The sequence below is a fragment of the Pan troglodytes genome, chromosome 18, assembly GCF_028858775.2.
Source record: "Pan troglodytes isolate AG18354 chromosome 18, NHGRI_mPanTro3-v2.0_pri, whole genome shotgun sequence".
NCBI classification, from domain to species: domain Eukaryota; kingdom Metazoa; phylum Chordata; class Mammalia; order Primates; family Hominidae; genus Pan; species Pan troglodytes.
In genome coordinates this window covers 4,452,321-4,568,402 of record NC_072416.2, presented here as the reverse complement: position 1 = coordinate 4,568,402, position 116,082 = coordinate 4,452,321, and the positions used below count along the sequence as shown (strand labels likewise).

The window sequence follows — 116,082 nt, the reverse complement described above, 5'->3', positions numbered from 1 at the left end:
CCTCCAGAGCGTGAGAAAGGCATTTCTGTTGCTTACATACCCCTCAGTTGATCTTGAAACAAGGAATTGTTTAAGGAAGGAATTAGGGCTGGGCACAGTGGCTCACACCTGTAATCCCAGCACTTTGGGAGGCCGGGGTGGGAGGATCACTTAAGCTCAGGGGTTCAAGGCCAGCCTGGGCAACATAGGGAGACCTCACCTCTACAAAAAATTTAAAAATTAACTGGGTGCAACGGTGCATGCTGTGATCCCAGCTACATGGGAGGCAGAGGCAGGAGGATCGTTTGATCCCAGGAGGTGGTGGCTGCAGTGAGCTGTGTTTGCTCCACTGCACTCCAGCCTGGGCAACAGAGAAAGAGCCAGTCTTTTTTTTTTTTGAGACGGAGTCTCACTCCGTCACCCAGGCTGGAGTGCAGTGGCACAATCTTGGCTCACTGCAAACTCCGCCTCCCAGGTTCAAGCCATTCTCCTGCCTCAGCCTACTGAGTAGCTGGGACTACAGGCGCCCCCCACCACGCCCAGCTAATTTTTTTTGTATTTTTGGTAGAGACAGGGTTTTACTGTGTTAGCCAGGATGGTCTCGATCTCCTGACCTCGTGATCCGCCTGCCTCGGCCTCCCAAAGCGCTAGGATTACAGGCGTGAGCCACTGTGCCCAGCCAGAAAGAGCCAATCTTAAAAAAAAAAAAAAGTAATTTCCTATCTTTATAAAGGCCATATAGGTAGGCCTTTGTCAGTAGGAAGGAGGCAGAAGAGCCAAGGTCCAAGGAGAGCTGAAGACAGAAGTGCCCCTTTACTCTGATGGTCCTGAAATTAGCCCAGGAGCTCTGGCCAGCAACATGCTTTGGTTCAGCTGCAGACGACTGGGTCCAGCCTGGCGAAAGGGAACTCCCAATGCAGTGAGTAGACTCTGGTGGTGGCTGCTACCACAGTGGCCTAGCTGGGTTCTAGGCCTGCTCTGCCGTGAGCCTCTCCAGTCCACGGAAGGGAGGGGCACAGCTCTCCCTCCACACCCATCCCAGCAACATCAACTCATTCCATCAACTAATTCGAAAAATGTTCTGGACAATCCGCAGTGGCTCACACCTGTAAGCCCAGCACTTTGGGAGGCTGAGGTGGGTGGCTCACCTGAGGTCAAGAGTTCGAGACCAGCCTGGCCAACATGGTGAAACCCCATCTCTACTAAAAATACAAAAATTAGCTGGGTGTGGTGGTGGCACCTATGATCCCAGCTACTCAGGAGGCTGAGGCAGGAGAATCGCTTGAACCCAGGAGGTGGAGGTTGCAGTGAGCCGAGATCGCACCACTGCACTCCAGCCTGTGCGACAGAGCAAAAACTCCGTCTCAAAAAAAAAGAAAAAGAGAAAGAAAGAAAAGAAAAATGTTCTGGCCCTTCGCCTGAAAGCCTCCTGGAAGAACATCTGCCATTTGCTCTAATTAGATTAAGACACATGCAAGTGTCCTAGTCCCTGGAATAACCGCTGTTAAGAGTTCCCTTTGACATTTGCAGGGGAAGAATCCACACCCACATGTTCAGCCCGTCGTGCTCTCAATGGTTTCCCTCCCGTGGGGCCTGTGTCTGGCCTGTCCTGGCCCCACAGGTAATGCCCCCGACCCGGAAGGCATTGTGGACCCAGATGTGCAACTGACCTGGAACACAGCTGAGTGATATCAGACTCAACATCAGGTGCGGAGCTGTTTGTTCTGTTGGAGAACATTCCAGAGGTTCCAGAAGCTGGCAGGGCTTGGGGCTCACCCATGTTTCTGTGCCAGGAGCTCTCCCCAAGCACCTGCTGTGACTCAACAAAGCTGCACTGAGCACAAGCTTGGGTTAGGCCCCGCGAGGGGATCCAGGGAGGAAACACACAGACAGGGGGTCGCTGCCGTGGGGCAGAGAACAAACTGGTGCTGCCTGTGCCTGGTGGGCAGAGCCCGGGTTGTCGGAGGCACGTTCAGAAGCTGGGTTCACTCAGTCTGTTCCGTCATGGGATCAATGGGCCCCCTTGGAAAGTTCTGGAGTGAGGGAACCATCACTGAGGGTGTGCTAGTGGCAGTCCCGCTCTGTCCCCCAGGCTGGGTGCGTGGCGGTGGCAGTCCCGCTCTGTCCCCCAGGCTGGGTGCGTGGCGGTGGCAGTCCCGCTCTGTCCCCCAGGCTGGGTGCGTGGCGGTGGCAGTCCCGCTCTGTCCCTCAGGCTGGGTGCAGCAGCGCGATCTCGGTTCACCCTCCTCCTGCACCCTCCTCCTCGCAGGTTCAAGCGATTCTCCGGCCTCACCCTCCTGAGCGGCTGGGATGACAGGCGTGCGCCGCTGCACCCGGCCTACACGGCTTTTAAATCTTACATTGTGCACCAGAGAAGAGTCAAACAAAGCAAAATTAGCGGCAGAAAGCACCCCCTTGTTTCTCCGTACACACGACCCAGGTGTATCGCAGAGCAAACACGGTGAAAGTGTGCACGCTCGGGAAAGGCGCAGGAACTGACATTTTACCAAGGTCCCTGAAGGGGCAGAAAACAGGCCCCGAGAGGCACAGATGCCAACAATGATTGTCAGGAATCAATGGGAAAGCGTGTTTGTGCGGGGCTATTGGCATCTGATGTGTTTGTTATAATTGGCTCCCGCCAGCCCTGTCTCCTTTATTAATTGCACATATTCCTCTTGACGAAAGTGACATGCTGATGGCAGCGTTGTGGGCTTGAAGACGAGGGTGCCTTTCGATCTAAGCCTAAAGTCACATTTGTGACCCGAACCTAAGACAGAGAGGAGCCCAAAGGTCACTTCTCCTCCAGGAATGTCTGGATGGGTGACTTATTGGAGCCGCTCGCTTAATTGTACCACCTTGAGGTAGCCACATAGTGACAGTTTTCCTGGGTCCCTTAAACCATGATGCTTCATAGGATGACTCTGCCTGAAGCCCTCCGGCAGCTGGAGTTTCATTCTGCAGACAAGGAAAACAAGGCCATTCCGAGAACTTCCAGAATTCAACCACTCAGTCCACCAATGAATGCTAAGATCGTGGGCTCAAGTTCAAGGAGAAACATGATGTGCACCTGATATCAAAGTACCAAAACAGAAACAGTGATCTGGCCGGGCGCGGTGGCTCACACCTGTAATCCCAGCACTTTGGGAGGCTGAGGTGGGCGGATCACTTGAGGTCAGGAGTTCGAGACCAGCTTGGCCAACAAGGCAAAACCCTGTCTCTACTAAAAATACAAAAATTAGCTGGGCGTGGTGGCGCATGCCTGTAATTTCAGCTACTCAGGAGGCTGAGGCAGGAGAATTCCTTGAACCCGGGAGGCGGAAGTTGCAGTGAGCCGAGACTGCGCCACTGCACTCCAGCCTGGGTGACACAGCAAGACTGTGTCTCAAAACAAAAACAAACAAATAAAAAAGACATTGATCTTCTTTGAGGCTGGGCACAGTTGCTCATGCCTATAATCCCAACACTTTGGGAAGCAAAGGCAGGAAGATTGCTTGAAGCCAGGAGTTCAGGACCAGCCTGGACAATGTAGCAAGACCCTGTCACCACAAAAAATACAAAAGTGAGCTGGGTATAGTGGCAGGCGCCTATAGTCCCAGCTACTTGGGAGGCTGAGGTGGGAGGATTGCCTGAGCCCAGGGAAGTCGAGGCTGCAGTGAGCTCAGATTGCACCACTGCACTCTAGCCTGGGGCACAAGGAGAGCTTGTCTCAAAAAAAAAAAAAAAAGAAGAAAAGAAAAGAAAAAGTGTGACTGGGTACGGTGACTCACGCCTGTAATCCCAGCACTTTGGAGGCCACAGCAGGCAGATCATCCGAGGTCAGGAGTTCGAGACCAGCCCGGCCAACATGGCGAAACCCATCTCTACTAAAAATACAAAAATTAGCTGGGCATGGTGGTGGGTGCCTGTAATCTCAGCTACTCAGGAGGCTGAGCGGGGAGAATCACTTGAATCCGGGAGTTGGAGGTTGCAGTGAGCCGAGATTGTGCCACTACACTCCAGCCTACGTAACAGAGCGAGACTCTGTCTCAAAAAAAAAAAAAAGAAAGAAAAGAAAAGAAACAACGCTACGTCTAAGTGGACCCAGGCAGTTCAAACATGTGTTGGTCACGAGTCAACTGCACTGCATAAGAAAAAGGTTTTTTGATTTTGTTTTGAGACGGAGTCTCACTCTGTTGCGCAGGCTGGAGTGCAGTGGCACGATCTCAGCTCACTGCAACCTCCGCCTCCCAGGTTCAAGCGATTCTCCTGCCTCAGCCTCCTGAGTAGCTGGGATTACAGGCGCGAGCCACCACGCCCGGCTAATTTTTGCATTTTTAGTAGAGATGGGTTTCCCATGTTGGTCAGGCTGGTCTTGAAGTTCCGACCTCGGGTGATCCGCCCGCCTTGGCTTCCCAAAGTGTGGGGATTACAGGCATGAGCCTCTGCGCCCGGCCAGAAAAAGGTTTTAAAATGTTTACAAAAGAGAAAGAAAAACAGCTAGGCTTTCCCATCACCTTCTGGAGAAAGCAGGCCACCTGATGTCAGTGCCTTCCTGCACTTCATCCTCATAACTGCTCAATCGATAGCTACGTCTTTATAGTAAATAATTCCGTCCATGGGGCTTTATTGGTCCCCGGCACGGGAGTTGTCCGGACCACTTTCATCAGCAGAGCAAAACCATTGATTTTTCTGCCCACCCGTCCAGGGCACAAACTGACCAGTTGCCAGCGGCCAGGATCAGAACGGGAGGGACCAGCCCCAGAACCCAGAACCCCTCCCAGCACTGGTCCCAGCCAGGGTGGATGAAACGTTCTCTCCCCAGTGAATCGCATTCTGGTGCAGTGTAACTTCCAAGAAAGAGGCCAGGCAAGGCCGGGCGTGGTGGCTCATGCCTGTAATCCCGGCACTTTACGAGGTTGAGGCGGGCAGATCACTTGAGGTCAGGAGTTCAAGACCAGCCTGGCCAACCAACATGGTGAAACCCTGTCTCCACTAAAAATACAAAAATTAGCCGGCGTGGTGGCGCACGCCTATAATCCCAGCTACTCGGAAGTCTGAGGCAGGAAAATCTCTTGAACCTGGGAGATGAAGGTTGCAGTGAGCCAAGATTGCACCACTGCACTCCAGCCTGGGCAATAGCGTGAGACTCAATCTCAAAAAAAAAAAAAAAAAAAAAGGCCGTGCCTGGTGGCTTATTCCTGTAATCCCAGCACTTTATGAGACCGAGGCAGGTGGATCACTTGAGGTCAGGAGTTCAAGACCAGCCTGGCCAACCAACATGGTGAAACCCTGTCTCCACTAAAAATACAAAAATTAGCCGGCGTGGTGGCGCACGCCTATAATCCCAGCTACTCGGAAGTCTGAGGCAGGAAAATCTCTTGAACCTGGGAGATGAAGGTTGCAGTGAGCCAAGATTGCACCACTGCACTCCAGCCTGGGCAATAGCGTGAGACTCAATCTCAAAAAAAAAAAAAGGCCGTGCCTGGTGGCTTATTCCTGTAATCCCAGCACTTTATGAGACCGAGGCAGGTGGATCACTTGAGGTCAGGAGTTCAAGACCAGCCTGGCCAACATGATGAAACCCCGTCTCTACTAAAAATACAAAAAAAAATTATCCGGCGTGGTGGCGGGCGCCTGTAATCCCAGCTACTTGGGAGGCTGAGGCAGAGAATTGCTTGAATCCAGGGGGCGGAAGTTGCAGTCAGCTGAGATTGCGCCACTGCACTCCAGCCTGGCAACAGACCAAGACTCCATCTCAAAAAAAGAAAAAAAGAAAGGCCAGGCACAGTAGCTCATGTCTGTAATCTCAGCAGTTTGGGAGCCTGAGGCAGGTGAATTGCTTGAGCCCAGGAGTTTGAGGCTAGCCTGGGCAACATAGTGAGACCCTATCTCTACCAAAAATGTAAGAATTAGTCAGGCATGGTGGCGCAAGCCTGTGGTCCCCACTACCCAGGAGGCTGAGGTGGGAGGATTGCTTGAACCTGGGAGGCAGAGGCTGAAGTAAACCGAGATCACACCACTGCACTCCAGCCTGGGCAATAGAGTGAGACCCTGTTTCAAAAAAAAGAAAATGAAGGAAAGAAAGGGTAAAGCACCTTTGGTCCAAAGAGGATCTCAGGGAATCACAGGAGGGTTGTTTTGCCATTTTTGGGGGGCCTGAGCCCTGGAGGCCAGTGAGCACCAGAACACCGGGCGGGGCAGCAGGTGGCTGCGCTGCTGGCTGGAAGCACCGGGTGAGGCTGCAACCCACGTGTGCACTGAGAGCTCCCGGCTGGCAAACGCACACTCTCACGACTGACTGTGAACCGTTCCTGACAGTTGTGATGTGTTCCTGATTGCACTGTGTTGTTCTTAATTGCTTTGTAAATAGAACCTGTGTGTGCGTGCTGTGCAGGTGAACACAGATGGTGCCTGTCCCTGCGGAGAGCAAAAGAATTAAACCTCGGAGTTTGAGAGACACGCTCTTCTCCAGAACGCAGCCCGGGCGGCAACCCCAGGCGGCCAAAGGGACATGGCAGCAGCGGGCTGGGCCGACCACAAATATTTGCACAGGTGAACACTTTAGAAACGGAAGTCAAATGTAGCATGTGGGTGGCTGGGGAGGAGAGGATGAGCCTCATGGAGCCCCACACCCTGAGCTTTTGCAGGGAGCAGCCACAGCCTGTGTTCACACACAGACCCAGCAGCCAGCCCCTGTTCACCCCACAAACCAGCCACAGACAGGCCAAGGTCACCCGTGGCCTTGTGGCGTGGAGCCCGGGGTTAATTCAGACCCAATGGCCAGGCACAGTGGCTCACGCCTGTAAATCCAGCCCTTTGGAAGGGCAAGGCAGGAGGATCACTTAAATCAAGGGGTTCCAGACCAGCCTGGGCAACATAGACCCCATCTCTATAAAAATTAAAATTAAAAAGTAGCCAGGCTGGGGTGCAGTGGCTCACGCCTGTAATCCTGGCACTTTGGGAGGCTGAGGTGGGCAGATCACCTGAGGCCAGGAGTTCAAGACCAGCCTGCCCAACAACATGGTGAAACCCCATCTCTACAAAAATACAAAAATCAGCCGGGCGTGATGGCAGGTTCCCATAATCCCAGCTACATGGGAGGCTGAGGCGAGAGAATTGCTTGAACCGGGGAGGCAGAGGTTGCAGTGAGCTGAGATCACGCCATTGCACTCCAGCCTAGGCGACAGAGTGAGAGTCCGTCTCAAAAAAAAAAAAAAAAGGGAGCTGGGCGTGGTGACGTGCGCCTGTAGTCCCAGCTACTCAGGAGGCTGAGGTAGGAGGATCGCTTGAGCCCAGGAAGCCAATGCCATAGTGAGCTGAGTTTGCGCCACTGCACTCCAGCCCAGGTGACAGAGTGAAACCCTGTCTCAAAAAAACAAAACAAAAAAAGGATGGGCCAGGCGCGGTGGCTCGCGCCTGTAATCCCAGCACTTTGGGAGGCCGAGACGGGCGGATCACGAGGTCAGGAGATCGAGACCATCTTGGCTAACACGGTGAAACCCCGTTTCTACTAAAAATACAAAAAATTAGCCGGGCGTGTTGGCGGGCGCCTGTAGTCCCAGCTACTTGGGAGGCTGAGGCAGGAGAATGGCATGAACCTGGGAGGCGGAGCTTGCAGTGAGCCGAGATCGCGCCACTGCACTCCAACGTGGGAGACACAGCGAGACTCCGTCTCAAAAAAAAAAAAAAAAAAAAAAAATTAGCCAGGCGTGGTGGTGGGCACCTGTAGTCCCAGCCACTCGGGAGGCCGAGGCAGGAGAATGGCGTGAACCCGGAAGGTGGAGGCTGCAGTGAGCCAGTAAGCCAACATCACGCCACTGCACTCCAGCCTGGGCAACACAGCAAGACTCCATTTCAAAAAAAAAAAAGGCTGGGCATGGTAGCCCATGCCTGTAATCCCAGAACTTTGGGAGGCCGAGGAGGGTGGATCATGAGGTCAGGAATTCGAGACCAGCCTGGCCAAGATGGTGAAACCCTGTCTCTACTAAAAAATACAAAAATTAGCCTGGCGTGGTGGCAGGCGCCTGTAATCCCAGCTACTTGGGAGGCTGAGGCAGGAGAATCGCTTGAACCCGGGAGGCAGAGTCTGCAGTGAGCCGAGATCGCGCCACTGTACTCCAGCGTGGGCGACAGAGCAAGACTCCGCCTCAAAAAAAAAAAAAGAATTGTAAAGTGTATGTTAATATTTTAAATGTTTATTTTTCTTTACTTAGAATGACATTAAGTAGCAAACAGAACCACCATGACAAGCTGAGAGAGGAAGGAGAGAAGGAAAAAGGGATCGTGGAAAAAGGGCAAAGCTTTCTGTTGGTACCTTTCACAGCAGTTTCTTTTCTTTCATTTTGCTCTAGGCCCTGAAAATTATTTATGTAGCCACCCTTGGATATAATTCACACACAAAAGCTCTTTGGAGCTTCCAGTAATTTTTTTTTCTTTTCTGTTTTTTTTTTTTGAGACAGAGTCTCACTCTGTTGCCCAGGCTGGAGTGCAGTGGCACAATCTCAGCTCGCTGCAACCTCCGTCTCCCAGATTCAGGTGATTCTTGTGCCTCAGCCTCCTACGTAGCTGGGATTACTGGTGCATACCACCACGCCCAACTAAATTTTGTATTTTTAGTTTCACCATGTTGGCCAGGCTGGTCTCAAGCTCCTGACCTCAAGTGATCCACCCATCTTGGCCTCCCAAAGTGCTGGGATTACGGGTGTGAGTCACCACACCTGGCCATTCTGGGCTCTTTCTGAGCTCACCGAGAGTCAGGCAATGACCTCCCCGAGACCAGGGGAGTCCTGAACATGCGTCCTTTGGCTCGTCCAAGGCTTGCCAGCAATTCTGGGCCCTTTGCCGTGCTCTCCCCAGGCCTGCACGCGTCCCCCAACTGTGCACCCCGACAAGGCCAGCCAGTGATGGATGCCCTAGAACCTCTGATCACTCCCACACAAGGGGGCTGCCCCCCTTCCCAACCAGAGTCCAGACAGTGAAACCAGGGGTCAGACAGTCTCCAGATGCTTCTCCCCAAAAACCCCGCGTGCTTGACAGGAGTCCCCTCCCCTGCTGCGCAGCCGCGCATCCATCCTCAGCAGGAGACTGGCTTTCCATCAGATAGGCCGTCATCCTCCCTCGTGGGAGACAGAAAAGATGACAGTATCTGACCGTGCGAGGCTGTCAGGTCTGGCCAGCAATCCCCCTGCACGCGGGGCCCGCTCACGGAGTGCTGGGAGCAGAGACCAGGAGAACAAGATCCGCAATTGTTCTCGGAGGCCCAACGGTGGAGCTTGCTTCCCGTCATCAGATCATGACTGTTCTCTGCGGCCCCACGGTGGAGCTTGCCTCCCATCATCAGAACGCTTGTGTATGGCAACCTTCTGGCAATAGTTTTGTGTTAACTGTTTTGGTCGACCGACTGTTTTCGGCGGCTTCTCCAGTGGAACGCACACACAATGTGGCTGAGATTAGGCAGCATGAAAGGCATTCCTCTGCCTCCGAGCCAGAGCCTGGCTTTGAGAGGGAGGATCTTGTCCTGTATGTCCCTGGAAGCCTCAGCAGCGCTCGTGGTTGGCGACTGCATCAGAAGAGTCTCATCGTTCCTCAAGAGGTGGGGCTGGCCCCTCACGCCTGTAATCACAACACTTTGGGAGGCCGAGGTGGGCGGATCACTTGAGGTCAGGAGCTCGAGACCAGCCTGGACAACATGGTGAAACCCCGTCTCTACTGAAAATACAAAAATTATCCAGACATGGTGGCGGGCACCTGTAATCTCAGCTACTCGGGAGGCTGAGGCAGGAGAATTGTTTGAACCCAGGAAGCAGAGGTTGCGGTGAGCCGAGATCGCGCCACTGCACTCACAGCCTGGGCAACAAGAATGAAACTCCTCAGAAAAAAAAAAAAAAAAAAAAAAGAAAAGAAAAACCAAAAATCCTATATGGCATAGCCTACTACACACCTTGGCTACATAAATTAAAATCTGGAGGGTGCATTTTGAGATCCTGGTTTTTAACCTAGGTCTCTGGCCCTCATTCCCTCATTTTGGGCCCAGGATCTTCACTGTCAGATGGATAGTCCTGAGAAAGAACCATCTTGAGGCAGTATCTGCAGAGAATTCTAAGTCAGGAAACAAAACTCTTGCCTTCAGAAATACTAAGTGCCCCAGCAGCCCAGTGGGGCTCAGATGTGCCCTATCCAGTGTGCTGGGAAAGTGGGTCCCTTATGCCACCTGGGCCAGCCCTTCCATCCCCACTTTGCTTTTTTTTTCTGAGATGGAGTCTGGCTCTGTTGCCCAGGCTAGAGTGCAGTGGTGCGATCTCGGCTCACTGCAACCTCTGCCTCCTGGGTTCAAGCGATTCTGCCTCAGGCTCCCAAGTAGCTGGGGTTACAGGCACAGGCCACCATGCCCGGCTAATGTTTGTATTTTTAGTAGAGAGGGAGTTTCGCCATGTTGGCCAGGCTGGTCTCGAACCCCTGACCTCAAGTAATCCGCCCGCCTCAACCTCCCAAGGTGCTGAGATTACAGGCATGAGCCACCGCGCCCAGCCCAGAATTTTTCTTAGCCAGCCTCCATCACCCCACCCCATTTGTCTGTCTCCCCGGCACCTTGATGCACTGGCAGTCTGCCTGACTGTCATGTCTGGTCCCACTCCAGGGTGCAGGTAAACGTCATCTCTGCACCAGGCTCTCCTGCCGGGGCTCTTCCCAGCTTCAGCTCCCCCCGCCCAGCCCTGTGCCGTGTCCCTCTGCAGTTCATGCTTTGCTTTCTTGGCAGCTGGGTGGTTTGCTCGTCTCGCCCAATGCTGGGCCTCCGTGTGGTCCCCCCAGCTTGCCCTGTGAGTTCTCAGAAGCACACACTCTAGCCCTGGGTGCCTGTTGGTGGAAGGAAGTCCACTGTGGGGCTCTCTCAGCCACTGTCCCTGAGCCTCCTCCTCTTTCTCCAGACCCTCAGTCGGGCTCCACCCCGACTCCTAGAGCCTCAGCGCTGCACCCAGGAGCACAGACGGAGGAGGGGCTCACGTGCCAGCCAAGGGAATAAGGCAGGCATGCAGGACACAGGAAGGGCAAGCTCAGAACCCGAGAGCCCCTGAGGACACGAAAGGAGGGACATGAAAGGAGTCTGGGCCTCAGGAGTGGGGACTTCCTGCAGGGGGCGCTGGCGCTGGCCCTGCCCAGGGGCACTGATGGCTCCCGGCTGCCCAGAGCTGCCCCCAGGGCTACAATGGATAAAACAGAATAAAACGGATTCATCCAGGAACCCGAGGCTGCTCCTGCACCCCTGCCTCCCACCTCACCCTCCGGCATAAGTGTTGGTCCCAATGACAGAGACCTCAGAAGTCGGCCCTTGCCAGTTTGAGAGGAACCTTCTAGAAAGGGAGCGTCCCGCAGAAATGAAACACCACATTCCTGAGGTCAGCAAATTTGCAGCCCCTCCCCGCATAGCTTCTGCAGGGACAGAGGAGACTAGTGTAGCAGCGGGCTGCTGTGGCCGCCCTGGAGAAAGCATCTCAGGCCTTCATGGGGTCCCTGGCCTCTCCTGGGCCATGGCCGAGCCCCTGCAGAGGGACCCACGTGGAAATCACAACCCCGCAGCTCCTTAGGGGAACAAGGCGCCCGGGACAGTCTGGCAGATAGGAGAAGGGGCTCAGGCCTGGGGAGCCAGGAAAGGGGTGAGGACAGGAGCTCCAAGGGGACTCAATTCATTTTAAGTCACTCAAGCCCCTCTCACCTGTGGCCCGGCCCCCTCCTGGAGCCCGGGATCTAGACCATCTCAGGCTTGCGAGGGGCCTCTAGATCTGGCCACATGGCCCAGGGGAAACACGCCTTTCCCCAAAGCACCCCTCCTCCTGGACAAAGGGGACTCACAGGCGCTGCCCACATGGCACCCCATAATCCAGGCTTCACCCCGGAGGCCAGCTTCCCCTTCCCTTCCCTGGCTCTGCCCTGCACAGCCACACTGAGGAGCCCGGGAGGGAGGAAGCCAGAGCCCGCCTCACCCTGACCCTCCAGCCCCATGCCCCGGGCAGAGAGGCCGTCCAGAACCAGGGGCCCCAGGCCTGTCCCCCCACGGAGGGCAGGGGTCAGCAGCCCCAACTGAGCTCTGAGGACCCCCGGGTCAGGCGATCAACCCAGTGAGGACCCCTGCCCCAGGGGAGGGAGGGAGCCAGGTTGCCCCCACGCGCCGACTCCCTGCACACGGGGGATCTCAGAGCTCCCCAGGGTTGGGCCTCGCAGGAAGCGCTGGTGCGGTGAGAGGCGGGCAAGCTGCTGGCCCTCTCTAGTCTCCTCTCTTCCTCTACGACGGGGCTTCATAAATATTTTCAGGCCTGTGGAGAGGGTGGGCCCAGGGGCTGACCCTTCCCTGTCTCCCCTTTGGGGCTGGGTTGCTGGGGCCAGGGCCTGCTCAGGGCTTCCATGCCCGTGTGTGCAAGGCTTAGGGCGGAGAGCATGGCCACCTGGTCCCACCCACCCATCCCAGTGGGCCAGGAGGGCAGGGGCTTTGTGAGAACCCTCGAGGCGGAAGCAGCCTCCTCCCCAGGCTTCTCCGAGCCCCTTCCTGGACTCCGAGGGCTGTGAGGACCCCAACCCATGGCCCACGCCATCCTGGTCTGGCTGGGGTAGGAGGGCTGGAGATGGGCTCCCAGGCCCCTTCCCCTCCACCAGGCGGAACAGGAAGAGGGTAATTGAATCAGCGCTTCTCGCCCCATCTGGAACATTCCAACATGGAAAACCCACGGAGCGGCTGGGGAAGCAATTTAGGGACTTTAATTAAAGGCTGATGACTCTCCCAGGGAGCGCCTCCCTGCACGCAGCCCGTAGGTCCCCCCCACATCTGCCCTCCGTGTGTTCGGAGGCCCAGCTGGGCACCTCACCCGCATTGAGTGCTGGTGGTTAGGCGGAGTTCCCGCTCAGCGGGTGCAGAATACGCCAGCCCACCCCTCGATGCTTCCAGAGTCTGCCCCCCCCAGGCCCTGGGATCAGGTCCCAAAGCCAGCCAAACCAGTGCCCCACCCCTCACAGCTCTGTGTCGGGAAGGAAACAATGGGGTCATTTGGTGGACTCAGAAAAGGAACTCTAAACGGAGGGAGGAAAGTAGCAGAGCCTCAGTGAGAGCAGCTGCCCCTCCATCCCGTCAGCACCTTCTGCAGGGAAAGGCATTCCAGACAGAGGGAACAGCACATGCAAAGCCCATGAGGTTGGACAGGCCACGGCAGGTGGAAGGAGCTGGCAGGTGCCAGTGTGGTGGGCGTGCTGGAATAAGGAGCGCATGTAGGACAGAGGGGCAAGCCGTAGAGGGCTGTAACAGCTGTGATCTGGAGTTTGGTTTTCATCCTAGAAGCAATAAGGGGAAAAGGTGGGGATAAGAGAGTTTTAAAACAATAGGATCTGGTTTATTCCGCGATGGCCCTCCAGCTGCCATCCGGAGAGCTCACTGTAGAACAAAAGAGGTGGTGGGATGATGGTGAGCAGCCCCTGAAACGGCCCAGGCACGAGAAAGGTGTGTCCAGGAAGAAGAAATCCACATGCACCGGGCTGGGAACTGGGTCACCAGGGGCCAGGGGCTGTCCTGTATTCCTTCCCACCCCCAGGCCTGGGGCAGGCAGTTGGCCCGGTCTTCACAGAGGGCACCTGTGCAGGGGGTGGGGACAGAGCAGCCCAGCCCAGTGATCCCCTCCTGGCAGGGATCCGAGGTGGAGTCTGTTCCCTCTTCCCAAAGCTGCTGTCAGTCGGGGGGGCCCTTTCCCCTCCACCCACATCAGAGCTTCGAGGTAGGACGGAGGCTGTGCCTATGACTTGTCCACATCTGGGCCCACATCTGCCCACCATGTTGCCACTGCAGTCTCTGGGTGGGTGCTCGGAGGGGAGCTCAGAACCAGCCTCCAGCCCTGCCTCTGTCCTGGCCTGGGATGGAGAGGCCTGTGGGAAGTGCCTGCCCCTCAGGGCAGCTGCAGAGCAGAGTGTCCACTGGGCCCAGAAACTAGCAGGAGGCGGGGTGGGTGTCCAGACGCAGCCCCTCCTGCAAATCCTTCCTCACTGCCTGCATCCCCAAAACAGGGAGTGGCTCCAAGTAGCTGAGAGGCAGAAAGACCATATCAGGGCCTGTGGGACTCAGCGGGGCTGTGGAGACCACAGCTAGGCCCTGCGACAGGCCTGGGGCTAAGCCCAAGCAGCCCCGGAGGTCATCGTCAGGGCAGCTGGTGGGCACCTGGCAGACAGCACGTGGCCACAAGCAGGTGAGGGTCATTACTGAGGAATCCCTCCCACTCCCAGGACACGGGCGGACAGGGCACCCCAGCCTGCCTGAGTCTGGCCTCAGTTATGAGTGGGCAGCTGGACTGCAGATGGCCACTGATCCCAGCCCTGTCCCCAGGGGAGGGCACAGAACAAATACCACGGAACTGGGGCAGCAGGGGCCTGGGGGAGTGGGTGGGGCCCGAGAGTGGGTGGTGCCTGAATGGGTGGGCCTCTACAGGGAAGGCTAAGAGGCTATTAATCCGTCTCCCTGTGCACACACCCAACACTCGCTGACCTCACCAACACTCAGGCAATTCCACAAGGCTCCAGAAGGAAGCGTCCACTGCGCACCTGGATTCCGGATGAGCCAAGGTGGTGGGTGCGGACCCGACTTTAATCCTGCCCCACCACTCCACAGCGCGGCCTGCGGCCTCAGTTTCCTCATCCTGAACATGAGGACAGCCCTGCCCAGCCTCCCAGGGCTGAGAAGAGAGCCTGAGCATGGCCCCCAGCATCACTAGGGCTAAGCTGCATGTCGCTGGGCAGGCCCTAAGCCTCTCTGAGCTCACAGGCTAGACCTGACCAGGCGCACTGCCCACCTCTGAGGGTGTATAAAGAATGAGTTTTGGGCCAGGTGTGGTGGCTCCTGCCTGTAATCCCAGCACTTTGGGAAGCCAAGATGGGCGGATCACTTGAGGTCAGGAGTTCGAGACCACCCTGGCCAACATGGTGAAACCCCATCTCTACTAAAAATACCAAAAAAAATTAGCTGGGCATGTTGGTGCATGCCTGTAATCCCAGCTACCTGGGAGGCTGAGGTAGGAAAATCGCTGGAACCCAGGAGGTGGAGGCTGCAGTGAGCTGAGATCACACCACTGCACTCCAGCCTGGGCCACAGAGGGTGACTCTGTCCTAAGAAAAAATTAAAATTGGCTGGGTGTGGTGGTTCACGCCTGTAATTCCAGCACTTTGGGAGGCCAAGGCGGGTGGATCACCAGGTCAGGAGATAGAGACCATCCTGGCTAACATGGTGAAACCCTGTCTGTACTAAAAAAAAAAAAAAAAAAAAAAAAAAAAAAAAAAAATACACAAAATTACCCAGGTGTGGTGGCACGCGCCTGTAATCCCAGCTACTTGGGAGGCTGAGACAGGACAATTGCTTGAACCTGGGAGGCGGAGGTTGCAATGAGCTGAGATCGCACCACTGCACTCCAGCATGGTGACAGAGCAAGACTCCATCTCAAAAAAAAAAAAAAAATAGCCGGGCGCGGTGGCTCACGCCTGTAATCCCAGCACTTTGGGAGGCCGAGGCGGGTAGATCACGAGGTCAGGAGATCGTAGCCATCCTGGCTAACACGGTGAAACCCCGTCTCTACTAAAAATACAAAAAGAAATTAGCCGGGCGTGGTGGCGGGTGCCTATAGTCCCAGCTACTTGGGAGGCTGAGGCAGGAGAATGGCGTGAACCCGGGAGGTGGAGCTTGCAGTGAGTCGAGATCGCGCCACTGCACCCCAGCCTGGGCGACAGAGCGAGACTCGATCTCAAAAAAAAAAAAAAAAAAAAAAAGTGCGACACGAGGCACACAGTCAGTGCCCAGTGGAGTTCGCTGGTATGGTTACCACATCCCTGGGGGCAGCGCCTCCACCCTCCAACCTCGAGGTTTGTGGAAAAATCTGGGTCCAAGCTTTATTTCTTAAATATTCCTCTCTGCCCAGCATGTGCAGGCAGCCCGCTCTGGCCAGGCGAGCGGATGTCAATCAAGGTGCTGAGCATCCCCAGGGCGCCGCTCAGCCCCAGCCGAAGTCCTGGCCCGTCATCTGGTAGAACCTGCGGTTGAAGGGCCGGTAGAACTCCTGCAGGCGCCGGACCACGGCCTGGGGCACGCGTGGGTGTGGCCGGCCCTTGGACTTGCCCAGGCAGCGGGGACGGCTGCCGCCCTGGGCCTTCTTGAGGCAGGGGAAGCCCTTGGTGGCGTTGAAGTAGAAGTGCTTGTCCGTGACGACCCGTTTCAGGCCCAGGAAGTCCTGCACGCGGCCGACCTCTCCGGCCGGGTCGCTGACCAGACGCTCCCCGCTGACGAACAGGAAGTGGGACAGGGGGAAGTAGCGCAGCCAGTGGTCCAGGTGCTGGGCGTACAGGCCGATGCGGACGGCGCTCCAGGCTGTGTCCACGGGGCCCAGGCCGTGGCGGAAGGCCAGGGCGCGGAAGCTGGGCAGGCCCGGGGTCTTGGAGAGCGTCTGGGCGTAGTCGGAGATGGCCCGGGTCACGGGGTTCCGCACCACCACGATCAGCTTCGTGTCCGGGGACATGGCGTGGATGCGGCGGGGGGCCTCTCGCGTCACGAAGTAGCTGGGGGTCTTCTCCATGGTGATCTGCCCATCCAGGGTTCGGGGCATCAGACTCCTGCGGGACGGGTGCAAGGAGAGGGGGCCTGAGCCTCCCCAGCCCTAGACCGGCCCCCAGGGGCCCGGGACGAAGGCCCCCTTATGCCCCGGAAGCCCAGGCCTCCAGGGCGGGCAAGTCTTCCTCCCTGCTCGGGCCCGCCCCTGCTAACGTGCGCGGTTGGGCAGCCTGGAACATGGACTGTGAGGGTGCCCAGCCCGGCACCTGCCTGCAGCCCGTCCTGTTCCGCCGGCCTGCCCCGCCGGCCTGCCCCGCCTGCTGCTGCACTGAGGATTAGGGGTGACGGTCGCTGGTCGGGAGGCCCAAATGCTCCTCACCACCCACGTATCTTCCCTGTGCAATCCCTGCCGTCCTCGCTTCCAGAGCCAGCTCCCTCCCACCAGACCCACACTCTCCTGGAACTAGGCTGCCCCCAGCTCCTTTCTCATCCCAGACCAAGGACCCCGAGGCCCGCCCGCCTAGATCACTTGAGGTCACCCGTTCACTCAGTGGCTGACAGCATCCCCTAAATCAGCCCTTCACCAATTATTGACAGTTTGTCCTCAACCAAAAGTAGTCCTCCCTGCTCCCTCCCTCCCCTGATGTAATTACATCTTTTCCCATCTTTATTTATTTTTTGAGATGGAGTCTTGCTCTGTCACCCAGGCTGGAGTGTAGTGGTGCAATCTCGGCTCACTGCAACCTCTGCCTCCCAGGTTCAAGCGATTTTCCTGCCTCAGCCCCCAGAGTAGCTGGGATTACAGGTGCCCGCCACCACACCCAGCTAATTTTTGTATTTTTAGTAGAGACGGGGTTTCGCCATGTTGGCCAGGCTGGTCTCGATCTCCTGACCTCAGGTGATCCGCCTGCCTCAGCCTCCCAAAGTGCTGGGATTACAGACGTAAGCCACTGCAGCTGGCCTCTCTCCCCGTCTTTAATTGTAGCCCTGTGAATTCTCATCAGCCTGGGCCTGGACTCAGGAGGCCAAAAAGTTACCAGCAGAGCCCAGCGCATGTGAGGAAAGTCGGAGACGTGGCGGCGCTGGCCTGAGGATCCTTCCCAAGACCCTGAGCCGCTGTGGCCCCCTAGATCTTGCAGGTTGCCAGGGTGCCAGGCCAGGGAGGGGGCCTTTCTGCGATTCTTCTCATTCTGACACAGGAGAGGAGGGCACTGACCCAGTCCCAAGGTCCCGGGGGAATCAGCCGACCACAGCCCAGGACTGTCCCACCTGGGCAGAGAGCCCATTCTGGGTGCCCAGCCCGGGCAGGCCCAGGCACCCCCAGCAGTGCCCCGGGCAGCACCTGCCAGCCAGGTAGTGCAGGGTGAGGTTGGGCAGGGCAGGGCGTGGCAGGTCAGCTGAGCAAACAGCTCGGAGGGAGAGCTGGGGAGGGCTGGGAACTAGGTCGATAGAAACACAGGGACTGTGTTAGGGAGGGGATGCCCTGCCGGTCACGCCCAGCCCTGCCTCCTGCCCTCTGAGGGGGCTTCCCCCACCCCTGCTGACAGCCCCAGGACCGGCCCCTGCCAGGAGGCTGACCTGCCAGGAGTGACCGCCCCAGACTTGAGCCCTTGGGAGGCAGGTTCTGAGTCCCCTTTTCCTGCTCAGACCCCCAGGGAAACGCAGGCTGGGCCAGAGGCAGCTGCACAGACCCCTGCACTGGGGTGCTCGGTGGAGAGTGCTGGAGGTGGGAGGGAGGATGTATGAGGCAGCGGAAGAGAATCCAGGCTTCCCGCACAACACCCACCATGAGCGGTGCAGAGTAGGGGTGGGCAGCACGGGAGCCTCCCCACCCTGCAGAACCAGGCCCTGGGCAGAGCTGGCCTACAGACGTTACCGGACAAGTCCTCCTCCATCTTGGTGACAGAGGGAGCTGGGACTCCCTCCACCCACCCACTGCCACTTCAGAAGCAGCCACAGGGAGACTGGGAGGGGCAGGGGTGCTGGGGATGAGCGTGGGGCTCAGCCCTCCCTCTTCCCACCCTGGGGGGCTGCCTCCTTCCAGCCCACCTGGAAGGGCGGTGTCAGTCCCAGAGCCCCTGTACTCCCCGCCCCACCTCCTGCAGCTGGAACCCGCGTGGGAACCGCACCCAGCGTCCCAGGGACAAACACAGAGGCCTTGGGTGGTGGCGGTACCAAGGTCTGAGGCCTGGCAGCTCAGGGGCACCCCCGTCCCTGAGAGAGGTCAAGAAGGGGAGGCACCACCCCCCACCACGGGACCTCGCTGACGAAGCCCATAGAGAGAAACCAGGCCAGTGCTGGGAGGGGAAAGACCCCAGGCCTCATGAGAAGTCACTGCCTGCTTTTCCCCTTGGCCAGGAAGGAAGCCCCAGGCCCTTCCCTCCCGTCTCGGGCATACCTGACCTCAGGCACCAAGCGAGACCAGGAGCCCACCCCTTTCCTTTCCCAGATGGCACACCAATGACTGAATATCCTCCTCTTCCCGCCTGCTGGAGGGACCAGCACCAAAACAGGAATGTTCACCCTGCCAGGCCTTCTCTCCAAAGAGTCAGAGGGAGCTCTGTAGGGGGATGGAGTTCCCGGACCCCCTGCCGTGGAAGGGGAGTGGGAACACAGACAGGCGGCAAGGGCTTTCGAGGCCCCCTCTTGCACAAACCAGCTCAGAGATCGGAGATCTTTGGGATCAATTACTTTCCCTCCCCAGGCATCCGAAGCCTATCCTAGCCCAGGTGTGGATGAGGGTGGGAGAGACGGGGGAGGAGGGAGAGGAGCAGGACTGGACCCCCGTGTGACAAACATCTGACAAGTTGCTCTGAGGATCCCCCCCCCTCCCTGTGGAGCCCACCTCATCTGGTGTGCATTTCCCTGCGGCTTTCATCCAGCCCTGGGCGACCCTCCCTCCTCCATCTCAGCCTCCCTCCTCCTGCCCCACACCTCAGGCCTGGGACTCGCAGATGCCAAAAGGGCCTGGCAGATGCCAAAGCCAGAAAGTGCAGGGGGACTGCATCCCCCACAGGAGACCGGGTCCTTCCCCACTACATACTCAGACCCCACTCCCTGCACCCACTGCTCTTGCAAACCAGGAACTAAGGGGTTCCCCTACCCACTCCGCTCCTTGCCTCCTCTTCCTTTTCTTTTGTTTTGTTTGTGTTTGAGACAGAGCTGCACTCCAGCTGACTCTTGTCGCCCAGGCTGGAGTGCAGTGGCACAATCTCGGCTTACTACAACCTCTGCCTCCCGGGTTCAAGCGATTCTCCTGCCTCAGCCTCCCAAGTAGCTGGGATTACAGGCACCCACCACCACGCCTGGCTAATTTTTGTATTTTTAGTAGAGATGGGGTTTCACCATGTTAGCCAGGCTGGTCTCAAACTCCTGACCTCAGGTAATCTGCCCACCTCAGCCTCCCAAAGGGCTGGGATTACAGGCGTGAGCCACTGTGCCCGACCCTCCTCTTGCTTTTCTAAAAGATGATGGTCAAAGTACAGCCCCCATTTGCCCCCAGACAGGGCACCCTTCCCAGATCGAGACCTTGGGGAGTCTGCGTGACCCCCACACCTGGCAGACACAGGTGCTTCACTAGAAGGGGAACGGCTGAGCATGTGCTGAGCTCGGGGGCACTAGTGGGATACAGTCCCCAAGTGGGAGGCCCCTCAAGAGCCTGGATGAGCTGACTGAGGGTGGAGAGGAGGGAAGGAAGGCCTATGGCCAAAGTCAACTCAGGACCCACCTGCCGAGGCCACAGGAAGGCCGGGTCACCGCCTGGAACTAGGTCGGTCACAGCCCAGTGGGAGCCGTGGCCCGGAGACTCAACTGGGGGCCCTGGTTACTCTGCTCACCTCCCTGCATCGGCACCCAGAACAGAGCTTGCAGGCACTGGGGGCCCAGTCCAGGGTCTCAAGAGCAGACAATGCTGCCTTGCAGTTGGGGAAACTGAGACAGGGTGAGAACTTTCAGAGGCTCACTGCAGGCTCCTAGCAGGCTGAAAGGACGGAGGCACAGGCACCTAGGAGCACACCAGCCCCACGTGGCCACGGCCCCTCGGAGAGCACGAGGATACCCGCAGTCCGGAAGCTCAGTGGGCCCACGTGGCCACGGCCCCTCAGAGAGCATGAGGACACCCGCAGTCGGGAAGCTCAGCGGGCCCACGTGGCCATGGCCCCTCGGAGAGCATGAGGACACCCGCAATGCGGAAGTTCAGCAGGCCCAGCTCTACTGGCTCTGCACCGCCCAGTGAGGGGTCAGCACAGTCGGTCCAAGGGACAACCCCAGATTAATGAGGCAGAAGCCACAGGACTGACCCCTTGGAATTATCCACACCCACCCCTCCCCCTTCTAAAAAATGAGGACGTCAAGAGTCTACCAGAGCAGTCACTCTCCAGTACCCCCCCTCCAACCCTGGGCACGTCAGTGTCCCCAGAACCCCACCCCCAGGCTAAGGAGCTGACTCCCAAGTTGGGCCTGGCCTTGGCTGCCTCTCATCCTCCCCAAACTGATCCCCCAGCGCTGGACACATGCCCAGGGTGGGCCTGGACTGGCCTCAGGAGCCTGGGCTCTTCCAGAACACTTTAGGGCTAAACCCAACTCTAGCTTCCCCTGTGGCTCCTCACGGCCCAGCTCAGATCCCACCCCCAGTCTCTTGCTGTCAAAGCTCATGGGGCTCAGGGGTGGCTCTGAAGTGTTTACTCCAGTTAACTGTGCATCCTTAACCCAAAGCCCTTTCTCCCCTTCCCCCTCCCGCCTCTCCCCTCCTCCCCCGTCTCGCCACTCCCCTCCTCCCCAACTTCTAGCTTGGCAGCCCCTCCTCCCCTCCTCCCTGCAGCAGGGATTAGGGATGCATTCTGACCCCTGCCTGCCGTCAGGGGAGTGAGGTCTCTCCCTGGAGCCTGAGCTGAGGATGCCCAGTTCAGCCAGGTGAGCCCCGGGATGGACTCCACATCCCCTAACCACCACCTGACTTCCCCAGCACCCCACACTGGCACCAGCCCTTCAGATCTCAGAAGCGAGCCACCCTATTCTCACGGAGCCCCTTCCTGCCTGCCCTCCAAACCCAAGAGTAGTTTTAGTACAAAAGGCAAAGTTAACAAATAGGGGTAGGCGTCAGGGGAGGAGGAGGATCAGAGGATCTGGAACGGAGAAACCGGAGCACCTGGAGAAGCGTCTGGGTCCTGCCGCCCCCACTGACTCCCCAACTGGCCTTGGGCAGGGTCCTCTCTGCAGGCGCTGGGTCCAAGCTTGGGGATGAGCAGCCACCAGCGCGGGCTGCTTCAGCTGGGGCTGCCGCACCCCCACGTCCATCCTGGGTAGAGGCAGGACAGCCACAGAGCCCCATGCACGGGGCTGGACTCACCCTGGGCACTCACCTAAAGGCAGTCTCCTCCTTTCCAAAGCCCAGACTTTCTCCGGACTCCCAGGACCACCACCAAGGGTTCCTGTGCGCAGACTCGGGGGTCTTGGGGAGGAAGGACGCTTTCTAGGTGGCTGCCTGGAACCTGGAGGCCCCTTTCTACAGTACCTGGCCAGCGGTCGGTCACACCTGCGTGCCCAGAGTGAGCGGGCGGGAGAGGCATTTCTAACGCTGCCAGGTAATCCCACGGGCTGGAAACGACCTCCGGGCTGGGATGGCACCGCCTCCCCCAGTCCTGCTGGGTCCCTCAGCAGAGAGAACGGAACCGGGGCTTTCCCCACAGTTTTCAAAGGTTCAGGGAATCCTAGCCAAGTATCATTCCTTCTTCTGGAGCCGCGACCCAGGTCAAGCCTGGGCCCCCCACAGGGCGGTCCCAACCCCACTGCCCGGAGCGCACCCCTGCTCCCTGGGAGGGAGGATATCGTGCCGCTGCTCCCTGGAGCGCACGATACCCTCCCCAGGAAGTCGCCGGTCAGGGCGGACGGGCCAGGGTGCTCACCGGTACCAGGCGAGGCCGCGCTCGTAGCACCTATCGAAGAAGTGGGGCTCAGAGCCCAGCGCGCGGACGTCGGGGTGCAGCCGCAGAAACTCCAGCAGGGCGCGCGTGCCGCCCTTCTTCACGCCAACGATGAGCGCTTGCGGGAAGCGCCGGCGGCCGGGACCGCTGGCCAAAGGCAGGCCGGGTGCTCCCGGGCGGTGGACGGAGCTGGACGGCTCGGAGGGCGCGGGGGCCGGCGGGCAGCGGCCGGGGAGGGCGCAGAGGCAGTAGGCGCCGAGCACCAGGGCCACGAGCAGCATCGGCGCGCGGGACGCCCGCAGAGCGGCCCCTTGCCCGGCCCCTGCGCCCTGGCCGCCCCCGGCCCCGCCGCCCAGGCCGCCGCTACCTGCCATGGGGTCGCGCCGCTCCCAGGCCCGGGAGCGGGGGCAGCAGGCGGGCGCGCATCTCGGCCCGCGCGCCGCTCAGTCCATGGGTGCCCGGCTTCTGCTCTGCGCCCCGCGGTCCCGCAGCCTGGGAGCGGGCGCGGGGCGGGACCGGGGGCGGGGTCTGGACGCCCTCCCCCCTCCCCCTCCCCCACCCACTCCGCCTCCGAGGCCACTGCCTGGGCTGGACCCGCCGGCAGCCGCCACCACCCGGGCGCGACTCGAGCTGCCGGGACCACCAGGACGCTCCTGCTCCGAGATCCCAGGCCCTGGCTCGCTTGACTCCGGCATCTTCACCTCGGCGCGGGGAGGATGCGGCGGCGGTGGCCGTTCGGGACGCAGGGCAGGGACAGGGCGGCGCGCGGGCCTCGGGACCCTCTGTTTGAAGGCCGATCCCCTTCCCCCCCCCCCACCCCACTCCGGGACGTGCGCGGCAGGTGCATATGCCAAGCCTTGGCCTGCAGGAGCGGGAGCCTCATCGCCAGGCCAAGGGGACCCAGGAAACGCGTCGATCCGGGCACTCGGCCTGCCAAGGGAGAAAGAGGCCGGGACAGCACCCTAGTGTGCAGAGAAGGATCCCAGAACGTGTGGGGGGAGTCTGCGGCCGGGAATGGCGTGCGTCCTGCACTCCCAGCTGACAGTCACACATCGGGGTCACAGCCTGGCCGCTGAGAGGTCAAGTCACCTCTGGTTACTGTTTTAGAATGGAGGGGACAGGCTCAGAGAAAATAGGCTTCCCTCCCAGGGGCCCAGTGGTGAACTGAATTCAGGCCTGAGACATACTCTGTCTACTAAGTCACCCCATCTGCCCAGCCTTAGTCCACCCGGCACTGCCCAGAGACATCAGTGATGCATTCCGGAAGTTGGCAAAGTGGACCCCACTGGAGTACGAAGGACTCAGGGAGCCCTGTGCTGGGGAAGAGAAGGAGCCCAGGACCTCCCCAAGGGGCTGCCTCTGAGGGGCGTGAGATTCAGGGGCCTCTCGGGTGGGACCTGTGGGGGCCGCTAGACACTGCGGGAACTTCACATCCCCAACGCCCAGCAGCAGCCTGCAGGGAAGGCAGGGGAGGCGAGCCGGGCTCAGAGAGGGCGAGCAACTTGCCCCATCCGAAGGCAAAGGTGGTATGAGACCCGGGTCCTCTCTCCACCTCTGCCCCAGCCTTCCTGGCCACAGGGCTGGCGCCAGGCAGGCACGGCACAGGCTCCCGGCAGAGGCCCAGCCTCTTCCCAGCCAAGGGCTTGCGGCCCCTGTCCTGGGCTCTGCTCGTTAATGAGCCGTTCCAGCCCTGATGGCATCTGGACAAGTCCCAGCAGCCGGGCTGCCTCGAGGGGCCGAAGGCCTCCACGACCCACAGACATTCTGGAGCTCCTACCCAGCAGCAGCCCTGGCCAGAGGGGGCCACACGGGGCTGACGGGGTGAAGACCACTGGCCAGTCCCCCAGCCCCGGCTCCAGACATGCGGGCTGCACCTGCTCATCTGGGCAAGCCTCTGCAGGAGCCCCGTGGGCAGGCAGTGGGCACACTGCGAGGAGAGCATGCTGGCTTACGCTGGGTCACAGGAAATTCTTCTGCTGGTCTAGCTTGAAACGGCATTGTTCCCAACGGGCTGGCTCGGGGTGGGGGCGGGGGTCCCACCCTGCAGCATCCACCCCACAGTCTCAGCAGTCCCCACGGTCTCAGGAGTCCCCACGGTCTCAGCATCCCCATGGTCTCAGCTGTCCCCAGGGTCTCAGGAGTCCCCACAGTCTCAGCCGTCCCCACGGTCTCAGCAGTCCCCACGGTCTCAGCCATCCCCAGGGTCTCAGGAGTCCCCACAGTCTCAGGAGCCCCCACGGTCTCAGCCGTCCCCACGGTCTCAGGAGTCCCCACGGTCTCAGCCATCCCCAGGGTCTCAGGAGTCCCCACGGTCTCAGCCGTCCCCACGGTCTCAGCAGTCCCCACGGTCTCAGGAGTCCCCACGGTCTCAGCCGTCCCCACGGTCTCAGGAGTCCCCACGGTCTCAGCCGTCCCCACGGTCTCAGGAGTCCCCACGGTCTCAGGAGTCCCCACGGACTCAGCCATCCCCAGGGTCTCAGGAGTCCCCACGGTCTCAGCCGTCCCCACGGTCTCAGGAGCCCCCACGGTCTCAGGAGCCCCCACGGTCTCAGGAGTCCCCACGGTCTCAGCCGTCCCCACGGTCTCAGGAGTCCCCACGGTCTCAGCCGTCCCCACGGTCTCAGGAGTCCCCACGGTCTCAGGAGTCCCCACGATCTCAGCCGTCCCCAGGGTCTCAGGAGTCCCCACGGTCTCAGGAGTCCCCACGGTCTCAGCCGTCCCCAGGGTCTCAGGAGTCCCCACGGTCTCAGCCGTCCCCAGGGTCTCAGGAGTCCCCACGGTCTCACCCGTCCCCAGGGTCTCAGGAGTCCCCACGGTCTCAGCCATCCCCAGGGTCTCAGGAGTCCCCACGGTCTCAGCCATCCCCAGGGTCTCAGGAGTCCCCACGGTCTCAGGAGCCCCCACGGTCTCAGCCGTCCCCACGGTCTCAGGAGCCCCCACGGTCTCAGGAGCCCCCACGGTCTCAGGAGTCCCCACGGTCTCAGCCGTCCCCACGGTCTCAGGAGTCCCCACGGTCTCAGCAGTCCCCACGGTCTCAGGAGTCCCCACGGTCTCAGCCGTCCCCACGGTCTCAGGAGTCCCCACGGTCTCAGCCGTCCCCACGGTCTCAGCCGTCCCCATGGTCTCAGGAGCCCCCACGGTCTCAGCCGTCCCCACGGTCTCAGGAGTCCCCACGGTCTCAGGAGCCCCCACGGTCTCAGCCGTCCCCACGGTCTCAGGAGTCCCCACGGTCTCAGCCGTCCCCAGGGTCTCAGGAGTCCCCACGGTCTCAGCCGTCCCCACGGTCTCAGGAGCCCCCACGGTCTCAGCCGTCCCCACGGTCTCAGGAGCCCCCACGGTCTCAGCCGTCCCCACGGTCTCAGGAGTCCCCACGGTCTCAGCCGTCCCCACGGTCTCAGCAGTCCCCACGGTCTCAGGAGTCCCCACGGTCTCAGCCGTCCCCACGGTCTCAGGAGTCCCCACGGTCTCAGCCGTCCCCACGGTCTCAGCCGTCCCCACGGTCTCAGCAGTCCCCACGGTCTCAGGAGTCCCCACGGTCTCAGCCGTCCCCACGGTCTCAGCAGTCCCCACGGTCTCAGGAGTCCCCACGGTCTCATCCGTCCCCACGGTCTCAGGAGCCCCCACGGTCTCAGCCGTCCCCACGGTCTCAGTTGTCCCCACAGGTTCAGCAGTCCCCACGGTCTCAGGAGTCCCCACGGTCTCAGCCGTCCCCACGGTCTCAGCAGTCCCCATGGTCTCAGCCATCCCCAGGGTCTCAGGAGTCCCCACAGTCTCAGGAGCCCCCACGGTCTCAGCCGTCCCCACGGTCTCAGGAGTCCCCACGGTCTCAGCCATCCCCAGGGTCTCAGGAGTCCCCACGGTCTCAGCCGTCCCCACGGTCTCAGGAGTCCCCACGGTCTCAGCCGTCCCCACGGTCTCAGGAGCCCCCACGGTCTCAGCCGTCCCCACGGTCTCAGTTGTCCCCACAGGTTCAGCAGTCCCCACGGTCTCAGGAGTCCCCACGGTCTCAGCCGTCCCCACGGTCTCAGCAGTCCCCACGGTCTCAGGAGTCCCCACGGTCTCAGCCGTCCCCAGGGTCTCAGGAGTCCCCACGGTCTCAGCCGTCCCCACGGTCTCAGGAGTCCCCACGGTCTCAGGAGTCCCCACGGTCTCAGCCGTCCCCACGGTCTCAGGAGTCCCCACGGTCTCAGCAGTCCCCACGGTCTCAGGAGTCCCCACGGTCTCAGGAGTCCCCACGGTCTCAGGAGCCCCCACGGTCTCAGGAGTCCCCACGGTCTCAGCCGTCCCCAGGGTCTCAGGAGTCCCCACGGTCTCAGCCGTCCCCAGGGTCTCAGGAGTCCCCACGGTCTCAGCCGTCCCCAGGGTCTCAGGAGTCCCCACGGTCTCAGCCGTCCCCAGGGTCTCAGGAGTCCCCACGGTCTCAGCCGTCCCCAGGGTCTCAGGAGCCCCCACGGTCTCAGCCGTCCCCACGGTCTCAGGAGCCCCCACGGTCTCAGGAGCCCCCACGGTCTCAGCCGTCCCCACGGTCTCAGGAGCCCCCACGGTCTCAGCCGTCCCCACGGTCTCAGGAGTCCCCACGGTCTCAGCAGTCCCCACGGTCTCAGGAGTCCCCACGGTCTCAGCCGTCCCCACGGTCTCAGCCGTCACCACGGTCTCAGCCGTCCCCACGGTCTCAGCCGTCCCCACGGTCTCAGGAGTCCCCACGGTCTCAGCAGTCCCCACGGTCTCAGGAGTCCCCACGGACTCAGCCGTCCCCAGGGTCTCAGCCGTCCCCAGGGTCTCAGCCGTCCCCACGGTCCCAGCTGTCCCCACGGTCTCAGGAGCCCCCACGGTCTCAGCAGTCCCCACGGTCTCAGAAGTCCCCACGGTCTCAGCCGTCCCCACGGTCTCAGGAGTCCCCACGGTCTCAGCCATCCCCACGGTCTCAGGAGTCCCCACGGTCTCAGCCGTCCCCACGGTCTCAGGAGCCCCCACGGTCTCAGCCGTCCCCATGGTCTCAGTTGTCCCCACAGGTTCAGCAGTCCCCACGGTCTCAGGAGTCCCCACGGTCTCAGCCATCCCCACGGTCTCAGCCGTCCCCACAGTCTCAGCCATCCCCACGGTCTCAGCAGTCCCTACTCAGGACTTGAAATTCCAGCACTGGTTCCCTGATGGCTCCTCCAGCCCCCTGCCCAGCCCAGCATGGTCATTTCCATCTCCTGGCCTTTCCGCTGCCGTCTCTCTGCTGGATGCTTTATCCTTAGTCCCCGCTGAGGGCAGAAGGACTTTCCAGGAGGAATTGACGGCAGATGTGGAATGGCACAGAACGTTCTGCCTGTAATCCCAGCATTTTGGGAGGCCAAGGCAGGTGGATCCCTTGAGGTCAGGAGTTCGAGACCAGCCTGGCCAACATGGTGAAACCCTGTCTCTACCAAAAATACATAAATTAGCCAGGTGTGGGCCAGGCGCCATGGCTCACACTTGTAATCCCAGCACTTTGGGAGGCCGAGGTGGGCAGATCACCTGAGGCTGAGAGTTCGAGACCAGCCTGATCAACATGAAGAAACCCTGTCTCTACTAAAAATACAAAAAATTAGCTGGGTGTGGTGGTGCATGCCTGTAATCTCAGCTACTTGGGAGGCTGAGGAAGGAGAATGGCTTGAACCCGGGAGGCAGAGGTTGTGGTGAGCCGAGATCGCGCGATTGCACTCCAGCCTGGGCAACAACAGCAAAACTCCATCTCAAATAATAATAATAATAAATTAGCCAGGTGTGGTGGTGCACGCCTGTAGTCCCAGCTACTCGGGAGGCTGAGGCACAAGAATCCCTTGAACCCGGGAGGCAGAGGTTGCAGTGAAGCTGAAATTGCACCATTCCACTCCAGCCTGGGAGACAGAGTGAGACACCATCTCTAAAATGAAAAAAAAAAAGAAAGAGAATCATACAATGTTCGTCCTTTTGTGTCTGGGTCTCTCACTCAGCATGTTCTCCAGGTTCATCCACATTGTGGCGTGTGCCAGTGCCTCCTTCCTCTTCCTGACTGAGTAATACTCCATCGTATGGATGGACCACCTTTTGTTGATTCCCTCATTCGTTGATGGATATCTAGGTTGTTTCCACTGTGAGGTTCTTATGAATAACGCTGCCATGAACATTCAGGTATACGGTTTTGAGTGGACGTACGTTTCATGTCTCTAGGGAATATACCTAGGAGTGAAATTGCTCACTCATATGGTAACTCTGTGTTGAGTGCCTTATGAAGGTTAAATCTGATAATTTCAGGAACTTCTTCTCCATGCTCCTCACACACAAACTTCCTTCCCTCTGCCCCAGGACACCTGAGCAACCAGACTATAGGGACAAAGGGTGGGGGCTGTCCCTGCACCCTGAGAGGGCCCCTCACCTCCTGCTCTCTGTCTGAATGTCCTTCTCTGCCAAGAAACAGACATCAACAAGTTCCTTCTGCCTAGCCGGATCTCCCAAGGCCCCAGGGGTTTTGAGGGTCCACACTGCCGAGCTCATCTTGACCCCTGTATAAGCCAGACAGCCAGGCAGATGGTCTGTCCAGCCTCCAGCTGACGAACATGTGGATGGTGGGCCTGATGTAGTGGCTGGGAGGAGAGGATCTGGGAGGGGAGATGGGCTGTGCTGCCCCAGCTGCTGGGCCCAGTAAACGTTGTCCCTTGGAGAGGTGACAAGGAGGGCCAGGGCAGGAGGGGATGGAGAGGGGAAGAGGTGGGGAGTCCTGGGGAGCAAGGCCGTGCTGGGAGGAAGGCCCTGCCAGGCGTCAGATCCTCAACCAGCGTCCTGGCTACATTTGTGCCCCCTGTATATAGTACGGAAATAGTCTGTAACTATTTCTTTGTGGGTGATTTTGATCCCTGTCTCCACCTACCCATGATCTCTACAAGGGCAGAGACGGGGTCAGTCTTGATCCCTTTTGTGGCTCCACGCCTGACCAGGGTGACAGCTCATGTTTGTTGAGCAACTACGTGGCTGTGTGTGTGTGTCTGTGTGTGTCCCTCCCTGACACCCTTCTCCACCTCTTTCCCAGTCTGTCCCCTCCCCGGGGTGGGCAGCCCCAGCCTGGGCCCTCACAAGCAAGGGCAGGACCGTGGCCCCACTCTGGAAAGTGATTAGCGGCCCCGCCCTCCGCCGAAGACAGCTAGGGTAGATTTCACACAGCGAGGAGGAGCTCCAGGAACTCGCTCCCTGAGAACCACACCCTTCATCCCTGAGACTGGCTCTGCCCCGCTGCGCGCCTCCTGCCAGGATTCCTGCGAGGGGAGCAAGCGGAGGGGGCTGCCGCCAGAGGGCGGGCCCAGCTGTCCTTGATTTGTGTGGGGTTTTTCCACTTCAGATGCCTGATTTGCCCGAGCTCATAAAGGATGTGGTTCCCTCCCAGGGAGGGGCCCCTCAGAGAGGCCAGTCCCTCATCCTACCCTCCCCGAGGGCCCTCTGTTCCCAGTTCACCCTGGTGGGGACCGAGGCGGGGCAGGAGCCCCTTGCTAGGATGGGGCAACGGTAACAGCAAAGGCTGTAGGGACCTTCAAGGCTGATTCAAGGCCAGCACTGTGGCCGGGCGTGGTGGCTCACGCTTGTAATTCCAGCACTTTGGGAAGCTGAGGTAGAAGGATTACTTGAGCCCAGGAGTTTGACACCTGCTTGGGCAACATAGGGAGATCTCATCTCTAAAGAAAAAAAACTATTTTAATTGGCCAGGCATGGTGGTGCACACCCGTGGTCCCAGCTACTCAGGAGGCTGAGGTGGGAGGAACTCTTGAGCCCAGGAGGTCAAGGCTGCAGTGAACTATAATTGCACCACTGCACTCCAGCTTGGGCCACAGAGCAAGACCCAATCTCAAAAAAAACCAGCCAGCTCTGCCCCCTCCTAGCAGGTGACCTTAGCAGGAATCCAGGCCTGTGATCCTCACTTCCCTACTGTGTTAAACAAAGTTGACACTCACCCCCACCCCCCTTTGTACCCAGCTCCTAAGTGCTTGGTGAATGTTCTTTATGATAAGGACCCAGAGAACGTGCGGCAGGGGCCACAGAAGAAGGGGTGCTCGGAGGCTGCTCCCGCGCTGGGGAAACTGAGGACCTATCTCATAATTCCGTCTTCCCTGCAGACAAGGCTGGAGCAGAAAGGCATCACTGGCCTCACAGTGGCAAGCAAGCCTGGCTTGCTGAACCCAGGATCTTGTTCCTGGTGACCCAGGGACACTGTGACAGAGAACGGTTGTGGGGCTTCCCAGGATTTACCAAGGCAGACCAGATTCCCAGCGTCGGGAAGGACGCTTCCCCACTGTCTTCAGTCCCCTGCCTGCTGGGAGCCCGCCTGGGGTTGCAGGGTTTGCCAGAGGAGCCAGAATCCTCTCCCGCAGAGGGGTGGCCCCAGCCGGCTTCCAGCCACCCTCAATCCTCTCCCTTGGGTCTTCCTGGAGGAATCAGCACAGAGAGAAGGCGGTGTGCTACTATTTCCTGTTCCCTCCCCCAAGCACAGAGAGAAGGCGGTGTGCTACTATTTTCTGTTCCCTCCCCCAACCCCCATGAATAACTGGGCCCTGCAAACTGCCTCTTGCCCACCAGCCTGGCCAGTTCAATTTATAAAAATGTAGCAATCAGGCCGGGCACAGTGGCTCACACCTGTAATCCCAGTACTTTGGGAGGCTGAGGCGGGTGATCATCTGAGGTTGAGAGTTCAAGACCAACCTGGCCAACATGGCGAAACCCCGTCTCTACTAAAAATACAAAAATTAGCTGGGCACAGTGGCTCGTGCATGTAATCCCAGCCCCTTGGGAGGCTGAGGCAGGAGAATCGCTTGAACCTGGGAGGCAGAGGTTGCCATAAGCCAAGATTGCACCATTGCACTCCAGCCTGGGTGACAGAGCTAGACACTGTCTCCAAAAAAAAAAAAAAAAAAAAAAAACAGTGTAGCAATCCTTCTTCCAGGCTTGTAGTCCCATTTGTGCCTCTATCTCCAGGGTGGATCTGAATAGGACAAGAGGAGGGTCCCACAGAAACAGGGCTCTCCTTGCCCTCCCCCAGCCCCACCTCCTCCAGTTTCATAGCCCTAAGCCAGGCCTTTGGGCATGGAATTCTCCCAGCCCTGTGGGGAGGGCAGAGCAGCGTTCAATCAACCCCAAGAGAGTCCTCTGTGGCCAGGTCTGTCCAGCCCTGTCAATGGTCTCCATGGACTGGAAGGCCACCAGGAGCATGTTCGTCAGGAGCAAGGGGACTGGACACAGGCCCAGGAGTCCCATGTGCTGCACAGGAGATGGGACTCTGTGTGCCTGTCTGTGGACCCTGGTGAGTGTGCACATCTTCTGTGAGTGTGCACGTGGGCACAGGTGGAGGGGGGTTCAGAGGCCTGCAGCCAGGCCCCAGGCACCTTCACACAGTGTGGAAAGCCCCAAGTGACACCCCACACCACTTTTGGAGCCTGTAAGCCCCCTTCTGTTTTTTGTTTGTTTGTTTGTTTTTGAGAGGGAGTCTCGCTCTGTTGCCCAGGCTTGAGTGCAATGGCGCGATCTCGGCTCACTGCAACCTCCGCCTTCCAGGTTCAAGTGAATCTCCTGCCTCAGCCTCCCGAGTAGCTGGGATTACAAGCATGTGCCACCACGTCCAGCTAATTTTTTGTATTTTTAGTAGAGATGGGGGTTTCACCATGTTGGCCAGGATGGTCTGGATCTCGTGACCTCAGGTGATCCGCCCGCCTCGGCCTCCCAAAGTGCTGGGATTACAGGCACGAGCCTCCGTGCGCGGCTGCCTGTAAGCCCCTTTTGAAGAGTTAGTCCCCCCGGCCAGCAGACAGGATCCCCAGCAAGGGCACCTCCATTTGCCCTACTTCCAGGGGCAGCACCTCACCCCCGCAGTGGACCAGACAGGCATGTGGCCTGTCTTACTCGGTTCATTGCTCAGGAGGACTCAGAACCTGCAGTCAGGCCGAGAGCTCTAAATTCCTCTTCCCAACCCCCACCCCTGCCTCGCCCCTCTTAGGCTTCACAGCCTTCAAACTCAACCCCTACCCCTCCCCCCACCCCTCTGGCCGAGAGAAGGACTCCATCCCTCATCTCCCAGGTTGGTCACTGCTGTCCTCTCTCTGACTCCAGTTGCCCTCCCTCGCCTTAGACCTGGATACACACCAGGGGCTCCCCGGCTTGGAGTTCTGGGGCCCAGCAAAGAATCATACTCCGAGAGAGACTTCGAGACCAAAAAGGCCCTGGAGTTGAGGTGGAAGGGGAAGCCCAGGGCCAGCAGGCCTAGTCCATGGCTGGAAGCAGACCCCAGGGGTCCTGGCACCCAGCCCACCTGGTTCTGGCCACCCTCTCCTCCCCTCTCCTGCATTGCAGCCACCAAACCCTTCGAAGCCAAGAGTAGCTTGTAAATGTCCTGGAGATGAAACTTGGCAAGACAGGAAGTCAGGGGCTGAACCATGAATAACCTCCAAGGTTTTACAAGGAGACAGGGAGTGGGGGGCCGTGAGGGGTTGGAAGTGGAGAAAGCTTATCCACAGTAACCCTGAGCCCCTCCCCAGCCGCCTCCTGGCTCTCTGTCACTGAAGCCCCACCAACCTTCTTCCCAGGGCTTCTTACCCCAAGCTCTGTTAACCACAGCCTTAGTGCCCAGGGCCTGGAGAGGGTGATAGGTGGCTTGAGGACCCTGCATTCCCCAGACCGCCAACACACCCATGCAGATGTGGGGTACACATCTGGCACCCCTCCCAAGATTGTGCAACCCTGAAGGGGAGTAGGGAGCAGGTGGTGTGAGTGGATGAACATTTGTTCATCTGCTGCTGCCGTATGCAGCACCCCGAGGGCTCGGCGTTTAAGAAACAGAATGAGGGCCAGACACGGTGGCTCACGCCTGGAATCCCAGCACTTTGGGAGACCGAACTACTGCGTCTGGCCCGAATCAACTAGGTTCTAAACCAGGTTATCACAGTACTGAAGGTGAGGAATGACTGAGCCTTGGGCTGGGGAGGTGGCATTGGTGATAGAGAAAAGGAGACACTTAAAATATATTTGGGGCTGAGTGTGGAGGCTCATGCCTGTAATCCCAGTACTTTGGGAGGCTGAGGCAGGCGGATCACCTAAGGTCAGGAGTTCAAGACCAGCCTGGTCAACATGGAGAACCCCATCTCTGATAAAAATACAAAAAAAAAAAAAAAATTAGCTCGATGTAGTGGCGCATGCCTGTAGTCCCAGCTACTCGAGATGCTGAGGCAGAAGAATCACTTGAACCTGGGGGAGGCAGAGGTTGCAGTGAGCCGAGATTGTGCCACTGTACTCCAGCCTGGGCAAAAGAGCAAGACTCCATCTCAAAAAAAAAAAAAAAAAAGACTGGGCATGGTGGCTCACGCCTGTAATCCCAGCTACTCAGGAGGCTGAGGCAGGAGAATCGCTTGAATCTGGGAGGCGGAGGTTGCAGTGAGCCGAGATCATGCCACTGCACTCCAGCCTGGGCGACAGAGCGAGACTCCATCTCAAAAAAAAAAAAAAAAAAAGAGAGAGAGAATGAGATGAAGGTGCTGTGGTTGATGGCTTTGAGGAGCTCCTTGACCTGGGATGGGTGAGGCCCGCAAGAGGGTAACAGGGGCCCAGTCTATGCATGCACACAGGAGGCCCACCCAGGTCCCTGCTGTGGGGGAAGGAGAGGACCACTGGGGCAGAGCCCCCAAGAAAAGCTTCTAGAAGGGTTGTGATGCGTGTGGAAGGACAAAACAGAAGAAGGAAAAACAAACTCTAGGAATGCAAGGATGTGTTTCTAGAGTGGGGTCTGGTTTGCCTGGAGGTGCAGGTGAAAGGGTTTGGGTTCAGGTGATGCGGGCAGTAACAACAACATAATTGACTGGGCTGAGGAGCTCACACCTGTAATCCCAGCATTCTGGGAAGCCGAGGCGGGGGATCCCTTGAGCCCAGGAATTCAAGACCAGCCTGGGCAACAAAGCCAGAGCACGTCTCTACAAAAAGTTTTTTTAAAAAATTAGCCAGGCACAGTGGCTCATGCCTGTAATCCCAGCACTTTGGGAGACCAAGGCGGGAGTGTCACTTGAGCCCAGGAGTTCCAGACTAGCCTGGACAACATGGCAAAACCCTGTCTCTACTAAAAATACAAAAATTAGCGGGGCGTAGTAGCACACCTGTAGTCCTAGCTATTCGGGAGGTTGACCTGGGAGGATCGCTTGAGTCCAGGAATTCAAGGCTGCAGTGATCCATGGTCATGCCACTGCACTCCAGCCCAGGCAACAGAGAAACCCCCTTCTCAAGAAGAAACAACCAGGCCGGGCGCGGTGGCTCATGCCTGTAATCCTAGCACTTTGGGAGGCCGAGGTGGGCGGATCATGAGGTCAGGAGATCGAGACCATCCTCGCTAACACAGTGAAACCCCGGCTCTACCAAAAATACAAAAAAAATTAGCCGGGCGCAGTGGCAGGCGCCTGTAGTCCCAGCTACTCGGGAGGCTGAGGCACGAGAATGGCCTGAACCCAGGAGGCGGAGCTTGCAGTGAGCCGAGATCGCGCCACTGCACTCCAGCCTGGGGGGCAGTGCCAGACTCCGTCTCAGAAAAAAAAAAAAAAAAAAAAGAAACAACCCCAAACTGTAATTATGATAAACAACACCGATCTCATTTATGGAGTAGGAAATCAAGCTGGAGAGGTGGGGTCAGCCTAGGTCAGAGCAGGCAAGGACTGTGGGAACCTTTGAGGGAGGGACCTGGTCTGGTTATTATTTTGCAGAGAGGACTCTGGTTGGGGGAAGGCAGCTAGGAGCTGCCTGGATTGTAGGGGGGAGAAGTGGGCGGAGGAAAGACGCCTGGGAGGTGGAACCCTAGGATCTAGCCCTGAGGGCGGGCCAGGTCCGGGCAGCCTGGGTCCCACGCAGCTGCCCTGAAGAAGGGGCTGGGGGCGTCCTGCCTCCACCCGCGCCCCCAACCACGCCTGCCGTTCCCACCGGCCGCGCCACCCCCGCCCCCGCCCCTGGCTCTGTCCTCCGGTGACCCTGGAAGGGGCACCCGTGGCTGCGACTGCACTCCCTGTAGCGGTCACTTCGTGAAGCCCGGCAAACCCCCTGCAGCTGCCCCTGGCACCCTCAGATGACCAGAGGCCTCGGCCTGGGTCCCCAGCACCGGCCCAAGGGCGGGCGTGGCCGAGGCGGTTTCTCTGCGCGGACGCTCGCTGCCTCCGCTGCGCCCCCCGCCTCCGCTGCGCCCCCCGCGGCCACCCGGGGAACTGCAGCGCCGGCACGGGCCCCCCCCCCCCCGCCGCGCCTGCGCACTCAGACCACCCGGCCTGGCAGCACGGAGCGAGCGTGCCCCCTGCTGGTCAGTCCTGCGCACGGTCCCGCGCCCGGGCCCGGGAGGCCGCCTCGAGGGCCGGGGCTTGCACGTGGCCTCGGCGCCGTCGCCGACCCTACCGGACGCCCCCTCCTCCCACCTGCCGGCCCGTCCGCGGGTAGGAGGCTCCCGGGAGCTGCCCACGGCCCCCACCCCCACCAGGGGCCACAGCCCCACCAGGGCCAGGCTCTGCGCGGCACCTGCCACTGAGAGAGCGGAAAGCGGTGGTTGAGCAAGGCTCTGAAGCATGGTCTGTTCCCCCATACGGGCCGCAGACGCCTCCTGGTGGCTGCTCTGAGCCAGGCCTGGGCCCCGGCGAGGGATCACGGTGTCTCAGACAGAGTTCCTTTTTATTCCCCATCCCTCGCCCGAGGTGAGGACCCAGCCGTGCCCAGGCCTGCCCGCTGCCCCTGAACCCAACCCTTGAGGGGCAAGTCCGTGCCCTGGGGAGGAAGGGGCTGCCCCCTCAGAGTCTTCTGTTCCTCAAGGAAGACGCGGGGGCAGCCGCAAGGATGGGGTATCACCCAGCAGGAGCGGGAGGGTAAGGTGACTGATTCCACACCAGACGCTCCATTGCTGGAAACACCACCCCCTCCTCCGGTGACCTGGCATACAGACCTTGCCCACAGCCATCCCTCCCTGGACTCTCAATGTGAGGGGGTCCTGGGGTTCACCCGTCTCCCCACTCAAGCAGTCTGCTTGCCGGCGCCCCCACCTCCTGAGCCCAGTTGCCCCCTCCCACCCCCACCTCCCTACCACATCTTTTTTTTTTTTTTTTTTTCCTGAGACGGAGATTTGCTCTTGTTGCCCAGGCTGGAGTACAATGGCGTGATCTCGGCTCACCACAACCTCCCTGAGCCTCAGCCTCCCAGGCTGAGCCTGAGCCTCCCAGGTTCAAGCGATTCTCCTGCCTCAGCCTCCCGAGTAGCTGGTGTAGGGAAAAGAAAGAGAGATCAGACTGTTACTGTGTCTATGTAGAAAGGGAAGACATAAGAGACTCCATTTTGAAAAAGACCTGTACTTTAAATAATTGCTTTGCTGAGATGTTGTTAATTTGTAGCTTTGCCCCAGCCACTTTGACCTAACCACTTTGATCCAATCTGGAGCTCACAAAAACATGTGTTGTATGAAATCAAGGTTTAAGGGATGTAGGGCTGTGCAGGACGTGCCTTGTTAACAAGATGTTTACAAGCAGTATACTTGGTAAAAGTCATTGCCATTCTCCAGTCTCAATAAACCAGGGGCACGATGCACTGTGGAAAGCTGCAGGGACCTCTGCCCTTGAAAGCAGGGTATTGTCCAAGGTTTCTCCCCATGTGATAGTCTGAAATATGGCCTCGTGGTATGAGAAAGACCTGACCGTCCCCGAGTCCGACACCCGTAAAGGGTCTGTGCTGAGGTGGATTAGTAAAAGAGGAAAGCCTCTTGCAGTTGAGTTAGAGGAAGGCCACTGTCTCCTGCGTGCCCCTGGGAACTGAATGTCTCGGTAGAAAACCCGATTGTACATTTGTTCAATTCTGAGATGAGAGAAAAACCGCCCTATGGTGGGAGGCAAGACATGTTTGCAACAATGCTGCCTTGTTATTCTTTACTCCACTGAGATGCTTGGGTGGAGAGAAACATAAATCTGGCCTACGTGCACATCCAGGCATAGTACCTTCCCTTGAACTTAATTATGATATAGATTCTTTTGTTCACATGTTTTTTGCTGACCTTCTCCTTATGATCACCCTGCTCTCCTACTACATTCCTTTTTACTGAAATAACGAAAATAATAATCAATAAAAACTGAGGGAACTCAGAGACCGGTGCCAGTGCAGGTCCTTAGTATGCTGAGCGCTGGTCCCCTGGGCCCACTGTTGTTTCTCTATACTTTGTCTCTGTGTCTTATTTCTTTTCTCAGTCTCTCATCCCACCCAACTAGAAATACCCACAGGTGTGGAGGGGCAGGCCTCCCCTTCAGCTGGGATTACAGGCATGGGTCACCACGCCCGGGTAATCCGGGTAATTCTGTATTTTAGTAGAGATGGGGTTTCTCCATGTTGGTCAGGCTGGTCTAGAACTCGTAACCTCAGGTGATCCACCTGCCTCGGCCTCCCAAAGTGCTGGGATTACAGGCGTGAGCCACTGTGTCCGGCCCACCACCTTAACATGGATGTTTGGATGAGCCTGGGGCCCTGGGATGCAGGCAGGAGGCACTACTCCCCAGCCCCCACCAGGATCACCACCCCTGCACTGCTGTGGCTGAGATCCCCAGGCGCCAGCAGGCCTCCAGCCACCCAGCTACCGGCCTGAGCCCGGTAGACAGCCCTGGGGACAAAGCCCTGCACACAGGGGCCCAGTTTGCAGGCGAAGGCCAGTCTGCTCTTGGGCCTGAGTCCACTCTCGGGGAAACACTGGCCCCAGGTGCAGAGCTGGGAGTGCTGGGAGAAGGCAGCACAGCCCAGGCCCCTGCCTGGCCCTGTGCCTGGGAAGCCTGCTGCCCATTCAGCAGCTCCCTCCCTGCCGCAGCAGAGCCGCCTTCCACAGGACCTGCCCACAGAGCCCTTCCCAGAGCCACTGCTCCTCCTGCAGGGAGAAGCAGAAAGGGACAGGTGTGGGCATAGAGGACCTGAACTGGCTGCCTAGAACAGTATTGGGAGCCCTGTGCACCCCGTGCCAGACCCGCCATCACCAAATGACTCAGCATGGCAGGACAAGGACCCTGATCAGAGGCCACTGGCAGCCAGCCACATGTGGCCTGGAGTGGCTCAGGTCCCTGGCGGCAGAGGACATAGGGCTTCTCCCAGCTGTGTGGCCTCAGACTAATCACCGCGTTCTCTGAGTCCCCCTTGTCTCCCCAGAAGAATGAGGCTAAGGAGAGTACCTGCTGCACTGGGGTCAGTCGCTGCAGCGGGCCTGCTCTCACCTGCTGGACTAGGGGGTGGGCAGGCCACAGGCTGGGCTAGGACAGTGCCCGAGAGCCAACGAAGACACTGGGTGGCCAGGGCAGCCCCAGAGCGGGCTCCACTTTAGCCGGTGGTCAGCGTCGGACACACTGGGGTCCAGGTGTAAAAAAGTCAGGGCATGGGTGGGAGCTGGAATCAGGGGTTGAGAGACACCCCCCTGCTCTCCGCAGCTCCAGGGAGATTCTGGCAGCTAGCCTCAGTTCTGGCCCCCAGCAGAGCAGAGATGGAGACATTTGCTAGAACAGGAGGCTGCCACAGCACATGCTGGGGGAGGGGCAAGCAGCAGGAAGCCCCTTCTGGGTATGGTCCTCCCCGAGGGGCCCTTGGTGCTTTCATCAACACTGACTCTTCCCAGCACCCGCCCCACGCACCCCCACCTCTAGACCGAGAGCCCACTGGCCAGCACCGCCAGGAGTCAGGCCTCTGACCCACAGGGCAGTGCACACAGCACCCATTCAACTGTAGCATCCCCTGCCCGCCCCGGGTGGCTCTCCTGTGCCCTCATCCAACCGGGAGACAGGCTGGGTGCCACTAAGGGAGGCACAAAGAGAGGAAAGTCGAATGTCCCACCCAAGATCAGGGTCACGCAAGGAGTCCGAGGCCAGCAAGGGAGACAGCGGCCTCTGCCACGGCCACTGACTCCACGTCAGAGCAGGGACTGCTAGACGGGGCTGCGGAGGGGCTGGCAGGTGACAGAGTCAGCTCCGTGAGGGGTGAGCAGGCTGAAGGGGCTAGCAGCATGGCTGGCCTCTCCCTGGTCTCCACTGTGGCCTGTACTGCAGGCGCTGCCCCTCCTGTGGGGGGACGCTGCCTTCCATTGAGGGTGCCTCTTCCAATTGTACACCCGGAACCGGGGATGACCACGGGACAGGCCCACTGGGATCGGACCCGAGCCAACGCTCCCTCAGTCACTGGGCCTTCATAAGCCCCTACTCTGACTCAGTGACATCTGACTCCACAGTCAGCATCGGTTCAGGGCCAGCATCCAGGAGTCCCCAGAAGGTCTCACGATCTCCTTTTCCCCAGTGCACTGCCATAGAGATCCCTTTGGAGAAGGCTGGAAAAAGACGAACAGGATAAATTTGGGGGGTCCTTCCTCAAGGCACCCTGGTCCCCTCCATTCAGCGGTGTGGGTCTGAATGGAGGTTTTGGGTCTGTGACCTGGCTCCAGTCTGGGAATTCACTGAGGGCCGTGGTTCTGGTTTTTCTCGGGAGATGGGTTTTTTGTTTGTTTGATTGGTTGGGTTTTTTGTGTTTTTTTTGTTTTTTTTTTGAGACGGAGTCCCGCTCTGTCGCCCAGGCTGGAGTGCAGTGGCGCGATCTCCGCTCACTGCAAGTTCCGCCTCCCGGGTTCACGCCATTCTCCTGCCTCAGCCTCCTGAGTAGCTGGGACTACAGGCGCCCACCACCACGCCCGGCTAATTTTTCGTATTTTTAGTACAGATGGGGTTTCACCGTGTTAGCCAGGATGGTCTCGATCTCCTGACCTCGTGATCCACCTGCTTCGGCCTCCCAAAGTGCTGGGATTACAGGCGTGAGCCACCGCGCCTGGCTGTTTTGTTGTTGTTGTTGTTGTTGTTGTTTTTGTTTTTGTTTTTGACGGAGTCTCGCTCTTGTTCCCCAGGCTGGAGTGCAATGGCGCAACCTCAGCTCACTGCAACCTCCGCCTCCCAGGTTCAAGCAATTCTCTTGCCTCAGCCTCCCGAGTAGCTGGGATTACAGGCACCTGCCACCACGCCCGGCTAATTTTTGTATTTTTAGTAGAGACGGGGTTTCACCATTTTGGCCAGGCTGGTCTAGAACTCCTAACTTCAGGTGATCCTCCCACCTTGGCCTCCCAAAGTGCTGGGATTACAGGGGTGAGCCACCACATCCGGCTGGAGGGTTGTTTTTTTTGAGACAGGGTCTCACTCTGTCACCCAGGCTGGACTGCAGTGGCATGATCAAGGCTCACTGCAGCCTCAGCCTCCTGGGCTCAAGCAATTCTCCTGCCTCAGCCTCCTGAGTAGCTGGGACTACAGGTGTGTGCCACCGTGCCTAGTTAATTTTTGTATTTTTTGTAGAGATGGCGGGGGTGGGGGTCTCAGTATGTTGTCTAGGCTGGTCTCAAGCTCCTGGGCTCAGGTGATCCTCCTTCCCCGGCCTCCCAAAGTGCTGAGATTACAGGCGTGAGCCACCATGCCCAGCCTGACTCTGGGTTTTTCATTTGTCTTAGACTTTTGTTCACTTGACCTAGAACTCTTCTGCTTACACAGATTAAGTAAGATTCAGTCAGCCTGGTGCGGTGGCTCATGTAATCCCTGCACTTTGGGAGGCCGAGGCAGGAGGATCACCTGAGGTCAGGAGTTCAAGACCAGCCTGGCCAACTTGGTGAAACCGCGTCTCTACTAAAAATACAAAAATTAGCTGGGCGTGGTGGCACATTCCTGTAGTCCCAGCTACTCCGGAGGCTGAGGCAGGAGAATTGCTTGAACCCGGGAGGCAGAAGTTGCAGTGAGCGAAGATCGCGCCCCTGCACTCCAGCCAGGGCGACAGAGTGAGAATCTGTCTCCAGGAAAAAAAAAAAAAAAAAAAAAAGAGTTCAGTCGGCTTCTGTCTATTTCACTTCTGGGAACACCATGATCCACAAGTCGACGCTGTGGGTCTCTGTGAGTCAGACTATTGTGATCGCTGGTTGACCTCTGCTGTGCACTGCAGCGGCCACGCCCACCTTGTTTTGAGCCTTTGAGCCCTGCCACCTTGCCCCTGCCCCCCAGGGGATCCACTTATTCCCCTGCACGTAGGTTTCCCAACCCAGGGACTGCAGTTGCCACTGTAATTCCAGATCTGCTGGAGAAAGGCCATCACAAAGCTCATGAAGGAGGAGCGTTCCCCTCACAAATTTATTTCTCGTGGGGGTGGTAAGAGGTGTGTCGTCTCTCCTCTCCAGGGGTGGGTGAGTAGGTCTCAAAAGATAAATCCACTTTGACACTCCACCCTTCTCAAGCCTTTGAGTCCCATCCTCTGCCATGCAGAGAGGCAGGCCTGGCATTTCAGCCTCAATTTGTGTAGGTCACTTTTTGGTCTGTGTTGTAGCTCACCAACCAACCAGTCAAACCCCAGCAATGGTAGCATGAGGTCCAGAACCTCTGCTTAGTGGGCCCGTATCAATAAACGCAACCTGACCCAATTTTTTGTTCCTTTCCCCATTATCCCTACTGTAGGGTCTCCTGGTTCCCCCTGCTTTTCTTTTCTTTTCTTTTTTCTTTTTTTTTTTTTTTGAGACAGAGTCTCGCTCTGTCGCCCAGGCTGGAGTGCAGTGGTGTAATCTCAGCTCACTGCAACTCCACCTCCCAGATTCAAGTGATTCTCATCCCTCAGCCTCCCAAGTAGCTGGGATTACAGGCATGCGCCACCACACCCAGCTAATTTTTGTATTTTTAGTAGAGATAGGGTTTCACCGTGTTGGCCAGGCTGGTCTTGAACTCCCGACCTCAGGTGATCCGCCCACCTCAGCCTCCCAAAGTGCTGGGATGACAGGCATGAGCCACCACACCGGACTCCCCTGCTTTCTTTCTGTGTCTTGACCAAGAATCACAAAGTGCAGCCAGGCATGTGGCTCACACCTGTAATCCCAGCACTTTGGGGGACTGAGGCAGGATTGTTTGAGCCTAGGAATTCAAGACCAGCCTGGGTGAGATGGTAAGGCCCTATCTCTAATTTTTAAAAAATTAAATTAAAAAATTCTAGGCTGGGTGCAGTGTTCGAGATCAGCCTGGCCAACATGGCGAAACCCTATCTCTACTAAAAATACAAAAATTAGCCAGGCATACTGGCGAGCGCCTGTAATCCCAGCTACTCAAGAGGCTGAGGCACAAGAACTGCTTGAACCCGGGAGGCGCGAGACGGAGGCTGCAGTGAGCTGAGATCTCACCACTGCACTCCAGCCTAAATGACAGACCAAGACTCTGTCTCCAAAAAAAAAAAAAAAAAAAAAATCTAGGTTGTTGGCTAAAACACTGAAAGAAACTGGCCCAGCCCTGAGCCAAATCCCTTAAACTTCCATATCCACTCCACACCATGTCCCCTTGCTGCAGAGATATCAAGGGAGGGCACCTCTTCTCTCTCGCTTTTGTTGCAAGGATACGCTGCGGCCTTCTGTAAGTCCCCCTAATAAATGCTCTGGACTGCTCACCCTGGCGTTTAGCGTTCCTTAGTTCAGATCCCAACTGGCCCCATCTTGCGATGCTTTGGGGCCATCCTGTGCCCTTTGGGGCACTCCTGGCCACCGCTTTTGGGGCGATGCCAGCTGTGGGTTCTACAGGGTGAAACATCCACCCTTAAAATCCACTCCCACATGCTCCCCGGATTTCTGTGGGTATAAATTGGGAAAATGGTGCATTTCTTGTGGAGCCTTGTTCCGTGCCCTCCAGGGCCTGGGGCAGGCCCCATGTGTGCTGAGCCTGTGCACATGCTGTGCCCATCACTGCTGAGCTAAACCCTCCTGAGTCCCCCTCCCTGACCCCTGGAGCTTCCTCCACACATCCTAGCATCATTACTCTGCTGCGGTTGCTCCCAGCCCTATCATCTTCTGACACTACCTCACTACCAGGTCTCCCCAGCTATGCTGTGAGACCTTAAGCAGGGGCCTCACCTATCTCGTTCACAGCTGCACCCCCAGGCATATTTTTTTTTGCAAATATTTACTGAAAGGATACTCAGTAAATATTTGCAAAAAAAGTTTTTTTTTTGGAGGCACAGTCTCTGTTGCCCAGGCTGGAATGCAGTGGCAGGATCTCATGTCACTGCAACCTCTGCCTCCTGGGTTCAAGCGATTCTCCCACCTCAGCCTCCCGAGTAGCCAGGATTACAGGTGTGTGCCACCACGCCTGGCTAATTTTCGTATTTTTTTAGTAGAGACAGGGTTTCCTCATGTCGGCCAGGCTGGTTTTGAACCCCTGACCTCAGGTGATCCTCCTGCCTCGGCCTCCCAAAGTGCTAGGATTACAGGCGTGAGCCACCATGCCTGCCTTTTTTAACTATATAAAGGCCTGACACTCATGTCCTGGCATCTCTGATGTTGTTAATAAAGACAGCAGGGCCGGGGCAAGGTGGCTTACATGTGTAATCCTAGCATTTTGGGAGGCCAAGGTGGGAGGATCATTTGAGTCCAGGAGTTCAAGACCAGCCTCGGCAACATAGTGAGACCCCATCTCTACAAAAAATGTAAAAGTTATCCAGCATGGTGGTGCCCACCTGTGGTCCCAGCTACTTGGGAGGCTGAGGTGGGAGAATCACTTGAACCTGTGAGGTCAGTGCTGCAGTGAGCCACGCTGCACCACTGTACTCCAGCCTGGATGTCACAGCAAGACCCCACCCCATCTCAAAACAAAAAAAAAAGACAGTACATCTGAATGTTTCATTTGTCTATGGATTTCCACCTGATTACTCCAGAAAGTAATTACCTAAGATGGGGGGTGATTTCAGCATCACCCACCCTCCTATATGGCCAAGCCTCCAAGCATGTACAGTAAGGCACAGTCACCACACCTTGGGAAGGGCCTCCCTGCAGGTGTGCACTGCAGGCCTCAGCCCTGTGCTGGTTAGAGTTATGGAGCAACAGCCGCTTTCCTAAGCAGGAGTGAGGCAAGCTACTTCCGCACAGATTGTGAAACAGGGTTTAGGTTTCTCCCCTCGTGGACGAGAGGCCAAGGGTGTGCCCCATCAGCCTGCCTTCCCAGCAGGTCACAGACCATCCCCACCCTGGCTGGCCTGGAAGGGTTTGACCAGAGCGGATCATGCAGTGACCAGGGCCAGGGCGGCTGGCAGGGGCGGCCTCCGTTTCCATTCTGTCTCCTAAGCAGCCTGGGAGATGTGGGCCTAAGCTTCGGTGAGGACGAGAGTCTGTCTTGGAATTGGGCCTCACAGGGGAGAGTCCAGAGACAGGGCCAGGAAAAGAAGGTGAGGGTGTAACGTCATTCAGAGACCAGCTGCACCCAGGGCTCACCTCCTGGAGGCACCTAGAGTGAGCAGGGGGCTAAGTCAGCCGACAGTGTGGCTGCACAGCCCAGGCCTGTCCCAGCAGAAGGCATGAACCATCAGCAAATGAGTCTCTTTTCCAAGAAACGAAAAGGTCTTGTTCAGAGCCAGGGCCTTGGGAGTGTCCTGATGTTTCAACCACTGCGCCCTGCCTTCCTGTCTCGACGCCCAGGGTTCCAACTCCAAGGTGGAATGGCCAACGTGTGGCCTCAGTGCGGTGGCCGTCTGGGGTGGGTGTGGGCTGCCCGCCTAGTGACCCTGGGAGGCAGAAGTTTCTTTGCCTGAAAGAAAGGAGAGGGGGCGGAAAGTAAGCGGGGACAGAAAGCAAGCAGGGGCGGAAAGCCGGGGGTGGGGGCGGTGGAAAGCCAGGGTGGGGGCAGAAAGCAAGTCACTGCAAGGCAGAGCTTCAGGTGCCGTTCCCTGCGCTTTCACACTCTGCCCTGGCCTGCAGGCCACAGGGGAGCTGAAAAGACCAGATGCCCGACTCAGGGGAGTCTGTGTACCCCATTTTGTTCTGAGATCCACAGGAGAACCCAGAATCTCTTCTCCCTCCACTCACACGGAGGACAAATAACAACAAAAGGACGAAAATATCGCAGGTTTACCACGCACCAGGCCCTGACAGGCTGCTCGCTCAACCCCACAGCACGGTGATGGCCACAAGCGTGTGCTGTTAACAACCCCATTTCAGGCCAGGCAGTGGCTCAAGGCTGTAATCCCAGCACCTTGGGAGCCCAAGGCCCAGAGGAGTTCAAGACCAGCCTGGGCAACATAGTGAGACCCCCATCTCTATAAAAATTTTAAAAATTGGCTGGGTGCGGTAGCTCACGCCTGTAATCCCAGCACTTTGGGAGGTTGAGACAGGCAGATCACCTCAGGTCAGGAGTTCCAGACCAGCCTGGCTAACACGGTGAAACCCCGTCTCTACTAAAAAAACAAAAATTAGCCAGGCGTGGTAGTGGGAGCCTGTAATCCCAGCTACTCGGGAGGCTGAGGCAGAAGAATCACTTGAACCTGGGAAGCAGAGGCTACATTGAGCTGAGATTGGCCATTGCACTCCAGCCTGGGTGACAGAACAAGACTCTGTCACCAAAAAAAAAAAAAAAAATTAAAAATTAACCAGGTGTGGGCTGGGCGTGGTGGCTCATGCCTATAATCCGAGCACTTTGAGAGGCCAAGGTGGGCAGATCACCTGAGGTCAGGAGTTTAAGACCAGCCTGGCCACCATGGTGAGACCCCGTATCTACTACAAATACAAAAATTACCTGGGCGTGGTGATGCGTGCCTGCAATCCCAGCTACTTGGGAGGCCAAGAGAGGAGAATTGCTTGAACCAGGAGGCAGAGGTTGCAGTGAGCTGAGATCGCGCCACCGCACACCAGCCTGCACGACAGAGCAAGACTCCATCTCAGAAAAAAAAAAAAAAGGATGAGGATTCATCAAGCTATTATTGTGTGCCAGGCCCAGGTGCACGTGACACGCAGCTGTCCTCACAGCCCTGCTACCACCGCCACTCTGCAGAGGAGGAGGCAGGCTCTGAGTGGCTAAGAAGCAAGGCCACAGTCCTAGCCAGTGGGAGACATAGCCACACAGACTGGGGCCTCAGGCTCTGCCTGCCCCGCCCCTGACTCTAGCCTCTGGGAAAGGCCAGGCCTCTGAGGAAAACCATTTGCCACATCTCACGCTGAAGCCCCTTTTTGGGACAGTCATGATCAACCAAGCGAGGAAGCAGAACACCAGCTCCTTTGCCCCTGCGCTGCAGCCACCTTTCTGGGGGATCCTGGACAGTTCCCAGGCAGCATGACTTGGTGGCCCCATACTTTGTCATGGTAAGTGGACAAGCACAAACACTGGGCCCCCCAGCCTGGGCTCAAAGGCCAACAGGCCTGGCCCCAGCTGTGCAAAGCAAGCTCACCTTTAGGGACAAACTTCAGCGAGCTGCTGAATATTCAGAATCGGGACTGCCCCGGCTTGGGGCCGTCGTTCAGGAACTCGTGGCCCAACCCATTGCCACACTTGCCACAGGACACCTGGAAAGATCACAAGGCAGCTGGGTGAGCTTCTGGCCGCAAAACAGCCACAGTGAAGGCCCTTACTGGGGCTGGCAGATGGTGTTTCTTCCCACACGCCCATTTCCCAAGCTGACCGCTGACATAAGAGGTTGACCTTTGTCCTGGAGCCCGTACAGGAAACCTGTCCTGTTTCCCACATTTGCACCAGAAGGCCAGGCTCTCCCGATAGCCTGGGGTGGCAGCTCCCTGGCAGAGGCAACAGGCCTGGAATAGACGCCTCTAAGCCCCTGGAGCTGTGGGGCAAGCAGAGGGAGGAAGGTGGGACTGGCTCTCTGCTCTCCGTGGCTGCCCCCATCCCTCCCCCACCCCTGTGGCCTCTCACCTTCAAGGCTTCAGGTCTATTGTGCTCCGGACGCTTGGCCACGCTGTCGGCGTGAATGGTCTCGGTGAACGCCGGCCATGGAGACGAGTGTGCATACTTCGAGCAGCTGGAGAACAGCTCATAGCCACACTTGGCACACACGTAAACGCCTGTGGTGGAAGGAGAGGCAAATGTGGAGTCATCAGCTCCCGCCTTTCTGGGGTCAAGCTCCCAAATCCACCAACCCAGGCAAAGACAGCGCTGCCCCCGTTCCGAGGGTAGGCTGTGCTCCTTCCCCAGGCACCCGCCACGGGAGGCGCTGTGCTGAGCTCACAGATGTGTTTAGTAGATGTGCCACAGACCAGGGGAGTCACCTTTCACAATTATCTCCTTGATTCTTCTCATAGCCTCGTGACGGGGCATCTCCTAACATTTCCATCTTTGCTTGGTGAAGCAAAGACACCCAGCTGCAAGCGTGTGCAGCGTGAAGGAACCTGGGTAGTCCAATGCAATGAGGACACGGAGCTCCCCCTCGCCCCCCTAGTTCCCCCAGGAACATAGAGGGCAGGGGCCCTGATGTGGCCCAACCACCTGGTCCCTCTCCTTTCTCAAGTGGTCCTCCCTGCTGCCCAACGAGGCCCTAAGCTGGACACCCAGGCACTGCCCTGCTCTCCAGGCAGGAAGAGAACAGTCCCAGAGAAAAGGCCTCCAGACCACACAGGAGCCCAGGAAGAAAGAGGGCTGGGGACAACAGATTTCAGCCTACCCACAAAGGATCACTTTGGAGTGGAGGGGGTGGGAAAGTTGCAAAACTGACTTGCAGAACTGTTTTAAGGACTGAAAACAGGAACCTCCAGGGGTGCTGAGTCACCTCTCACCCATCACCTGGGGACAGCCTCCCCTGGAGACTGTAAACTACCCAGCCTTTTCCAGGAACTGGAGAAAAAAGCAAAGAGAAGCCAGCAGCTGCTGTGGAAGTGGAGTTTCTGGCTTGGCAGAGCAGCCTGAGGACAACTGGGGTCCACAGCCAGAGAGTCCTGTTGGGGGAGGCTTTGCTGGGATGGTCCTGTGTCACAGCCCAACCCGCTACAGGGGTGCCACCCAGCAGATCCGCCCAAGGAGACCAGTGCACTCAGCCTTGCCTGTGGATGTGTTTTTACCAAATTAGTCCACTACCAGGTGAGCCCAGCCCAGAAGGGATTCATCAGGGCCAGTGTGGAGGGCTGGCCATGCCCCAAACCACCCCATCCTGCCTGCCTGGTCAAACTTCACTGGCTGTTGGCAGGTGCCTGGGGGCACTCCTGGTTCCCCAATTTGGAGTCCCTGGGCAGGTGGGGAGGCACCTGGGCCGGCACATTAGGATCTGAAGGGGACATTCTATGTTTGCCGGACTCCTCCCAGAGATCCCGGACTCGGGGGAATGGGAAGGGCCAGGGTAACACCTGCGGGATGACCCGCGAAGGGGCGCCCCGGCCACAGGAGCTGGCCCTGGACAAGAACCTGGCCTCTCCGAAACCCCGACCCTAACCCGAATTCCCCCAGCGCCATCACTTTGGAGTGTAGGGGGTAGGGAAGGGGTACCACCCCCACGTATCCCAATCCCTTAGACACCCCCCCGAAACGGCACGTTCACACTCGAGGCCTGCCCCCTCCAGGACGGTGAACCCCAAGGCCCCCTCTCCTCGGGTACCCCACTCTCCTCGCCCCCAGGCTCCCCACTCCTCCGCAGTCCTTTTGACCCCTGTTCGCTTCTCCCCGGCAGCCACATTCGCCCCCATTCCCGGCTTGGGAGAGACATCACCCCCGGAGGACGGCGGCGCCCCAGCTAATGCGCGCCCCCCGCCGCGCTGCCCTCCCAGCGAGAGGCCGCAGAACCAACCAGGTTCAAAGTGATTCTGGAAAACCTCGCCCCCGAAGAAGCTGCAGAACGACATGGCGCCACCGGAACCGCAGCGCGCTTGCCGCTGCCAACTGACCAAAGGCTGCCGACCCGACGACCGCCGGTACCCGCGTCCACCTCCCCGCCCCTCCCGAGGACCAATCGCTCCCCGGAGTGCGAATCCCGGCTTCCGCCTCCGGGAGGCCCCGCCCCTCCTGAGGGCTGGTCCAATACGATCTTCCCAGCTGGCCCCGCCCACGTTGACTCCCTGGGACCACTCCTGGGCCACTTCCCCAAGGCCCCGCCCCCCGGTGCCAGTCCAATCGCATCTCCCCAGCAGGCCCCGCCCATGGAAACTCCCAGGGACCACCCCTGGGCCGCTTCCCCAAGGCCCCGCCCCTGCCGCCCCTCGCGCCCTGGTGGCTAGGGGCGCACATGGGGCCTGGCCAGGTGGGCGACGGCGCGAATCCGTAGGGTCGTGTCCCCCCAGTCCAGTCCCTGGTGCTAAGCCCGGAGCTGCCGGAGGTCATGCAGCCTTTCCGCGCCCAGGTGAAACCGCCTTTGCAAAATTATGACTGAAACAGTGAAAGAGATCGAACTCTGCCGACTATATCTTGCTTCTAACCTCCAAGCTGTCCTTGTTCATCCCTGGTGGTAGTTTGAAATAACTTTGGGAGAAACTCAGTTTATAGTTTTTTGTTTTTTTCTTTCTTTCTTTTGAGACGGAGTCTTACTCTGTCTCCAGGCTGGAGTGCAGTAGCGCGATCTCAGCTCACTGCAACCTCCAACTTGCTGGTTTAAGCAATTCTCCTGCCTCAGCCTCCCGAGTAGATGGGATTACAATCATGCGCCACCACGCCCGGCTGATTTTGTATTTTTAGTAGAGACGAGGTTTCTTGATGTTGGCCAGGCTGGTCTTGAACTCCCGACCTCAGGTGATCCGCCCATCTTGGCCTCCCAAAGTGCTGGGATTACAGGCGTGAGCCACTGAGCCCAGCCAGTTTATAGTTTAAAACAAAGACAGTAACAGCCCTTTCCCAAAGCAGACCTCCTTCTTGCCTGGGGACTAGATTGCATTTTTAGGACTAACATTAGCCACAATATTGGGAATTATGGTTTAGGAGTCGTGCATCTGGAGGGTACAAGATTCTGACCCTCCCTAAGCTGCCCCTAAGATCAGTGCTTGAGATATTTTGCCGACCCTGCATTTGATGGATCTGCTGGCACCAACCAGATTGATAAACTGGCTCATCTGATCTTGTGGCCACCACCCAGGAGCTGACTCAGCGCAAGAAGACAGCTTCTACTCCCTGTGATTTCATCCCTGACCAATCGGCACTCCTGGCTCACTGGCTCTCCCCACCCGCCAAGTTATCCTTAAAAACTCTGCTCCCCGGCACTCCAGCAGCCTGGGCGACAAGATCAAGACTCTCTCAAAAAAAAAAAAAAAAAAAACCTCTGCTCCGCAAATGCTCAAAGAGATCGATTTGAGTAATAATAAAACATAAAACTCCGGTCTCCCGCACAGCCAGCTCTGCGTGAATTACTCCTTCTCTATTGCAATTCCCCTGTCTTAATGAATCGGCTTTGTCTAGGCAGCAGGCAAGGTGAACCCCTCGGGCGGTTACACAGCGCTCTGAGACCTCGCAGGAAGAGTCGCCTCCGGCCTTTGTTAGACACTGGGGCAGACAGTGCGGTGCGCTTCAGGGTTCATCCACCCCACACAGCCTACAAGTCTCCCGAGGTCTCCGGCGTTTCCTTCTCCAGATGCTTCTTTTGGGGGCCCTGGTTGAGGGGGTGGTGCAGGAGGAGCCTTAGTCACAAGAGTCTGGCCAGAAACACGCCATCCCCCAGCCAGGCTCTAGATCACTAAGGGCCGGCCCTACTGCCCCCCTAAGGCTGCTTCCTCCCCCACCTTCTCTTCTAAAGAATCAGTGCCCAGGGATAGACCCTTAAGAGTCTCTCCTGCAGGCCGGGCACGGTGGCTCATGCCTGTAATCCCAGCACTTTGGGAGGCTGAGGCGGTCGGATCATGAGGTCAGGAGATAGAGACCATCCTGGCTAATACGATGAAACCCCATCCCTACTAAAAATACAGAAAATTAGCCTGGCATGGTGGCACGTGCCTGTAGTACCAACGACTGGGTAGGCTGAATCTGGAGAATTGCTTGAACCCAGGAGGTGGAGGTGGCAGTGAGCCAAGATCACGGCACAGCACTCCAGCCTGGGTGACAGAGCGAGACTCCACCTCAAAAAAAAAAAAAAAAAGAGTCTCTCCTGCAGTTGAGCTCAGGGGAGTCCCTGCCAGCTCCAGCTCCCTACTCGGGCAGGCTGGATGTGGAGCTGGAGCCCCAGAGAAGAACAAGGATGGGGGCGGTGAGCTCACCATGAAGGCCCTCTTCTCTTGGGCTGTCTGGAAGCGGCCATGGCCGAACTTGGAGGTGGTGTCAATGAACTTGAGCTCAATATTCTCCACGGCTTGGCGACTGTGGTGCACCAGGAGGGACTGGGGAATCCATGGTAAAGTAGACATCAAGGGTGGGGATCCCCCACACCCTGCTGTGAACCTCCAAGCCCCACCAGGAAGGTCTTGCTCACCTAGTTCCTACCAGAGCCCTCCCCTTCTGCTCCCACCACTCCGTCCCGCTCGTAGCAGGCCTCAGGGCAGGACAGGCTGGCAGCCCTCGGGCACCCACTCCCCAGCCCACCCAGCACTGCCAACCTTTCTCAGCGTAATGACCCGCTTCTTGGTACCAGCAATACAACCCTTCAGCATGACGAAGTCATTGTTCACTTCCCCATAGTGGGGGAAGCCACCCTGCAGAGGACACAGGTCAGAGGCCAGGCCCAGAAAGGGCTTCTGAGTTAGTGGGTGGCTGGGGGCCCTAGCAGAACCCCCAGAGGGGGCAGTGATAGGCAGGAGCCCTGTGCCCAGCCCCCAGATGTAGGGGTGACTATCACGCCGCCCCTACTGAGGGCAGCATCTGAGTCGCAAGTTAAGTCCTTTTCATGCATTATCTCACTTGACAGTCTGCATTTTTGTTGGGGGAGACTGAGGATCAGAGGAGTGGAGTCACTTGCTCCAGCCTCTACAGCTGCTAAGTCCTGGAGATGCGGTTTGAGCCTAGGTGGCCTGACTCCCAGGCCACAGTAGGAGCTGCCGCACTCCACACCCACATGACAGCAGCTGGAGTGGAAGCTGCCTCCAGAGGAGGCTCGGAGGATGTGGGACGCAGCAGAGATTTCTTGCTTGTGACTATATCCAAATGTTTTGGACAGCCAAGGCAAGGGTCCCACATCACTGCCCAGCTGTCAAGGTCTTCTGTCCAGTGTGCCTGGCAGGGCAGCGTCCAGCTGTGGAGCAAAAATCTTGAGCCCTTGGGGCAGGGAGCGTCCAGCTGAGGCTGGGGCATGCCCCCTACATGTATACCAGGCCCCCTCGCCCAGCCTGACCCCACTCCAGCCATCATCAGCCGTGTGATGGGCCTGGCAGTCGCCCCCTCCCAGCCTCACCAGCGGTGTGATGGACTTGGCAGTCACGTCGTAGCTGGTGGATGCATTGTTCTTCACCGGCTTCCCGTCCTCCATGTGCGGGCCCCTGCCGATGCGGAAGATCTGCCAGAAGGGGGCACATGCCAGGGGCAGGAAGTGGCCTCTGAGGCCAGCAGCCCATCCAGGCCCATCCGCCCACATGCTCAGACTCAGTGCTGGTGGGGGCATCTTGTGTCCCCGGCAGTGTCTGGGTCATGCACCCCACCCACTGAGGCCAGTACTGAGGGCTGGGGTCCGACCACACAGTGTCCCCGTACCCCGGGCTGAGGACGCACCTTCTTGTTGAGCTCCGTGCGGTGGTGATAGCCCTTCTGCCCGGCCCGAGCAATGGAGCAGCCCACGCGGGCAGGGTGCCAGGCGCCAATGCAGGCCACCTTGCGCAGGCCCTTATGGGTCTTCCGCGGCAGCTTCTTGGTATGCCAGCGGCTTGTGACCCCTGTGAGTGAGAGGGGCTGGTGGCTGAGAGGCCAGGCTGGTCCCCACTGCCTCCAGGCAGCCTGCCCTGGAGCTGCCATCCTCACTGAGCCCTACCTTTGACGCCTCGACCCTTGGTGACAGCAATGACATCAATGACCTCACTCTGGCTGAACACGCTGTGCACGGGCACCTGCTTCTCCAGCCGGGCCTGGGCCCAGGCCACCTTCTCGGCCACCGTGCCACCGTTCAGCTGGATCTCCATGATGTGGGCCTTCTTCTGCCGGAAGGGCAGCAGTTTCATCTGCAGGACATGGCCGGAGGTCACGCCACGGCCCACGGGATCACACCCCCACCTGAAACATGGCATGGCCAGCAGTGACCCCTGCCGCCTTCCACGCATGCATTCATTCACAGGTGTTCCCAGGATCAGGTTGCAACCCATGTGTTGTGCTAGGCACTGCGGATCCGGTGCAGAATGAGGCAGACAGAGTCCCACACCTCAGGAGCCACCATCTCACTGGGGGACAGAAGGAAGCCAAGTAACTCTTGGAGAGGACAGAGTGCTCTGATGGGCTATGGGGGCTGGTGTTTCAGATACAGTGGTCAGGGCAGAGAGGGCTTCTCTGAGGAGGTGCCGCTGCTAACAAGTAGGAGCCACGAGGCAAACATTGGAGAGGCTCTGGGCAGCAGGACCCCGCATTTGCACAGGCCTGGTGGCAGAGGAGGTCTTGGAAAGTTGGTGGGACAGAGAGGAGACCAGTGTGGGCAGACAGTGGGGAGCAAGGGGCGTGGGGCAGCGCCTGGGAGTGGGGAGCTCGGACTTTCTTCCAAGTGCAGGCTGCGATGTGATCTGATTGGATTTTTTTTTTTTTTTTTTTTGAGTCTCGCTCTATCGCCCAGGCTGGAGTGCAATGGCATGATCTCGGCTCACTGCAAACTCCGCTTCCCAGGTTCATGCCATTCCCCTGCCTCAGCCTCCTGAGTAGCTGGGACTACAGGTGCCCGCCACCTCGACCAGCTAATTTTTTGTATTTTTAGTTGAGACAGGGTTTCACTGTGTTGGCCCGGATGGTCTGCATCTCCTGACCTCATGATCCGCCCGCCTCAGCCTCCCAAAGTGCTGGGATTACAGGCATGAGCCACCACGCCCGGCCTTTTTTTAATGGAGTCTCGCTCTGTCGCCCAGACTGGAGTACAGTGGGGCGATCTCGGCTCACTGCAACCTCTGCCTCCCTGATTCAAGTGATTCTCCTGCCTCAGCTTCTTGAGTAACTGGGATTACAGGTGTGTGCCACCATGCCCGGCTAATTTTTTTGTATTTTTAGTACAGTTGGGGTTTCCCCATGTTGGCCAGGCTGGTTTCAAACTCCTGACTTCAAGTGATCCACCCACCTTGACCTCCCAAAGTGCTAGGGTTCAGGCATGAGCCACTGCACCTGGCCTGATTTTTATTTTTTTATATTTTTATTTTGAGACAGGTTCTCGCTCTGTCACCCAGGCTGGAGTGCAGTGGCATGATCAAGGCTCACTGCAGCCTCAGCCTCCCGGGCCAAAGCAATCCTCCCACCTTAGCCTCCTGAGTAGCTGGGATGACAGGCACTCACCACCATGCCCAGTTGTTTTTTTTGTTTGTTTGTTTGTTTGTTTTTGAGATGGAGTTTTGCTCTGTCGCCCAGGCTGGAGTGCAGTGGCGCAATCTCGGCTCACTGCAAGCTCTGCCTCCTGGGTTCACGCCATTCTCCTACCTCAGCCTCCCGAGTAGCTGGGACTACAGGCTGTGCCACTACGCCTGGCTAATTTTTTGTATTTTTAGTAGAGATGGGGTTTCACCGCGTTAGCTAGGATGGTCTCAATCTCCTGACCTGATCTGCCTGCCTCGGCCTCCCAAAGTGCTGGAATTACAGACGTGAGCCACCGCGCCTGGCTTTTTTTTTTTTTTTTTTTTTTTTTTTTTTTTTTTTTCGTAGAGATGGGGATCTCCCTATGTTGCCAAGGCTGGTCTCGAAGTCCTGGGCTCAAGCAATCCTCCTGCCTCAGCACCCCTCTCCAAGTAGCTGGAACTACAGGCATGCACCACCATGCCCAGCCAATTTTTAAATTTTTTGTAGAGATGAGGTCTCGTTAAGTTGCCCAGGCTGCCACCTTGGCCTCCCACAGTGCTAGGATCACTGGTGTAAGCCACCGGGCCTGATTTTTGTTTTTTTGTTTTTTCTGGTTTTTTTTTTTTTTTTTTTTTTTTTTGAGACTCTATCGCCCGGGCTGGAGTGCCATGGTGCGATCTTGGCTCACTGCAACCTCTACCTCCCAGTTTCAAGTGATTCTCCTGCCTCAGTCTCCCAAGTAGCTGGGATTGCAGGCGCCCACCATGCCCAGCTAATTTGTTTGTATTTTTACTAGAGATGGGGTTTTGCCATGTTGGCCAGGCTGGTCTCGAACTCCTGACCTCAGGTGATCCGCCTGCCTTGGTCTCCCAAAGTGCTGGGGTTACAGGCGTGATCCACCATGTCTGGCTTGATTTTTTTTTTTTTTTGGTAAGGTCTCTGGCTGGTGCTGTGTGAAGCACAGGCTGTGCAATGTAGAGGTGGAGACAGAGAGGCCAGCGGGGAACACATAGTGACCCATAGGTATGTATGGGGCAGGTATGTATGAGGCAGGTATGTACGGGGCAGGTATGGACGGGGCAGGTATGGACAGGGCAGGTATCGACGGGGCAGGTATCGACGGGGCAGGTATGGACGGGGTAGGTATGTAGGAGGCAGGTATGTAGGGGGCAGGTATGTAGGGGGCAGGTATGTAAGGGGCAGGTATGGACGGGGCAGGTATGGACGGGGCAGGTATGGACAGGGCAGGTATGTAGGGGGCAGGTATGGACGGGGCAGGTATAGACAGAGCAGGTATGTAGGGGGCAGGTATGTAGGGGGCAGGTATGTAGGGGGCAGGTATGTAGGGGGCAGGTATGGATGGGGCAGGTATGGACGGGGCAGGTATGGACGGGGCAGCTATGTAGGGGGCAGGTATGGACGGGGCAGGTATGTATGGGGCAGGTATTTACAGAGCACCTCCTGCATACCAGGCTCTTGGTGGCAGCTGTGGCCCCGCCCAGGGCCTCTGCCTGTCTGGAGTCTGTCCAGGGAGATGAACACGCACCAGTGACTGGCCCAGGCATGGTGTACAAGTGTGCGAGCAGCTGGGGGCAGTGTGGGGGCTGCGGGAAGCTCAGGGTCGGGGGCACTGCTCTAGGGCCTCGGGAAGCCTTCCCTGAGGACAAAGATGCCAAAGAGTGTTCCAGAATAAGCTGGAGGGTGCTGCCTGCCTGTCAGCCTACAGCAAGCCAGACCCATGTACAAACACGGATTCCTGTGCACACTTAAGCTGGAAACCGAAGGGAGGTGACCAGCCCTCCACACAGCACACTTGGCCGGGGACCTGGCTCTTCAGGGCGTGCCAGGGTCTTAGTTGACTAGCCGGCGTGGCTGATGCCCCCGGCACCCCAGAAGGCACCGATGCCTTTCAGCAGCCATGCCTGGGGCTGCACGTGGCCAGCGAGGCTGGTCAGCCGCTCCTCTGGGTCTGTGCCGAGGCTCGGGTATTTTTAGGCTGACATTTGCCACAGCTCCTGGAAGCTGGGGTGAGGGAGCGTGGTCCTAGGGACTGACCGACGGCGGAGGGCCGGGGGCTGACCTGAGTGTGGACAATGACCCGAATGACCTTGCAGTACTTCTTCATGGCGGCGAAGTCCTTCTGTAGCTGCTTTTTCCCGTCTGTGTCCCGCCACCTCTTGCAGGCCTTGGTGAAGGCTTTCTTCTTGCTCTTGTGCCTGAGCCACGCACAGGAGGGTGCTCAGAAGCCCCCAACTGGGGCACCTCCCCAGGCCTATCCTGCCCCCACCTCACCCCAGCCCACCAAGCAGGGGTCCTACCTCTGGGACCGCCCCCCACCCAGAGGCCTCTGAGCTGGTTCCAGCCACCATCTTTGAACATAGACTGTCTCTCCCTCTCTAGGCCCCGGTTTCCTCCTCTGTAAAGTGGGTACCCTCCCTGTCTCCCGGGGCCTGAGAGTGAGTGGCAGAGGTGCAGAAGCTCAGAGAAGGGGGCTGGCGAGCCCTGCAGTCCAGTCACCTAGAGACCACCCCACCTGCCACATGGCTCAGACTGCTGGTCCCACTTCTCAAGGGTGCAGTGGGTGCCATGGCCAGGCCCCTCGGGCTTGGGAGCCATCCTTTCTTTTTTGTTTTTGGAGATAGGGTCTCACTTTCTCTCCCAGGCTGGAGTGCAGTGGCACAAACACAGCTCACTGCAGCCTGGAGTTCCCAGGCTCAAGCAATCCTCCCACCTCACCCCCCATGTAACTGAGACCACAGGCATGCGCCTCCATGCCCGGCTAATTTTTTGTATTTTTTTGTAGAGACGGGTTTTGTCATGTTGCCCAGGCTGGTCTCGAAGCCCTGAGCTCAAACGGTCTGCCTGCCTTAGCCTCCCAAAGTGCTGGAATTATAGGAATGAACCATTGTGCCCAGCCAGAAGCCATAGTTTCTAACCCTCACCAGAGTTCTGGGAGGTGGACATTATTATTATTATTATTATTATTATTATTATTATTATTCCCATTCTATAGGTGAAGAAACCAAGGTTTCTTTCAGAACTTACTGCCAGGGAAGATTTGAGGCCCGAGAATACCTTTCTATGTGTAAGAGCTTCTCAGCTGGCTATTTCACTTTTCACAATGGCTGCTAGGAAACTCAGAGCCAATGCTAACATTCCATCAAATTAGCCTTTTGGTTTTTTGTTTGTTTGTTTTTTGACAGGGTCTCACTCTGTCGCTCACACTGGAGTGCAGCGGCACAATCTCAGCTCACTGCAATCTCCACCTCCCAGGCTCAAGCGATTCTCCTGCCTCAGCCTCCCAAGTAGCTGGGATTACAGGTGTCTGCCACCACGCCCAGCTTATTTTTTTATTTTTTATTTTTTTTGTATTTTTAGTAGAGACGGGTTTTCACCATGTTGGCCAGGCTGGTCTCGAACTCCTGACCTCAAATCAGCCACCCGCCTTGGCCTCCCAAAGTGCTGGGACTACTACAGGCGTGAGTCACCACAAGCCGCCCAAATTAGCCTTTTAATTAACCCTGAGGATTAGAATATTTGTTTCCTCTTTTTCCTCCATCCTGATTTCATCTCCAGCCTTCCAGTACTCATGTTTTTTGTTTTTTGTGTTTTTCTTGAGATTGAGACAGGGTTTCACTCTGCCACCCAGGCTGCAGTGCAGTGGCATGATCTCAGCTCACTGCAACCTTCACCTCCCGGTTCAAGTGATTCTCCCACCTCAGCCTCCTGAGTAGCTGGACTACAGGTGCGCACCACCACAGCCAGCTAATTTTTGTATTTTTTGGTAGAGATGGGGTTTCACCATGTTGGCCAAGCTGGTCTCAAACTCCTGACCTCAAGTGATCCACCCGGCTCGGCCTCCCAAAGTGCTGGGATTACAGGCGTGAGCCAGCACGCCCAGCCTACTCATCTTTTATTGAAATGAAGGCAACCACACAACACACACACACACACACACACAGACACTCCTACCTCCCACAGACCGTTGAGACTTCGCTTCCTACTCACCCACACCTATCATTTCAGCAAGAGCTAGAGCCTCAGGCACCCAACTTCTGTGGTCCCAGCAGCCCCTGGACGGCCCAGCCAAGGGCGGTGCTCACCAGTCCTTGTAGAATCGGCGCCGGCACTCGTCACTGAGGTGTTCTGCAAAGATGGTCTTGAAGCTCCGGAGACCTCGAGGGGTGGCCACATAGCCCACCACGCCCACCACCATTAGGGGCGGCGTTTCTACAATTGTCACCGCCTCCACCTCCTCCCGTTTGGAAATTTCTGGATGAGACACAGGGATGGGGCATGAAGGGGGACCTCCTGAGGCCTGTGGGGGAGGGAGTGGAAAGCCGCCCACACAGGGGCAGGCCAGGAGAGTGTGGGGCCAGCCAGGACAGCATCCCCCAGAGGGTGGGGCTGAGCCCAAATGAGCATTTGTTATTCTAATGATTACAATGGATTTCTTTTTCTGTTTTTGAGACAGGGTCTCACTCTGTCGCCCAGGCTGCAATGCAGTGGTGCAATCATAGCTCACTGCAGCCTTGACTTCCCAAGCTCAAGTGATCCTCCCACCTCAGCCTCCCAAGTAGCTGCGACTACAGGCACTCGCCACAACGCCCAGCTAATTTTTGTATTTTTTGTAGAGATAGGGTTTCACGATGCTGTCCAGGTTGGTCTGCAACTCCTGGCCTCAAATGATCCTCCTGCCTCGGCCTCCCAAAGTGCTGGGATTACAGGCGTGAGCCACCATGCCCGGCCTGCATTATTTCTTACAACTACTTGTGAATCTACGATTAAAACAAAAACTAACTATATACGTAGGCGTACATATGAAATAATGGTACATGAAATAGACCCGAAATGGCCAAAAAGTGCAGATGTCCTGGCAGGTGGTTTGAACCGAGGGCTTGGGGCGCTGGCCTTTGAATCCTAGCTCCTGCGCTTACCGCCCCGGTGACTGGACCAGGTTCCTCACTGCTTTGTGCCTCAATGTCCTCATCTGCGAGCTGGGGCCATGACAGAACCCGCCCGGAAGCCCTGCCTGTGCTCAGCGTCCACCACAATTCCCGGGGGCGAGGCCTGGTGCTCCCTGGGACTGTGGCCCTGTCTGGACCAAAAGCGTGAGTTCTGGCTCCGAGCATCTGGAAGGTTCAGCCCTCCCCCTCCCCCAAGGGTCCCAACTGTGACTCACTGAGCCCCGGCCGGTGCACCTCCCGCAGGGTGTGGGTCATGCCTGCCTTGTAGCCCAGGAAGGCCGTGAGGTGCACGGGCTGGCTGGGGTCATCCCGCGGCCACGTCTTCACCTTCCCCCGGTGCCGGTGGCTCCTCTTATGGGGCAGGAAGCCCAGGTGTCCGTGCCGAGGGGCGGAAAACTTCCGGTGGGACTGGGGGGCAGGAAGGAAGGAGGTCAGACCTGGGGTGTCCCTGGTGGTAGAGCTGGATGGTCCCAGAACCCATACCTGGAGAAATGGACTAGAGGCTTCAGACTGAGGCCTGTGCTCAGCACCTCCCCTGTCTGCCTATAGGAGGGGAGAGGAAAGTTCACCAAGGGGCAGCGTCTTTGGGATGGGGTCTCCATAGCCACAGGCTTCCTGCCTCTGTGGGCTCAGCCTGGGGCCCAGGAGGGTCGCACCCATACTGCAGCCAAGGGCTCCTGGGGCAGGTGGCCGCTGCCATCTGTTCATCTCCAGGGCCGTCCCAGGCCCAGGAGCCCAGCCCTCATCCCCTTGTTTCCCCCTCCAGCCTCCCATCCCCTCACAGGTTGGGAGACTGTCCCTCTGAGGGAGCATCCAGAAGCCCAGCTGTCCCACCCCCCCAGAGTTCCAGCTCCAACCCCAGCCCACCCTCACCCTGGTCCCACCAACCATGGTGGCCGATCCCTGAAGGTCAGGAAGGGGCCTCGCCGCTAGCCGCCAGAGGTCGAGTGGCAGGGCCAGGACTCACAGCTGCCAGCTCCCAGATTAGCCCCTGGCACAGTCAGCAGGGTCTCCGGTGCCAGGAGCAGGCAGGGGCGGGGCAGTGTTGGGGGCATCAGATGGACAGCCTGAGTGGGGCACCCGGAGCCAGGGCTGGCACTCCTTTCCTCGATGGCCCTGGGACTGGGTCATGACCCTCCCAGGACAGGACTGGCCAGGCAAGGTAGGGGCCAAGGTAGCCGGTGGGGGCCTTCTCCCAGGCAGCGACCAAGAGGAGGGGTCTGGAGCAGTTTGCCAACTTGGAGGCAGAGGGGGTTCCTGTCCTGAGGGCTGGGAGACAGCTGGATAAACAGCGGGGAGCAGGGCTGGGGATGGGGGAGACGAAGGGGAGGGCTGACTGCACCTTGAGGATCACCAGAGCTGTGCTTCCAGATTGAGATCCCTGGCTGAGTGCAGTGGCTCATGCCTGTAATCCCAGCACTTTGGGAGGCTGAGGCAGGAGGATCACTTGAGCCCAGGATGTCAGGCAGCAGTGAACCTTGACTGCACTCCAGCCTGCGTGACTGAGCGAGACGCTGTCTTAAAAACAAAAACAAAAGCCAGCCTGGCCAACATGGTGAAACCCCATCTCTACTAAAAATATAAAAATTAGCCGGGCATGGTGGTGTGGGCCTGTTAATTCCAGCTACTTGGGAGGCAGGAGAATCACTTGAACCTGGGAGGCAGAGTTTGCAGGTTGCAGTGAGCCGAGATCGTGCCACTGCACTCCAACCTGGGCAATAGGGTAAGACTCCGTCTCAAAAAAAAAAAAAAAAAAAAAAAAAATCAAGATCTGACTCCTGTCATTTACAATCATTGAAATACTTTTATGAATTTATCTTTTTTATTTTATTTTTTTGAGATGGAGTCACTCTGTTGCCCAGGCTGGAGTGCAGAGGCGTGATCTCGGCTCACTGCAAGCTCCCCCTCCCGGGTTCACACCATTCTCCTGCCTCAGCCTCCCAAGTAGCTGGGACTACAGGCGCCCGCCACCACACCCGGCTACCTTTTTGTATTTTTGGTAGAGACGAGGTTTCACCGTGTTAGCCAGGATGTTCTCGATCTCCTGACCTTGTGATCTGCCTACCTCAGCCTCCCAAAGTGCTGGGATTACAGGCATGAGCCACCGCGCCTGGCCTTATTTAAAGAGACAATGTCTCATTCCATTGCTCAGGCTGGAATGCAGCGGTGTGATCATACCTCACTTGCAGCCTCAACCTTTTGGGCTTAAGTGGTCCTTCTGCCTCAGCAGGACCTAATTTTTAAATGTGTTTTGTTGTAGAGGCGGGCGTCTCACCATGTTGCCTAGGCTGGTCTGAAACTCCTGGCCTCAAGTGATTCTCCTGCCTCAGCCTCTCAAAGTGCTGAGATTACAGGTATAAGCCACAGCACCTGGCCAAATTTAAATTTTGAATTTAAGTTTTGAATGAACAGGGGGTTGAAATCTTATTTTTCTTTTTTTTTTGAGACAGGGTTTCTCTCTGGTGCCCAGGCTAAAGTGTAGTGGCACAGTAATAGCTCACTGCAGCCTCAGTCTCCTGGGTTCAAGCAATCCTCCTGCCTTCATCCCCCAGAGTAGCTGAGACCACAGGCACTTACCACCATGCCTCACTAATTTTTGTATTGTTTATAGAGATAGGGATCTCATTATGTCGCCCAGGCTGGTCTCGAACTCCTGAGCTCAAGCAATCTGCCTGCCTTGGCCTCCTAGAGTGCTGGGATTACAGATGTGAGCCACTGCGCCCCTCAAAATCTTTTTCAATTCGAAGATTCTATGGTTGGAAAGTCTTGTTTTTGTTTTTGTTTTGAGATGGAGTCTCATTCTGTTGCCCAGGCTGGAGTTCAGTGGCACAATCTCGGCTCACTGTAACCTCTGCTTCCTGGGTTCAAGCTATCCTCCTGCCTCAGTCCCACTAGTAACTGGGATTACAGGTGTGTGCCACCATGCCCGGCTGATTTTTGTATTTTTAGTAGAGATGGGGTTACGCCATGTTGGCCAGGCTGGTCTCAAACTCCTGACCTCAGGTGATCCACGCGCCTCGGCCTCCCAAAGTGCTGGGATTACAGGTGTGAGCCACCCCGCCCAACCAGTTGTAAAGTTCTATAGTAGTGGAATTCTAGAGTTTTTCAGGCCTATGACATTTCTAAGATCTGTGGTTCTTACATCAATAGATACTAAGATTCTAGGCTACTAAAACGTCAAGATTGTTTGGGTCTCATGGTTCATATTTCTTTCCAAGACTTTGGCCAGGCACAGTGGCTCATGTCTGTAATCCCAGAACTTTGGGAGGCCGAGGTGGGCAGATCATGTAAGGTCAGGAGTTTGAGACCAGAAACATGGTGAAACCCCGTCTCTACTAAAAATGCAAAAAATTAGCCGGGCGTAGTGGCAGACACCTGTAGTCTCAACTACTCAGGAGGCCGAGACAGGAGAATCACTTCAACCTGGGAGGAGGAGGTTGCAGTGAGCCGAGATCATGCACTGCACTCCAGCCTGGGCAACAGAGCGAGAGAACTGTCTCAAAAAAAAAAAAAAAAAAAGTTCATAATGTGAAGATCGAACGTTTCTGTGACCGTAGATCCTGTTGTGTCCAGAATTGGTGGGTTCTTGGTCTCACTAACTTCAAGAATGAAGCCACGGACCCTCGCGTTGAGCGTTGCAGTTCTTAAAGGCGGGGTGTCCGAAGTTTGCTCGTTCTGATGTTCCGATGTGTTCGGAGTTTCTTCCTTCTGGTAGGTTCGTGCTCTCGCTAGCTCAGGAATGTAGCTACAGACCTTCGCGGTGTTACAGCTCTTAAGGCGGTACCTCTGGAGTTGTTCGTTCCATTACCAGTGGGCTCATAGTCTCACTGGCTTCGGGAGTGATAACTGCAGATCTTCGCGGTTGAGTGTTACAGCTCATAAAGGCACTGTGGCCCCAAAGAGTGAGCAGCATCAAGATTTACTGGGGAGAAAGAACAAAGCTTCCACACTGTGGAAGAGGACCCGAGCGGGTTGCCGCTGCTAGCGCCGGCAGCCTGCTTTTATTCTCTTATCTGGCCCCACCCACATCCTGCTGATTGGTAGAGTCCAGTGGTCTGTTTTGACAGGGCGCTGATTGGTGCGTTTACAATCCCTGAGCTAGACACAAAGCTTCTCCACATCCTCACCAGATTAGCTAGATACAGAGTGTCCACACAAAGGTTCTCCAAGTCCCCACCAGAGTAGCTAGATACAGAGTGTCGATTGGTGCATTCACAAACCCTGAGCTAGACACAGAGTGCTGATTGGTGTGTTTACAAACCTTGAGCTAGATACAGAGTGCCGATTGGTGTATTTACAATCCCTGAGCTAGACATAAAGGTTCTCCACGTCTCCACCAGACTCAGGAGCCCAGCTGGCTTCACCCGGTGGATCCCGCACGGGGGCTGCAGGTGGAGCTGCCTGCCAGTCCCGCGCCGTACGCCCACACTCCTCAGCCCTTGGGTGGTTGATGGGACTGGGCGCCCTGGAGCAGGGGGCGGCGCTCGTCGGGGAGGTTCGGGCCGCACAGGAGCCCACGGAGTGGGGGAGGCTCAGGCATGGCGGGCTGTAGGTCCCGAGCCCTGCCCCGCGGGGAGGCAGCCAAGGCCTGGCGAGAGAAATCGAACGCAGCGCCGGTGGGCTGGCCTGCTGGGGGACCCAGCACACCCTCCGCAGCCGCTGACCCGGGTGCTAAGCCCCTCATTGCCCAGGGCCGGCAGGGCCGGCCAGGCTTTCCGAGTGCGGGGCCCGCCGAGCCCACACCCACCCGGAATTCGCGCTGGCCCGCAAGCACCGCGCGCAGCCCCGGTTGCCGCCTGCGCCTCTCCCTCCACACCTCCCCGCAAGCTGAGGGAGCCGGCTCCGGCCTTGGCCAGCCCAGAAAGGGGCTCCCACAGTGCAGCGACGGGCTGAAGGGCTCCTCAAGTGCCGCCAAAGTGGGAGCCCAGGCTAGAGGAGGGCGCTGAGAGCGAGCTAGGGCTGTGAGGACTGCCAGCACGCTGTCACCTCTCACTGTTTGTCTGTAGGGTTGATGGTTCTGTGTCGCTGGCCTCAGCCTCAGGACAGGACATGACCAGTGTCCCCCCTGGATAGCAGCCAGGGGCCGTGCCAGGTGTGGAGACTGAAGATGTGGCCAGCAGGACCCTGCTCAGTGGAGCTGCCTAGAAGCACCAGAGTGCCCAGGGCCAGGATGGAACCATCAAAGCCGGCCAGAGGGCCCTGTGCCCAGGGTAGGTGCCTTCTCCCTATGAGCCGCCTAAGGGCAAGCCCTGCCTCCTGGTCTGCTCCCTGCCCTCCCCCAGACAGGCTCCCAAGTTAACTGGCACCAGCCAGTCCATGAGGGGCCCTTGTAGAGAGCGGGGCCCAGAGAAGTCTGTAGGGGCTAGGCAATCCAGGAAAGCTTCCTGGAGGAGTAGGGCGTTTGGAATCGCGTGCTATTTGTTCACTTTGTCGTGTGCGCTCTAACGGTCTGTATTCTCCATCACAGTTTATCTTATTCCCTGCTGCACTCAGCACAGTGCCTGGCGCGCAGTGGGAACCGAATGACCCCCTCCTATTCCTTATGTCAGTTGCCTTTTGTCTGTTTCTTTCATCGTAAGCAGGAATCTGTCCGGTTCGCGGCTGCTTCCCAGGCGCCCAGACCAGCGACCAGCACCGCGTAGGCGCTCGGCACAGACCGAGAACGGAGGCCCCACGCGGGGGCGCCCTGTGGCGAGGCGGGTCCCGGCCGCGCCCGGCGGAGCCGGGGAACTACAAGTCCCATGGTGCATCGCGGCGCCAGCGCGCAGACGCAGCCGCCCTCGGCGTCCTCTGTAGCGGGCGACCTAGGCCGCGGGACCCGGACGGAGGTAGACGCCAGGGCAGCGCGTCCGGGAGCGGTGTCCGCGCCCGCCGCCGCCATGCCGGACAGCTGGGACAAGGATGTGTACCCTGAGCCCCCGCGCCGCACGCCGGTGCAGCCCAATCTCATCGTCTACATGATGAAAGCGTTCGACCTCATCGTGGACCGACCCGTGACCCTCGTGAGAGGTACGAGGCCCCAGCCCGGGGCTCCCTCGCCGGCCTCTGGGGACCCCTGGATCCCACACCCTGCCTGGATCCTCCAATGCCTCCGGGGTCCCGTCTCCCTGAGACCGCCCCCCGCTGCACCCCGGGGACAACTCCCCACCCCCGGAGACCTCCGAGCTCCGTCGCCTCCTTTGGCCTCCCACTGCACCCCGGACCTCACCTCCCAGGATCCCTTACTCTCCCTTGCACCCCGGGATGCCCCGCTTCTTCCCAGGACTCTTCCCTCCCTGCCGCACCCAGCGCCCACTGCCCCAGGACCCCGCACTGCTCTCCGCCCCCCGCCGCCCCGGGAACCCCTCCACTGCACCGCTGGCCTCAGGCCTCTCTCAAATGTCTCTCTGCCAGATGACCAAGTGTCGGGGTGATGGCCGAGATGCCCAAATTCACCATCTCTGGAACGAACCGGGAAAATGCCCAGTTCAGTTTTTGTTGTTTTTTTTTTTCTTGAGACAGTCTCACTCTGTTGCCCAGGCTGGAGTGCACTGGCGCGATCTCGGCTCACTGCAACCTCTGCCCCACCCCGGGTTCAAGCGATTCTCCTGCCTCAGCCTCCCCAGTACTAGGATTACAGGCGCACCACCACCACGCCCAGCTAATTTTTATATTTTTAGTAGACACAGGGTTTCACCATGTTGGCCGGGCTGGTCTCGAACTCCTGACCTCAGGTGATCCTCCCACCTTGGCCCCCAAGTGTTGGGATTACAGGCCTGAGCCACCGTGTCCAGCCTGGTTCAGTTCTTTTTGAACACTTGGGGTGCATAGCATGCTCTGGTGGTTCTTCCGTAAGAGGGTGAAGTCTCCAAATCAAACCCCCAAAGATCTGGAAACCGTGCAACAGCGGACCCAGCTCCCTCTCTTTTGTAGCAGTCGTAGAGCATGTCTGTCCTGTGTGTCTGGATGTTCGAGCTCTCTTTTTAGCTCGTTCATTTCCCAGTGAGGAAGCTGAAGCCGTAAGGTGGTAAGTTCTGCTTGCTGGAGGCTCCCTGTTGGAGCCTCTTTGCGCAGCCAGCGGGGTCCCTGTGCAGCTGGGGGAGGTGCACTGGCAGAGCTGCGTCCCAGTCCATGCCATCTGTGAGAAGCAGCTGCCTGTAGGCTTGTGTGGGGGACAGAGTAAGGTAATGCATGTGGAACTCTGAGGATGATGCCTGGTACTCGGGAGCTCTCCATCAGCTGTAGCCTAGGCCTTCACAGGCCTGCCTGGCTGGCCACATCTCTTACAGAGACGAATTGCTGTTTTCTAAACGCTGGAACACTCAGGAAGTTCTCCTCTCTCCCCTCCAAAGGGCTTATGAGAAATAAGAAAGCTAAAAGCCTGTCCAAACCGATGAGGCGTTTGAGTCTGTGGCTTTGTCTTTGCAGAATTTATAGAGCGGCAGCACGCAAAGAACAGGTATTACTACTACCACCGGCAGTACCGCCGCGTGCCGGACATCACTGAGTGCAAAGAGGAGGACATCATGTGCATGTATGAAGCCGAAATGCAGTGGAGGAGGGACTAGTACGTGAGCCATGCTGGGAGTGTGGAGATCTGCACCATGTGCTGCTGGGACACCAGTCCCTGGGATGCCACAGGGTGGCATGCCCAGATTTTAGGGGTGACATGGGAGGAGCCAGACCCCAGGGCTCTTGCTTTCAATTGTTCTCACAGGGTACAGGAAAAGGATTCCTTGTGATTAGCCTCTCTTGCTCCTTTTCTCCACCAGCAAAGTCGACCAAGAAATTATCAACATTATGCAGGATCGGCTCAAAGCCTGTCAGCAGAGGGAAGGACAGAACTACCAGCAGAACTGTATCAAGGAAGTGGAGCAGTTCACCCAGGTGGCCAAGGCCTACCAGGACCGCTGTGCGTGCCCCACCCACCCCCAACCCCCCACCATCCTCCTGAGGCCTGGGGGCCAGAACCATTGCGAATCTTCCCTCCCCTCCCTTGTGCTCACTTGACTTTGCCCCCTTTGCATGTAGCAGAGGCCTCGGTTCCCAGCTTGTTTCCATTGCTTCCCCAGATCAGGACCTGGGGGCCTACAGTTCTGCCAGGAAGTGCCTGGCCAAACAGAGGCAGAGGATGCTGCAAGAGAGAAAAGCTGCAAAAGAGGCCGCCGCTGCCACCTCCTGAGGCAGCTGTGGGTGCCCCTGCTGTGTGGCTCTGTATGACTGTTGCTGAAATATAAAAGCCCTGCAACCTGCCTGTGTGTCTGGTGTGATCTATTGGCCCCACACCCCAGATTCAAACCACCACTAACCATGCAGGACACGGGAAAAAAACAGTAACACGCTTAATTCACTTTATTTTTCTTGTATAAAAACCCTATGTTGTAGCCACAGCTGGAGCCTGAGTCCGCTGCACGGAGACTCTGGTGTGGGTCTTGACGAGGTGGTCAGTGAATTCCTGATAGGGAGACTTGGTAAATACAGTCTCCTTCCAGAGGTCGGGGGTCAGGTAGCTGTAGGTCTTAGAAATGGCATCAAAGGTGGCCTTGGCTGCAAAACAAAAGAAGCCCAGGAGGGTCAGTGGTGTGCTTGAGGCAAGTCCCCCAACCCAAAAATTGTCGCACTCCTAGGAACAGAGAGGCCATTCTGGGCGGGTCTGTCGTGCATTAGGAGAGCCTTTCTCTGCCTCCCTGAAAACACGCCAAGCACACACTGGACCCGTGTGGTTAAGCGGAGCTGAGAGACCATGGCTATGACCCATGTGTGGACCACCTACCGAAGTTGCCCAGGGTGGCAGTGCAGCCCCGGGCTGAGGTGTAGCAGTCATCGATACCAGCCATCATGAGCAGCTTCTTAGGCACAGGTGCGGAGACGATGCCAGTGCCCCTGGGTGCAGGGATGAGGCGTACCAGCACAGAGCCGCAGCGGCCTGTCACCTGGTGAGGGAAGGAGTCAGGAGACGGGGGCCCGAGGGAGCCTGCCCCACGGCAGGCCCATCACCTGCCACCAGCCTACCTTGCAAGGGACAGTGTGGGGCTTGCCGATCTTGTTCCCCCAGTAGCCTCTGCGCACGGGGACGATGGAGAGCTTGGCCAGGATGATGGCCCCACGGATGGCGGTGGCCACCTCCTTGGAGCACTTAACACCCAGACCGACGTGGCCATTGTAGTCCCCGATAGCAACAAATGCCTGCGAAGAGATGTGTGTGAGGCAGCTGGTGGCCCTACACCCAATCACTGCCCACCGCCCAGGGCCTGTTGCGCCCCTCAAGGAAAGAGAGGCCACAGTAAGGCCCATCCGAGGTCCTGAGGAGATCTTTTCTCTCTCTCCCCATTACGAAAGTCACACGGGTGAAGCCAAGTGCAACTATGCAGAGCCGAGAGAGTCCCAGCAAGCCCAGCGCAGCCCGCTCCAGGACAGCCGGGTACCTTGAACCTGGTGCGCTGGCCGGCACGGGTCTGCTTCTGCACTGGCATAATCTTCAAAACCTCATCCTTGAGAGAGGCCCCCAGGAAGAAATCAATGATCTCTGATTCCTGAAACAAACAAGAAAATTGTAGGGAGAGCATTAAAAAAAAACTTAATACCATTACGCTATTCAAGAACCAAAGTCACGGCCGGGGGCGGTGGCTCACGCCTGTAATCCCAGCACTTTGGGAGACTGAGGTGGGCGGATCACAAGGTCAGGAGTTCGAGACCAGCCTGGCCCACATGGTGAAACCCCATCTCTATTAAAGACACAAAAAATTAGCCGGGCATGGTGGAGTGCGCCTGTAACCCCAGCTATTCAGGAGGCTGAGGCAGGAGAATCGCTTGAACCTGGGAGGCAGAGGTTGCAGTGAGCCGAGATCGCGCCAGCCTAGGCGACAGGACGAAACTCTGTAACCGCCCCCCCCCCGCCCAAAAAAAAACCGAAGTCATGAACCCCCTCACCTGGCTTCCCCCCGATCTGTCCCCTTCGTTTTTGGAGGCTTGTATGTAAGGTTACCGTATTTCTGCATCTCAATCGTTTCTTCCTATTTGCCCTTTTCCTCTTGTTTGGTGAGATGTGGCTTTCCACTCAGATTTCCTTTTGCTTTGTCCAGCTTTGGCCTAGCCATGACCACCGTACCTTGCTAGGGCGAACGCTCACATGACAAATATGCCATTAGCCTTTCCCCACTGCACCCGCTGGACGCAGATGGCAGCTGTCCCGTACACGCGGACTATGACAGTTTGCCAACCCTTACAGTGTCCTCCCACAACCTGAACTTCATCATCCTCTCGCATGGCATGAACCAAGCGCTGCTTCTCTTTCAGTTCTTTGGAAATGAATTCGCTGCGAATGTGGGAAGATGCGCTGAAATGCCTTTTGTGGCTCTGGCTTCACTCAGGTATCCATCCAACCTCTAAGTGGAATCCTCTCCTCAGCCAGCCCGCAACACAACCTCAACCTCTCAAGCGAGACGCTGGGCCCTTTAATGCGGGTCAATGGCAGATACTAATCCTCCAACCCCAGCCCAAGTGACTCCTGGGTCGCACTTGCTCAACGCCCCAACGACCGACGCGTACCTTAATGGGCAGGGAGAAGAGATAGATCTCTTCCAGGGACTTGATCTTCATGTCCTTGACCAACCGGCCCAACTTGGTGACGGGCATCCACTAAAGGGAGAAAAGGCGCCAGTGACCAGGACTGCTCTCCGGCGCCGCCCAGGGGCCCGACCCCGAGCGTGGCTGATACCTACCTCTTTATCCTCGGCCTTGCCTCCGCGAGCTCCGCGGCCTCGGCCCCGGCCCCGTCCACGGCCGCGACCCCGGCCCCGGATGCCACTGCCGAAACCTCCGCGGAAGCCACCGCGGTTCCCCATCCCCGGGCCACCAGGGCCTCCGGGCCCCCCCGCTGCACCGGCGTCATCCGCCATTTGCTGGAAAAAGCGACAAGAAGGAACTAGTCAGTGTGGCCTACGCATCTGCCAGCCCCCCGGGAGACCCAGACAAGGGCTCCCGCCCAGGAGCGCGGACTCGGGAGCCTGGACCCGACCCGATGTCCGCGGATCCCCGCCGCCCACGCAGAGGCCCGCTGCAGCGACCAGCATAACTCACGTGTTTTGTCGGAAAAGAAGAACGAGGCCTACTGGGAAGCAGCTTTTATAGCACGCCAAGCGCCGCGAGATCTCCGCAGCCCCGCCCCAAGCGGGAGCGGGCCGAGCTTCTATAAGACAACCTGTGATTGGCTCCGCGGTGCCCCGCCCTCACCGGGCTCTGAGTGCTCTTGCCCGTCCGGCCCCAGCCGCGGCCCGGGAATCTACGTCAGCCGAAAAGCTACTATAAACGCCCGCGCCTCCGTCCCCAGCCGCGGCTCGGGAATCTACGTCACCCGAAGAGTGGCTATAAACGTCCGCGCCTCCTTTGCGCTCCCTTCTTCACTTAGGTAGGTCCTGCCGCGTTGACCCCTGGGGTCCCGCTGGTGGTCTTCGAGACCGGCGTTGGTTGAAAATCACCCCCGGCTTTGGCCGTGGCCGCGGGTGAGATTCGGCGCCCAGAGCCCCCGGGGGCCTCAGCTCACCGCGCGCTGCCCCATGTGCGGCGGTGAAACCCAGGCCCCGACAGGCGCTGCGGCCTCCCCCCCGGGTGCGGTCGCTCGCGAGGTCTGGCCCCTGACTCCTGACCCCGACTGCAGACCGCTAACCTTGTTTTTTTCTCCGCAGGACACTGGGCCTCCCACGCCTGACACCGACGTCGCCAGGACCGCGGGGTTGGGGGAACTTGGCTGTCCCACGTCTTTCAAATAAAGCTGTTTTGTCTAACTCACTGCGTGCGGGTGTTCTTGGGGCCCCGACTCGCCTATCAGCCTGGCAAGTGCATATGTTCACGTCGTGGCGGGGAGAACCCTAGCGAGATGCCTCCTCGTCTTTCCTGGCTTTGGACACAAGGGTAGGATATGGGAGGTTGGCAGGTGACGTGTAAGGTCCGACGCCTCTTAAGTGGAGGAGCCAGACTGCGAACAGTCTTGTGGCCATGCTCGTCTCAAGTGAACTACGCTGGCAGGTAAAATGCCTTAGTCCAAAGGGCTCCAGGTGGGGCCAGCAGAGCACTAGCAAGGATGGGAAGCTCAGAGGCTTCCAGTGGCTTCCTTGTGAGACCAGGTGAGATTCTAAAGGATTTGACCAACTAGGCCTAGATGAACTCAGCGCCCCCGTGGTGCTAGGCTGGAGTGGATCAGACACCTGGTTTGGGAGGCTGGGCCCCCTGCTCTGGGGCGGCAGGTTACCTGGGAGTTTAGTTCTCACTGCCGTGGAGCTAGCACCTGAGTATCAGATCCTAAGTGAAGACCCCCAGTGAGTCAATGCCTAAAACCCCTAAGCCTTAGGATCTCCAGCCACCTGGGCCGCACTATTGGAGAGAAGAGGGTGGCAATCCCTGTGATCCCACTGAAGCCCTGGCCTGGGGGAGACAGCTCCATGAAGCTTGGTTCTGACCCAGTGCTTCTGGGGAAACGCCGTCAGCCACTCTCAAGCCCCAGGCGCTTCATAGACCTATCTCAGGTCAAGAGCTGCTCTCTTTTATTTTTATTTTTATTTTATTTTATTTTATTTTATTTATTTTTTTGAGATGGAGTCTCGCTGTCACCCAGGCTGGAGTGCAGTGGCACCATCTCAGCTTACTACAACTTCCGCCTCCCGGGTTCAAGCAATTCTGCCTCAGCCTCCCAAGTAGCTGGGACTACAAGCAACTGCCACCACACTTGGCTAATTTTCTTGTATTTTTAGTAGCGATGGGGTTTCACCATGTTGGTCAGGCTGGTTCGAACTCCTGACCTTAAGTGATCTGCCTGCCTCGGCCTCCCAAAGTGTTAGGCTTACAGGCATAAGCCACTGCAGCTAACTGTATGGCTTTTTTTTTTAAAGAGGTGGGGTCTCACTGAGTTGCCCAGGCTGGTCTCCTGGGCTCAAGTGATCCTCCTGCCTTGGCCTCCCAAACTGCTGGGATTACAGGTGTGAGCCACAGCGCCCGGCTACCTGTGATCCTTCAGAGAAGGGGGCAAGGGCTGGGCTGTACGGGGTCTCTGGGTCCTGAACCAGGGTTGTGACTGGCTTGAGCTGGACAATGCTATTGTGATGTCAGCCCACAGCCACTGTGAAATGCAGGCTCTTGAGCTCTGGGGGCCTGTGGAGCTGCTGTCTAGACGCAGATCATGGTGAGCCTGGGGCCCTCTTGCTTCCAGCCCTGAGATGTGTGCCCAACTCCAGAAACCTGACCAGTTGTCCAGGGATCGACCCCACTCCACTCAGAAAGGGTGGGCAATGGGTTGCAGACCCCCATATGGTACAAGGAAACCTTCTGGAAGGCTCTGGCTAGGTCTAATCCAGGCTAAGGCCCCCGTCTCCAGCCAGGGATTAGTAGTCCTGGGGTGGGGGGCCCTAACCCCCACAGCTGCCCCCTCAAAGTGGGTGCTGAGCCAGCCCCTCTACTTGAAGTTCTGTGGCCCACCTCCCTGCCAAAAGCTTGCTGGGCTCTCTTGCTGGGTATGTGGACCAGGGACTGGATCACTGTCCCAGCCAGGTGCTGACACCTGGCCTTTGCAGGGTGGCGGGTATGATCTCAACCTCTTCGCCAGCCCTCCTGACAGCAACTTCGTGTGCTCCGTCTGCCATGGGGTTCTCAAGAGGCCAGCAAGGTTGCCATGCAGCCACATCTTCTGCAAAAAGTGCATCCTCCGGTGGCTAGCCAGGTGCCAGCGGGTACCCAAGGGGCTGGGAGGGCAGGAGTGAGACTGGGGGCCATTGCTGTGGCCCAGAACAGAGGGGAAAGTCAGCCAAAAGACTCAGCCACCAAATCTCCCTAAACTAAAATGTGTGTACCCTCACTCAGTAGTGTCTGCAGACCCCGGCCCCACCCTCAGAGCTGAGAGTGCCCTGTAATATGCCCTAATGCCTCATCCAGCTGATGAAGGGACCACCTGGGTCACCGAGTGAGGGCTTGACCAGGGCTCCCTTCCCACTCCCAACACTCACCCCTACTCATGCCTCCTTCCAGACAAAAGACCTGTCCGTGCTGTAGGAAAGAGGTGAAAAGGAAAAAGATTGTCCCCATGAATAAACTCCGGAAAACCATTGGCCGCCTGGAAGTCAAGGTAGCTCAAAGTACCCACTCCCCCGACCTTCAACCCTTTTCACCTTTGTAGGGGTGGGGCAGGGCTAGGAGAGAGGGCAGGAGAATCCCATCTTCAGAGAGAAACAAGTGCAGCCTTGGGACGACCAGACATTGCTGAGTTTGAATCGTGGCTCTACTGCTTAGTTGCTGTGTGACTTTAAGCAAGTCACCTAACTTTTCCAAGCCCCTGGGGTTAGAAAATGGAGATTTTAGAGAACTTTTAAAATGGAGATTATAGAGGACTTTTAGAGGATCAAGTGCCCAGTGTGCCTGCCACTACTCTCTAGTCCCCTAGTTTTACAGATGGGTAAACTGAGGTTAAAAAGGAAAGCCTGGCATCCATACCACTCACCAGACCAACCCAACTGTGTACCTTCCAGTTCCCCAAGACTCAGGCCTCACCCCCTCCCCTGGAACTTCTAGCTTCTTCCCACGTCTAGGCATTTGCCCCAGTGTTCTCTCCACCAACTCACCGGAGTCAGAAAAGCGTGGGAGGCTCCCGGTTCCCTGGTTCCTGGCGAATGGAAAGCCAGGGGTGGGGGATTCCGTGGGTGTCCTGCCCGGTTTCTTCACACGTTCTCCTTCACCCTCAGTGCAAGAACGCCGACGCTGGCTGCATAGTGACGTGCCCCCTGGCCCATCGCAAGGGGCACCAGGACTCATGCCCCTTTGAGCTAACGGCCTGCCCCAACGAGGGCTGCACCTCACAGGTGCCGCGTGGGACCCTGGCAGAGCACCGGCAGCATTGCCAGCAAGGGTCCCAGCAGCACTGCCCCCTGGGCTGCGGGGCCACCCTGGACCCGGCCGAGCGTGCTCCCCACAACTGCTACCGGGAGCTGCACAACGCCTGGAGCGCGTGCCAGGAGCGCCGTCGGCCCCTGCTGCTGTCCCTCCTGCGGCGTGTGCGCTGGCTGCACCAAGCCACCAGTGTCGTTCGCAGAGAGCTGGCGGAGCTCAGCAACTTCCTGGAGGAAGACACCGCTCTGCTGGAGGGTGCCCCACAGGAGGAGGCCGAGGCTGCCCCAGAAGGCAACGTTGGGGCTGAGGTGGTGGGGGAGCCCAGGGCCAACGTACCTTGTAAATAGATAAATAAAAGCGGACCCCAGGCCTGCCTGCCTCTGTGCCTGCGGCCCTCACAACTGTCACGGGTGCATCCCTGCTGCCTTCTCCAGGCATTTGCCTGCTCTCTTTCATCTTTTCTTTTTCAAAGGAAGGAGGCCGGGCGTGGGTGGCTCACGCCTGTAATCCCAGCACTTTGGGAGGCTGAGGTGGGTGGATCACCTGAGGTCAGGAGTTCGAGACCAACCTGACCAACATGGCGACACCCCGTCTCTGCTAAAAATACAAAAATTAGCTGGGCGTGGTGGCGGGTGCCTGTAGTCCCAGCTACTCGGGAGGCTGAGGCAGGAGAATGGTGTGAACCCGGGAGGTGGAGGTTGCAGTGAGCCAAGATCACACCACTTCACTCCAGCCTGGGCGACAAGAGTGAGACTCCGTCTCATAAAAATAAATCAATAAATAGGCCGGGCGCGGTGGCTCACGCCTATAATCCCAGCACTTTGGGAGGCCGAGGTGGGCGGATCACAAGGTCAGGAGATCAAGACCATCCTGGCTAACACGGTGAAATCCCGTCTTTACTAAAAAATACAAAACATTAGTCAGACATGGTGGTAGGCGCCTGTAGCCCCAGCTACTCGCGAGGCTGAGGTAGGAGAATGGCCTGAACTCGGGAGGCGGAGCTTCCAGTGAGCGGAAACCGCGCCAGTGCACTCCAGCCTGGGCGACAGAGCAAGATTCCGTCTCAAAAAACGAGGCCGGGCGCGGTGGCTCAAGCCTGTAAGCCCAGCACTTTGGGAGGCCGAGCTGGGTGGATCACGAGGTCAGGAGATTGAGACCATCCTGGGTAACACAGTGAAACCCCGTCTCTACTAAAAAATACAAAAAATTAGCCAGACGTGGTGGCAGGCGCCTGTAGTTCCAGCTACTCAGGAGGCTGAGGCAGGAGAATGGTGTGAACCCGGGAGGCGGAGCTTGCAGTGAGCCGAGATCACGCCACTGCATTCCAGCCTGGGCAACAGAGCCAGACTGTCTCAAAAAATAAATAAATAAAAATAAATAAATAAGGGGAATACAAGAATGGCTACTCCATAGACAGAATATCTTTTTCTTCTTTTTTGAGACTGGGTCTTGCTCTGGCACCCAGGCTGGAGTGCAGTCACGTGATTACGGCTCACTGCAGCCTCAACCTCCCTGGGCTCAAGCAATCCTCCCACCTCAGCCTCCTGAGTGGCTGGGACTACAGGCACGCACCACGACTGCCAGCTAATTTTTGTGTTTATTTAAGAGATGAGGTTTCACTGTGTTATCCAGACTGGTCTCAAACTTCTGGGCTCAAGTGATCCTCCTGCCTCCAAAGTGTTGGGATCACAGGTGTGAGCCACCACGATGGCCTACTTTCTTTCCCTCAAATATCTCTCCTCTCAGAGATTTTCCCTGATCATACTTCTCAGTTCTCCTTCTCAGTTACTTTCGTTTTTTCATTTTTTTTCTTTTCTATTTTTTGAGATAGGGTCTCTGTTGCCCAGGCTGGAGTGCAGAGGCCCGATCACTGCTCACTAGAAACTCAGCTTCCCAGGCTCAAGCAGCCCTCTCACCTCAGCCTCCAGAGTAGCTGGGACTACAGGCACACCACCACCCCCACTAAATTTTCTGTGTGTGTGTGTGTGTGTGTGTGTGTGTGTGGAGACAGGGTCTTGCCATGATGCCCAGACTGGCCCAGTTACTTTTTTTTTTCTCTGAGACAGTCTTGCTCTATCGCCCAGGCTGGAATGCAGTGCGTTGTGATCTCGGCTCACTGCAACCTCCACCTCCAGGTTCAAGCTATTCTCCTACCTCAGCCTCCCGAGTAGCTGGGATTACAGGCACCCGCCACCACAGCAGGCTAATTTTTGTATTTTTAGCAGAGACTGGGTTTCACCATGCTGGCCAGGCTGGTCTCGAACTCCTGACCTCGTGATCCACCGGCCTCGGCCACCCAAAGTGCTAGGATTACAGGCGTGAGCCATCGCGCCCGGCCTGGCTGTTACTTTCTACCAGCTTCAGAGCCAATAGCACAAACGGCTCAAAACCTTGAACTCAGAGTAAAAGCTAACTCCTCGCCACGGCGCACAGGCAACTGCATGCCCTCTGCCCTCTGCACCCACTCCCTGCAGCCACCCGGCTTGTTGCTACTCAACGCTTGGCACCCCCAGTCCTGGGCCTGTGCCCTGGCCTTTCTCAACACCATTTGTTCCACAGGGCTCCCTGCTTCGCGAACTTGTGTCTGCTCAGGCGTCACCTTCTCAATACAGCCTCCTCCTTCCTCCCTTCCGCTCCCTCCCTTCTGTTTTTTCTTTTCTTTTTTTTTTTTTTTCCTGAGACGGAGTCTCACGCTGTCACCCAGGCTGGAGTCCAGTGGCGCAATCTCAGCTCACTGCAGCCTCCGCCTCCGGGGTTCAAGCGATTCTCCTGCCTCAGCCTCCCAAGTAGCTGGGATTACAGGCATGTGCCACCACGCCCAGCTAATTTTTTTTTTCTGTTTTTAGTAGAGACGGGGTTTCTCCACGTTGGTCAGGCTGGTCTCGAACTTCCGACCTCAGGTGATCCACCCGCCTCGGCCTCCCAAAGTGCTGGGACTACTGGCGTGAGCCACCGCGCCCGGCCCTCCTCCTTTTTCCATCGCGCTCAGCAACTATCACTCCTCGCCCGTTCTGTTTCTTCTCTGGTGTCCGCCAAGTGCCGATTACAGTGCTTTGCACACAGAAGGTGCTCAATACATGAATGCCTTTGAGATTACCCGGTTTATTCATTTACCTACGTTATTTATCAAGAGCCACACTGCGAGCCCAGGGGCAGGGTCAGGTTGACGGCTCTACGCACGGACCGCACCCGACAGCTGGTACCCCCAAATCCCAGAACGCCGAAAAGCAGGAGTAAACGCTGGCTATGATTGCCTTTTTATACTGGTATCAAAGAGCCAGGCCACCAGCGATGCCACACCCGCCGGTCTACCCCCACCGGCCCGCGAAGCACCCTCACAGCTCACGGCCCTACCTCCAGGCCGGAAACGTCTCCGCCCGCTTCCGCTTCCCGATGCAGCCGCCACTGCCCGAAGCAAAGATGGCGCCAAGTGCGCGGCGCCGGCGGGGACGTCACAGTGGTCGCGCGCGGTGACGCCATCGCAGCGCGCCGGGAGTGTGGCGTTCTGTGAAGAGTTCGGTGCTAACCTCCCTCACGCGGCGGTGGCTGCCGGGACCCTAGCAGGTTTCAGCTGGAGCGGCGGCGGCGGCAACATGACAGAGACCGCGGCCGGAGTGGGCCGCTTCAAGACCAAGTGAGCCCGGAGCGCTGGGGCCGTGCGGGGAGGGAGCTGGGTTTGCAGCCGGCATAGCGGAGGCGCGCGTGGGTTGGGCACGCATTGGGGTCCGTGGAGGCGAGAGGCTATGTGTGCGCCGGTCCGCGGGGTCGCGGAGGCTGCGGTGATACCAGGCGGGAGAGCCGGCCCCGACTGCTCTCGGGGAGGACGGCGATCGGAGCCCGGCCGCCGGGAGCAGCAGCGTGGGCTCATCGAGAAGCCGGCTATGGGGTGGAGTGGGGACCAGAAGTCCCGATGAGGGGAGGAGAGGGCTGAGCCTAGGTCGCGGCTGGTCCCGGGAGGCGGCGGGGGCGAAGAACCACCTCTGAGCAGTCGGCCTGGGGACCTTTCATCCGCGATCCGTCTTCTCCAGGGAGCAGGGAGAATGCAGGAGAGGGGCGGGTCCGCAGAAGCCCAGGAGGCCCTGAGTGCTGTGCCCCGTCACTCCCCAAGCCTTTGCCGAACAGCAGTGCTGGTGCCCCCGCCCTGGCAGCGCAGCCTCATGGGATTATCGTTTCCACTGGCGGCTGTGGGGCTTTGGTTGTGCCAAGCACTGGTAAAGGAAAGTCCCAGGCTGGCAGCACCGCCGTGGGAGGGTCAACTGGGTGCGGGGGCTGAGGGGCCGCTTTCGTTTTGGCAGTCAGGCTTCCAGAAGCGCAGTGAGCCAGGCCTTGACATCTGGGAAGAGAAGGCCAGGCCGCATACAGGGAATAGGGGGAAGATAGGAAACCCGTCCCAGAGGCTGGGACAGGAGCAGTGGGGTGCACTGTGGGCCATGAGAGGGAAAGAAAGCAGAGGCAAGGGTGGCAGAGGCTCTTCTGGGCAAGGTCTGGGAGGTGTGTGGGCAGAAGGGAGGGGCTGACGCAGGGCAGTGACATCTTCAGTTATGTTCTGAAAGGTATCTGGCAGCAGGGTTAAGAGGTAGGTAGGGGAGGCCGGGCGCGGTGGCTCACGCCTGTAATCCCAGCACTTTTGGAGGCCGAGGCAGGCGGATCACGAGGTCAGGAGATTGAGACCACGGTGAAACCCCGTCTCTACTAAAAATACAAAAAATTAGCTGGGCGCAGTGGCGGGCACCTGTAGTCCCAGCTACTCGGGAGGCTGAGGCAGGAGAATGGCATGAACCCGGGAGGTGGAGCTTGCAGTGAGCTGAGATCGCGCCACTGCCCTCCAGCCTGGGCTGGAGACCCCTTCTCAGATCGAGACCCCTTCTCAAAAAATAAATAAATAAAAAGAGGTAGGTAGGGGGTCCAGTGAAGAGGCCAGAGTGGCTGGCCAGAGACTGTGATGGCCTGGACCAGGTGGAGGCAGTGGAGAAGGAAGGAGAAGGGGCACGAGTGAGGTCACAGAAATGACAGACAGCTGCTCGTGGGACCCGGGCTCTGGGCAAGCCTGGGGATGGAGGGAGGAGTCAGGGAGGGGAAGAGGTATGCCAGACCCCAGGGATGAAGACACTGGGAGGATGTGCTCTGGGCTGGCTACCCAGGCCTGGCCCCCCGCCGCCGGCAGGGGTGTTCCCAAGGACCCCACTGGCTCTCACTGGGGAATCCCTGGAAGCCCTGAGCTGTTGGGCTGACTCCACCTGACACAGGCCCACCCCCTACTGCCTCAGGGATCACCAGCCAGCTGCGGGTCTCTACTTCTCAGTGACGAGGGTAGCTACAGCCCCCTGCAGTACTGCTGGTTCCACCCCATGCCCTGTCCCTGCTGTTGCCCAGAAACTCAAGGGCAGGGGCCACTGGGGTCACTTCGAGAGGAGCACCTAGCACAGGGCTGGGCCCTGGGGACTGAGGGGGTGGGTGGTGCTCATTCGCCTCCCGCTCTCCTTCCAGCTATGCTGTGGAGCGCAAAATTGAGCCTTTCTACAAGGGCGGAAAAGCACAGGTACCAGCCTGGGGAAGGGCAGCGGGGCGGGCAGCCAGAGGCCGCGGGGGGTGCTGAATGTTGCCTGGCTGAGACCTCTCTGTCCCCAGCTGGACCAGACTGGCCAGCACCTCTTCTGCGTCTGTGGCACCAGAGTCAACATTCTGGAAGTGGCCTCGGGGGCCGTGCTGCGGAGTCTGGAGCAGGTGAGGGCAGCCTGGATGGGTGAGGGGCAAGTGGAGAGGGCAGCCCACTCACACCGTGCTCTGCACACCACTCTTTCTCCTAGGAGGACCAGGAGGACATCACTGCCTTTGACCTCAGCCCTGACAACGAGGTATGTGGGGCGGGGCCTGGAGGGGACCCGCTCCAGCGCCTCCCTCCCAGACTGAGTCCAGGAAGATGTGAGCAGGGTATTGCTGCCCCTCTGCTGACCTGTACCCTCCTCCAGGTGCTGGTGACAGCCAGTCGGGCATTGCTGCTGGCTCAGTGGGCCTGGCAAGAGGGCAGCGTTACCCGCCTGTGGAAGGCGATACACACAGCCCCCGTGGCCACCATGGCCTTCGACCCCACCTCCACTCTGCTAGCCACAGGTAGGGCCCTGCCGTGCAGGTGGGTCGTGGCCACAGATGCAGGGGCTTTGGGCATTCCACCCCCTCACCTTGCTTCCCCGCAGGTGGCTGTGATGGGGCGGTGCGCGTCTGGGACATCGTGCGGCACTACGGGACACACCACTTCCGAGGCTCGCCCGGTGTCGTGCAGTGAGTTGGAAGGTGGAGGGGGAGGGCAGAGGCACCACCCAGGCTGCACAGCTCACCCACCCTGTCCCGTCCGCCCACAGCCTAGTGGCCTTCCACCCGGACCCTACACGCCTGCTGCTCTTCTCCTCGGCCACGGATGCCGCCATCCGCGTGTGGTCACTGCAGGACCGGTCATGCCTGGCTGTGCTGACTGCCCACTACAGCGCCGTCACCTCATTGGCCTTCAGCGCCGACGGCCACAGCATGCTCAGGTCAGCAGTGGGCCCTGGTAGGAGGGGGAGGCTTGGAAAGTGGGGGCTGAGGCTAAGACTTGGCCTGAGGTTGCTGTTGCTCCTTCAGCTCCGGCCGTGACAAGATCTGTATCATCTGGGACCTTCAGAGCTGCCAGGCCACGAGGACTGTGCCTGTGTTTGAGGTGGGGATGCCTGGAGGCCAGGGCTGGTTGAGTTGGGTGGGGAGGGGGCATGATAGCAGCCTGTGACCCAGTTTGTCTCCAGAGTGTGGAGGCTGCTGTGCTGTTGCCAGAGGAGCCGGTGTCCCAGCTGGGTGTGAAGTCCCCAGGCCTGTACTTTCTGACAGCTGGTGACCAAGGTGTGTTGGGCCGGGACATGGGCAGGCGGTAGGGGCTGGGGAAGGCCTGTGGACCTGAGAGTCTCAGCAGCCCTGTCCCCACCCACACAGGCACTCTGCGCGTGTGGGAGGCAGCTTCTGGGCAGTGTGTGTACACGCAGGCCCAGCCGCCGGGCCCTGGGCGGGAGCTGACCCACTGCACCCTGGCACACACCGCTGGCGTGGTCCTCACCGCCACCACCGACCACAACCTGTTGCTCTACGAGGCTCGCTCCCTGCGGCTGCAGAAACAGGTGCACACCCGCCCTTGCTCAGTCTGGAGGCTGCGGGCACCAGCCCTCCTCTTGCACAGGTCCTGGCTCACATCTCCTGCCCCCTGCCACCCCGCAGTTCGCTGGCTACAGTGAGGAGGTTTTGGATGTCCGGTTTCTTGGGCCTGAGGACTCCCACGTTGTCGTGGCCTCCAATAGCCCCTGCCTGAAAGTGTTTGAGCTGCAGACGTCAGCCTGCCAGATCCTCCACGGCCACACGGGTGAGTGGGGCCAGCCCACCTGACACCCTGGGAGCCGCCTCCGTCCCTTGCTTGCTTCCCTTCCCCCGTCTTGCTGTGTGACCTATACCTCCCCACAACATCTCAGATATCGTCTTGGCCCTGGATGTGTTCCGGAAGGGGTGGCTCTTTGCCAGCTGTGCCAAGGTGAGGCACCCTGAGAGGTAGGGGCAGGGGCACCAGGCGGGGAGGCCACGCAGTAGGCCCACGGACCAGCCTCTCTCCTCAACTCCCTGTCCCCAGGATCAGAGCGTCCGTATCTGGAGAATGAACAAGGCTGGCCAGGTGATGTGCGTGGCTCAGGGTTCCGGTCACACACACAGCGTGGGCACCATCTGCTGCTCTAGGTAGTGAGTCGGGGCTGGGCCCAGGGGTGTCAGGGAGGTGGAGGCCCAGGCCTGCCAGCAGGGGCTGCCGCTCAGGGAGCTGGGGAGGCAGTGGCAGCTTTGGCTTGCTCTGAGGCTCCAGCCCAAAGATGTGGAACAGAACAGGACAGGAGAGTCCCTAGGTGCCTCGGGGTCAGTCCTCAGAAGTAGCCCCGGCAAAGTGGTTAAAGGAGGAAGGGCATTAGGCAGAGAGAATGACCCTGCACGAGGCCCAGGTGGAGAGGTGACCCCTGCATGTAGGCCCAGGGTCCTGTGGCTAGGGCTGAGCCACCCAGTGCTGCGGGTGGACAGTGTAGACAGGGCTTGATCCTACAGGTGCCTGGGGGTGACCCAGGCCAACCCGCATCCTGGGACAGGCCCCGTGGTCTGGACCGTGGGCTCCCAGGCTGGCCCTGTGGGGAGCTGGCCATCAGGGCTGGCTGGGGCTCAACTGTGTCTCCTCCTCTCCTGTTGGGTCACAGGCTGAAGGAGTCGTTCCTGGTGACAGGCAGCCAGGATTGCACTGTGAAGCTGTGGCCTCTTCCCAAAGCCTTGCTGTCCAAGAACACAGCCCCAGACAACGGCCCTATCCTCCTACAGGCCCAGACCACTCAGCGCTGCCATGATAAGGTGACTCCATAGCTACTGGGGTGGGGGTGTGGCCGAGCCCTTGCTGGGGGAAGATGGGGGGTTGCTGAGCCACCACCTTCTCCCATTGCCAGGACATCAACAGCGTGGCTATTGCCCCCAATGACAAGCTGCTGGCCACAGGCTCACAGGACCGCACGGCCAAGCTCTGGGCCCTGCCACAGTGCCAGCTGCTGGGTGTCTTCTCAGGCCACCGGCGTGGCCTCTGGTGCGTCCAGTTCTCTCCCATGGACCAGGTGCTGGCCACGGCCTCAGCTGATGGCACCATCAAGCTCTGGGCACTCCAAGACTTCAGCTGTCTCAAGGTAAGCGGCGCTCCAGGCCCTCCCCACCTCCCGCCCTGGTGACATCTCATGCCCTACCCCCCACCTTGCAGACATTTGAGGGGCACGATGCTTCTGTGCTGAAGGTGGCCTTTGTGAGCCGTGGCACGCAGCTGCTGTCCAGGTGAGTGGGCTGGGGTGGGGCAGCGATGGAGTGGGGGATGGCGGGGGGACCTGCCTGACGCTGAGCCTCTCCCCACCCCAAACCCAGCGGTTCGGATGGCCTCGTGAAGCTCTGGACCATCAAAAACAACGAGTGTGTGCGGACGCTGGATGCCCACGAGGACAAGGTCTGGGGGCTGCACTGCAGCCGGCTGGACGACCGCGCCCTCACTGGGGCCAGTGACTCCCGAGTCATCCTCTGGAAGGTTGTGGGCCCCAAGGGCAGGGAAGAGTCGGGGTGGAGTGGAGGCCCCATCTGACCCTAGTCTAACCCCAGGATGTGACCGAGGCGGAGCAGGCAGAGGAGCAGGCCAGGCAAGAGGAGCAGGTGGTCAGGTAAGGCCAGGGCAGTGGCGCCCCTCCCCGCATCAGCCCTGCTCTGTGCTATAGGGAAAACGAGGCTGAGTGCCAGGCTCCCTGCCTGCTGACTCCGATGGCTCTGCCTGCAGCCCCAGCCAGTGGCCCTCAGTGGCCTCTCCTCCCCTCCCCGCAGGCAGCAAGAGCTGGACAACCTGCTGCATGAGAAGCGGTACCTGCGGGCGCTGGGCCTGGCCATCTCCCTGGATCGGCCCCACACCGTGCTGACTGTCATCCAGGGTCAGTGCCCACCCCGGGGGGCGAGGGGCTGGGTCTTTGGACCACTGGGCTCTGCTTTCCCCAGCTCAGCCTTCCCTTCTCCCACAGCCATCCGGAGGGACCCTGAGGCCTGCGAGAAGCTGGAAGCCACCATGCTCCGACTGCGGCGCGACCAGAAAGGTTGGGGGCCAGTCAGGGTGGGTGGCCCGGTGGGCAAGGGCCAGTCATGGCAGATTGGCTGGGCAAGACGATGAGGGTCCTGTTGCCCACAGAGGCCCTGCTGCGCTTCTGCGTCACGTGGAACACCAACTCGCGGCACTGCCACGAGGCCCAGGCCGTGCTGGGCGTGCTCCTGAGGCGGGAGGCCCCCGAGGAGCTGCTGGCCTACGAAGGCGTGCGGGCAGCGCTTGAGGCCCTGCTGCCCTACACTGGTATGTGGGCACAGCCTGGGGTTGGGGGATCCTGGTGGGCGTGTGGACCACCCCCCTGACCTCCCTCTGTCCAACCCCAGAGCGGCACTTTCAGCGGCTCAGCAGGACCCTCCAGGCCGCCACTTTCTTGGACTTCCTGTGGCACAACATGAAGCTCCCTGTGCCGGCCGCCGCCCCCACTCCCTGGGAAACCCATAAAGGCGCGCTCCCCTAGCCGGTCTGGTCTCTCTCCAGTCCATCCTGAACCCCTGGAAAACCCATAAAGGCCGCTCTCCTGGCCGGCTCTGTCTCTCTGGACTGCAGTCCAGCCCCCACCCTGGCCAACACCCTACCTAGCCAGCCAGAAGGGCACTGGAGCTGATGGTCTCGGCCCTGCCACGCCCATCCCGCACCCTGGCCTGGCAGAGATCCAGCCCGCGGCTCCGCACGCTAAGACGGTGGGGGTCATGCAGAACAAGCTTTACTCAGAGGAACAGCAAATGGCCCCCTCCCATCCCTGCTGGCCAGGGAGATCCGCCCTCCCCGCTCCTCCCCAGCCCTGGGATGGCGCGGTCCATCCCCTCATCGGGATCCTCGCGCTCACTGCTCCGTCGTGGGGTGCGGCACAGAGTCCACGCACCCTCGAGGGCGGCCCTGGCGCCGTGGGCGCCGCTCCAGGGCCCTGCGTGTGACGGTGCAGCAGCGGCTCTGGATGGCGCCCGGCGAAGGTCGGGTGGGCACGGTGGGGGGAGGGGCGGTGGCTTGGGAGGGTTCAGGGAAGCCCCGGGCCTCACCCGCCGGGTCGTCTCCTCCACGGAACCCCGTCCCGCTCAGGAGAGCGCCCAGCCCTTCCGGCCGCAGCAGCACCGCGGGGAGTAGGCCCGCCCGGTCGCCGTACCTGCGAGGGGTGGGGTGTGGTTAGGGCCCCGCCCGCCTCGGCTAGCCTGCCCTGCCCACGCCCGCTCCCGCGTACCTGCATAGCCACCAGCCGCGGTCTGACGTTTCCAACACGCGCACGCGCGCCCCCGCGGGCACGGACAGCTCATCTGCGCGGCTGCTCTCGTAGGCGCGGGAAGCACAGAACTGGGGACCTGGTGGGAGTGGGTGTTTGGAGTCACCGCGGGGCCACAGAGGACGAGGCCCGCCCGCACCCTTGTCCACATTCTCCTTGCTTGAGTCTGCTGACGGCGGGGCCGCTCTAAAACCGGTTCGGGGCTTCCTCTAGGTGCGGAGACCTAGCACGGGCTCCTGGCCCGCCCTGCCGGCGGTGCTTCTGGCCCAGTCTTGCCACACGGTCAAGCCGCAGTGGTGGCATGAGGGGTGGGGTTAGGCGCATACCGCTGCTCCCTAGGGACGGGCCTCCCTCCCGGCCCTGGCCCGGGGCCGCCTCCTCCAGGTAGGGCGCTGGAAACCAGGCGGTCTGCTGGTCTTCGTTCTCCACCAGCCACCAGCCTGTGCGCAAGAAGCGGGCAGGGACTCAAATCTCGAGACTCCCTTGGGTCCAGGAGCAGAGGAGCAAATCCCTGGGTTCTTGGGGGGCCCTACCTGAGGGGTGCCGCAGCAGCACGTCCAGGCTCTCCTGGGCCTGCGCCTGAAAAGGCCTATCCCGCGTGTCCTGGGTACAGAAGGGCTGCAGGCAGCGCAGGCTCTGAGCCTCCAGACTGTGGATGGAGAGGCGGCCCGCAGCGCGAGAAAGAGGCGGCTCCTCTGGGGTGGGCAGGATCACCCGGCTGGGAAGGGCAGCCCGTACGAGTGAGAGGTAGGCGGATGGGGAGGGTGAAACTGGGGGCGCCACCCCGGCAAGACCGCCAGCCTCCCACTCTCTGCCCCTATTCGCTGGCTGTTCCCCCCCCACCCTGGACCTCTCCCAGCTCCAAACGCCGCTGCATGCTGGGAGTTTGGGGCGAGTCAGGCACCTGCCGGGTGGCAGCGCGGGCTCCAGGTCCAGGGGTTGCGGTGCGAAGAAGCCAGTGATCGTCGGGCTCCGTGCCACGCGCTCTGCAGTCGCCAGCAGCCTCCGAGAATAGGTTTCCAGCAGCTGCAGGCGCGCCAGGCCGCGGCTCGTGCGCCCCACGCGTCCCAACAGTGGTGCATCTTAAGGCACCACAAAAACGTACTGTGATACGCCGCTTTGGGCTTCACTGGTCCCTGGCGCCCCCAGGCAAGCCACCGCCTTCCCAGCTCCCGTACCCAGGCTGGCCTGACCGAGAAGCTTTGGGAGAACGCGGTCAGATCTCCGCAGCAGGCCCGCCTCCACCGGGAAGGTCTCCTTGAGGGTCTTCTGAGGGTGGGAACCAGGGCATTGGTCTTCCAGAACCCACTGTGCACCCTTGAGAGGGCGGGGTCCCTCACCCGGATGGCAGGGGCTGGGAGCTTCAGCAGGGACGAAGGGCCTCCAGTGGGAGTCACTGATGGGAGGCAGTCCAGTGGGAGGCAGCCGCGTGGGGAAGCCGCCACCGCGGCATCAGGGTGGCCCAGGGTCACTCACCTTGAGCTGCCTGAATTCGTCCCAACTCCTGCGCACGAAAGTGTCGCTGCCGTCTGACCAGCGCACGGAGAAGGCAAACGTCTGGGGGACAAAAAGTTGGGAGTGCCGTGGAAGTGCTGGTCCAGGCACCCCCTTCCTATCCCTTGGGGCCACTAGGGACCCAGCCAGGTCTTACTTGGAGCCTCTTGATCTGCACCAGGGCTGCCCCTTGCACTGAAACTGGGTATCGGGGGCCTGCCATGGCTGTGGCCTCCAGGCTGCAGATTCCTGAAATGCCTCCCCGTGCTTGAGAGGGCTCTGGGGGACCCAGAAAACCGCCTGGGATAGAATCCTGGCAACGCCTCAAGCCTGTGGGGTCCTTGTGGAGCCGCCCCAGCTGAGTCCTTTGCAGCTTTCTTGCTGTCCCCCAAGCCCACGATCTGGGGGCAGGAGCACAGGGATTGGGGGACTTCCAGGCAGAGCTGCTGGGAGGAAGAAGAAGAATGAGCTTTCCAGCCCTGGAGGCGTGCAAGACTGAAGAAGGGGCGAAGGGTAGGCGGGACTGCTGCCTGGGGCCCTCCTGCCTGCCTCTGGCCACAGGAGGAGGGAGGAGAAGGCAGGGCTAATCAAAGCGCCACCTGTCCTGCCCACCTCTCTGGATTCCCCTACCCTGTGAGGTAATTGCCCTGCCAGGGTGCGCCCAACAACTTTGAACTGGCCTGGGGATTTCTGTGCAGAACCAAGGACTCAGTGCTTACAGCTTTAAGTGCTTTGTCTGACTTAATCCTGATGCTGGAGGAAAGGTCTCTTAATGTCCCCAACTCATAGAGGAGGAAATGTGTGTTAAATGCGTAATTATTGTGAGCTTTTCTATACATGCTGGGGGAGGGGCAGACCTCACAGGCTCACCCCAGGGGTTCCCCTGCAGTGAGGAGACTTGGGGTAGGAGAAAGAGGGCCCATCTGTGCAGTCACTGGCATTTGGTGGGTGGGGGTGGTGGTCAGGGAAGTGGTCACTAGGGCTGTTTTGAGAACCACCTCTCAATTCATGATTTGCCATGACTTACTGCAAACATGGCCTGGGCAGAGGCTCGCCCAGGTGCCCCACCTCTCTGGCTGCTTCCTTATAGTTCGGGCTTCGGAAGCCACATTCAACCCTGGCACACAGTGGTTTTTCCTCGTGCTGGGGCCACCAGTTCTGTGTTGGGATGCCCCTACTCCAGCCCCTTCAGGGAGCGGTCAGCCTCTAAGGCATCCCTCCAGGAAGCTGCCCTGGCTGCAACAAAGGGCCTTTGTGTGTCTGTCCCACCAGCACTCTCTCTCAGGCCCTCAAGCTGTCCCTGGTCTTGGCATGGGCAATGAACACCTGCTCACATAGGGCTGATTTGCAGGGTTCCCCCAGCCAGCTGTCACCTCCCTGTCTCAGCTGAGGGCCCAGCTGACCTGGTGGGGTCCAGCGTGTGAACCCAGGGGAGACCTTGCTCCCCTGGAAGACAGGAGAAGCTGGGGAGGATTTATTCACAAGCAGAGGCCTAGAGGGATTCTGAGGCCACCTGCCTACCCCAGCTGACAGCTCCTGCCCCACACCCCATCAGCCCTGCGTGGTTTCCACTTTTTCCTCCCCTACCCTCTTTTCTTGCCTGAATGGTACACCCCACCCTCCATCTGTATGCTCCTCACTTGCCCCTACAAAATCCACTCCAAGGACAGACACAGTGCCTCACCTGTAATCCAAGCACTTTGGGAGGCCGAGGCAGGGGGACTGCTTGAGCTCAGGAGTTCGAGACCAGTCTGGGCAACATGTTGAGACCTCCATCTATGCCCCCCAAAAATACAAAAATTAGCTGGGCGTGGTGGCGTGTGCCTGTAGTCTACTTGGGAGGCTGAGGTGGGAGATCACTTGAGCCTAAGCAGTCGCGGCTGCAGTGAACAAGATCGTGCCACTGCACTCCACCCTGGGTAACGGAACAAGACCCTGTCTCAAAAAAAAAAAAGAAATCCACTCCCCATATGATAGCCAGCGGAATCTGCAGCAAACTGAAATGGGATCAGATTGGGTAACCTTGCCCAAAACTGTCTAGCATCTTCCCTCCTACCATTATAATAAATTCCCAATCCCCGAAGCTGCCGACCAAGTCTTTGGTGGGCCCCTGTCCGTCCCTGGATCTCCCCTCCCACCTTACAACCCTCCCTAGCGTCCCAGTGGCGTTTTTGTTCCTGCAAAATGCCAAGACCCTGCCACCTTGGGCTTGGTCTCAAAGGCGCTCCTCAGCTGATTCCTCATCCTTCAGAAAGGGTCACCTCCTCAAGGAGGCCTTCCAGATTTACTACACCCTTGCATGGACCCACCAGTTTGTACGTGAACATTTATGAGTGTGAGTCCTTGTTTTTTTTTCCCGTCTTGACCACTGGATTATGAACAGAGAAGGTCAGGGAACAGAATTGTGTTCCCTGCTCTGCCCAGCACTTGGAACAGCGCTTGGAACAGAGCGGTCACTGCGCAAATAATAGCAGAATGGATAAATGAACGCAAGGAGGCACAGGAATCCCAGAGGCCGCTCCAACCGGGAGCCCGACCCCTCATCCCAGGCTCTAGGATCCCCGACAGCCGGCGAGGGGCGCCAGGGAGCCCAAGGCACGCGCCAACCCTCTGCGGCCGCGCCCCGCCCTGCGTTGCCAGACGCCCGTTGCCATGGCGCCAGGGAGGGGACAAGAGCCCGGGACCCTAGCGCGCGCCGCAATCTGTGCGGTCACGCCTGGCCCGCGTTGAGAAAGCGCTTGGCAGCCAGCGGGTGGACGCGCCCCTCAGCGGAGGGCACAGAGCCTGGCCGCAGGCACGCAGGACACTCAGAACGGAGCGATGGGGACGTCGCGGGCCGCAACACGGACTTTGCCTGGGTGTCAGCTCGGGTCCACAGCGCGGCCGAGGCGCACCTTGCGCCACACACTGCTCTTTTACTGGAGAAAGCGAGAGGGCCGCCACGGACGGCGCAACCCCTGCGTGCGCCGCGGATCGACGCCTGAGGGCGCCAGCAGGGTCCGACCCTCCTGCTCCGTCCCCGCCCCTGTCCCCGGGCCCGGCCCCGCCCCGGCCAGCGCCGCGGCCTCTGGCTCCGCCTCCACACGGGCCCGCAAGCAGGCACCGCCCCCGACTCTGCCCCCAGCCCCGGCTCGGGCCCGGCCCCCGCGAGCACGGCGCGCGCCTCCGGCTCCTGTGGCCGCGCGCTGGCCTGGAAGTTGACCTGGAGGCTCATCTGGAGGCCGAGCTGACCCGGCAGGCCTTGCGCGGGCAACATGGCGGCGCCCGGCGAGCGGGGCCGCTTCCACGGCGGGAACCTCTTCTTCCTGCCGGGGGGCGCGCGCTCCGAGATGATGGACGACCTGGCGACCGACGCGCGGGGCCGGGGCGCGGGGCGGAGAGACGCGGCCGCCTCGGCCTCGACGCCAGCCCAGGCGCCGACCTCCGATTCTGTCGCCGAGGACGCCTCCCGGAGGCGGCCGTGCCGGGCCTGCGTCGACTTCAAGACGTGGATGCGGACGCAGCAGAAGGTGCAGTTCCCTGCCCGATTTCTCCCAGCCCCGCGCAGCCCCTGTCCCCGCCCCCGCCCAGGTGCCCCGGCAGAGCTTCCCAGGGTTGCCTGTCCCTGAACCTTGCCCCCCGGGTAGGCCCGGCCTTACAGCCTTCATCCGCGCGTGGGTTGGATCGTCTGCAGGACTTTGGCCGGAGTCCAGTGGGCCACCGGCTGGGCCGTACAGTGGGGAGCTTTGGGCGCCTTTGTTCGGAGAATGAACTCACTCTCGGTCGGCCTGCTTCCGCAGCGGGACACCAAGTTTAGGGAGGACTGCCCGCCGGATCGCGAGGAACTGGGCCGCCACAGCTGGGCTGTCCTCCACACCCTGGCCGCCTACTACCCCGACCTGCCCACCCCAGAACAGCAGCAAGACATGGCCCAGTTCATACATTTATTTTCTAAGTTTTACCCCTGTGAGGAGTGTGCTGAAGACCTAAGAAAAAGGTAAGATGTGTTTGCACGCAGCAGAGCTTTGCACTGGAGCCTGGGCCTGGGGCTCCTGGCTGACGTTATAGCGGGGAACGTAGAGAAACGGATGCAGAGGTGGCAGAAGTTTGCTGAGGAGCAGGGACCTCCAACAGGTGAGGACTGGGGCTATCTGAGCCTCCTTCTCTCGTCTCAGAAGCCAAGCTGTCGGGATCTGCTGCTGGGTACTGCTCCTGCCACAGCCACAGGGCTTCCAGGAAGGGATTCCCTGCCTTGTCTGGCACTGAAGGCGGTTTCCCGCAAGTTAGGGAAGACTCCACTTTGCCTGACTTCTAAAGTAGGACTTCTGGTTTTAAAATCTTGGAAATCCACTGCTTTTGCTCCCAAGAGCCATCTCTTCCTCACTGAGGGATCCAAGAGCCAGCACTGGCCCTTGCAGGTGTTTCTAGGCCAGATGTATAGGGTAGAGCCGCCATTGTTGCTATAAGCCTGGTCAGTTAGAATGAAGTCTCTTGCTGAACTGACGCACCAGGGCCTGCCCTCAGATGCTAAGAAACAAGTCCAGTTTTCAGTTACAAGGCTGTGCCCAGCCCCACCCAGGCCACACTCTGCCTGAGGCCAGGGACACTGGATGCCGCTTCCTGGGTGTTAGGAGCTTATAAAATTGCCAGGTCTGTGCTGTAATGTCTTGCCTTGAGGCCTCGTTGGAGTTTGCCAAGCTTTCCAGGTGGGTGTTTGCGCAGCCCTGGGAGTTCATCACACCCGGGGAGCTGCAGGGTCAGCCCTGTTCTGGGAGTGCCTGTACCTTGGAGCATAAGGGCACTCCCAGGTGTAGCTCACAGCAGTGCCCCAGCTCTCCTTCCTTGACAGCACACAGGGAACTGGCAGGGGCAGTGGAGCCGCTGCGACCTCTCATTCTTTACCTGCTCTCCCTACACAGGCTGTGCAGGAACCAGCCAGACACCCGCACCCGGGCCTGCTTCACACAGTGGCTGTGCCACCTGCACAATGAAGTGAACCGCAAGCTGGGCAAGTCTGACTTCGACTGCTCAAAAGTGGATGAGCGCTGGCGCGACGGCTGGAAGGATGGCTCCTGTGACTAGAGGGTGGTCAGCCAGAGCCCATGGGACAGCTAGCCAGGCATGGTTGGATAGGGGCAGGGCACTCATTAAAGTGCATCACAGCCAGAGCCTGTTGTGTCTCAGTTGGGTGGTCCCCAGGACACTGCCTGTGGGGACCTGCCCTGCCCCTCTTAGGTTTGGAGCAGAAGTGGAGGTGCCCACAGCAGGTACCCACTGGCCCCCTCCTCAGTGGAGACCCCAAGGAGCTGCAGCTGAACTGCAGGGGAGGGAAGGAGGAGCAGCCTGGGCTGCCCCTTGACATTCAGGATGTAGCTTCCTGCCCACCGCATACCCTGGCGCCTCACTCCTCACACGGGAAGACAGCGGGCCTGGCTGGGCATCCCTGTGCCTGTCCCTGGCGGCCAGGCCATTGCCTTCCCACTATGCAGCCAGGGATGCCCCTGCCCCCCATGGCTCTGTGCTGCTCACTTTAGGGGGCTCAATTCTCCACTCTGCTCAGTCCCTACAGGGAAAGCTCAGGTCGGGTCTTTCTGAGGGTCCACCAGCCATCCTACCCTCTCCCTGCCTGGCATATGCCTGCCAGCGTTGTGTCATGCCTGTCCACAGGGGATTCGTGGGGCTCGCTTCATCAGAGTTTGAAGCCCAAATGAAACGTTGAAGTGACTGAGAACCTGGCTTCAGTGTATATTCTGCTGGGGCTTAATAAAGCAGTAGACAGGGCTTGTTCCATCCCTCTGTGCTCAGCTGCATTTCCTGCTGGGGTCCTGGTTCCTCAGGAGAGAGAGATCACAGGGTGAGAGTGAGCCAGGAACAGCAAGGACGTTGATTGGTTGGGGCAGGGGGGCCAGAGTAGCTGATGTAGGAGTACTGGGAGGCCAGATGGCACGAGGTCTCCAAGGCCCTAGCAAAGCCATGGCTTTTACCCCCAGTTCCCCTGACAGGAAGTTCTTGGCGGGTTTGGAGCCAGGGGATGGCATGGAGTGATGTGGCTTTGAAGGGTCCTCTGGCTGCTGAGCTGGGATGAGGCAGGTAAGGGTGGAACAGGAGGGGTGGGGAGGAAGCCGGGGCAGTCACCGAGTGACCACCAAGAGGAAGACCCACCCCATGGCGGGGACAGATGCGGGGTACATTAAAGGGAGAGCCAGAGAACTCATGGGGTGAGGATGGAGTCCGAGGAGACTGCTGGGAGCCGCCGTGTGGGTCAGAGATGGAGAAGGCTGAGTGCAGCAAGGTGGGGGGTGACTGGGACCCAGCCTTTGGGCCTCCCCAGCCAGAGCAGCCCAGCAACAGTGTGTCCTGTGGTCATAAAACTCCAGGGACCTCTATCCTCCAGGAGTCTCAGCCTTTCCCTGGGCGCAGGCCCACCTTGGCATGGCCGCCTCAGGCCTCCATGGAGGGAGCTGCTATGTCCCCACCAGATTGGCCCTGTGCGGCTGCTGGCTTCTGTAGAGGCTGCCCAGAGGGGCCAGGTGGCACAAATAAGAGAGGGGAGATGGGGGGCAGCCAGGAGAGGAGGTGTCCCTTCCTCGCCCAGACACAGCGCGCTTCTCTCTGGCCTTTCCCGAGGCCTGTGAGTGCCTCAGGAACCAGCTGGGCCCTCTGGTAAGGCTGTGTTCAGCTTAGGAACATACCGCCTGTATCTGCTGTCCCTCCCCTGCCCCCCTGCCCCCGCCACCGCCTTCCCTTTTTCCCTGTCTTCCTTAAAGTTTCACTTCTGAATAAAACTTCACTTTGCCTTAGAATCTGTTTTTCTTTTTGTTGTTGTTGTTGTTTTGTTTTTTTGAGACAGAGTCTAGCTCTGTCGCCCACGCTGGAGTGCAGTGGAGCAATCTCGGCTCACTGCAACCTCCATCTCCCGGGTTCAAGCAATTTCTCCTGCCTCAGCCTCCCGAGCAGCTGGGATTACAGGCGCCCACCACCACCCCCTGCTAATTTTTGTATTTTTAGTAGAGACAGGGTTTCACTGTGTTGGCCAGGCTGGTCTTGAACTCCTGACCTCATGAACCACCCACCTCAGCTTCCCAAGGTGCTGAGATTACAAGCGTGAGCCACTGCGCCAGGCCAGAGTCTGTTTTTGAAGGCATCCAGGCCAGTGGAACTCTAGTGCAAGGAAAAGTTCTGGCTTGAGCTGGTGTTCCAGAGCTGTTGACACGCAGACCAAAGGAGTTAGCACAGAGGGAGAGACCTCCCCAGGATCGCGCCCTGGGCTCCTAAGGCTCACAGGTCACAGAGGAAGGACCCATGAGGGAGGAGGACCTCCAGGAGGGGCATAGTGGCTCACGCCTGTAATCCCAGCACTTTGGGAAACCAAGGTGGGCAGATCACTTGAAGTCAGGAGTTTGAGACCAGCCTGGTCAACATGGCGAAACCCCGTCTCTGCTAAAAATACAAAAAAAAAAAAAAAAAAAAAAATTAGCTGGGTGTGGTGGCACACCTGTAATCCCAGCTACTGCAGTGGCTGAGGTAGGAGAATCGCTTGAGCCCGTGAGGCAAAGCTTGCAGTGAGCCAAGATTGCGCCACTGCACTCCAGCCTGGGTAACAGAGTGCGACTGTAACTCAAAAAATAAATAAATAAGTAAATAAATAAATGAGTCGACAGCAGCATCAGACTTGCCCTTGGGATTGGCACGGAGAGGTCAGTGGCAACCTTGAGTTTAGGTGGCGGTGGGAGCTGATTCTGCCGGGTCAGAGGGAGAGAGAGGAGGGTGTTGCAGGCAGAGTTTGCTGCTAAAGGAAGCAGTAACGTAAGGCAGCTGGAGGGGAGGGTGGGGTCAACAGTGTTTGGCTTTTAGGAGAAAGTGCAGCATGTCTGGGTGCTGATGTTAGTGATGAAGTAGAGAATGAATGACACAGAGGGGAGGTCTGTGGCCAACAGGTGAGAGGGGTTGTGATCGGACGCACAGTGTGATGGACTTGGAACACAGTGAGTAGCACCTCTGGCAACACCTGCTCTGCTCACCTGTGTCCAGCAAGGCTGAAGAATGAGCTCCAGGGGGGCTGGGCCAAGCAGCACCATGTGTGCACCCGGCTCGTGTAGCAGGGACCTGGGTTGCTTATTATCTGAAGTACAGGGTGGTAACAGTCTCTGCCACTACACAGGTCAAGCGCTTGGCGCTGTAAATGTCAGTGCAGACATCTCAGTGCTCTAGACAGAAACCTAGGAGTCATCTGAACTTCCAGCCTGCTAGGAACATGAGGAGAGGGACCTTGTTGCACCCAAGGCTGGGGTCTGTGGAGGGGACTCAGCGGGACACAGGGCAGCCAGGCACCACCCCCACCCGACTCCTAGTCTCTGATGCCGCTCCCTGCCCTCCATTCCAGACTAGGCGCCGCAAGTACGCTGGGGAGACCCAGGAGTAGGGAGGGCATTGGGAGCACCACCACCTGGCCACGGGCAAGGAGCGGAGACACCGAAACCAACACTCCCAGCGGCGCTGGCCACGGTGGCTCTGCCCCCTCCCTCAACAGGTGCTCCTGGGGCCGACGCCTTTCTTCCCACCAGATCCTCCCCGCCAGAGGCTAGAACCTGTGATAGCAGCTAGAGCACAGTGGGGGGCCATAAGAAAGACCCCAGTTATCCATCTGGTCTTCCTGGGACCAGGGCCAGGGAGTCGGTCCCCTCTCCCGTGGGTTGGGGGAAGATGCTGCAGCCCGTGGACCTCCTACCCCTTTACTCCCTCACCCAAGTGCCCTTCCCAGAGGAGCGGACTCCTCCTGTCTGTCCTCCCGGCTATAGCAAAGTCTGCGCCCAGCGCCCGAGCCCCACCCTGCCCCCGGGGACCTGGCTGGTGGGTTCCTGAGGATGGTCTCCATCTCGGGACCGGGGCAGGCAGGTGGGGGTGGGGGATGGGAGGTGGGCGCGGCGGAGGGAGAGGAGGGACCCGGCCCCGCGCGCATGGACCCAGTGGGGGGCGCGGCCCCGCCCCGTCCCGCGCGTCCCCGCCGCGGCCGGCGCGCGCTCCCGGGAGGCGGCAGCGGCTGCAGCGTTGGTAGCATCAGCATCAGCATCAGCGGCAGCGGCAGCGGCCTCGGGCGGGGCCGGCCGGACGGACAGGCGGACAGAAGGCGCCAGGGGCGCGCGTCCCGCCCGGGCCGGCCATGGAGGGCGCCTCCTTCGGCGCGGGCCGTGCAGGGGCCGCCCTGGACCCCGTGAGCTTTGCGCGGCGGCCCCAGACCCTGCTCCGGGTCGCGTCCTGGGTGAGTGGTCCCTGCCCGGGGCCCCGCTCCCGCCCCTGCCTCGCGACCTTCAGGCCCCTACTAGCCCCCTGCCCCCTACCCGCTGCCGCCTGCTTCTCGCCCCCCGACCTCACTCACTCTCATCCTCGCCGGCCCCTCCCCCGCCGGCCTCAGGTTGGGGTGACGTCACCGGGCAGGGCGCGCCCACCTGCGGGCGGAGGAGGGGCCGGCGGCGCCGGAGAGGGACCTTGAGAGGTCACCGCCGGTCGCCCCTACCCCTACCTCCTCCCCGGGTCTAATTTCAGTCCCTTTCCGCAGCCCTTACTCCGTTTTTCCTGTTCTCGTGACCTGGAAGCAGGGACGGGGTGGGGACGGAATTCTCCGAGGGGCAGGAGGGGGCTACGGGAACCGAGAAGCGCCTCCCCTTCCCCCGCACACACACCCTCGGGTCTCCTTGGCAGGGAGCCTGTCCCCTGGCCCCCAGTTCCAGCTGTGAGTTGAGGGAGGAGAGGCTCTGGGCTGGGAGGGCTTCCTGGCGGCGGTGTGGGAGGCAGGTTTGGGAGCAGCCTAGCCCACTGGGGCATCCCTGGGAGGGCCCTGCTGCTCCTACCCTCCGGCAGGGGAGGTGGCAGTTGGGTGCTGAGCTCTGGGTTTTGTCCAGGTGGCAACCTCTGGGCCAGCCGCACCTCGGCGCCTGTCTTGGAGGAGGGCGGTGCCCACGGTGGGGCAGGGGCTTTGGCCTCCCCTGCGGAGTGGCTCTGACCAGACCGGGAGGCAGGACGCTGCGTTTTGGTCCGAGCGCACGTCCCGACTTGTGGCCCACTCTTGGGGACAAGTGCATGTCCCGGCTTCCCCCTTGGCTCGGTCTCTCGGAGCTGGAGCGGGAAAGGAGCGAAGGGATGAGGTTGAGGCTGGAGGTCGTTTCTTGGAAACACAGGGCTGCCCCGTGCAGCGCTGGTTAAAATGACAGCGGTCCCCCTCATGCCTGTCTCCCGGAACTGGTGGGCAGGAGGCATTGAGGTTTGACGGAACCTCAGAGGTCAACGGTGTCATCTTTTCAGCCCAAACACTTACAGGTGATATTAATAATCAGTCACGTGGGGGCTGTCATCCCTCGGGTACCCACCACGTGCAGGAAGCTGGGTGGACATGTCTGTCCCAGCACTGCATGAGCTGTGCCCGTCACCCTATTTGCATGCTAGAAAACAGGCCAGACAGTTCCCAACCGCGCAGGAAGCAACAGCTCCGCTGCCTCCATACCCTCCCTCCCGCCCCGCTCTGCCTGCTGCACTCTCACCTCCCCTTCGCCGTGCCGGCTCCAGCCTGGGAATCGCGGGCCCAGGTGAAGGCTCCTGTTCCCACACACTTGAGTGGGCTCCAAGGGGACTCCACGGGCCCACGCGGTGCAGAGTACCTGGCTTGAATCAACCCCGGCTTTTGTCAGCCATGTGATCCCGGACAAGTCACTTCACCTGTTGGGGTCCCAATGTCCCCCGCATTTATAAAGAGAATAAGAACAATGGCGATCCCACGGGGACTTTCTGAGGATTTGGTGAGGGGACGCATGTAAAGTGGCTGTTTAACACAATGTCTGGGCATAGTAGATGCTCACTAAACGGCCCGTGTTGTCAATAATTACTAAATACGCGAGGGTTCGGGAAAGGAAGAGGTGACACCGCCCCCCACCCAGATACGGGCCTGGGAACGCAGGGACAGGCCCAGGGGCGTGGGCGCTCGAGGCGGGCTCGCAGAGGTCGGGTCGCCGCAGGGCCCTGAGCGCCGCGCCGCACGCAGGTGTTCTCCATCGCCGTCTTCGGGCCCATCGTCAACGAGGGCTACGTGAACACCGACAGCGGCCCCGAGCTGCGCTGCGTGTTCAACGGGAACGCGGGCGCCTGCCGCTTCGGCGTCGCGCTGGGCCTCGGAGCCTTCCTCGCCTGCGCCGCCTTCCTGCTGCTCGATGTGCGCTTCCAGCAAATCAGCAGCGTCCGCGACCGCCGGCGCGCGGTGTTGCTGGACCTGGGCTTCTCAGGTGGGCGGGGCCGGGACGGGGAGCTGGGGGCCGGGGCGGTGAGCGCGGAGAGCCTCCCGGGTGGGCGGGGAGGGGGCGGGGCCTGGGCGGGGAACGCCGCTGGAGTTTCTAGCTGGGCGTGGCCGTGACGAGGGGCGGGGACTGAGGCAGGGAGTGTCAATGGGCCTCCCGGGTGGGCGGGGAGGGGGCGGAGCCTGGACGGGGAGCGCCGCGGGACTTTCTAGGTAGGCGGGGCCCGGGTCTGGGCGGAGCCTGGGCGCGGAACGGGTCTGGCGCTCCCGGGTGGGCGGGGTCAGCGCAGGAGAGGGAGGCGGGACCTCGCGCCACGCGGCGAGCCCAGGTGAGGCGCCCCAAGCCTCGGGCCCACCGACCTTTCCTCCTCCGGGCGAGGCCGCCGTGGGCCACCGCGTGGAGCGTCGCCCTGACGCGCCGCACTGTTCGCAGGACTCTGGTCCTTCCTGTGGTTCGTGGGCTTCTGCTTCCTCACCAATCAGTGGCAGCGCACGGCGCCAGGGCCGGCCACGACGCAGGCGGGGGACGCTGCGCGGGCCGCCATCGCCTTCAGCTTCTTCTCCATCCTCAGCTGGGTGAGTGCGGGGCCCGGGAGGGCGGGGCGAAGGGGCGGGCGCTCGGCTGATCCCGGCTGACCCCGCTGACCACGCCCCGCGCAGGTGGCGCTCACCGTGAAGGCCCTGCAGCGGTTCCGCCTGGGCACCGACATGTCACTCTTCGCCACCGAACAGCTGAGCACCGGGGCGAGCCAGGCCTACCCCGGCTATCCGGTGGGCAGCGGCGTGGAGGGCACCGAGACCTACCAGAGCCCGCCCTTCACCGAGACCCTGGACACCAGCCCCAAAGGGTACCAGGTGCCCGCCTACTAGCGGCTGGCAGGCACAGACCAGGGCTCCAAGGCCACCCCACCAACGCAGGCCCCAGGGTCTCCGGGACCTCCCTTGGGTCCTTCCAGCTCAGTGCCAGGGACAGAGTAGGTGGCCGCTTTGCGCCATCCGGGGCCAAGAGGGGGTGGACCCGCGTGTCTGGGCTGCCCCTGCCAAGTTCCCCCAGTCCCTCAGCACCTGGCCCCAGGACTGAGGTCCTGAGAAGGGGATAGCACTGCCCAGGACGTGTGTCCCTAGCCTGGAATGGACTGGCCTGGGGAAGGCTTTCCCCTCTTGGGCCACACCTGCTCACTCTGGTGTTGGGGGTCCAGCTGCCCTCTACGATCAGGTGCAGGGGCTGCCCAGGACAAAGCGGGGGCAGGGGAAAGACACCACCCTCGCCCCAAGACTGGGGATCCTGGCCACTGTTCCCATCCCATGTCCCTGTGGGTAGTGACTGTCTCGTTTCTGTCATGGTGGTGCGTCCCGTCCGGAGCCACTCTCCACTTTCTCTCACAGGCTCCTAGAACAGCCCAGCCCTGTCAGTGTTGTGATCATGGTCCAGTCTTCGGGTTTCACCTCCTAGTACTCCACAAGCTGCTCCTCTCTCTGTGGCCCCGGCCCCTGCCCAGGTGTGGGTGGTTCTGGCCAGGAAGGCACAAGGTAGCTGTGGGCCAAGACACCAGCCCTGTCCTAGCCCTTCAGTAAGACCTTGCCAGGAGAGGAGAAGGATGCCTGGGTGCCAGGCAAGACAAGCCCCTCAGCAGGAGAGAGGCCCAGAGGCTCCAGCTGGCCACCGTGCCCCACGAGATGGCCCCTGTGTGGTTCCCTTTACCTTGGCTTCCTGGCCCAGTCCCTGCCTCTCCACCTGCACCCCGCTTCCTGGCCCAGTCCCAGGTTGGAGTCCCTCTGCGTAGCTGACTACTCATGCATTGCTCAAAGCTGGCTTTTCACATTAAGTCAACACCAAACGTGGTTGCCACATTTCATCAGACAGACACCTCCCTCTGGAGATGCAGTTGAGTGACAACCTTGTTACATTGTAGCCTAGACCAATTCTGTGTGGATATTTAAGTGAACATGTTTACAATTTTTGTATATATCACTCTCTCCCTCTCCTGAAAGACCAGAGATTGTGTATTTTCAGTGTCCCATGTTCCGACTGCACCTTCTTTACAATAAAGACTGTAACTGAGCTGACTGTGACCTGGACGCTCCTGGAATCATTTCTACCCCTTCCCTTCTGGTGCCAGGGATTGGTATCTGAGAGGCACCAGGGCCCCACAGGAGGGGACCGGGAGGTAGAGGCCAGGCTGACCCCCAGGCTCTGGGGGCTCCAGGTCCATAGGTCCCCACCACCACGTATCCCACTAGTCTGGTTCTCTGAAATGCTGCGAGACCCCTTGTTTTTTTTGTTTGTTTGTTTTTGTTTTTGTTTTTGAGATGGAGGTTCACTCTGTCGCCCAAGCTGGAGTGCAGTCGTGCAATCTCGGCTCACTGCAACCTCTGCCTCCCAGGTTCAAGCAATTCTCCTGCCTCAGCCTCCAGAGTAGCTGGGATTACAGGCGCCCGCCACCATGCCTGGCTAATTTTTGTATTTTTAGTAGAGACAGGGTTTTGCCATGGTGGCCAGGCTGGTCTCAAACTCCTCACCTCAAGTGATCCACCCACCTTGGTGTCTCTCAAAGTGCTGGGATTATAGGCATGAGCCACAGCGCCCGGCCTGTTTTTTTTTTTGTTTGTTTGTTTTTTTAAGACGGAGTTTCACTCTTATTGCCCAGGCTGGAGTGCAATGGCATGATCTCGGCTAACCGCAACCTCTGCCTCCCAGGTTCAAGTGATTCTCCTGCCTCAGCCTCCCAAGTAGCTGGGATTACAGGCATGCACCACCATGCCCGGATAATTTTGTATTTTTAGTAGAGATGAGGTTTCTCCATGTTGGTCAGGCTGGTCTCAAACTCCCGACCTCAGGTGATCCACCCACCTCGGCCTCCCAAAGCGCTGGGATTACAGGCGTGAGCCACCACAACGGGCCTAGAGTGAACCTGTTTTTTTGTTTTGTTTTTTTTTTTTTTTTTGAGGGAAAAATAAATAAATAAATAAATGCCTAGGCTAGAGTGCAGTGGCAAAATCTTGGCTTACTTTAACCTCTGGCTGGCTGCAACATCCACCTCCTGGGCTCATGTGATCCTCCCTGCTCAGCCTCCTGAGTAGCTGGGACCACAGGCATGTGCCACCATGCCCAGCTAATTTTAAAGTTTTTTGTAGAGATGGAGTCTCCTTATATTGCTTGGGCTGGTCTTGAACTCCTGAGCTCAAGTGATCCTCCCACCTTGGTCTCCTAAAATGCTGGGATTTCAGGCATAAGCCACCGCGTCCAACCCTGATGATTTCACTCTTATGTCCTAGCATTCTATAACGCTGATGAGAAGGATGCTAATGGTACCATTTGCATTGTTTGTAAGTTATCTTGTTGGTAATGATTTGTAGGGTTCTTTTCTGTAAATCCTTGTCTAGATAAGAATTTCTTATTGTTGATCCTGTTTGGTCCTTGATGGTTTGTTTTCTCTCTTGGTGTTGGGGTGAGCAGTCACAGTTTTTCGCATGTCCTCTTCTCGCCACCTTCTATTCCTGGGACTCCTGTAAGATTTGCCGTGAAGCCTCCAGTGCCAGGTCCCTATTCCATGGCCTTCCATGGCCACGCCCTTCCCCACTTCTCACCGCTACCTTTTGCAGTTACATCCCCCAGCTTGGGTTTACTTTTGAACCCATCTATTGGGGTTTTTATCTCAATTACTTTTTCATTCCTAGGATTTTTGAGACAGAGTCTCACTCTGTCACCCAGACTGGAGTGCAGTGGTGAGATCTCAGCTCACTGCAACCTCCACCTGCCAGGCTCAAGTAATTCTTGTGTCTCAGCCTCCCAAGTAGCTGGGATTACAGGCATGCACCACTACACCTGGCTAATTTTTTGTATTTTTAGTAGAGATGGGGTTTCACCATGTTGGCCAGGCTGGTCTCGAACTCTTGACCTCAGGTTGTTATCCACCTGCCTCAGCCTCCCAAAGTGCTAGGATTACAGGCATGAGCGACTGCACCCAACCTCATTCCTAGGATTTCTAACTGGTTTTTTTTCATAACTTCCTGGTTGAATGAAGCACAGCTAAGAACCATCTCTGGAGCCAAAATGCTGGCTTTGCCCCTTTCTAGCTCAGTAATCCTGGGTAAGTCTCTCAACCTGTCTGTGCCTCAGGTTCTCCTTCTGTAAAAGGGCCGTCGTGGTTCCTGTGGCGTGGGAGGGTGACAATTACTGTGGTGAGGGGTGTGGAGCTTGCAGCAGTGCTTGTCACAGCAACTGCCACTCAAGTGTTGCCCCATATTCCTCTAGCTCTTGCTCCTTAAGAAGTCATTTTTTAGCCAGGAGCGGAGGCTCATGCCTGTAATCCCAACACTTCGGGAGGCCGAGGTGGGCGGATCACCTGAGGTTGGGAGTTCCAGACCAGCCTGACCAACATGGAGAAACCCCGTCTCTACTAAAAGTACAAAAAATTAGCCAGGCATGGTGGCGTATGCCTGTAGTCCCAGCTACTCGGGAGGCTGAGACAGAATCGCTTGAACCTGGGAGGCGGACGTTGTGGTGAGCCGAGATCACGCTATCGCACTCCAGCCCGGGCAAGAAGAGCGAATCTCCCTCTCAAAACAAAAAAGTCATTTTTAGCCGAACACAGTGGCTCATTCCTGTAACCTGGCACTTTGGGAGGCCGAGGCAGGAGGATTGTTGGAGCCCAGGAGGTCAAGGCCAGCCTCGGCAACATAGCAAGACCCCTTCTCTACAAAAAATATCAGCTGGGCATGGTGGCACACACCTGTAGTTCCAGCTACTCAGGAGGCTGAGGTGGGTCACCTGAGCCTCAGGAGGTCAAGACTGCACTGAGCTGCGATCACACCACTGCACTCCAGCCTGGGTGACAGGGCCAGACCCGGAAAGAGAAGTTCTTTCCAATAACCTTAAGGAAACAGCCCATTTCCCAGACTGCTCTACTCTTCTGTGGAGCTGGTCTTGCTTAGGAACCTACCATCCCCTGCCAAGTGGGCATCAGCTGTGAGGCGCCTCTGGTGTGGGGGGAATGCAGGTGGCCCCTACCCAGCCTCTCATCTCCTAGCCAGCCCCAGCATGGCCATCACCCAGGGGACACAGTTGAGTCCCACTGTCCAAGTCCTCAGCTACAGGGGGGCAGTGCCAATGCCGCCACATGGCTGACCCAGCCCCTCTGCAGCCACTGACCTTGGCTCTTCATCACCATGGGAGCCCCTTTCTGCTTGCTTTAGAGAAATTTCCCCACTTTCTCTGATCTGAGGACATATTCTTGGCCTTATTTGAATGTGGCTGTGTTTAGAGCATTTTTCCTACTTCTATGTGCTGGAAGCAGAAAGTGATTACCGTATGTGTCTGGTCTCCCTCCAAAAACCCCAGATCCAGATAATTACGCTCAAATTATTTCGCTGCAGTATTTCAGATGTCCCCTCCACCCTGTTTCTAAATTTGGCATCAGGGTATACTCAGAAGACAGAGAAGCTCAGAACACCAGCTATGCGTGGTATTGCAAAATAAATTTATTTGAAGATAAACTGTCTTATAAAAGGTCAGAGGCAATTTGAGATCCCAGATTCAGCTTGTCTCATAAAAAGATTCAACTTCAAGTAGCACAATTTCTTGTCTGCTTTTAATCCTGAACATTCTTGAAGCACGAAACAGCCAACTGTTTACACAACACACATCTGTGACATCTGACTCTGGCACCAGTGGCGCCGCAGCTTTCAGCTCTGAGGCCCCACGGGCTGCAGCCCTCAGCTTTGGGAGGGCCCAGATCAGGCCACTGTGGCCTCTGGCTTTGCCAGCAACAACAGGTCCCAGCATCCCAGCCCTTCCCTCCCCTGGCGCCTCCCAAAAGCACAAGAATGCAAACCGAGACTGGCCCACCACTGAGGCAGGGGTGGACTCCCGCTTGAGTGTGCCAACAGGGCGGGTGGACTGTCCTGGTGACTTCCTGGTGGGCCTGGCCAACCAAGAGGCCAAGTGGCCTCACCAGGCCTTACCTGGCTGCCTGGCAGCCCGGAGAGGAAGGAGGAAGGACGCTCACGGTGCGACAGCTCTGGCCACGCTGGCGGGAGCTACGTGATGATCCTGGCGATGGCTTGCAGGGAGGGGAAGTCGTCGTCCCGGGCAGCATGCAGCGCCTGGTGGCTGCTGGCGTCGCCATGCGCGAGCACCTGCTGGCAGGTGGGGCACACACGGCAGTCCAGGCCCGCCTGCTGGGTGGTGGCCTGCCACGCGCTCTTCTTGTTCTTCTTGGATTTGGTGCTCAGAGGCTTCTCACGGTTGCAGAAGTCCGTGTGTGCAGACAGGAGCTCCTGCTGCTTGGCCGTGTCGGGCAGCAGGACCAGCAGCTCATTAAAGACCTTCTGGAAATTCTCCCCCAGCAGGTCCCGGCAACTCTTGTAATACTGGGCTGCGGAGATCAGGCCCTGCCACCGGAGAGCCGGACTCAGTCATCCCCTCTGGCCCGGGCCCTGGATGAAGACGGGCTGGCTACCCCGCCCCGGGCCCGCCTGACCCATCTGGACTCCCCGGGCCCGCCTGACCTGTCTGAACTCCCCTGAGTGGCTCTTGAACTCGCTGAAGCGGGCCTCGTCGCTCTGCAGGAAGTCCCTGATGGACTGGATGAGCTGAAGGTTCCTCTCCCGGAAGTTCTCGGGGACTAGGTAGGCCCGTGGGGCAGGCAGCGGCCTGGGTCTGGGGGTCAGAAGGTAAAGAGGAGGTGGAGGCTTCAGCCTTTAGAGTGGCCCAAGGGGAGGGTACCGTTCCTCCACCCCCGGTGGACACCAGGCAGCTCACCCACACTTACGCTTTTGTGGTGGTGGTGGTGGCGGGGCTGGGGACACAGGCCGGGTGGGGGCTAGGCAGAAGGCCAGAGAAGCCGGGGGGCGGCTTGCTGATTGGGGGCACCAGGCCCGGCGGGGGTGGGGGAGGCGTGCCCTTCAGGAGCACCACAGCGCTGAAGCCTGAGGGGTGGCAGGACAAGACCCAGAGAGGACCCTCGCTGACTGCGGGCTGCCTGGCCTCCAGGGCCAGCTTCTGTCTACAGCCACCCCTTCCCTGCAGGGCAGGTGCAGGGCCAGCACCCGCACCATTGCTGCTGGTGTGGCAGGCCCAGCCCACACAAGCTCATGCACCCTCGGGCCTGGGAGGTGCCATGAGGGCCGGTCTCACAGAGGCAAGGAACACAGGGCGGTTAACGGGAGGCTGGAGGTCATGTGGGTGGCCGATGGCATCACACAGGGGTCCCCACCACCCAGATGCAGACTGTGCCTGCGGCTCCAGCCTGACCCCGGCCCCTCCCGACACCCAGGGAGCAGGCCTGAGCCAGCACGCGTACCTGGGGGCGGCGGCATCCGGGGTGGGCAGGGGCCGCCGAGCGCTGGGAAGTCCTCCTGTGGCGTGGGGCAGGGGAAGGACCCCAGGGGCCTTGGGAGCCCAGGGGGTTCCTTGGGGGCACTCCGAGCAGGGGCCGGGCCCTCTGTGTGTCCATTAACGACGACGGCAACTGGCCCCTCGGCTCTGCTGGCAGGAGCTTCCGGGGCCTGCAAAGCCCCTGGGGGACAGGTAGTGGGCGGGGGCTGTGGCAATGTGGTGCCTGGCTTCTCCGAGCCCACTTTCTTCTTCTTCCCAACTTTAGAGGGTTGGATGGAGGCCGGCCCCAGTGTGGAGGAGACGGAGCCCGTGGGGCGTGTGCTTAGAAGCTCCTGCACGGCCGGGCTGCCGCCCTCCTCCTCCTGTGTGAAGGGCGGGCCGCCCTTCCTGCTGCCCCTGCTCCCCTTCCCAGCCTTCCTGGTGGGCTGGCCGCTGCCGGTAGCCTGCGCCGAGAGTGGGAGCTGTGCTACCTTCTTGCTGCTACTGCTGCTGTTCCAGGCAGAGACAAGGCTGGTGGGGGCGGTGCCAGGCTTGGGCACCGAGGACACCAGGGCGGGGAAGTCTTCCTCCTGGAAGGCACTCCTGCCTCTGGCAGGGATGGCATACGGCAGCGCCAACCCCACAGGGCCCGGGGTTGCTGCAGTGGAGCAGGAGGAGTAAGTGGAGGCAGAGAGGCTGGGGAAGTCTTCGTCCTTGAGCTTTGGGCTGGGTGGTGGGAGGGCGCTGGGTGCAGGGAAGCACAGCTGGTCAACAGCTATCAGGCCCCGTGGCTCCATACCTGCCCTCCCGGCACCCACCTGTGGCTGCCCGCACCCGCCCACCATGCACCATTCACCCCTGGGCACCCATACTCTCACCCTGGCACCCCCACACACCCTGGGGCGGCTGGGCCTGTCACCGAGAAGGCTTCTTGGCTTACAGGACCATTTGTCGAGGTTTCCTTGGGGCCTATGAAGAACACAAGGCCCCCAGGTCAGGTCAGGGTGTGGGGACAGGCCCTCTGGGGACTGGCAGTGCAGGGTGCTCTTCAACCTCCCAGGTGAAGGCCTGGAGCGTCCCAGGCACTGTGCCCATCAAGAGCTGGCCACTAAGCTGGACATGGTGGCTTACACCTGTAATCCCAGCACTCTGGGAGGCTGAGGTGGGCGGATCACCTGAGGTCAGGAGTTTGAAACCAGCCTGGCCAACGTGGTGAAACCCCATCTCTACTAAAAATAGAAAAACAAGCCAGGCGTGGGGGCAGGCGCCTGTCATCCCAGCTACTCGGGAGGCTGAGGCAGGAGAATCACTTGAACCCGGGAGGCAGAAGTTGCAGTGAGCCAAGATTCCGCCACTGCACCAGCCTGGGCAACAGAGTGAGACTCTGTCTCACACACACAAAAAAATAAAACAAACAAACAAAAAGAGCTGGCCACTGACCTCCTAGCCCGGGCAGAGCTGCCACCAGGTAGGGCTTACTCACCTGGGCCTTCGCCCTGAGTCCGGGGTGAGCGCCGGGGGACACGGGGATCCTCAGGACCCCGCGCCGCTGCCTCCTCCTTCTTGGGCCTACCACCTTCCTCCTGATCCTCACTCCTGCGAGCCTCCTCCTGCTGCTGTGCGGCCACGGAGGCCCGGACAGCAGCTGCTACTTCTCGGTCCTCTTCTTCCCTGGGACAAGGAGGCCAGCCTTCAGGCTGAGCATGGCCCGAGACCAATGCCTCAGGCGGGCAGTGCCTGGGCCCAGTGTGTGGGGCGGTTATCTGGGGTCTGATGCCTCTGCCCTGCAGGGCTGCCGGGGCGGTGCTTCCTCGTACAGCTGCGGTGACCGCCCAATTGACACAGGCCCCTTTCACCCACCCCAACCCTGGGATCTGTGGCTGTGGCTAGAACTGGAAGAAACAGAAACAAACTTGTGCTCACCAAGGACACTGAACAGACCCTACTGCCACTCAGGACCCCAGAAACTCTGGCCACAATCCCTGACCCCATCCCCACTCCCAGCTTGGCCACTGGCCACAGTCACCACAGGAGAATGTCAGTGGCACGCAAGGTCCCCCACCTTTTGTACCTCCAGCTTCCTCGGCGGCTCTGCTGGGCTCCGCGAGTGCCAGCCCGGGCCACTCGGCCCTGGCGGCTGTACCTGTCCACCTCCTCGTAGTCTTCGCCACCAACGACCCCTGCGGCCAGCAGACAGCCTGTCACTTCCCGGGACCCCGGGACGACAGTAGGAGGAACAGGCCTGCCGTCAAGGCCACACCCGGCCAATGCTCAGGCCTGGACGGCAGAGGCTTTCCTACCCACAGCGCACATGAGCCCGGGAATGGCACAGGAGCCTCGCAGGGTCCACGCCAGCCACGGGCCTCTACGACCTGGGTGCCAAGCCACAGGAGCAGTGGGAAGGGAGAGGAGGAGGGTCCCCGAGCCCCAGGTGGGATCTGCATACAGCAGATGCTCAGTAAAAGCCTCCTGGTCCAGGGAAGGGCCCCGGGCACCCAGGGCAGCAGACCCGAGACCCTGAGGGAGCAAGAGCTCCTGGCACACAAGGGGTGCTCGGGCGCTCCAGCCTGGCCGGATGGTGGGAGGTCAGCTCCTGCACCCACAGCTCGGTCTCATCTCAGGCTCCTGCTCACCCTCGTTCCGGCGCGAGTGCCGTGGCGCGTAGCTGAACTGCAGGTCAATGTGGCGGTTCTGGCGTGCCTCGGCGCGGCTGCGACTGTGGCAGGCTGTCCTGTGGGCCTTGAGGTCGATCTCGGTGCGGAAGGCGTGGGTGAACTGCTCCGTGCTGCAGCGGCCTTCCTCACACAGAAAGTGCTTCTCCCGGAAGTGCTCACGCAGGTAGGCATAGTCGCTGGCAGGAGATGGGGTGTCGGTAGGAGGGCTGCAGCCCGGTTAGCCCCACGCCCTGGGGGAGGGAGGGTCATCTGTCTGTCTGCTGCCCGGCCCACCTGTAGTAGTCCTGGGCCCCGTCCGAGTCGCAGAAGTGGCAGAAGTAGTGGTCGCGGCGCAGGTGCTTAAGCAGCTCATCATTGTCCAGGTAGCGCTCGTCACAGAACTTGCAGAGCGGGTGCCCACGGTGCGACGTGTCATCAGGGTCACCCTGCATGCGATGCCGGGCCAGGTCCTTGCGCGAGTACCACTTGCGCTCATATGTGAAGATCTACAAGGCACAGGAGGCTGGGCACAGGCTGGGGGACCCCAAGCCTCCTGCCTCTTCCCACAGGCCAGTGGCGGTGCAGCAAGGGGCAGGAGAGGGCCCCGCCAGCAGCCAGAGGCCTCCCTGCCACGTGCAGCCTGACCCTCAGGGGGCCATCCAGGGCCAGAAGCAGCAGGTGGACAAGCCCCTCCCAGCCGTGTGGCCACATCCCTTGCACCACCCACCGCCTAGGCTCTCTCCGGGGTCGCTGGGGGGGCACACCTGGAGGTGCTGGAGGCACAGCCGGCAGCAGAAGAGCTCATGCTGCCTCCGCATGTGCTGCTCCAGGTCCCCGAAGAGGCTGAAAGGTGGCAGCTCGGGGCACCGCGGGCACTCGTGCTGCAGCAGCTGCCTAGGAAGACACCGAGAGCCGCCCACGGCCCCAGGACATTCAGTGTCACCGCCGGGAGCGGGGCCACTCACCAGGCCCCAGGCCCGTGACCCAGGACAGATGCAAGGCCATGGCTGTGCACATGGCTTGGGTCAGAAGCCTGGCTCTAGCCCTGAGCCCATGAGCTGCCCCTCCTCTGAGAGACCAGCCCTGGGACAGCTGTACCCTTTATAGGATTTTCAGGCCACGGGCCTGGCTCACACACCTCGTGTGCCCCTCAAGGTGCCCCCGAGGCAGGTGCTGCGCCACCTGGGCATGCCTTTCCCCAGCGCAACCACCAGCTCTACCCCCAGGAGGGCCTGGTAAGCCTCCCCAGTCACAGGACGGAAACCCAGGTGCCTGGCCCCAGCATTGGTGCACCAGGTGGCCCCCGAAGTGCCTCCGGTTGTGAGGAGAGTGGGACGTGAAGGGCCACAACCACAGGGAGGCCAGGACCCAGGGAGAGGCCCTGCTCACCTGTACAATGCGTACACCTTTCCATCTGCAAAGTAGATATCATATTTCTTCTCATGCTGCAGCTGGTGGATGGGGATGGTGGCGAAGGCAGGAAGCCTCTTCCCAAAGACCACCTAGAGCCAAAAACCAGAGGGGTGGTGAGCACGACTGGGATGGGACCCCCACCTGGGATGCAACGGAGGCTCAGAGGCAAGGGAGCCCTCACAGACCCTCTAAGAAGGAGTGAGGCATAAAGGGTCCTCCTAGGAGGCCCCAGCAGGCAGCGGCCCCTGGCACCCTGGCCTAGGCCTCCCCTCCTCACCCCAACCCGCTTGCCTAGGGTCAGGGGCAGAGGACAGAGACACAACGCCAGGCCTCTCCACCAGGGGGCGGCAAGGCCAGTCCCGAAGCAGCCACGCCCCACCGGCCGGGGCCCTCACCCAGTGGCTCCACCCTGTGGGGAACAGAGCAGCTGTCGCTCTGCGGAGCTTTCCAGGACAGAGAAGAAACGTGTTCCAAGCAGCTGCTAAGGGAATACCAATGGCCGCCAGCCGGGGATACATCAGGTGACAAGGCCCGGCTACCCTGTCCGGCGCCCCCGCCCCCACGTTTCCATGGCGCCTTCACGGCACGAGGCTCAAGCCGACCACCTCAGCTCCGTGCATCCTCAGCAGGCGCTGCAGAGCCTCTGCGTGGGCCCCTTCCCAGGGGTCTCTGTCACCTGCAAAGCTGGCTGCCAGAGGACTTGCCCGTCTGCCCTGTGCCCTCCACAGACAGCCCCGGCATCCCTGCTCAGCTCAGCACCCCTGCTCTCCACGAAGCTCTGCTGGGGAGGACCCTCGCTGCCCCCATGCCAGCAGAGATTGGTGCCACCCACCCCTTGGGTTGGTCAAGCCCCCTTCTGGCTCCATCACTGTCCCAAGCCTGGCACTGGTCACTCGCCTCGGCTCTGGGCCCTTAGAGCAGCTCAAGGCCTCAAGTGCACATCCAGGGCAGGGGGACGTCCTCACCCGGGCAAGGGTCACGCCAAGGTCATGTTAAGTTTACCCTTAGCCCCTTAGCCAAAGAGAATGTCGGGCTGGAACGGCCGTGAAGCTGGGAAACCTGAGGCTTGGCAGGAAGAGCCAGTCCCACACGTGCTCAGGGGGTCCTGGGGTGTCTCTGTCCCCCAGAGCAGCTGGTTAAATCTGACTCCCCAGGAGGGTCAGGAGCGCCAGGAGAGCTCAGCCCCCACTTCTGCCAGGACAGGCTGCTGTGCTGCCAGGGGCGTGCCCCCACCCCACCGACAGGAGCCGCTTCCACCAGGGCGGGGTGGGCGGTGCGGGCTGCAGGAGCAGCAGCCCAGGCCTTTCCTCCCCTGGTCACATCAGGCAAGGCTGGGCAGGATGAACTCGGCCGCCTCTGCGTCCCCGTCACACGCTGGGCTCAGATGGGCACTTCATCACAGCTGCCTCCCACGCGCGACGTCTTCAGATGGGAGTCGCAGCCCCACCCAGAGCCCCATTACAAAGGCTGCCAGTCACTGCGGGCCACATCACCCTGACCTGTCCCCTGGCTCCCCTCCCCCGGAGCAGCCTCTCTGCACACCCCAAACACAGGGAAAGGCCCTGGGCTTTGTGCGGCCTCTTTTCACAGCAGCTGCCCTCGCGGCAGCTGGCACCCAGCCCTACCTTCCACTCACTCCCAAGGGCGCCTCTCCAGCCCGACCCTCACAGGCGCAATCTGTGCAGCCACTCAGGGTGCTGCTGGGACCCAGAGCACGAGCCTCCTCGGGGAGCTGAGCGGAGCCACTCAGGGTGCTGCTGGGACGCAGATCGCGAGCCTCCTCGGGGAGCTGAGTACCGGGACTCCCGGGAACCAGACAGGGCCACTTCCCCACCACAGCTCCCGAAGCAGCAGGCAGGCGGGCGAGGAAGCCAGTGTCTGCCTGTGAGGTGGCCAGGCGAGCAGCCTGTGAGGGAGGCCCCAAGGCTGCCAAAAAGCATCCAAGCCCATCAGACTCCGAGGAGAAACGACTTCCTTCCCCAGAGGAAACCCGTGCCAGGGGCGTCCCCAGCCCCACCTCCCCACTTTGGCACCCCTCCTTTCAGCCGCACGCCCTCATCCACCGTGGGTGGCGGCGACTCAGACTGCGGGCACAGGGGCATCCCAGGCACCCCTAACACGCAGCCAACCTCCACTGGTGCGTCCCCCGAGTGCCACCCGTGTGCGGGCACAGGGCCAGGCCCCGCTGAGGAGCACATACACTCCTCTGTCCTTGCCGCCTGGAGGCACCCATGCCCCATGCGATGCTAGCACATCGCAAGTCCCAAGAAACCTATGTGGGACGGCACTGGTGGGGCTGGCGGACTCGGTCAAGGCAGCCTCTCTGAGGCCAGGGAGCAGCTGGGGGTGGAGGAGCTGTGGGGAGCTGGGCAGAGGCAGGGCCAGGCCGGGCAGATCCCAGGTGCACTGACAGCACCCAGATGAAGGACCCAGGGTGGGCCAGCACAGGAGGGCCACATGCCCCATATGGAGTCTAGATGGGCGTCCATCTGCACAGCAGCTAGAGCAGGTACTCCGAGCACCAGGGGCAGCAAGACCCAGAGTATTCGTCCCTCCTGAACAGCTGGGAGGGGTCACCTAGGCAGGGCACCTAAGCGGAGCAACGAGACAGGGGAAAGGAGACACTGGGTGGGCTCAGGAACAGGAAGAGGCTTGTGAAAGAACAATGGCTGTGAGCAAGGTGGGCCCAAGGCCACAATCACTGGAGCAGGAGGGCGTGCAGGTTTGGGGCCGGAGTGAGAAATACCACCTGATGGTGGGGGCCTGAGGCTGCCCATCCTCAGACAGGCAGGGAGACCAGGACTGGCCGCCCAGACCTCAGGAGCGGGCAGTGGGACAGCAGTGCAGCCTGGCATGGCCAGCATCGCCCTCCCTGAGGGTGAGGAGGGGGCTGGACAAGGCTGCGCCCCACAGCACAGTGGCCAGGGTGGAGTCAGGCACGGTCCACTAAGGAGCCAAACAGCAAGACCCTCCCCCGCCTGGTGGTTCCAGCACAGCCAGGCTGGGAGTAGGGGACGTAGGGGACGTGGAGGCCAGGGGAAGATGGCTGTGGGTAGGGGACTTGGGGGCCTGGGGGAGATGCCTGGGGTGGGACTTGGTGGCTGGAGGGAAATGGCTGGGTTGGGACGTGGGGGCAGGGGGGAGATGGCTGGGGCTACAGAGGGAGACAACAGGTCTAGGCCGCCCCAGCAGGAGAGGGTCACGTGTCTGAGGACAGAAGTACAGAACCCATGGGGAGAGGCTTGGGGATGGGCTGTGCAGCAAATGATGGGGGGAAGGGCACTCTACGTGAGCCCTGGAGACGGCCAAGCTAGGCCCCAAGGAGAGCGAGAGGCAAATGGGGTGAGGCCTGCTTAGGAACAGGAGGCCCCCAAGACCCCCTACAGGGACAGGTGTGGTGTCTGCCTGGGGCCTTGCTGCTCTACACTCCCCAGCATGTCATGGGCACACAAAAGGACAGCGGTGAGGGCCTGCCCACACGTGGGGAGGGGGACCCTGGGGTTGGCTCCCAGGGCCATCTAGAGAGCCTAGACCTCCAAGGAGCCCAGATGGGGACAGCAGCAGCAGGGAGCATCTTACAGATGGCCAGGGCCATGGGGGACGGGAGCGGGGTGGGGGGACAGCAGAAGCAGGGAGCATTTTACAGATAGGGCCAGGGCCACCGGGGACGGGAGCAGGGCGGAGGGGGAGCAGTAGGAGTAGGAAAGCATGACCCGAGCCAGCATGTCACCCTCCTGACCTGGGACCTTGGGTAACTGTGGGCTGGCCCTCTGCGCCCCCTCCCACTGCCTGCCTGTAAGGTGCAGGTGGGCTGCCCTGGGGGGCTTGCAGCCTCATCAGGACTCCTGCAGTAACACCAGGGACCAGAGCAAGCTGGAGAGCAAGATGCAAACAGCAGGAACCGACCCTTGAGAAAGACGCAGCCAGGAAAGAGGCCCAGAACGTGGGGGTCCACCACCCCAGGACCTCTGTCAGCCATGGCCAAGACCAGCGCCCCCACCTCCCACGGAGGGGAGCCTGCCTCGGCTTCCACCCTGAGCACCTGCCAGGGGTCAGGCCCATCTGGCTCCTGGCCTGAGCAGCAGCTGCAGCCTCCACAGGGAAGGCCTGGGTCCAGGTGTGTGGAACTAACAAGCACATGGAGCCAGCCGATTCCACACGGCATCCTGGACACTTTCCTCACAATTTTCGCAAAACCTTAGTCCCATAAGGGAGGCCAAGGCAACGCCAGGGTTCAGGAGTTGAGGGTTGCAGTGGGAATTCCTGAGCACGCATGGGACACAGAATATATTCAGGGGATGGTGCTGAACTCAGTAAGGAAAAAGGAGACTAGAGTGAGGCGGCAAGCTCAAGATGGGAAGAAAATAGGACGAATGCAAAGGAGAGGAGACCAGCAAACAGCAAACTTTCCAGGAGCCCCTCCTTCAGCCCAGTAAGGCGGGGCAGGCCCTAGAGGAAGCCGGCTGGGGGCACCCAGTGCCAAACCACACCCCGGCTGACAGCTCATGCCCGCAGCCCCCAGCCACAGAGCTCCTGGAGGGTGTGGGGCCTACAAGGAATGAGAGCGGGCAGAGGCTGCCACAGTAAGCATACGCAGATGTTCACTCATGTCTTGCATCAGACCTGCAGCCTGGGTCGGGACCTCACGTGCCAAGAACTCCTTAGCGTCTTCTTTCCGGAAGGAAGCTACAGGTGTGCTGGGAAAGCTAGCTGCTGGAGAGTGAGGTCATGCTACGCAGGACTGGCTGGCAAGGCAGGCCCTGGCAAAGCCAGGAAGCGCCCTGAGGAAGCCACGGGCCAAGGTCCTCTGTGACTGTTCCTGCACCCCAGATCTCCCCGGGGTCTGGGTCGGCCTCCTCCTGTCACATGACAGACTGATAGAATCTCCAAATGTCTTTTTCCAAAAAGGGCACAGACTATATGCCCACAAATTGCTCCGAGAATTGCAGCATCTCTTCAACTCCTTTGATGTAAACGTCTACTTACAAAAAAGAAAAAAAAGGAAAAAAAGAAAAAACCTACACCTCAATGCTGCTCTGCATCACTTCTGGGGAGAAGAAAGTTAGATTCCTGGCAGATGTCACCAGCCGAAGCCTTCTATGAACAAACCGGGGGAATTTCACAATGCTGGAAGCAAACAAATCTCTAAGCTCAGCAAACCAACGGGCTCCAGCCAGGTGCCCACAGCCAGCAGCTGGCAGTGCAATGAGGGTGGAGGAACGCTGCATGGTACCCTCTGACCCCTCCACGGCTTCCAAGTCTGTACAGTCAAAAACGTCTCCCATTCACTGCGGAGATGAGCGCCAAAGGTGGGGGCGGCGGCGAGGAGAAGGAAAACTTCCTAACACTTTTCTCCCTTCCCGCCAAGAAGCGGGAGGGGGCCTTCCCCTCTGACGGTCAGGTCTCCTTCCGAGGCTAGTGTCACCTCCACTCCACAGAGGAAAACGTCAGTCTCGGAAGGAGTTTGCTCAGGGTCATCCAATGGGGGCCCAGAAACACAGCTGGGCTGAGAATGCCCAGAGTTTGACGCCCTGCTTCCAGGACGGATGGCCTCCGCAGAGTCCCCCTTGCCTTGTTTCCTCGACCCGAATGGAGGCCCCTGGAAAATAAACTCCTGAAGACGAGCAGGTCACCGAGTTCTCCATCTGATCAGGACCCTTCCTGAGGCCCGGCAGGAACCCCCGGGACACGGGGGAAGTCCCCAGGCTGTCCCCACAGGGCTTGCCCCCTCCTGCAACCCGCTCGGCCGCCTCCGGCCTCCAAGCCCCAACGCCCTGCCGTCAGCCGCACGGCCGGGACCCCGCCCTGGGTGGCCCCACCAGGCCTCTCTCGGAAGCCGGCGCCGCCGGGCCCACGGCCGGACCTCAGCGAGGCAAAGTCCCCATCCGGTCGCCGGGAGCCCCGCTGCCCCCGGGCCGCGCCCCCGGCGCCCCGCACCTGGCGCAGCTCCTCGCGGCACACGGCGCAGTAGCGCTGCTCGCAGAGCACCCGCATCTTGGTAGAGCAGCGGTAGCACACCGGGTGGTCGCAGCGGCCCAGCGCCGTGGCCTCCAGGTCTCCGCAGCACAGCACGCAGCTCCCGCCTCCCCGCTCAGGAGCTGCCGCCGCCGCCGCCGCCTCCAGGGCCGCGCGCCGCCCCTCGGCGCCCCCCGCCGCCGCCATGGTCCGGGATCCGGCCCCCTCTCGGCCGGCGCGGCGCCGCGCGGCCTGGCTCCCGGCGGGCCCGCCCCTTCCGGGCAAACGTCACCGCCCCACCCAGCAACGGGCCCGCCCGGCGGAAGTGCGCGTCGCGACTTCCGCCTCAGCGCGGCGCCGGCTAGAGCGGTGGCCCTGATAGAGGCCGCTCTACCCTGAGCCGACTGCTCGGAGGTCCGCGCGGCCACGCAGCCAGCCCCGGGCTCCTCTGGGCCACGCGTGTCATGTCAACACTCGCCGGGCTCCACGGACTGGCGTTGTCAGATGAAACACTGCACAACTGGTTTGCATCTCAGATGAACAAGGGGTCATGTCTTAGTGTAAGTATAGCCCAAATATTGATGGGCTAGGCTCATACTAAAATGCTGCTCCTTATCTGAAATTGACATTTAACTGGACCTGCCGTATTTGTATTTGCTAAATCTGGCCACCTTATTAGGAAACCGGTCTCTGGTATTTGGAACACACACAAGCGTGGTCCCGCCTCCACTTCCCTAATG

The 116,082-nt window shown here is 59.3% G+C and overlaps 11 protein-coding genes, 1 long non-coding RNA gene and 3 other non-coding genes across 44 annotated transcripts in view; 6 read left to right on the top strand and 9 right to left on the bottom strand.

Annotated features, from left to right (window-relative positions):
• The window catches only part of LOC134808730 (uncharacterized), a 3,352-nt gene extending 1,582 nt beyond the window's left edge, over positions 1 to 1,770 (bottom strand). The window contains exon 1 of the long non-coding RNA XR_010152236.1: positions 1,650 to 1,770. This is a non-coding gene — a long non-coding RNA (uncharacterized LOC134808730). The remainder of the gene's footprint in view (positions 1 to 1,649) is intronic.
• Positions 1,771 to 15,768: 13,998 nt separating this feature from the next.
• HS3ST6 (heparan sulfate-glucosamine 3-sulfotransferase 6) lies at positions 15,769 to 22,902 on the bottom strand. Its single transcript, XM_024350063.2, has 2 exons — positions 22,420 to 22,902; positions 15,769 to 16,578 (listed from the first exon to the last, which is right to left on the bottom strand). Exons 1-2 carry the CDS (start codon positions 22,809 to 22,811, stop codon positions 15,963 to 15,965), a joined length of 1,008 nt encoding a protein of 335 aa, XP_024205831.1. The 5' UTR covers positions 22,812 to 22,902; the 3' UTR covers positions 15,769 to 15,962.
• Positions 22,903 to 44,084: 21,182 nt separating this feature from the next.
• Positions 44,085 to 49,191, bottom strand: MSRB1 (methionine sulfoxide reductase B1). Its single transcript, NM_001114751.1, has 4 exons — positions 48,970 to 49,191; positions 47,112 to 47,260; positions 46,633 to 46,747; positions 44,085 to 44,993 (listed from the first exon to the last, which is right to left on the bottom strand). Exons 1-4 carry the CDS (start codon positions 49,022 to 49,024, stop codon positions 44,968 to 44,970), a joined length of 345 nt encoding a protein of 114 aa, NP_001108223.1. The 5' UTR covers positions 49,025 to 49,191; the 3' UTR covers positions 44,085 to 44,967.
• A 1,240-nt stretch (positions 49,192 to 50,431) lies between these two features.
• RPL3L (ribosomal protein L3 like) lies at positions 50,432 to 60,821 on the bottom strand. Of its 2 annotated transcripts, none has more exons than XM_009430079.5 (10): positions 60,380 to 60,821; positions 59,722 to 59,914; positions 58,643 to 58,811; positions 56,620 to 56,755; positions 53,053 to 53,239; positions 52,797 to 52,957; positions 52,483 to 52,584; positions 51,692 to 51,787; positions 51,356 to 51,475; positions 50,432 to 50,754 (listed from the first exon to the last, which is right to left on the bottom strand). In XM_009430079.5, the coding sequence occupies exons 1-10, from the start codon at positions 60,395 to 60,397 to the stop codon at positions 50,698 to 50,700; spliced, it is 1,239 nt and encodes a 412-aa protein (XP_009428354.1). In that variant the 5' UTR covers positions 60,398 to 60,821; the 3' UTR covers positions 50,432 to 50,697. The 2 variants fall into 2 exon arrangements, with proteins under 2 accessions (XP_009428354.1, XP_001160309.1); XM_001160309.5 differs by having other exon boundaries at positions 60,395 to 60,653.
• Positions 60,822 to 65,385: 4,564 nt separating this feature from the next.
• NDUFB10 (NADH:ubiquinone oxidoreductase subunit B10) lies at positions 65,386 to 67,667 on the top strand. The gene is made up of 4 exons (NM_001071824.1): positions 65,386 to 65,515; positions 66,914 to 67,052; positions 67,258 to 67,397; positions 67,558 to 67,667. Exons 1-4 carry the CDS (start codon positions 65,386 to 65,388, stop codon positions 67,665 to 67,667), a joined length of 519 nt encoding a protein of 172 aa, NP_001065292.1.
• A 147-nt stretch (positions 67,668 to 67,814) lies between these two features.
• RPS2 (ribosomal protein S2) lies at positions 67,815 to 70,628 on the bottom strand. The gene is made up of 7 exons (XM_024350072.3): positions 70,565 to 70,628; positions 70,207 to 70,386; positions 70,034 to 70,123; positions 68,911 to 69,018; positions 68,498 to 68,671; positions 68,259 to 68,418; positions 67,815 to 68,032 (listed from the first exon to the last, which is right to left on the bottom strand). Exons 2-7 carry the CDS (start codon positions 70,381 to 70,383, stop codon positions 67,860 to 67,862), a joined length of 882 nt encoding a protein of 293 aa, XP_024205840.1. The 5' UTR covers positions 70,384 to 70,386; positions 70,565 to 70,628; the 3' UTR covers positions 67,815 to 67,859.
• On the bottom strand, positions 68,096 to 68,228 carry LOC112205939 (small nucleolar RNA SNORA64/SNORA10 family). Its single transcript, XR_002940075.1, has one exon. It is a non-coding gene; the product is annotated as a small nucleolar RNA SNORA64/SNORA10 family (small nucleolar RNA).
• LOC112205938 (small nucleolar RNA SNORA64/SNORA10 family) lies at positions 68,735 to 68,868 on the bottom strand. Its single transcript, XR_002940074.2, has one exon. It is a non-coding gene; the product is annotated as a small nucleolar RNA SNORA64/SNORA10 family (small nucleolar RNA).
• A 70-nt stretch (positions 70,629 to 70,698) lies between the features above and the next one.
• On the top strand, positions 70,699 to 74,760 carry RNF151 (ring finger protein 151). Of its 2 annotated transcripts, none has more exons than XM_001161952.7 (5): positions 70,699 to 70,892; positions 71,170 to 72,659; positions 73,048 to 73,193; positions 73,499 to 73,595; positions 74,209 to 74,760. In XM_001161952.7, the coding sequence occupies exons 2-5, from the start codon at positions 72,657 to 72,659 to the stop codon at positions 74,698 to 74,700; spliced, it is 738 nt and encodes a 245-aa protein (XP_001161952.1). In that variant the 5' UTR covers positions 70,699 to 70,892; positions 71,170 to 72,656; the 3' UTR covers positions 74,701 to 74,760. The 2 variants fall into 2 exon arrangements, with proteins under 2 accessions (XP_001161952.1, XP_054524720.1); XM_054668745.2 differs by lacking the exon at positions 70,699 to 70,892 and adding an exon at positions 70,899 to 70,986.
• Positions 70,947 to 71,073, top strand: LOC112205971 (small nucleolar RNA ACA64). Its single transcript, XR_002940102.1, has one exon. It is a non-coding gene; the product is annotated as a small nucleolar RNA ACA64 (small nucleolar RNA).
• Positions 74,761 to 77,371: 2,611 nt separating the features above from the next.
• On the top strand, positions 77,372 to 84,536 carry TBL3 (transducin beta like 3). Its single transcript, XM_009430081.5, has 22 exons — positions 77,372 to 77,987; positions 79,841 to 79,892; positions 79,982 to 80,077; positions 80,161 to 80,208; positions 80,323 to 80,464; positions 80,548 to 80,632; positions 80,713 to 80,883; positions 80,972 to 81,047; positions 81,130 to 81,223; positions 81,314 to 81,495; positions 81,593 to 81,734; positions 81,841 to 81,899; positions 81,996 to 82,099; positions 82,600 to 82,747; positions 82,840 to 83,070; positions 83,142 to 83,212; positions 83,300 to 83,456; positions 83,528 to 83,586; positions 83,744 to 83,847; positions 83,935 to 84,006; positions 84,099 to 84,257; positions 84,338 to 84,536. The coding sequence occupies exons 1-22, from the start codon at positions 77,947 to 77,949 to the stop codon at positions 84,469 to 84,471; spliced, it is 2,427 nt and encodes an 808-aa protein (XP_009428356.4). The 5' UTR covers positions 77,372 to 77,946; the 3' UTR covers positions 84,472 to 84,536.
• A 159-nt stretch (positions 84,537 to 84,695) lies between these two features.
• On the bottom strand, positions 84,696 to 90,028 carry NOXO1 (NADPH oxidase organizer 1). Of its 14 annotated transcripts, none has more exons than XM_054668037.2 (10): positions 89,945 to 90,028; positions 88,427 to 88,518; positions 86,900 to 87,188; positions 86,725 to 86,805; positions 86,427 to 86,517; positions 86,153 to 86,330; positions 85,782 to 85,966; positions 85,575 to 85,688; positions 85,210 to 85,327; positions 84,696 to 85,134 (listed from the first exon to the last, which is right to left on the bottom strand). In XM_054668037.2, the coding sequence occupies exons 1-10, from the start codon at positions 89,996 to 89,998 to the stop codon at positions 84,837 to 84,839; spliced, it is 1,500 nt and encodes a 499-aa protein (XP_054524012.1). In that variant the 5' UTR covers positions 89,999 to 90,028; the 3' UTR covers positions 84,696 to 84,836. The 14 variants fall into 14 exon arrangements, with proteins under 14 accessions (XP_054524012.1, XP_054524013.1, XP_063652342.1 ...); XM_054668038.2 differs by having other exon boundaries at positions 86,442 to 86,517; XM_063796272.1 differs by having other exon boundaries at positions 86,427 to 86,514.
• Positions 89,997 to 93,524, top strand: GFER (growth factor, augmenter of liver regeneration). Its single transcript, XM_016929190.4, has 3 exons — positions 89,997 to 90,251; positions 90,522 to 90,718; positions 91,641 to 93,524. The coding sequence occupies exons 1-3, from the start codon at positions 89,997 to 89,999 to the stop codon at positions 91,801 to 91,803; spliced, it is 615 nt and encodes a 204-aa protein (XP_016784679.1). The 3' UTR covers positions 91,804 to 93,524.
• A 2,223-nt stretch (positions 93,525 to 95,747) lies between these two features.
• SYNGR3 (synaptogyrin 3) lies at positions 95,748 to 100,075 on the top strand. The gene is made up of 4 exons (XM_016929191.2): positions 95,748 to 95,980; positions 97,754 to 97,991; positions 98,436 to 98,578; positions 98,663 to 100,075. The coding sequence occupies exons 1-4, from the start codon at positions 95,882 to 95,884 to the stop codon at positions 98,870 to 98,872; spliced, it is 690 nt and encodes a 229-aa protein (XP_016784680.1). The 5' UTR covers positions 95,748 to 95,881; the 3' UTR covers positions 98,873 to 100,075.
• Positions 100,076 to 103,461: 3,386 nt separating this feature from the next.
• Positions 103,462 to 115,621, bottom strand: ZNF598 (zinc finger protein 598, E3 ubiquitin ligase). 15 transcript variants are annotated; one of them, XM_016929192.4, is made up of 12 exons: positions 115,325 to 115,621; positions 109,364 to 109,476; positions 108,739 to 108,868; positions 108,269 to 108,480; positions 107,954 to 108,201; positions 107,383 to 107,500; positions 106,804 to 106,991; positions 106,199 to 106,289; positions 105,307 to 106,064; positions 104,776 to 104,932; positions 104,513 to 104,663; positions 103,462 to 104,395 (listed from the first exon to the last, which is right to left on the bottom strand). In XM_016929192.4, exons 1-12 carry the CDS (start codon positions 115,547 to 115,549, stop codon positions 104,042 to 104,044), a joined length of 2,745 nt encoding a protein of 914 aa, XP_016784681.3. In that variant the 5' UTR covers positions 115,550 to 115,621; the 3' UTR covers positions 103,462 to 104,041. The 15 variants fall into 15 exon arrangements, with proteins under 15 accessions (XP_016784681.3, XP_009428357.4, XP_054524683.1 ...); XM_009430082.5 differs by having other exon boundaries at positions 107,954 to 108,171; XM_054668708.2 differs by having other exon boundaries at positions 106,217 to 106,289; positions 107,954 to 108,171.
• Positions 115,622 to 116,082: the final 461 nt, after the last annotated feature.

Excerpts from the sequence above, each read along its gene's own strand:
- NOXO1 (XM_054668039.2), bottom strand. The coding sequence starts at position 89,998 with ATGTTGCCCGCGCAAGGCCTGCCGGGTCAGCTCGGCCTCCAGATGAGC. Across the intron at positions 86,806-86,899 it reads TGCAGATCAAGAGGCTCCAA|ACGTTTGCCTTCTCCGTGCG; the intron begins GTAAGACCTGGC and ends TTTGTCCCCCAG. Across the intron at positions 85,328-85,574 it reads CCCGTCCCTAGGGAGCAGCG|GTCCCCAGTTCTGTGCTTCC; the intron begins GTATGCGCCTAA and ends CACTCCCACCAG.
- RPS2 (XM_024350072.3), bottom strand. The coding sequence starts at position 70,383 with ATGGCGGATGACGCCGGTGCAGCGGGGGGGCCCGGAGGCCCTGGTGGC. Across the intron at positions 70,124-70,206 it reads GCAAGGCCGAGGATAAAGAG|TGGATGCCCGTCACCAAGTT; the intron begins GTAGGTATCAGC and ends TTCTCCCTTTAG. Across the intron at positions 68,419-68,497 it reads CCCACACTGTCCCTTGCAAG|GTGACAGGCCGCTGCGGCTC; the intron begins GTAGGCTGGTGG and ends TTCCCTCACCAG.
- RNF151 (XM_001161952.7), top strand. Across the intron at positions 73,194-73,498 it reads ATCCTCCGGTGGCTAGCCAG|ACAAAAGACCTGTCCGTGCT; the intron begins GTGCCAGCGGGT and ends GCCTCCTTCCAG. Across the intron at positions 73,596-74,208 it reads TTGGCCGCCTGGAAGTCAAG|TGCAAGAACGCCGACGCTGG; the intron begins GTAGCTCAAAGT and ends CTTCACCCTCAG.
- GFER (XM_016929190.4), top strand. The coding sequence starts at position 89,997 with ATGGCGGCGCCCGGCGAGCGGGGCCGCTTCCACGGCGGGAACCTCTTC. Across the intron at positions 90,252-90,521 it reads GGATGCGGACGCAGCAGAAG|CGGGACACCAAGTTTAGGGA; the intron begins GTGCAGTTCCCT and ends CTGCTTCCGCAG. Across the intron at positions 90,719-91,640 it reads GCTGAAGACCTAAGAAAAAG|GCTGTGCAGGAACCAGCCAG; the intron begins GTAAGATGTGTT and ends CTCCCTACACAG.
- SYNGR3 (XM_016929191.2), top strand. The coding sequence starts at position 95,882 with ATGGAGGGCGCCTCCTTCGGCGCGGGCCGTGCAGGGGCCGCCCTGGAC. Across the intron at positions 97,992-98,435 it reads GCTGGACCTGGGCTTCTCAG|GACTCTGGTCCTTCCTGTGG; the intron begins GTGGGCGGGGCC and ends CACTGTTCGCAG. Across the intron at positions 98,579-98,662 it reads TCTTCTCCATCCTCAGCTGG|GTGGCGCTCACCGTGAAGGC; the intron begins GTGAGTGCGGGG and ends CGCCCCGCGCAG.
- RPL3L (XM_009430079.5), bottom strand. Across the intron at positions 53,240-56,619 it reads GGGTCATTGTCCACACTCAG|ATGAAACTGCTGCCCTTCCG; the intron begins GTCAGCCCCCGG and ends CATGTCCTGCAG. Across the intron at positions 51,788-52,482 it reads CCAAGTCCATCACACCGCTG|GGTGGCTTCCCCCACTATGG; the intron begins GTGAGGCTGGGA and ends TGTCCTCTGCAG.
- NDUFB10 (NM_001071824.1), top strand. The coding sequence starts at position 65,386 with ATGCCGGACAGCTGGGACAAGGATGTGTACCCTGAGCCCCCGCGCCGC. Across the intron at positions 65,516-66,913 it reads ACCCGTGACCCTCGTGAGAG|AATTTATAGAGCGGCAGCAC; the intron begins GTACGAGGCCCC and ends TTGTCTTTGCAG. Across the intron at positions 67,398-67,557 it reads CAAGGCCTACCAGGACCGCT|ATCAGGACCTGGGGGCCTAC; the intron begins GTGCGTGCCCCA and ends TTGCTTCCCCAG.
- TBL3 (XM_009430081.5), top strand. The coding sequence starts at position 77,947 with ATGACAGAGACCGCGGCCGGAGTGGGCCGCTTCAAGACCAA. Across the intron at positions 81,735-81,840 it reads GATCCTCCACGGCCACACGG|ATATCGTCTTGGCCCTGGAT; the intron begins GTGAGTGGGGCC and ends ACAACATCTCAG. Across the intron at positions 82,748-82,839 it reads CTCAGCGCTGCCATGATAAG|GACATCAACAGCGTGGCTAT; the intron begins GTGACTCCATAG and ends TCCCATTGCCAG.
- ZNF598 (XM_016929192.4), bottom strand. The coding sequence starts at position 115,549 with ATGGCGGCGGCGGGGGGCGCCGAGGGGCGGCGCGCGGCCCTGGAGGCG. Across the intron at positions 108,481-108,738 it reads TGTGCCTCCAGCACCTCCAG|ATCTTCACATATGAGCGCAA; the intron begins GTGTGCCCCCCC and ends TGTGCCTTGTAG. Across the intron at positions 106,290-106,803 it reads GACTCAGGGCGAAGGCCCAG|GCCCCAAGGAAACCTCGACA; the intron begins GTGAGTAAGCCC and ends TGTTCTTCATAG.
- HS3ST6 (XM_024350063.2), bottom strand. The coding sequence starts at position 22,811 with ATGGCAGGTAGCGGCGGCCTGGGCGGCGGGGCCGGGGGCGGCCAGGGC. Across the intron at positions 16,579-22,419 it reads CGCGGCCTCGCCTGGTACCG|GAGTCTGATGCCCCGAACCC; the intron begins GTGAGCACCCTG and ends CCCGTCCCGCAG.